The following is a 111078-nucleotide window of genomic DNA, read 5'->3' on the forward strand; positions in this document are numbered from 1 at the left end:
GTTCCCTTTTGGATTTGAAATTTCCTAGATGTTTCCCCATTAATAATTACTTTTGCTTCCTGGTTGGTATAGATTGCCCTAATTATATTTATAAATTTTTCACCCATATCCATAAAATTGAGTTGTTGATATAAAAATGACCATTTAACATTATCAAAGGCCTTCTGGGCATCTAAAAATAGTAACGCCATCTGTTGTCCGCTGTGTAGTTCGTAATACTCCAACGTGTCTAGTATTACTCTAATATTATGTTTAGTTTGCCTCTTAGCAAGGAAGCCATTCTGGTCTACATGTATAAAATCATTCAGGAATCGTTTAAGTCGGTCTGCTATAATTGATGTGAATATCTTATAATCCGAATTGAGAAGCGATATAGGTCTATAATTTTGAATTAATGTATGATCAGTATTATCTTTCGGGATAAGAACTATATTTGCCTCAGACCAAGATTTAGGCTTTCTTGCGTCTTCTAATACTGCATTAAATACCTCTGTTGGGCCTCGGAAGCCCGACACTCGAAGGGGGGACCCTCCACCCCCCTAGCACACCCTGCTTCCCTCCCACCGTCCTCACCCGGCTCCAGGGTGGCCCGGAAAGGCCGGAGACCCGCGCCGCTCGTCCCGCCGCATCCGGACGCGCCGCGGCTGCTGTCCTCGCCCGGCGGCGCGTCGTCACACGGCTCCCCAGCTTGGAGGGCTCCGGGACCCGCGCCACCGCTTCTGACGCTTCCGGATGCGCCGCAGCTGCAGACCTCGCCCGGCGGCGCGTCTGCGCGCGGCTCCTCGGCTCCGATGGCTCCGGGGCCCGCGCCGCCTCTCCTGACGCTTCCGGACGCGCCGCAGCCGCTGACCTCGCCCGGCGGCGCGTCTCCGCAAAGTTCCCCGGCCTGCGGCTTGCCCGGTGGAGGCCCGGGCCGGCTCGGCATCTCAGCGGCCTGGGAGGCATCGGGAGCGTCGGCCTCGCGGTGGACTGCGGCGGACTCCGACCCCATGCCTGCGCAGGACTGTATGGCAACGCCATTAGGGGTTGGGTCCCTCCCCGCTGCGATGACCGGGTGGCTGGGGGTTTCGGGCGTGGACGATGGCAGGGGGTTCGGAGGTGGGCGCGGCAGGGAGTGGGTGAGGGGAATGAGCACGGTGGTGGCAACACATTGGAGGGGGCTTACCTGACTGGGCGACGGGCGAAAGGCCTTGTAGGGGCGGGGTGGGGAAGTTATAGGGAGTGGGAGGGTGGAGGCGTGTTTGGGTGGAGTTTGGGTGGGGTTTTCGGGTGTGTATATAGCAGCGTTGGCTGCAGGTAGTGGCCAACGCTGGCTTTGTTTCTTGTTGCGGCTGTTGCTCTGAAGAATAAAGTGTTTCTAGACTGCAGCAGAAGTCTCTCGTTCCTGTGTTCGGCACCTGCCCTTCTTGTTGCAGGACGAGTTTTGACAGAAAGCCAGCGTTTCCATAACACTGCGGCCTTACTGCCTTTCTGCTGTGTACCGGTTGTGCGCCATGGCAGAGGGCTTGCAAGGGGCCGCCTTGGAGACTGCATCAGAGGAGTCTGGCGTGGCCGGGGCGGAGGCGACAACCTCTGTGGAGAGGGACGTGGAGGACGTCCAGCCTGCTGTGAGGCCTAAAGTGCGAGAGGTGCCACCAGCAGACCCTGCGGTGGAGTCCCAGGGTGCTAGTAGCCAGACCCAGGGGGGGGGAGTGGTGGCTGAGCTCGATCCTGGGGCGCACGGGGCCCGAGCAAGGACGAACGGGCCGGCCCGGTGGAGCTCCTTTGGGTTGGAGGGAGCGTCGGCTGACCGATGACGATGGCGAGGAATACAGCTATTCAACCGCACCCGGGAGCCAGACCATGGACATGCTGCGCGATCGGTTCGGAGAAGTCGGAGCACGTGACGGCGGTTCCTGGGTGGCCATGGGCCCTGAAGAAGACACGGGACAGTGGTCTCTTGGGGGGGCACCCAGTCAGCCAGCGACGTCCCGATTCCGACTGGCCAGCCCAAATTTCAAGGTGCCTGGGGAGGGTGGCGTTCGGGCCCCATCCACACGGGCACAAGGAGGGCGTGAAGCCTGGCCAACGCCTGACCAAGGCCCTGGACGTCCGGCACCCAGGTCGGTGGGGGTATCCCAGGCCCAGTCCCGTCCGCCTGTTGGGCATTGGGGTCCGGGTGTGGTGTGGGGACCCCTACCGCTCACCACAACCTATGACGGGCATCCCGACCGCCTGGCCATGTTCCTAAGTCAGGTGATTAACCATCTGGACGGGTATGCCCATGCCTATACATCACAGTGGGCGATGGTGGTGGCGGTTACCGCGTGCCTTCAGGGAGAGGCTGCAACCTGGGCAGCGGACCTTTACAGTGACCACGCCCGTGAACTCGGGGACGTGGGGCTGTTCCTGGAAGCCCTGCGCGTCCGCTTCGAGGATGTATCCTGCTTACATCGCGCGGAAGCTGAAGTGTTAGCCATCAGGCAGCGAGGACGACCGGCAGAGGAGTATGTGCTCGAGTTCCGAAGGGTTGCGGGCAGGTTGCGTTCGTGGCCCGAGCGCTTGCTGGTGCACCACTTCCGGGCCGGTCTTGATGGAGCTCTCCGGCGGGCATGTGTGGTGCGGGGGGTACCTACACGGCTTCAGGACTGGTTCCGGGTGGCGGTGGAGCTAGATATTGGGTTGCAGGACACCCGGGGCAGGCCAGTGGTGGGCACTGGAGCCTGGAGGGCCTCGGAGGGGCCGAAGACCGAGGGCCGGAAGCCCGAGCCGGCGGCGACACAACCCGGCCCCCTACCGGCGCCCCGTCCAACAATCCGCTGCTTCCGCTGCGATCAACCGGGCCACCAAGCAGTGGACTGCCCGGTACCTCCGCCACGACCAGGGCCCAACCCTCCGGTGGCGCGGGTCCCGACCCCCAGGAGAGCTGCGGAACGCTCCAGAACAGCGTACCAGGTGGCCGACAAGACACCCCGAACATCGACACCGGTGCATCCAGTGGGCCCGGCGGATGGACGGACTGATACATCTGATGGGTCTGAGGATCACGAGTACGAGGAGGACCCGATGGTAAGCGCTCCGGTGTGCCCTTTTGTGCTGCCTGTGGTATTAATAAGCCCACGAACAGGTGAGAGGAGGGAGTGTAAGGCTTTGATTGATACAGGCAGTACGCGTTGCCTTATTAGCCTGGTGATGGCAAGGGAGGCCGGTATTCCCCTTCAGCGGCTCCCCAAACCTATCCGATTTCAGCAGGTAGATGGGTCCCTTTTGGGTGGAGCACCCATTACGCATGTAACGGCACCGGTGAGAATGGAATTGGGTACACACTGGGAGACTCTCCGGTTTGTCGTGGTGCCGTCTATGACGGAGGCAGTCATCCTGGGGCTTACGTGGCTGGACAGGTGGGGCCCCATGGTTTGGTGGGAGGGGGGATGCCGGCACCTCCGTCTCGGGACAGGGCCCCAGCCTCCTGCAAAGCATTCCTTCATGGGGCCGGAGGGGATCGGTGGGCCAGAGGGGGCCGCAGGGGTGGGAACTGGCCTTGAGACACAGGTGCCACGGGAGTACAGCGATCTCGCAGATGTCTTTGATGAGACAGAGTGTGATGCCTTGCCACCCCACTGCCCCACGGACTGCGCTATTGAACTGGAGCCAGGGGCAAAACTGCCGAAACCCCGCATGAACGCAATGGCACCCCGGGAGATGCAGGAGCTTCGTCAATACATAGACAAGAACCTGCGGAGGGGGTTCATCCAGCCTGCCCGGTCTAGGATGGCGGCCCCTGTCCTGTTCAGGGAGAAGAAAGACGGGACCCTAAGACTATGCGTTGATTATCGGGGGGTTAATGCGGTATGTGTGGAGCACTTGTACCCCCTCCCTTTGGTGAAGGACCTTTTAGCTCATTTGGCTACGGGCCGGGTGTTCACCAAGTTAGACCTCAGGGAGGCGTACTACCGTGTCCGGATTAAGGCTGGTGATGAATGGAAGACGGCTTTCAACTGTCCGTTGGGGAGCTTTCAGTTTAGGGTAATGCCATTTGGACTGCAAGGAGCCCCCGCAGTTTTCATGCAGTTGATTAACCAAGTCCTGCATGACCATTTGTACCGGGGGGTCCTAGTCTATCTTGATGACATCCTCATATATACGTCAACGCTGGAGGAGCACGTCGCCTTAGTTCGGAGTGTGCTGACCAAGCTAAGGGACGCCCAGTTATATGTGAAGCTCTCTAAATGTGAGTTTCACAAGCCCCGGCTGGACTATTTGGGATATCGGGTGTCCTCCAGCGGGGTGGAGATGGACCCGGGGAAGGTGGAGGCTATCCAGCAGTGGCAGGCCCCACGGACCCGGAAACAGTTGCAGAGTTTTCTGGGCTTCGCTAACTTTTATCGACAATTTATACCACATTTCGCTTCCATTGCCCTGCCGCTCACGGATCTACTGCGGACGAAACAGATGGCAACATTGCCGCGGCCAGGGCAGAAGCTTGCGTGGACCACTACATGCCAGCGGGCTTTTGAGGCCCTCAAGGCGCAGTTTGCTAGGGAGCCCGTCCTGCAACACCCGAATCCTGACTTGCCCTACGTAGTACAGGCTGACGCGAGCGACGTGGCTGTTGGAGCTGTTCTTCTGCAACGGCATGCGAAGGGAGGATTGCGGCCCTGCGCGTACGCCTCCAAGAAGCTAACGACCACGGAGAGGGCTTGGGCTATCTGGGAGAAAGAGGCCTTCACGGTCCGCTGGGCCCTGGGGACTTGGAGGCACCTTCTGGAGGGGGCTAGCCAGGAGTTCGAGGTTTGGACGGACCATAAAAACCTGGAAGCCCTGCAAACACCCCGCCGTCTGTCCCCGAAACACGTACGGTGGGCCCAGTACTTTCAACGCTTCCGGTTTCGCCTCAAGTATGTGCCTGGGGGTAGAAATTTCCTGGCGGACGCCTTGTCTCGGCTACCACAGTACGATTGTCGGAAGGAGGAGGTAGTACAGGCACTGGTACCGCCGCCCCGCCCAGTGGAGGAGACGGAGCACAGGGCCAACGCCGTGACAGACGATTTCCTGCAGACCTGTAAGGGAGCGTTGGCGACTGATGAATGGGTGCAGGCGCACCCTGACACCCTCTCGTTGCGGGACGGTTTAGCTTGGCACGGGGCCAGGTTGTATGTGCCCGCAGCGGCAAGGGATCAAGCGCTCTACCAATGCCATGACGCCAGGCAGGCAGGTCATTACGGGTTCGTGAAAACCCTGCATCTGGCCCGCCGCCAGTTCTGGTGGCCAACCATGAGACGGGACATTGAAAGCTACGTGCAGAAGTGCCGCATTTGCGCAACCACTAAGCCCTCTACTAATAAACCGGCAGGCCTTCTGCAACAGGTGGCAGACCCCGTACGACCTTGGCAGGACATTGCAATGGACTTTGTGGTCGAGCTACCGGAAAGCAGGGGATATAACGTTTTGTGGACAGTAGTAGACCTGTTCTCGAAACAAGCCCACTTTATCCCCTGTAAGGGATTGCCCTCAGCCCGTCGGCTGGCCTGGCTGTTTGTCCAACATATATATCGTCTCCACGGGGTGCCACGACGTATCATCTCCGACCGGGGGGTACAGTTCACGGCCCGGTTCTGGAGGGAGTTCGTACGTTATATTGGAGCAACACAGGGCCTGAGCTCGGCGTACCTCCCAAGCACGAATGGAGCCGCGGAACGTGCAAACGCGGCGGTGGAGCGATACCTGCGTTGTTATGTGTCATACCAACAGTCTGAATGGGTGGACCTGTTATCCTTCGCGGAAGTAGCCTATAACAACGCAGTGCATAGCAGCACTGGGTTCTCCCCCTTTAAAGTGGTATCTGGTTACGAGTTTGTTCCTATCGCGGGGTGCGATCAGGGGGCCCCGGCATCCTGCACACCTGGGGAGTGGATGCACCGGTTGGAGGAGGTGTGGGGGATAGTTAAGAAGGCGTTAGAGCGAGCTGCAGGGTCATACAAAGAGCAGGCAGACAGGAAGAGACGGCCGTTTGCACCTCCCAAAGTAGGTGATCTTGTCTACCTCTCCACGAAATACCTGCGGCTACAGGTGCCATGTAGAAAGCTAGGGCCCAAATATCTCGGACCCTTCCGGGTTATACAGGTAGTAAACCCCGTCACCGTCAGACTTCGGCTATCTCCCCTACTTGGAAAGATACACCCTGTCTTCCACAGTAGCCTGCTGAAGCCTGCTACGACCGCCTCTGTGGCGGCAGGGGAGGGCGGCCCAGGGCCTGTACACGGCAGCCACTATGAGGTACAGGAGATCCTGGATTCCCGGAAATGAAGGGGGCGGGTGCAGTACTTGGTGCTCTGGAAGGGGTACCCCATGGAGGAGGCCACCTGGGTACGGGATGGGGATGTGTGTGCACCACGCCTTCTCCGCGCTTTCCACCGGAAACACCCGGGGAAGCCGGGGGGGACCCAGGGGGGGACTGCTGATTATGTTACGGACTGCTCACCTCTCTCTCCTTGCATTCCAGGTGGGCCCCTGGTAGAGGGGGCAGCATGTCGGGCCTTGGAAGCCTGACACTCGAAGGGGGGCCCCTCCATCCCCCCAGCACACCCTGCTTCCCTCCCACCGTCCTCACCCGGCTCCAGGGTGGCCCGGAAAGGCCGGAGACCCGCGCCGCTCGTCCCGCCGCATCCGGACACGCCGCGGCTGCTGTCCTCGCCCGGCGGCGCGTCGTCACACGGCTCCCCGGCTTGGAGGGCTCCGGGACCCGCGCCACCGCTTCTGACGCTTCCGGATGCGCCGCAGCTGCAGACCTCGCCCGGCGGCGCGTCTGCGCGCGGCTCCTCGGCTACGACGGCTCCGGGGCCTGCGCCGCCTCTCCTGACGCTTCCGGACGCGCCGCAGCCGCTGACCTCGCCCGGCGGCGCGTCTCCGCAAAGTTCCCCGGCCTGCGGCTTGCCCGGTGGAGGCCCGGGCTGGCTCGGCATCTCAGCGGCCTGGGAGGCATCAGGAGCGTCGGCCTCGCGGTGGACTGCGGCGGACTCCGACCCCATGCCTGCGCAGGACTGTATGGCAACGCCATTAGGGGTTGGGTCCCTCCCCGCTGCGATGACCGGGTGGCTGGGGGTTTCGGGCGTGGACGATGGCAGGGGGGTTCGGAGGTGGGCGTGGCAGGGAGTGGGTGAGGGGAATGAGCACGGTGGTGGCAACACATTGGAGGGGGCTTACCTGACTGGGCGACGGGCGAAAGGCCTTGTAGGGGCGGGGTGGGGAAGTTATAGGGAGTGGGAGGGTGGAGGCGTGTTTGGGTGGAGTTTGGGTGGGGTTTTCGGGTGTGTATATAGCAGCGTTGGCTGCAGGTAGTGGCCAACGCTGGCTTTGTTTCTTGTTGCGGCTGTTGCTCTGAAGAATAAAGTGTTTCTAGACTGCAGCAGAAGTCTCTCATTCCTGTGTTTGGCACCTGCCCTGCTTGTTGCAGGACGAGTTTTGACAACCTCTAGTAAGGGTTGTGCTAAAATATTTTGTTGTTCCTTATAAATTTCTATCGGGAGACCATCAGGACCCGGTGCTTTATTGAGCAATTATACAAAGAAGATAGCCAGGTAAATGTGGAGAAAGTGGAGGAATGTTTCCAAAAAGCTAAATTACCTAAGGTTACAGAGGACATTAGAAATATGCTGAACGATGAAATTAGGCTGACCGAGGTGATAAAGGCCATTAATGAACAGAAAAACAATTGCAAGATTTTCTTAATAGCACTCAAGTAAAGCACAATTAGCTCCCGTGGTCATGTTTCCTGTTCAGTTTACCTGGGAGAAGATTATCTCAGGAACTTTCATCTTGGAAAAAATCCATATGATTGATGAATTTTGCTGAACCTTTTTCATTCACTTATGAACATAGTGGTAAAACCTGTCCTAATTAAGCATGTTTGCAGATTTAAAAAAAAACATTAGAAGAAAGAGTCATGCACTTTTCCCACATTTGCAGCCACTCTGGGTCCCTCTGACCTACCACTGTCTTCCAAAGTCTTCTTTATTCCTTTGCAATTTCTCTCTTCTAGCTCCTTAATGTTCTTACTTACTGGAATTGTTCTTATTCTCCACTTTCCTTCTGCATCTTCCCTTCCAACATTCTCTGACTTTTTTGCTGCTATGAAGTGCTCAGCCAATTCAGCTGACCTGATTCTGGGTTGTGTTCTTGCACCCAAACCCTCCGTTTGATAGAAAGTATCTGTAGAATCTGTTCTAAAATTATCTTCTCTACCACATTTTCTTTGCTTCTTTCCTCTGGCCTCAACCATTTCCTGCTTAGATCTTCTAACCTTGCCCATATTCACAAATCCCTTCATGTTTGTCATAAGTGTGGCTCCTGAACCTCTGCCTATAGGGAGTGACATCATATTTATATAGTATTAATCTCCTACACACAAAGAGCAATCTACTGTTTATTTTCCTGGAAGAACTAATATAACTTCCCAAGGCCTTTCCCATTATACATGGGGCAACACATTCTCTCTCAGGCCATTTACAAGCGGTAGAAATTCTTTTCAACACGGTAAAATAAGCTTCTGAGTCTTCCATTGCTGAGGCGGAAACTCCAGGCCCAGGAAACTGACTGATTGTTGTCTTTTCACACCCTCCATTGATCAGAACCATTTTGACAGCATGTAGGTCAAGCTAAGTCTGAGCTACCTTCCAAAACTGCTTTCTGATTTTGCTTTTTATTTGGATTGTAGTACACTGCTCAGAATCACATTTTGTGACATGTCTCGCTGTATAAATTTGATTAATAAATCACTAAGGACACAACAACAGGGGACTTTGGTGCTCTCTGATCTTGGTTGTTTTCTTGCAGACATTTCATTACCCAAACTAGGCAACATCATCAGTGATGTTACTAGCACTGATGATGTTACCTCTTCAGGTACTGAAACATCTGCAAGAAAACAAACAACCTCAGAGAGCACCAAAGAGCCCTCATTTCAACCCTGAGCTACAAATATTTCTTTGACTGACATCAACCTATTTGGATCTGTCTGGCTCTCCAGGGAGGTTCTTCCACAAGGCAGGGGATGCCAGAGAGAATGGCTGGGTTCTGGGTCCAACCAGATGATATGGTTTCATAGAGGGAGTGCCAATTATCTCCCTGTGCTACCCCTATTGGATGCCCCAAAATTAATAACTTAACCCACTCCATTTCCTGACTGATTCTTCACAAACATTTAAGCAGGGACTGAAGAGTATCAAACAAATTAGACAAGTTTTATAGATAGTGGATTTTATTGGATTTACTTACCTAGATCAGTTCAACAGGTTTCATAGGTTTATATCTAAAATTGGTAAGCTATCCTAATTTTACCTATTCATTAATTTACCACCAAACATGTACATAGTTTGCTGTATTTTCTCTCTCTCTTTATACACTGGTCCCTGACCACAATCATCTTTTGGTTTCTTCTATTATTTAGTTGCACCTTTACAAACAAATAATGGCTTTTCTCCCAATGAAGAAAAATATCTACTTTTTCCCCCCAAAATTGAAATGTCCTAACAGTAGAACACAAAGTCAAACTTTTGATGACTATAATGAACAAACATGATTTTCAGGGACTTTGTTTGGGTTTTGTACATTGTAACAGAGAAGAATATCACATAAAAAAAAACAGCCACCCATTTCTTAACAAAGGCAAACTAGAATCAACTGTGTCCATATTGAAGATGGGCATTTCAGACTCATGCTAAAGTTCTCTCTTGAGACTGGAATGTATCAAGAGATTTTTCTAAGGGATGTTTGGGAGAAAGCTCTCCCATCTCATTCTTTGTCTCACTTTCAGAGTTTGACCCCATTTGTGACTCCTCCCATTCAGCACCTGCTTGTTGACTTACTCAGAGTTTTGAGAGATGATGTCTCTCCTTGTGGCCCTTATCCAAATCATAGTGATTTATTTATTCTCTTGGTGCTAAATCTCCAAAGACAGATATCACACAAACACACTTCCACTATGATATCATATCAAAGCCTTTGTTGGCTAATATCTTTGCACTGGAAAATCTTGGTTGCATAGGTGGCCTTGAAGGCGTTTAAGACAGGCAGGGGCTGCAGATGTGAAGTCTTGAATGGACTCTGTCTGGATTAGGAAACCTCTGGAGCTTCTGTCTTGGAAGAGGGTGCTGGTTTCTCCCACCTCTTAAAATCACCGTGTCTTCACAACAAGGCTGGAGACTCCATCAGGAACACAAGTCATGCTGCTGCTTCTGCTGCTTCTGCTGCTTCTGCTGCCCCAAGAAGTTCTGGCAAGTCTCAGAGCCAAATGCATCCTGACTCTGAAGAGGGACGAGGTGCACCCACAGAACCATTACAAGCCAGGAGAATTTCTCATTGGTGGCATTGTCTCTGCAACGAGGATGCTGCTTCTACCATTAAGCTTCAACAAATCTCCTTTGACTCAAATTTCTCTGTAAGTCAAATTTCCTGCACACAATTAGAGCCTCTCCATTCCACTCTAAGTTCTGAAATCTCAGCCACCTCTCTTACAATTAGTGATCTCTTTGATCTGCTAGTTTTTCTCTCTTTCTGTCTCATTTCACCCTTGGTTCATCCTTTTCAGATGATGAACCTGATCTGAAATTCTCAAATAATTAATCAATAGAGATCTTCTGTTATTCTTGACTTTGAAGAAGAGGCATCTGCTTTTCTTGACATTCTCTCAGCAGAGTTGGACTGTGGATGGAGAATAGGATGGTTCTTCTCTTCTACCACTCTCATGCCCAATAAGGCCACCAGCACGAGTAGAACAATGCAAAAATGTTCACTTTTTTCGGAAGTAAAAATGAGATACTGTACGTTCGACAATTTTTTTCTGTACCACCAATTAAATGAATGGATCCTAGTTCAAAACTGACTTTTCTTAAATGTCTGAATCTCATTTGAGCGGATGCCAGAATTCTAATCATACAATGAGTTAAATGTCAGTTAACTCTTTATTGTGGACATACAAGCCACATAAACACCTCCAGAAATTGAGCATTGACTCCATTTGCTAACAGTCATAGTTGCTCAGTTTATGTGTCATTGTGGGTGTCTCTGTCTGTATGTGTCCTTTAATGATTCTATATTTCATAATAGGTCACACTTCCAATTATTAATCATTGGAAAAGAGATTGAAAGTCAGTCTAAAATCTTAATCAACAGCAAGAATAAGAGCAAGATGAAGAATAAACCATAACTGAATGATGTAGAAATGGTGAACATGTAATAAAAAATGTGTAAAATGTTAAGAATTTGAAACAGAAGATGAATAGGTTAAGTTTGCATGACTGAATGCACTATTAAATTTGGATATTACATAGAGATGCAGAGAAATTTAATAACTGGTCTTCGGTTTACATTCTGTCATAGGTTAAGAGAATTTTTTTTTAATTAAAATGATCTCTTCTTGGTACAGGACATCAGATAAATTATAAAAGACATGTAAACATATTTCAGACCAATGCAGGAATTGGGAAAAGCATGGGAAAATATTTTATCATGCAGGGCGGATGTGAGAAAGATCAGAAATTTTAGATATAAATTGACACAACAATGCAAAGAACTTGAAAAGCTAAAAATTGTGAAGAAACCAGAATTCTTTTTTACTGGGACTTCTGAGCAAAGAATTAGATAACTTTCATAGTGTTTATATATGGCAACTGTGACAAGATTATTGTTTGCTCAATGATGGAAGGATCGTGGAATTCTCACAATGGAGGACTCAGTTGTGAAAACTGTACAGTTTGCAGAAATGAAAAATTATCTGTTGAAAAGAAGGTGGAAAATCAGGTTTTTTCTTTTTCTTTTTTTAATTTATTGGACCTTTTGTTCCTTTCTCTATTTATTTATTTCCTTTTTTCTTTTGATTAATATTTCATTTTCTTAAAAAAGGAAAATGGAAAGTATCTCAGAGTTCCATTCAGATAGATGAGATTATTTTTTTTAAATTTGTTTGTTTGTTTATTTATTTATTTGAAATTTGAAAATGCCTCCAAAACACTCAGCCTTAGGTGGATTAAAATATAATTATTGAAAGAACAGTTAAATAACATGGCACTTCCACTGATTATGTCCTGATATATTCATACTTTCAGTAATCCAGCAACAGAGTATTGGAAAATGCTATCCTTCCTTTTTGCAATGCAAGCAATCAGCAAGAATCCCAACCTTTCGTTCAATGTCACCCTGGGATACAACATCTATGACAATTATTTCAATGCACAAATGACCTCAGAGGCTTTGCTGGACCTGCTTTCAGAGGGGGAGGCCAATGTTCCCAACTACAGCTGTGGAAGGCAGAGAAACACAGTGGCAGTTCTTGAAGGGGCTGATACTGACACCTCCACCCAGATTTCAGCCATGTTGGGAATCTACAAAATCCCACAGGTGTGTATTTCTTGGGAAGGCCATTTTTGGACATGCAACTTACAGCCAGAGAAACTCTGTTGTAAATGAAGAGCAAAGTTCTATTGTGGGAATTGCGTGAAGTAAGGCCGAAGGTTCTATCAAATGGAAGGGAAGGGTCTGAGCAGATAATCCTCTCCCTGGCACACTAGTAATGCAGACTGTGCATCCCTGCTGGCTATTTCCAATAGCCAAATGCTACACTGAAGTGAGAAGGGAGGCAATGTAAGAGCAGAATGAGCAGACCCTCCCTGAAAAAAGTTCTTTATTGCAAGGAGTGGAACAATTCCTCCATTAGGGCTAGATATTGTTTTTATGGTCTCCAATAAAAAAGGTGTTTTTTCCCCCTTTTCAGATCAATTACGGTTTTGATTCCCAGGCTCTGAGTGATAAAAATCCTTTCTTCTATCCAATGCTCCCTGCTGAAGGAGTCCATTACCCAGGGATGGTGAAGCTGGTCCTCCATTTCAGGTGGACCTTGGTGGGTCTCCTTGCTCCAGACACTGAGAATGGACAAAGGTTCATGGGGACATTGACCTCCATGCTGACCAGGAATGGTATTTGTCCAGTTTTATCACAAACCTTTTCTCCAGCGTCTCAGGAAGCGAACATAGTCTGGCCATTATACCTCAGGTGGAGAAAGGTGAAGGTCTTTATTTATGGTGCAGACGTGACTTCATTCAATGTAGGGATTTTGCTTATGGATATGGTATTCAAAGGGCTTACTGAACCTCCTAGAGGAAACGTCCTGATCACCACAGTCCGCTGGGACTTTTATTTGTCAAAACGAATCCTTCCTGTTCACTACATCCATAGCATTTTTTCCTTTCCTTTGAAGAAAAATCAAATTGCAGAGTATGTTCGGTATTTGCATTTACATTCTTTTATGAGATACTTAGCAGAAACCTCCCTCCTGTGTTCCTACACCTACAATGTCTTTTCAGTAAAAGTCTGGAGAAGGTGCAGGCAGAGAGAAGATCTGGAGCCTTTCAAGGAAGAAGAAATGGATCCAATCCTGACTAAGGACAACTATTTCATTTACAACACAATCTGGGCTGTGGCAAGGGCCTTAGAGGCAGCTTATTTGTCAAGATCCAGGAATACATTTAAATCTGGTAAAAATGTGAAACATCCAAAGCTGAGGGCATGGCAGGTATTTATTTTCTATTGCACAGCTCTCCTTAGCAGCTGAGAATCTACGTTACAACTGTAAGAACCTGACAATAGTTATACTGAATTCTGAATATTAAAGTTATATTAAATTCCAATTTTCCATTACTCTCCAGGGCTAATCCCCTGGTTCCCTTCTCTACTTTTTGGGAGACAAAGCTGTCTGCTAGGCTTATCAGGAATCTGTTTGATCTTCCACTTGGTGCAGAGTTTGTCTCCCAATTGATTTCAGGGTAGTTAAACTCTCCCATTACTATTGTGATGTGCTTCCTACATACCTTAGTAAACTGCTTAGCAAAAAGTTCATCTATTTTCTCTGTTTGGTTGGGTGGCCTAAAGTATACACCTATGGCAATGTCATTTTTCCCCTTTTATATTGACCCTAATGCATTCAAGACAGTTTTCATCATTGTTGTGCTCTATTTCAATAGAGATGTAGTTATTTCTTATGTAGAGAGCAACACCACCTCCTCTTTTATTTGGTCTGTTTCTTTTAAATAATTTAAATCCTTCTAGCTATGTGTTTTATTTTATTTTCTAGGGCTCCAAAATCACTGCAGATGGGGACTGTAGCCAAGAAATTAAAAGACGCTTGCTCCTAGGGAGGAAAGCCATGGCAAATCTAGAGAGCAGACTAAAAAGCAGAGACATCACCCTGCCAACAAAAGTGCGTATAGTCAAGGCTATGGTCTTCCCAGTTGCAATGTATGGCAGTGAACGTTGGACCATAAGAAAGGCTGAGCGCCAAAGAATTGAAGTCTTTGAACTGTGGTGCTGGAGAAGACTCCTGCGAGTCCCTTGGACTGCAAGGCGATCAAACCGGTCAGTCCTAGAGGAGATCAACCCTGACTGCTCTTTAGAAGGCCATATCCTGAAGCTAAAACTCAAATACTTTGGCCAGCTAATGAGAAGGAAGGACTCACTGGAGAAGAGCCTAATGCTGGGAAAGATTGAGGGCAAGAGAAGAAGGGGATGACAGAGAATGAGGTGGCTGGATGGAGTCACTGAAGCAGTAGGTGTAAGTTTAAATGGACTCCAGAAGATGGTAGAGGACAGGAAGGCCTGGAGGAATGTTGTGCATGGGGTCACGATGGGTCGGACATGACTTCACAGCTAACAAAAACAACAAGCTGTGTGTTCCATTTGTGGGTTTCATCCCACCAATTTTTCTGTGTTGTTGTGCACAATATCCATTTCCTTTCGGGCTTTCACTTTGGAGTTCATTAGTTCAAAATGGATGTATCCTTTGCTAAACTTCCCATTGGTTTTCCAATGTGATAATTATGAATGGAATGGATAAAGGACATTCTTTACCATTCTTATGTTACAAGTCAGTTTTTTATTCCATATCCCTACATACAGATTCCAGCTCAAATGGAGCAGTCTTGCCAGAGAGCTTTCTGTGTCTACGAAACATTGGTCATTTTCTCCTCCTTTCCAGCTTCATTCTTTCCTTTTAATCTCTCATTTTTTTAAATAATTGTATTGATGGGGTATATTTGGATGAAAAAGGAGAATTGGTAGTGGACCTGGACATTGTGAACAGGGTGGTTTTCTACAATCTCTCTGTTAGTAAAGTGACAGTTGGGAGGTTAGTGAGAGTGGGATCCTTGGATTTCAAGTTCATAATCAACCAGAATGCTATTGCAAAAATGGAAATGCGGAACAAATTGGGTATTATGTCGTGGGCTCTGATGAGCAGGAACGAGGATACGCAGATGAGTACAGACAAACTCATACTTTATTTAAGCAGAAACTATACTGAGAGGTTGGAGTCACCCTGCTTCAATACATAGCCAGGCCCTATGGTATTAACCAATTGGATTGAAGCCGTGCTTGCCACAAAAAGTTGACCAACTGCAGGACTGGAGATATCCTGTCTGAGTTGCTGGAGAACCATTTTTTCTCCAGCAATGCACGTGGTGATATTCCAAAAGCCCAGTACATAACATTGGGGAAAAAACTTTATTCTGCTCTTTCTGAAGGTCTTTCCAAGAGGATGGCAAAATTAGATCAAGGACAAAATTGGGATATCATGTCAGTTCTCCAAGAGAGGAAACATCTTCCCGTTAGATGTTCAGGTGTCTAGGAGAAAAATGTCCTCAACTATTCCAGTTAACTGTTTATCAAACTTCTACAAGGAAGCCAGATTTATATCATGGGACAAAGTGATTGATTTTGTCAAAGCAGAAATCCATTCAACTTACTTTTCAGTAGGTACATTGAGAATTTAAAATAAAAATGTAGTGTGAGAAAAATTAGAAGAGAAGATAAATAGGCAACCAGCAAGCAATGAAATCAGTTTGATCAGGTGTACATTTCTTGCCTTGTTTTCTTGGAATACATTGTTGTTGTTGTTAGCTGCGAAGTTGTGTCTGACCCATCGCGACACTATGGACAACATTCCTCCAGGCCTCCCTGTCATCTACCATCTTCTGGAGTCCATTTAAACTTATACCTACTGCTTCAGTGACTCCATCCAGCCACCTCCTTCTCTGTTGTCCACTTCTCCTCTTGCCTTCAATCTTTCCCAGCATTAGGCTCTTCTCCAGTGAGTCCTTCCTTCTCAATAGGTGGCCAAAGTATTTGAGCTTTAGCTTCAGGATATGGCCTTCAAAAGAGTAGTCAGGGTTGATCTCCTCTACGACTGACCTGTTTGATCGCCTTGCAGTCCAAGGGAGTCGCAGGAGTCTTCTCCAGCACCACAGTTCAAAGGCCTCAATTCTTTGGCGCTTAGCCTTTCTTATGGTCCAACTTTCACTGCCATACATTGCAACTGGGAAGACCATAGCCTTGACTATACGCACTTTTGTTGACAGAGTGATGTCTCTGCTTTTTAGTGTGCTGTCTAGATTTGCCATGGCTTTACTCCCTAGGAGCAAGTGTCTTTTAATTTCTTGGCTGCAGTCCCCATCTGCGGTGATCTTGGAACCCAGGAAAATAAAATCTGTCACTACCTCCATTTCTTCCCCATGTATTTGCCAGGAATTGAGAGGGCCAGATGCCATGATCTTGGTTTTCTTAATGTTAAATTTCAACCCAAGTTTTGCACTCTCCTTCTTTACCCGCAACAAGAGGCTCTTTAGTTCTTCTTCATTTAGTGCCATTAGAGTGGTATCATCTGCATATCTTAGGTTGATGATATCTCTTCCGGCAATCTTAATTTTAGCTTTGCATTCATCTAGCACTACCTTTTTCATGACATGCTCTGCATATAAGTTAAATAGGCAGGGCGACAGCATACAGCCTTGCCGGACTCCTTTCCCATTTTTGAACCAATCAGTGGTTCCGTGTCCAGTTCTCACTGTTGCTTCTTGGTGCACATATAGGTTTCTCAAGAGACAAATAAGATGGTCTAGTACTCCCATATCTTTAAGAACTTGCCACAGTTTGTTATGATCCATACAATCAAAGGCTTTATCATAGTCAATGAAGCAGAAGTAGATGTTTTTCTGGAATTCTCTAGCTTTCTCCATGATCCAGCGTATGTTGGCAATTTGATCTCTAGTTCCTCTGCCTCTTCGAAATCCTGCCTGTACTTCTGGTAGTTCTCGGTCCACATACTGCTGGAGTCTAGCTTGTAGGATTTAAACATAACTTTACTAGCATGAGAAATGAGTGCAATGGTGCGATAGTTTGAACATTCTTTGGCACTGCCTTTCTTTGGAATTGGAATGTAAACTGATCTTTTCCAATCCTGCGGCCACTGTTGAGTTTTCTAAATTTGCTGGCAAATTGAGTGTAGCACTTCTACTGCATCATCTTTTAAGATTTTGAATAGCTCAGCTGGAATACTGTCACCTCCACTAGCTTTGTTGTTGCTCAGCTTTTCTAAGGCCCACTTCACTTCACATTCTAGGATGTCTGGCTCGAGGTCAGTGACCAACTCATTGTGATTATCGGGGATGTTAAGCTCATTCTTCTGTGTAATTTTGCCACCTCTTCTTAGTCTCTTCTGCCTCTGTTAGGTTCCTGCCATTTTGGTCCTTTATCATGCCCATTTTTGCATGAAACGTTCCTTTCATCTCTCCAATTTTCTTGAAAAGATCTCTGGTCCTCCCTATTCTATTGTTTTCTTCTATTTCTTTGCACTGTTCATTTAAGAAGGCATTCTTATCTCTTCTAGCTATTCTCTGGAATTCTGCATTCAATTGTGTGTATCTTTCTTTTTCTCCCTTGCCTTTCGCTTCCCTCCTTTCCTCAGCTATTTGCAAAGCTTCCTCAGACAGCCATTTTGCTTTCTTGTATTTCTTTTTCTTTGGGATGGTTTTGGTTGCTACCTGTTGTACAATGTTGCGAACATTTGTCCATATTTCTTCCGATCTAATTCCTTAAATCTACTTGTCACCTCTACTGTATATTCAACAGGGATATGACTTAATTCATACCTTACTGGCCTAGTGCTTTTCCCTACTAACTTCAGTTTAAGCCTAAACTTTGCAACAAGAAGCTCATGGTCTGAGCCACAGACAGCTCCTGGTCTTGTTTTTACTGACTGTATAGAGCTTCTCCGACAATCAGTGGGATTTTCTTTTTGTGTGCTGATAGGAGGAGGATGGTATGGTCCCTTTTTAGGGTGCTAAGGGCTGCTTTGTCTTTGATAAAGGACAACTTTTTCAATTTTTGTTTTGAATGGTCATTCTTGGTCCTTTTAATAGATTTTTATTACATTTTGCTCAGTACAGATCTTTCCAGCACAAACTGATGATTTTTGCCATAGAGCTTTATTTGTCCTGCGTAACATTGTCTATTTTCTCTTCCATTACAGCTTCATTCCTTCTTTCAAAGCTCTCAGTTTCATAATAATTGTATCAATGGGGTCTATATCGATGAAAATGGAGAACTGGTAGAAGACCTGGACATTGTGCACTGGATGGTTTTACCTGACATGTCTATTACCAAAGTGAAACTTGGGAGTCTAGAAAGAGAAGGATACTTGGATTTCAAGTTGATGATCAACCAGAATGCTACTGCAAATATGGAAGTGCTGATTGAGGTGGGGAAAGACTTTATTCTATCCTTTCTGAAGGTCTCACCAAGAGGATTGCAGAGTTGGGACGGGGATGTCATCTCAGTTCTTGAAGAGAGGTAGTGTCTTCTTTGGTTTCATGTTCATGTGTCTGAGAAAAATACATTTTAAATCATGGGGCAACACGATTCACTTCTACAAAGCAAAGGATCCACCCAACATTCCCTTGAGTATATATGTTGAAAATTTAAACTAAAAAGATCCTGAGACTCTAGAAGGAGTGCAAAGAAGAGCAACAAAGCCTGGAGACTAAAACATGTAAAGAACAATTGCAGGATTTGGGTTTGGCTAGTCTACAGAAAAGAAGGATTAGGGGGACCTAATAGCAGTATTCCAGTGTTTGAGAGGTTGCCATGAAGAGGAGGGAGATCAACTTATTTTCCAAAGCAGCTGAGGGCAGGACAAGAAACAAGGGATGGAAAGTAATCAAGGACAGAAGCAACCTAAAATTAAGAAGAAACTTCCTAAGAATGAGGACAATCAACCAGTGGAACAACTTGCCTTCAAAAGTTGTGGGTGCTTCATCACTGGAGGTTTTTAAGAGTAGACTGGACAGTTACTTGTCTGAAATGGTATAGTATCTCCTGTTTGAGCAGGGGGTTGGACTAGAAGACCTCCAAGATAACTTCTAACTCTATTCTGATTAATTAAAGATAATTAAGGGACTGGAGGCTAAATCATATGATCTACAGTTGTGGGAACTGGCAATGGCTTGTCTAACAAAAAGAATTAGGGGAGACATTAAAGCAGTCTTTCATTATTTGAGGGACTGTCACAGACAAGAAGGTGTCAACCTATTCTCCAAAGCCCCTAAGGGCAGGAGAATAAGGAACAGGTAGAAACCTCTCAGAGAGACATGCAACCTAGAATTAAGGAGAAATTTCCTGTCAATAAGAACCCTTAATCCATGGAACAGCTTGCCTCCAAAAGTTATGGGTGCTTCATAACTGGAGGTTTTTAAGAGTTTCAAATTTAGCAAAGATAAGTCTTGAACTGGAGATCCTCAAACTTTTCTTCAACTGTTTAAGGAAATACAATAATTCATTTTGTAGATGTTATTTCTTTCCCTCACCTGCCCAGCCCCTGCCCTCTTCCAGGTGTGTGGAAAGCTGTCCTCCTGGGTTCATGAAGGTGGCTCAGGAAGGGAAGCCCATCTGCTGCTACAATTGTCTTCCATGTGCAGAAGGAGCCATCTCCACCATGGAAGGTGGGTGAAAGCAGGAGAAAGGGGCAGGCTTTGGGTAGGACATTAGATCTCCATAAACATGCATTTTGGAAGGCTTGGGCCGTGTTGGTCCCACCCCTTTGAGTCAGAGTGGGTCTCACCTCTTTGACTCTTGATCAAGATATATATGTATGTCATAGTGAATTGTAAGAAAATATCTTGGAGGTTATTCTGTTATATAAATCAAGCAAACAGGGATAGAGATCATGGATAATGGTACAGAATAAGTGAGGGTTGAGTATTGTGAGAGAGATGATGGCTCTTGATCTTTATCTTTTACAACACATCTTTCATGTTTCAAACTACTAAGGGCATCAAACGCCCTTCGCCCAGTGCGCTCCCACAGGGAGGGTCTGCTCAGGGTTCCGCCGGTAAGAGATTGCCGGCGAGTGACACCCAGAGATAGGGCCTTCTCAGTGGGCGCGCCTGCCCTCTGGAACCAGTTGCCAGTGGAGCTGAGGACTGCCCCCGACCTCCGATCATTCCGCCGGGGCCTGAAGACCTGGCTCTTTGAGCTCTCGGGCCCAGGCTGAGGAGAAAATTTTTAACTGGGGTTTTTAAGAGTACAGGGTGAATTTAATATTTTTTAACTTGGTTTTTAACTTTTGTATGTTTGATTTTTAATTCCCTGTAAACCGCCCTGAGTCCTCAGGGAAAGGGCGGTATATAAATGCAATAAAATAAAATAAATAGAATAAATATTTACTTCATTGCTCTCAATAGTGAGAGTTTCCAGATTCCAGAATATAATTATGGAACTTTGATTAATATTTTTGGAGGATTGATCAGATTCTTGCAAGTGTCCATATCTGATAGGTGTTTTGGGCAGCCACAGTTTCAGGTTGAAGCCACCTGACTTTAATCAAAGGATTTATTTATTTACTAAAAAAGTTTCATATAATATCCTGGCTGTTCTATTCATCAAACTGATGTGGTGGATGGATTCTGCAGCCTTACATAATAATCCTTTGACTGATTCATCTATTCAGGCGGTGCCTTTTTTGGGTCATCCTCAGGTGACTATTGGGTTTCTACTTCCTGGGGTTGACATTGCAGAAATTCTGCTGGAGGCTCCTCTTAGTAATTTTCAAAGTCATGACCCATGTTGAGGAGAGGGGGGAGGGGAAGGGAGAGAAGGGAGAGGAACGGAAGGGAGAAGAGAGGAATCATGAATTGAGATTGAGTCGACTTCCGGTGGCTCCGCGGCGACGGAGACAGCCCTCCCGGGCTGCCCGCGGCTCAGCTGTTGTTCTTTCGCCCGATACAGCGCCGATCAGCTGTTCGGGCGAAATTGAAGCCCCCTCCTCGGGAGAAGAGGAGGGGGTGAGCCCCCAGGTAGGGGTAGAGTTCCCCGGGGCCGCCTGAGCTTGGAGCTTGGGCGGCTGAAGGTTTGAACTCCCCCGTAGCCTGGGCTGCTCCCAGCTGACCAGCGTCTCTGCTCCGGATTTCATGGAGCAGAGCCAGGCGTCTGCGACCATCCCTGCTTGAAGGAGAGACTATGAAAGGAAAAAAGCAGGCAGAGCAGTGCAAGAAGGAAAGATAAAGAGATGAAGAGGATTATTTTGTTTTACTCTCAAGCTTGATGGACTTTGCTTAAAACTTAAAGTGAAAGTGCGTCACAATTGTAAGTAAAAGATGGCGGCTAAACCTCCCCCTAGAGCTTTTCGGAGTGCTGGAAATTCTCCGGTGCAACAACAATCATTACTGCAGGCGTTGCATTCTCCTGATGTACTGACATCGAAGGATTTGGAAAAACATACCCAGTTAATTTTGGAGTCAATAGGTGTTAAATTTCTACAGATGGAGGAGAAATTGGAGAAATTGGAGCAGAGAATGGAAGAAAGGATGGAGCAGAAACTTAGAGAGATGAAGGTAGACATTTTGTCCTCTGTGCAAAAAGTTGCTAAATGTGTGGAGATGCTGGATGATCAAGTGCAAGACTTAATTCAAAAGAATGTTTTATTAGAAGCAAAAGTATTGGAATTGGAAGATTTAAAAGACAAAATGGACAGTGAACAGAGTTTGGCCCAATTTTACCAGATGCAGTTTGCTGTGAGAATTAGAGGCCTAAAAGAGAATATTAAGGAAGATTTAAAGCAGTTGGTTTCTGAGGCTTTTGAGGGGGTATTGAACCATCCAGCATCTGAATTAAAACAAGGTATGGACAAAGTGTTTCGTGTGAATTCGTGGATTGCTAAACAGAGAAAGTTGCCTAGAGATGTGGTGGTTTATTTTGTAAAAAGGGAAATTAGAGATGAAGTTATACAAGCTGCCTATGATACCAAAGTTATGATTGCTGGCCAACAAGTTTTGGTTCTAAAAGAAATTCCTCCAAAGATTTTAAAGAGAAGGAAGGATTTTATATTCCTGGTGCAAGAGCTTAAGCAAAGAGATATAAGGTTCAGATGGGAGATTCCAGATGGGTTGAGCTTCATGTATGATGGCAAAAGGTACTGTTTGAGTAATGTGAAGCAAGCGCACGATTTTTACAACAATGTTTTGAAACTAACCCCATCAACACTTTTGGAAGCTGCAGAGGGATCTGGAGAAGGAGAATGTCAAGAGGATGAAGATGGACAGATGGACGAGAAGGGTGCAGGAGGAGATCAAGCTGCAACTCTTTTGGATGATCTTAGAGAACAGAGGGTGACGCGTGCTGCCTTAAAACGTTCAAAAAAGACTAAAAAATAAGACCAGTAGAAATCTATGGAACTTCCACAATACATTTATAGTTAAGTGGTAGTTGTGTTTTTAAAGGTTTTGGGATACTATGTGTGGTAACAGATTTTTTTTCTAATTTGGAATTAATGGATAACTTACTATAGAGGAAGAGGAAGAAAGTTTTTTGGCTTAATGTGGGTTAATTTGGGTAAGAGCTATCTATTATAGCCTATTTTGGTTAGAGAGGTTAACAGGGATAGGTGTTTGTGATGTGTAAATGAGAGTATGTCTAGGTAATAGTGAATTGTGGAAGAACATAGATGGGAATAATGTTAGTTTTCTTTTATTTTAGTTTTTTATATATATTTAGTATTATTAAGGATTGGTTTACCTTATATAAGCTAGAGAGTGATGGATTTTAGAGTTTATAATTGTTAGTATATGATTGTTTATGATTGCCTTTTAGATATATACCTTGTATTTTGCTCTGGGAAGTCGGGGGGGGGAGGGGGGAGGAGGGGAATTAGAGGGGGGGAGGTAGGGGAGGGAGGAGGGAGAGGGGGAGGGGGGGAGGTAGGGGGGAGGTAGGGAGGGGAGGAGGGAGGGGGAAGGGGGGTTGTTAAGGGAAAATTGTATTTTATAAAACTTTTCAATGAATTGAGATTGAGTCAAACTTCCTTCTTGTTATTATTGGAAGATGTTTCTCTTTCTGATAATAAAACATGAGGAATGCATTTCAATGTCCTCACTCCATATCCAACTTATCTTTAAGGGCCACTCCGCTTAAAATTTCTTTCTCTATGGCAAAAGAAGTGTTTATTCATTTCAGCTGGTATAAGCTACATTAAGAAGTCCACATGTAATTCATTCCACTATAGGATGGATCTCATTGGTGCCTTAAATCATTGACAAATCACTGGGCTCCAATTTTCAAGAGTTTCAGCAGTGAATCTTTGAATCCTTTCTTCTTCACTTCTTCTCTTTAAGCACGTTCATTGATAAAATAGTAACAGTAAAAAAGAAAAGAAAAGAAATATTAAGCTATTCTACAGTAGCTGGAGGGAAATGAAGAAATATATTGAGTTCACCTATAACCAGTCTGTCGTGGTTCTGATAGATGAGAGCGGTAAAAACAGAACTCCAAGGCAAAAGGTTTCCTTAAAGAACATATCTATTTGGCTACATAGTATTGGCATGATCAAAAGTGAAACCAAGATTGAAGTTCCCTTCCAAATGTTACAAAGTTACAAAGTTGAACTTCCCACCCCAGTAAAATGTCATAATCACATTCCCCAATAAACTACTTTGGTGGGCTTCCGAACAAAAGTTTCAGCCTGCGAAAATGCAGGCAGCAAAGACCTTGGTTCAGACAAAACAATTTATTGTTTTGACTAAGCTAGCAAATACCCATGCCCCCTCCTAACTCTGTGGCAAATGAAAATGAAGTGGAAATGGCTTTAGCCAAATTCATTTGCAGTGTTGACACAGTCATTCACACCAACAAGTTTACCCAAACAAGGCATGTGATTAAGGGACATGTTAAAGGAAGATCCTATTCTTGCTCTTTTTCAGATGCAGAGAAATGTACCAAATGTCCAGAAGATCAACATCCAAACACCAATCGAGTTCACTGTATTCCCAAGATTAAAAGCTATCTTTCTTATAAGGAAAATCTGGGGATTATCCTGACTTCCATTACCTTGTTCCTCTCTTTAAGCACAGGCTTTGGCTTGGGGGTCTTCATTAAGTTCATGGAAACACCAATTGTCAAAGCTAATAACCGGGACCTCTCCTACATTCTCCTGATCTCCCTCCTGCTTTCCATCTTGACCTCCTTCCTGTTCATTGGCCAGCCAAGGAGAGTGACCTGCCTCATCCGACAAACAGCCTTCAGCATTTTCTTCTCAGTTGCCATTTCTTCAATCTTGGCCAAAACTATCACAGTGGTGTTAGCCTTCTTGGCCACAAAGCCAGGAAATAAAGTGCAGAGATGGTTGGGGAAGAGCTTGGCCAATTCAATTGTCCTTTCTTGTTCTGGCTTCCAAGTTCTCATGTGTAGCATATGGATGGGCACTTTCCCCCCATTCCCTGACTCTGACATGCAGTCCCAACCTAGAGAGATCATCCTACAATGCAATGAGGGTTCTGTCACCATGTTTTACGTTGCCCTCGGGTACATGGGCTTTCTGTCAGTTGTCTGCTTCATAGTGGCTTTCATGGCCAGGAATCTCCCTGGGGCCTTCAATGAAGCCAAGCTGATCTCCTTCAGCATGCTGGTCTTCTGCAGTGTCTGGGTGTCCTTTGTGCCTGCCTACCTGAGCACCAAGGGGAAGTACATGGTGGCTGTTCAGGTCTTCTCCATCTTGACTTCCAGTGCTGGATTGCTGGGCTGCATCTTCAGCCCCAAGTGTTATATTATTATTTTTAGGCCAGATCTGAATACCAAAGAAAATTTGATCTCAAAATAAAATTGAAAATAAAAAAGACTTTTACAAATCTATTATTTTTCAAAAATGTCATTTAGTAGACTTGATTAACAGATTTTGGTCATTTGATGTTTATTTGTTTGTTTATTGATTTATTAAAACTAAATGCTGCCCATCTTGGCTAGAAATAGGGATGACTCTAGACAACTTACAATCAAGACAAAAGAAAACAACAAATTATGAAATAGTAGCACTAACATTAGTTTAAAATTAACAAATATTGGAAGGAAGGGAGCAAGATGCTCATAGGGAGGAGGTATCCCTCTTATTTCTAAAGCTATCTGTATTTATTTTCCTGTATTTTCCTAAATAAACCAATAGCAATATTCATTTTTAGTCACCATACTGTGGGTAAAATCAGTTTCCAGATGAATCGGACTGTTTGGTAGGCAAATTAAGACATAAAGAATGTGGTTTTGCAGCTCACTGTGACCTGTGGTAAGTTTCATTACATCCACATAGCAACCCCTGAATCTGAAAATGCAAATATTTCTTATATCTGAGACCATCTTTCTTTACGAATAACAGAAGGGCAAGAAGTAACCTGAGATTTATTACCTTTTTTACCTACCATTTTTTAGTCTATGTCAGGGCTTTTCAACCTTTTCACAGATTGTACCACTTTTAGGACATACCAATATTCGAGTACCACCAGTGCTTAGCAAGGAGTCGAAAACTTGATGACTAAAAAATGGGGGGGGACTTCCTGTGGTGATGCGACGCTGAAGACAGCCATCTCTGGGCTGTCCGCTCCGCAGCTTTGTTGAATCACTGAAAAACAGCGCCGATCAGCTGTTTTGGTGATTCGGAAGCCCCCTCCCCGGGAGAAGAGGAGGGGGTGAGGCCCCAGGTAGGGGTTGAGCTCTCCGGGGCCGCCTGAGCTTTAAGTTTGGGCGGCTGAAGGATTGAGCCCCCCCGAAGCCTGGGTTTGCTCCTGGCTGTGCAGCGTCTCTGCTCTGTGATTTTTGGAGCAGAGCCAAGCGTTAGCAACCACCCCTGCCAGAAGGAAAGACTCTTGAGTATCAAGACACAGGCAGAGCGGTACAGGAGGTCAAGGTGAAGTGGACTTTTATCTTTACTCTCTAGCTCAACGGATTTTATGGATTAAAAGTGAAAGTGCGCAACAAGTGAAAGTGGGGGAAGATGGCGACGAAAGCCTCTAAAGTTCTTCGGAGTGCGGGGGCTTCCCCAGTGCAACAGACTTCGTTGCAAGCTTTGCTCCCTCCCACACCTGCTCCGGCACTGACTCTTAAAGATTTACAGGATGCCTTTGAAAAGCAAACACAATTAATGTCAGACATGATGGAAAAGCTGGAGGAGAAATTGGAGGAGAAAATGGAAGAGAAGCTGGAAGAGAAGTTTAGAGCAATGAGGGCAGACATCTTGCCTACAATTGAAAATGTGGTTGTATGTGTGCAAAGCTTGGATGAAAAAGTGGAGGATCTTAGTCAAAAGAACTCTATATTAGAAGTAAAAGTATTAAGAGAATGAAAATATAAGGGATAAAATGGATGGAGACTTGAGTCTGGTCCAGTACCATCAGATGGAGTTTGCTATCAGAATCAGGGGCTTAAAAGAGAATCCTAAAGAAGATTTAAAGCACCTGATCTCCGAGGCTTTGGAAGTGATACTGGGCCAATCAGCAGCTGAAATTGAGGGAAGTATAGATAAAATCTTTCGTGTGAACTCCTGGATTGCAAGGCAGAGGAAGTTACCTAGAGATGTGGTTGTTTACTTTACAAAGAGAGCAATTAGGGATGAAGTTATTCAAGTTGCTTATGATACTAAGTTTGTGGTTGCTGAGCAAGAAGTTTTGGTTTTAAAAGAGATTCCTCCAAAGATTTTAAGGAGAAGGAAAGATTTTGCCTTCCTAGCACAGGAACTTAAGAAATGTGACATCAAGTTTAGATGGGAGATTCCAGTGGGCATGGTGGTGATGCATGAAGGTAAAAGATACCGTCTGGTTACAGTGACTCAGGCACGTGATTTTTACAGCAAAGTTTTAAAAGCAACCCCTCTATCACTTCTGGAAGCTGTAAAGGGATATGGTGAGGGAAAGCCTCAAGATGCTGATGGAACACAGACAGAGGAGAATGGTGCTGGAGGGGATCAAATTACAGTTTCATCGGCAGCTGCTGGAGAGCAGAGGATGACGCGTGCCGCTTTAAGACGTGTGAGACAAGAGCAAGAACAAGATCAGCAGAAAGTTATGGAACCTCCAAAGCGTACTTACAGTGAAGCTGTGGGAGGGGCGCGGCCTAAGGAAGTTACAGGGGTCCTGGCAGACGTGCTCCAGAAGCTACGGGATGCCAAGAATGGTGACTAAGTTCCTAACCTGGAATGTTAATGGATTAAATTCACCACAGAAGAGAAAGAAAGTTTTTCAATATTTAAAACAATTTAAGACTGATGTTATTTGCTTGCAAGAAACGCATATTAGGGTTATGGACCAAAAGTACTTGTTGAATTCAAGGTTGGGTACGCAATTTATTGCTTCTGCAATGAATAAGAAAAATGGAGTGGTTATTTATGTTAAGAATACTCTGACAGCGGAACTAATTGAAGTAGATAAGCAAGGAAGATATGTTATGATAGATTTGCTGTTAGAAGGCAAAAAAATGCTTTTAGTTGGACTGTATGCTCCAAATCAACAACAAGCTGACTTTTATAGTTCACTACATACAAAGATTACCCAGTTGGATTATAAATCTTTTATTTTTATGGGAGATTGGAATGGTGTCTTGGATGTATAGCTGGACAAATTGGGTTTTTTTAAACATGCCCCGAGTCATGCTAGACTGCCTAAATCTTTTTTTGAAATGAAGGATGATCTGGAATTATGAGACATTTGGCATGAAAAGCATTTACATGAAAAGGATTATACTTTTTTTTTCTGATAGACACCAATCTTTTTCTAGGATTGATTTTATATTACTGACTAATGATTTTTTTTCTAGGATTAAGAAGATAAAGATCTGTGCAAGAACTATATCTGACCATAGTCCAGTCTGGTTAGAGATCAATAAGGACAATAGAGATAGGCGCTCCTGGCGCGTAAATGAGAATTTGTTTAGAAATCAGAGAAATGTGGAAGAATGTAAAAAGCAGATGAAAGACTTTTTTGAAATTAATATGAACAAGGATACTTCTATGGACATGGTTTGGGATGCTAGCAAAGCTTATATGAGAGGGGTGTTAATATATATGAATAATAAATACAGACGTAATATGGAAATTAGGAGGAAAGAATTGGAGAATGAAATTAGGGAAAAAGAAAAGGCCCTAATTTTGAATCCATCGGATGTGAAGATTAAAGAGGTTATTAACTTGTTAAGAGGACAATTTGATAAGTTGATGGCTGATCAGGTGGCAACTAACTTACGGTTTGCTAGGCATAACACTTTTTGCAATGCCAATAAACCAGGTAGGTGGCTAGCCTACAGGTTAAGGAAAAAACAAAGGGCCTCTAACATAGATAAAATTGAATACAAAGGAAAGGTTGTGTTTCAACAGGAACTTATCAAGGAAGCCTTTGTGGATTTTTATTCTAAACTATATGTTATGGAGAAGATTAATGAAACAGATATTGATGTATATTTGAAGAATGCTAGCATCCCGGTTCTTACACAGGAACAAAAGGAGGAGATTAATCAATTGATAACAGAAGAAGAAATTTGTATAGCAATTAAGGAATTGAAGTTGGATAAAGCGCCAGGTACGGATGGTCTTACTGCCTTCCATCCTTCCGAGGTAGGTAAAATGAGGACCCAGATTGTTGGGGGCAATTAAGCTGACTTTGCAATAATGCCGCTTGGGTGTGTGTGTGTGTGAAAGCCCTAATAAGCAGGCATATACATAGAATGAAGGCTACTGCTAAGTTTGTAAGCCACCCTGAGTCTTCGGAGAAGGGCGGAATATAAGTGGAATTAAAATAAAAAAAAAATTAAGGGAATTGTTTCAGACAATTCAGAAGGGGGGAAAGGTGCCTCCGTCTTGGAGAACTGCTTTTATTTCTTTGATTCCGAAGGAAGATCAAGATGCTACTCAAGTAAAAGACTACAGACCAATATCACTTTTAAATACAGACTACAAGATATTTGCTAAGGTATTAGCTAATAGATTGATGAGGGTTTTGCAACAGATGATTCATGGGGATCAAACCGGGTTTATTAGTGGTAGACAAATGAAAAATAATGTGAGGCATATAGTTGATGTGGTGGAGTTTTTGGAAAGGAACAACCAGATCCCTGCAGCGCTAATTTTCTTAGATGCTGAAAAAGCTTTTGATCAATTGAATTGGCAATTTTTGATGAAAGCTTTAGATAAAATGAATTTTGGGGATAAATTTTTACAACCAATTAGGGCATTATATCAAAAACAAACTGCCCGAATAATAGTTAACAATAGTTTGACTGAAGTATGCAATATTGAGAGGGGCACAAGACAAGGGTGTCCGTTATCACCTTTATTATTTGTTTTAACATTGGAGATATTATTGATAAAAATACGGAATTCGGGAAAAATTAAGGGTATTCAAATTAGAGATCAGGATTATAGATTGAGGGCGTTTGCAGATGATCTGGTTGTTACGGTGACTCAGCCAGAAAGCTCTGTTGTGGACCTGATGGAGATAATAATGCAATATGGGAAGGTTTCGGGATTTAAGGTTAATGTACAAAAAACAAAAATTTTGGCCAAAAATATGACAATACCGCAAAAGGCCCTTTTAGAAGGATTAACTGGATTTGAGATTGTTAAAAGGGTTAAATATTTGGGGGTGTATCTGTCACCCTCAAATGCAAAGTTATATAAAAATAATTATGAAAAGTTATGGGGAAAAATTCAAAAAGAATTGGAGAGTTGGGAAAAATTACAATTGTCTTTACTGGGAAGAATTGCAGCAGTGAAAATGAATGTCCTACCTAAATTTTTATTTTTATTCCAAATGATACCGATTCTTAAAAAAGATTCTAATTTGGATTAATGGCAACGGGGTATCAATAAATTTATGTGGGCAGGGAAAAGGCCACGAATTAAACTTAAGATTATGCAGGATACTCGTGAAAGAGGTGGTCTTAAAATGCCTAATCTTAAATTATATTATGAAGCTGCTGCGTTGTCAGGAATAAGTGATTGAATTAATTTGACACAAGGGAGATTATTAAATCTTGAGGGCCACGACTTGTTATTTGGCTGGCATGCATATTTGTTGTATGATAAGAAGGTAGATAATGTATTTAAAGTGCATATTTTAAGACAGGCATTGTTGAGAGTTTGGAAGAAGTATAGACATAAGTTAGACTGCAAGATGCCGTTGTGGGCAATCCCAAAACATGCAATAGAAAACATAAATGTAGGCTTCAAACATGATGTGACTACGTACAAGGAGATCTTAAGATTGGAAAGGAACGTCTGGTGTTTTAAACCGTACAATCTCTTGCGAGATGAGAAGATTGTTCAAACTTGGTTTCAATATGCCCAGTTATGTGCCAGGTGGAAAGAAGACCAGAAAATTGGTTTCTCAATGACTGATGAAAATTTGATAAAGCAAATTAGAAATCAGGGTCCAGCACATATTAAACGGATTTATCTTGCATTGATAGATATTGACTCAGAAACAGAACTTGTTAAAGACTGTATGATAAAATGGGCCCAGAATATCCAAGAAGTTATTACAATGGATACTTGGGAAAAGATCTGGGTGAGGAACATAAAATTCACGCAAGCCCAAAACCTAAGAGAGAACTTTTATAAAATGTTTTATAGATGGCATTTAGATCCTAAAAAGCTTGCAAGTATGTATCCGAATTACCAGCCAAAATGTTGGAGGTGTGGTGGTGAAGATGCAACGTATTTTCATATATGGTGGACCTGCAAAAAGGTTAAGGCTTTTTGGATAAAAATTTGGTGGAATATGCAGAAGATCTTTAAGCAAAGGATAAAGTTTTGTCCGCAATTGTTTTTGCTGGGCATAAATACAGATGCTACTGTTGTGGACATTAAGTTGATGTTGAATTTAATTACAGCAGCAAGACTATTAATAGGTCAATATTGAAAAAAGGAGGAACTGCCGACTATAGAAGAATGGACTCTAAAGGTTTCTGACCTGGCGGAAATGGCAAAGATTTCGGCTTACTTGAAAGATCATTCACAGGAACGTTATATTATGGAGTGGAAAAATGGATTGAATATATCCAGAACAAATATGGGACTAAAAATTTTCATTTAGCATTTGAATAAGTTTCCTTTTCTTTTTTCTTTTTTTTTCTTTTTATATGTAACATTAGTATTGCTTGTAGTTATTTTATATGAGCTAGAGGGCGATAGAGTTAATAGTTTATGGTTTTTAGCATATGGATGTTTATGATTGTTCTTTGTTTTTATACCTTGTACTTAGCTCTGGGAAGTTGGGGGGGAGGGGGAATGGGGGGGAGGGATAGGGAGGGTTAGGTAGGGGTGGGGGGAGGGGGGATTGTTAAAGATAAAACGTACTGTAAAACTTTTCAATAAAAAATATATACATATAAAAAATGGGGGGGTTGGGCTTTACTGGTTAGATTCCTTTATTGTTATAGAAATGGCTAGTTTATAATATGGAAAAATAAAAAGTTGAGGTTCACTGTTAATGCTTCCTTCCTACTGCAACAGTGGAAGTCAGAAGTCAATGCCTTTTCTTTTCTTTTTCCCTTCTCCTCCTCGCTTTTCCATTTTTCTCTCACCCTTTGCTCACAATCCCTCCTCGCCCTTTGCTAGCAAAAGCCTCTAGCTTGCTCCATTCACACACACATTGCTTGCACAAGCTTCTCTCTTGTTCCATTCACACACACATTGCTCACAAAAGCTTCTCTCTTGCTCCATTCACACACACATTGCTTGCACAAGCTTCTCTCTTGTTCCATTCACACGCACATTGCTCGGAAAAGCTTCTCTCTTGCTCCATTCACACACACGTTGCTCGCAAAAGCTTCTCTCTTGCTCCATTCACACACACGTTGCTCACACAAGCCCCTCATTCGGTCTTCTCACCCTTCTCTCACAAAGGCCACTTGCTCTCTCCTCACCGCTTCACTAACAAAAGCTTCTTCTCTTCTGTCTCTTTCTCCGTATGTTTTTCTTTCTCTCCCACCAAAACCTGCTCCTTTTATAGTTTACTCAGGGCGGCTTACAATTTTAAGCACAAACAAATGTGCTTAGCAATAGCCTTCATTCTATGTATATGCCTGCTTATTAGGGCTTTCGCCCCCCCCCCAAGCGGCATTATTACAAAGTCAGCTTATTGCCCCAACAATCTGGCTCCTCATTTTACCTACCTCGGAAGGATGGAAGGCTGAGTCAACCTTGAGCCTGGTGGGACTCGAACCTGCACTAATTGCAGGCAGCCTACTGCCTCCTCCTCCTCCTTTTCTCTTCCAGGTGTGCCAGAAGTTCCAATCAGCATGCAACCACGTGTGCAGATCCTGGGGTGCATGCAGATCCTGCTGAGCCGGGCAGCTCCAGCTGATCTCCTCCAGGTCTGTGCAGTGCCACTTTAGCCTGTTCCCTCCCCCACTACACTTGGCTAAATAGTCACATTCTACCTGCCAGGTGCTAAAGTACCACCAGTGGTACATGTAATATGGTTGAAAAGTCCTGTACTACTCAAAGGTTGTCCCAGTCTATGGCTCTAGATTCTTACTCTCAGTGCTTGGCTACAGGATCCTTGGTGGTTGTTGCATTTGGATGCCAGCTGGAGGTGTAAAGGGTCTCACTCCTGATGTTATCTGCCACACTTTACTAAAACTAAAGGGAATCTGAGTGAATATTTGTAATAGTCCATAGGGATTATCTCATAGTGATAAGGGTGATAAAACAGCAATATTTTCCACCCTCACTGTGTCTGCTGATAGTCACACTGCAGCCATTTTTAGAGTGACCTGGTCCTTATAGGTTAGGGAGACATCAGCTATATTTAGGCCAGCTGTCAACAATTGTATCTTTCAAAGAAGAACAGAAGAAAAACAAATTAAAAAATAAATTGGGGAAAAAAGTACCTCCCTTATACCACATTTATGGGTCTCTCAAATATGGATACTCTCAATTCTTTAGGAATTTTCTTTTTGTAAAACTCTTATATGCCTGTATTTCAGCTCCCCTCTTATTTTCTTTCTACATAATTTGACCAGTTGGTTAATCCAAATTAATATCCTCCTAGTTGGGTTTGGAGGTATCTCTCCATTCTCCTTTTGCTGATGATGCTGAGATCTGGTGTACAACAGTGAGAAAAACCCCAGTTGCTGATAACCTATGATAAAATTAAAGTAATTGAATTTTGAGACAACCAAAAATATTGAGACAACCAAAATTATCCAAAAATATTTCTGACATTTTATTTGTGGCATTTCAGGCTTCAGGCATACTAAGTGCACAGGGCAAATATGCTTACTCAACTGCTCAAAAGAGGACATCTTGTAATTATACTGGATAAGGATGGGGGATGTAATGTATTGGGCCTGTTTAACTTGAACTGTACCACATGTCTTTGAATGCTTTTTTTTATTAAAGAGTTTTACAAAAACAAAATTTTACAATATATCCCCGAATCCCCCCCACCCCAAACCCGCCCACTTCCCCAGCCACTTCCCAGAGCTAAATACAGGATTATAGTTATAATAATCATATTCTAAATAAAAATTATGCATACTATACAATTAACCAAATTCATAATGTGCTTTAACTCCCCTTTAACATAACTACAAACCAAGTACCAATAACAGTATCCCTCTAAAATCTACTCATAAGCTAAATGGAACTTTTTGGTCCCATATTTGTTCTGAATATAATCTATCCATCTCCTCCAAACTGAAATATATCTTTCCTGTGAATGATCTTTCAAGTAAGCAGAAATCTTAGACATTTCTGCAAGATTCGAAACTTTAAACACCCATTCTTCTATGGTAGGCAAACTATCCTTCTTCCAGTATTGTCCCACCATTGAGATTGCTTTTGAGATTGCTTAATCAGGGAGTTGGGTAATGGTCACTGGCTCCTCAGACAAGCAGTCTCCAGGACCACTATTGGTTGGCTCTAGGGCAGCAATAGGCTCCTTCAAAACTATTGGCTGCTGCCTAGTGGCCAGCAGTATAAATAGCTGCATAGAAGCCTTGGTTAACAGTTCAGCTCCTGCATTCAATAAAGCATGTTCCTGCCTGAACTCTCTCGCCTCGTCTCCTGCTTGCTGCAAAGAACCCAGTACACAACAGGGGACATTATCTTACAATTGCCTTTTGATTATTTTAACTCAAAATTGTTGCCCCAGCTCATGTATGGGGGGGACAACTTAAAACAATTTCTATGCTTGGCCGGTTGGAATGTGTTGAGAGTGGAAATTCCTCTAACTCACTTTTATACATTACGTCTCATTGTAACATGCTCCTTTGTATTCAAGTCTGTCCTCAGAATGATAATATAGCACTTGGGGATGAATACACAACTTAGCAGACCAGCAGTGGAGGACAAGATGGAGAAGACCTGAACAGCCACCATGTACTTCCCCTTGGTGCTCAGGTAGGTGGGCAGGAAGGAGACCCAGACATTGCAGAAGACCAGCATGCTGAAGGTGATCAACTTGGCTTCATTGAAGGCCCCAGGGAGATTCCTAGCCAGGAAAGCCACCGTGAAGCAAATGGCAGCCAGGAAGCCCATGTAGCTGAGGGTGATGTAGAACATAAAAATAGAGCCTTCATTGCATTGCAGGATAATCTCTCCAGGCTGGGAGTGAAAGTCAGAGTCAGGGAATGGGGGTGACACTCCAAGCCAAATGGAGCAGATAAGAATTTGGACAGTAGAACATGAAAGGATGATGGAGTTGGCCAAGCTCTTCCCCAACCATCTCTTCACTGTGTTTCTTGGTTTTGTGGCCAAGAAAGCCAGCACCACTGTAATGGTTTTTGCCAAGAGAGAAGAAATGGCAACTGAGAAGATGATGCTGAAAACTGTTTGTCGGAGAAGGCAGGTGGCTTTCGTTGGTTGACCAATGAATAGAAGAGGAGACAAGAAGCAAAGCAGGAGGGAGACCAGGAAGATGTAAGAGAGGTCCCGATTGTTGGCTTTGACAATGGGAGTGTCTCGATATTTAATGAAAAGAATTAAAACAAATCCTGTGACTAAGAACAAGAATAGGACAAAAGAGATCAGAACGATTCCGAGATGTTCTTCATAAGAAAGGAAGGATATACCTTTGGGGATACATTGCATTCTGTCCTCTTTGGGATATTTTTCATCTGGACACTTGGTGCATTTTTCTGTATCTGAGTAAAATGAAAAAGCATTTCTTGTATTATTCTGTACTTTCTCCATTCAAGAAATACCTTCTTGCAACAATTGTTAACAGCAGCATTTCCCAAGAAGCATTGCTTAAAATCTCTACAGAAAGAAGGTAAGAAGAATATCTGGAATCTGAATGCCTATCTTTTGAAATCTAATTATCTAGAAAAAAAACTTAATTCTGCAAATAATCTGGTATCAAACTAAAAAGTGGAAGAGATTTTGGGGGGCGGTGGGCAGGGGGTCTGGCAATAAAGAATCTTGTCCAATCTGCTACACCCTCCTATCTCTTCCAAGGCCCTCCATCAAGGTTTTTCTGCTATTCCTCCTTCTATGTAAGAAATTGGGAAATTTGAAGATAATAGCAATAGCAGTACAGCTTAGATTTATAAACCACTTCACTGTGCTTTGTTGCCCTATCTAAGCAGTTTACAGAGTCAGCCTATTTCCCCTAACAATCTGGCTCCTCATTTTATTGAGCTTGCAAGGATAGAAGGCTCTCAGTCAATCTTGAGCTGGTAAAAATTGAATTGCTAGACTGCTGGCAAAAACAAAAAAATAATGGAGCTTCAATCTGTCTTTTAACTTGGACTTTTATCACAGTGCTTCATCTGAATCCATTTCCACCAGGCCTGCCCTTTTGTTTGGTGTCACCCACCTTCCTGAGTGGAGATGGTCCCTTCCGGACAAAGAATGCAGTCGTAGCAGCAAATTGGCTCTCCTTCACGCTTCCGCTTGACAAATCCAGGATGACAATTTTCCACACATTTAGACTGAGGCAGAGACTAAGCAGAAAAACAAGGAATTTGAAAGAAAATAGATTGGGACTAAGCATGCATAAAAATAAGGCTAAAACTGACTGCCTAGTTTCTAGAACTGGGGTGAATTGCGATGCAGGAGAGGCCATGAGAACTTGTCCCTCAAAAAGGGTAGGTCAGACATATTTTCATCTTCAGCAATTGGGACAAGAGTTGAAGACTTGTGTCCAGCTGAGTATCTGGGTTTTTTTTCCTACTGAAGAACTGCAATTATGGGACATCAACTTGCATGGAAAGACATATATATTTCTTATTAGTTGAATTTGGATCCTCATTTTTGCTCAGAGGGACTTAAGGTAGCTAACAATAAAGATAAAAAAATGCATTCTAGGTTTTTCAGATGAAGTGCCCTCTTACAAGCCAAAGCCCAAGTCTAAGTAGCATTTCCTTTCAAATTTTCCCTTGTTATTTCCAAAATGAGGAAAGGATTTTCTTTTGATCAAGGTCTTGTTTTGCTGCTTCAGTTTTCTAGGTCAGGGAATTATCTCACATTAAAACAGTCTTTATGATTTCATGTGAACCTAAATCATTGGACCTTATTCAGGGGAGCCAAAGGCTCATCCCAATAGGGTGAAAGAGAGACATGGATAACTCTGGGCAGGTTTGGGCTGCTTAAAAATATCATAGAACATCAGTGACCTTTCAAGGGAGACAATTCTTCAGTTTGAACAAGGTGAGGCTTATTTCTCACATGACCAACAGAACCTCTAACCAGTCATGACTATATTTCATCTGGTTCAGTCCAAACCTTAATGCAGACACTGCTTCAAAGAACCTGAGGCTATTAGCAGAATAAATGCCAGCACTTGAATATTTCTCAACAACTTGATCTATGGTCTCCATCCTAAAGAATAATCACCCAGCATTCAATATAGGACATGACTGAATCAATTTCAAAGAATATTCCTTATCATGGCATCTGAAGGACACCTTTGTAAATAATACTGAAGTGCCCACAAGCAGTGTAACAAAATATTAAGTTTTCTCTTCTGTACATTCAACTCTCAGTGAGGGTCATCCACCATGGTGATCAGAGTTAGCCCACTTGAAATGGGTCATAACCTTTAGAAAAAAGAGAAAACACAGCAATATTTTACCCACCTTGTTGAGCAGATTTAGCCATGAAAGAGCAATCTGGTTAATAATAACTCTCTGTCTTTCAATACTCCCCACTTTCCTTTTGATCAAATCCCCCTCAGGTGAAATCACCAAGCACTCAATGTCCACATCTGCAGTTACTTCTCCAGTATGGTCCAGGTAAAGATTCCAATGGGAAAGATTGTAGAACTCATTCTTCTCCAGAAAGGGATGGAACTAGAATGGAAACATCCAGGAATTTCAAAAGCAGAAATCTTGGTTTGTTATCCCACCTGGTAATTTCATGCATGACTCTTTCTTCTACAGTTTTTTTTTATTAATGTGTAAACATGATCTATTATAGGGAACATTCTACAGCAGGTATCAAATAAATTGAAGAACAGCAAAAAAGAGATTCTTCATAAACTCCTTGAAAATAAAAATCAATTACCCAAAAGCATGGATTTTTTTTAAGTGAACAGGAAATATAACCACAGGAGCTAATTCTACTTTATTGGAGCACTATTAAGAGAATCTTGCAAGTCTAAAAGTACAAATCTCCCACCAATTCACTTTTTCACTTTTTTTTTGCTAGCCGTTAGGCAGCTGCAGGATCCCACTCTTTATCTGATCACTCGCTGGGCAGGTAATCTTCTCCTTCTCCTCAAAGTTATTCTTGCCTATCATTACAGTTCCTTAATACCTGATGGGAATGATGGTGATGTAACCTGATTTCAGCAAAACACAGGTAGTCCTCCACTTACAACAGTTCATTTAGTGAGTGTTCAAAGTTACAACACCCCTGAAAAAAAGTATGACCATTGTAGCATCCCCACGGTCACATGATCGAAATTTGGATGCTGGGGAACTGGTTCATATTAATGACAGTTGTAGGGTCCCATGATCCACTTTTGTGATCTTCTGACAAGCAAAGTCAATGGTGAGGCTACTGTAGACTCAGTTAACAACACTGTTACTAACCTAACAACTGCAGTGATTTACTTGGCAACTGTGGCAAGAGACATCATAAAATGGGACAAAATTCGCTTAATAATTGTCTCACTTAGTAACAGAAATGTTGGGCTCAATTGTGGTCAAACATCAATGACCACCTGCACTAGCAAATGATTTTGCTACGTGATGATTAGAAACCAAGTTAACTAATAGCTGGATAGTATGATCATTGATAAAAACTCAAATAATATTTAATCTTTTTAAAATTTCTCATAAAACTAGGTAGTTATAAATAACAATTGGTCATCTATTTTTCTATATTTTCATTAACAGCATTGTGGCTCAGTGGGTTAGGACGCGGTGGCTCAGTGGGTTAGGACGCTGAGCTTGTTGATCAGAAGGTCGGCAGTTTGGCGGGTCGAATCCCGAGTGCCGCGTAACAGAGTGAGCGCCTGTTACTTGTCCCAGCTTCTGCCAACCTAGCAGTTCGAAAGCACGCAAAAATGCAAGTAGAAAAATAGGGACCACTACGGTGGGAAGGTAACAGCGTTCCGTGCGCCTTTGGCGTCTAGTCATGCCGGCCACATGACCATGGAGACGTCCTCGGACAAGCGCTGGCTCTTCGGCTTTGAAACGGAGATGAGCACCGGCCCCTAGAGTCGGAAACGACTGGCACGCATGTGCGGGGGAACCTTTACCTTTTACCTATTATTTTGTCTAAGATTTGTACCAATTCTTAAATAAAGCTAATTTGTTCCTTTTCTAAAAATATCAAGTTTCTACCCACAAAAAGTGATTTCCTGATAGAAGTGCATGAGTAAACTCCAGTAGGAAAATGTCTGATTTTCAGCAACAAGCACTATAACATTTTTTACAAGAACGTCAATGATGCACTGAAAAAGGATGATCAAACTTGAGAAGAATATTTGTGAAAATGATATCAAAATAATAGATGACGTCAAAGTAAACGTGAGGCAGCAGTGAGATGTTCATGGAAAGAAAGCAAATGCATCCATGAGAATCTCAGAAAGTGAACATTTAGTTTGGGGAAACCCCAACTCAAGTATCAGCTCTCCTTGCAGGCGCCATGCTTGGAGAACACATTTTAGAAAACCTGGATTAGCTTTATGAAAAGGCAATTAAGTCAAGGAAGAGGTCAACAGCGCTGGTTTTAGCCCTGAGGAAAGAACAGAAGGAGAAGATCCATGTGGATCTACAGGAACTCAAAATCAGGAGTCTGGAAGCATCTTTTCTATCAGAGTGTCATAACTGGAGAAGGGAAGAATATGGCACCCCAAACTGAAAGATGTTACACAGAACTTAAGATTTGTTCACAGTTATAGCAGAGTGTGGAAGCGGTATAGATTTGGATGGGAAAGAACAGGCTTCGGCTCAACCCGGCCAAGACTGAGTGGCTTTACGTACTGACATCTCGTTTAGTCCAAGAGGTTCCATCTTTGATTATAGGAGGAGAGATGTTACCTCCCGTTGATAGAGCACGCAATCTGGGCGTCCTCCTAGATTCACGACTCAGTTTTGAAGATCATATTGGAGTCGTAGCTAGGGGGTCATTTGCCCAGATTCGCCTGGTATACCAATTGCGCCCCTTTCTGGACCGAGATGCCCTATGTACAGTCACCCATGCACTCGTTACCTCCCGTATAGACTACTGCAATGCTCTCTACATGGGGCTGCCCTTGAAAACCACCCAGAGGCTTCAGCTGGTGCAGAATGCGGCTGCACGGGTAGTGATGGTAGCTCCCTGATACTCCCATATAACACCTCTGCTCCATGAGCTGCATTGGTTACCAGTTGCCCTCCGGGTGAGATTTAAGGTGCTGGTACTTACCTTTAAAGCCCTACATGGCTTAGGCCCGGGATATTTGCAGGACCATCTGCTACCGGGAACGAACTCCCATCGCCCAGTACGTTCACACAGAGAAGGCCTCCTCAGGGTACCATCGGCTAGACAATGTCGGCTGGCGAACCCCAGGGGAAGGGCCTTCTCTGTGGGAGCACCAGCCCTATGGAACCAGCTCCCCCCTGAGCTTCGGATGGCCCCAGATCTCCAGTCCTTCCACCGCGGCCTCAAAACACTCCTTTTCCACCTGGCTGACCTGGACTGACAGGCATTTTAATTATGTTTACAATTTTTAATTTATTTTTAATTTTTAATTTTAATTTATTGCACAGAGGACTTTAATTTTAATTTTATCTTAATTTCTGTACTTATTATATGTTATTGCTGTTAGCCGCCCTGAGTCCTTCGGGAGATAGGGCGGGATATAAGTCCCATTAATAAATAAAAAATAAATAAATAAATTGTAAAATGAACTCAGTGATGATATTCTGGCTGAAATAAAAGAAAAAAATATCCTAAGAAGAGGAGCAGTTCTACAGCTTAGAAAGTGTATCAGAGAAGTTCAGGCTACCCTTTACTGGTTGGCTTAATGCAGAGACTGAGCAGCTACCAGTCAGAGAATATTTAACTAGGATTTCTGTAGAGAGGAGGTGATAGTTTGATTGCAGCTTAAGAATAGAAAATGAGGAAGGATATAAAATAAAGGAATCCTTCAAATAGGGAAAGTCCCCTTTAAATCTTAGAGGAGGAGATGGAAAAGCAAGAAAATGTTTCAGATAATGTTTCAACACCAAGTCAGCCAGGAAGTGACCAAGTTATATAGAAACAAGGCAACAAAAGTTTGAGTTGATTAAATTGCCCACCAGCCTGTCTATGTGCCCCTCTTTGGCAGCTTCCTTGCAAAACTAACAAACTACATGCAGTAAGAAATTCCTGAGAATAATAATATTGTTGTTGTTAATTGCGAAGTTGTGTCCGACCCATTGCGACCCTATGGACAATGTTCCTCCAGGCCTGCCTTCCTCTACCATCTTTTGGAGTCCGTTTAAACTCATGCCTACTGCTTCAGTGACTCCATCCAGCCACCTCATTCTCTGTCGTCCCCTTCTTCTCTTGCCCTCAATCTTTCCCAGCATTAGGCTCTTCTCCAGTGAGGCCTTCCTTCTCATTAGGTGGCCAAAGTATTTGAGTTTCAACTTCAGGATTTGGCCTTCTAAACAGCAGTCAGGGGTGATCTCCTCTAGGACTGACTAGTTTGGTCACCTTGCAGCCCAGGGGACTTGCAGGAATCTTCTCCAGCACCTTAGTTCAAAGGCCTCAATTCTTTGGCTCTCAGCCTTTCTTATGGTCCAACTTTCACTACCATACATTGCAACTGGGAAGACCACAGCCTTGATTATATGCACTTTTGTTGACAGGGTGATGTGTCTGCTTTTTAGTGTGCTGTCTAGATTTGCAATGGCTTTCCTTCCTAGGAGCAAGTGTCTTTTAATTTCTTGGCTACAGTCCCCATCTGCAGTGATCTTGGAGCCCAGGAAAATAAAATCTGTCACTACCTCCATTTCTTCCCCATGTATTTGCCAGGAATTGAGAGACCCGGATGCCATGATCTTTGTTTTCTTAATGTTGAGTTTCAAGCCAACTTTTGAACTCTCCTTCTTCACCCGCATCAAGAGGCTTTTTATTTCCTTTTCATTTTCTGCCATTAGAATGGTATCATCTGCATATCTTAGGTTGTTGATATTTCTTCCTGCAATGTTAATTCCAATTTTTGATTCATCTAGCCCTGCCTTTCTCATGATGTGCTCTGCATATAAGTTAAATAGGCAAGGTGACAGTATACAGCCTTGCCGGACTCCTTTCCCAATTTTGAACCAATCAGTGGTTCCGTGTCCAGTTCTCACTGTTGCTTCTTGACCCGTCATTTGGGGGATTATTTTTTTAATCCCATTTATATCCCGCCCTTCTCCGAAGACTCAGGGAGGCTTACAATCTAAAGCACAAATCAATGTGCTTAGCAATAGCCTTCATTCATGTATCCCAGCATTGCTTTTCCCACTCTTTTATTGACTATGTAGGCTACTCCATTTCTTCTGAGGGATTCTTCCCTGCAGTAGTATACCTGATGGGCATCTGAATTAAATTCACCCATTCCTGCCCATTTTAGTTCTCTGATTCCTAAGATGTCAATGTTCAGTCTTGTCATCTCTTGTTTGACCACGTCCAGCTTTCCTTGATTCATGGATCTTACATTCCAGGTTTGTATGGAGAATAAATCTTTACAGCATCGGACTTTCCTTTCACCACCAGATACATCCACAGCTGAGCATCCTTTCGGCTTTGGCCCAGTCGCTTCATTCTTTCTGGCACTACTGGTACTAGCCCTCTGCTCTTTCCCAGTAGAATATTGGATGCCTTCCAACCTGAGGGGCTCATCTTCCAGCATCATATCGTTTTGCCTTTTCGTACTGTCCATAGGGTTTTCATGGCAAAGATACTGGAGTGGGTTGCCATTTCCTTCTCCAGTGGATCACATTTTCTCAGAACTCTTTGCTATGACCTGTCCGTCTTGGGTGGCCCTGCATGGCATAGCTCATAGCTTCATTGAGTTATGCAAGCCCCTTCGCCACGACAAGGCAGTAATCCATGAAGTGGAAATAATAAGATTAAAAAGTTTTTTTTTTCTATCTTGTACTCGTTGCCTTGGAAGAGTGAGGAAGATTCTTAGGGATGACTCACACCCTTGACGGTATCTCTTTACTCTCCTACCATCCGGTAGGAGATATAGGAATATAGCCAGCCGTACCAACAGGCAGAAAAATAGCTTTTACCCGTGGGCTGTTAGGCTTTTAAATGGGACATAATCTTTTGCAGAATTGACTTGGGAGGCCGGTGTGTGGTGTAGTTGGTTCACATAGTGTGGTGGGATGGAGAGTTTGTTGTCACTGTGTGTTGGGGGGAGAGAGCACGGGGGGAGGCTCAGCTAATCTCAATGTACACATGTTGTACTTTGACAATAAAGGTTTATTTATTTATTTAAATACAACAAATGTAATTCTGCATCAAAAAGGACAAATGTAATCAACCAAGTGTGAAAGTGTGATCTTGTGACAGACGTCAGATAGGTTGACATTTTGTATAAAGTTCTGAGCTAACGTTTTCTCAGAGTACTTGAAATGAACCACTCTCTCAAGCATGAGGCTCTATTTCTGCAGGAATAAACAGTTGAAAGGTGCCTTCCTCATTCCAGCATGATTCATTAGCCACTCACACTGGAGAAAATAGAACCCAGCTGAGGCTTAGGCCATCAGTTGTTCTCAGGGTCTCCTCCAAATTTATAAAAGTAAAATTCTACAGTTAATCACCAAACATACATACAGGATTATTATTAAAAGTGCAATCTCCCTTTCAAAATTAGAAGTGTTTAACATCAAACCATATCTGGTACCAGTTCCCTGATAAATTATCCCTCAAGCAACTAGATTGGCCAAATCTGTTGGTCTTTTGCAGCACAAGGAGGTTGATATGATTCCACTCTTTCTATAATGGATTCCTTCTCCAGAGTAATTTAGTTTGCTGGATCCTTGTTGGGACCCCATACCTGCCACGGCTGCAGCCTTGGAGCCTCCAGTGTCTCTTGGGCCTCCTTCTTTCTCCTCCAGGATCTGGATGAATATGCAGCCTTCAAGACATGGGCCAGAGTCATAAAGATAATGTAAACAGTGTCACTATTTTCAACCCATATACCATTCAATTCATCTTCTGTCTCCACTGGAGTGTTTTGGGTGCATCTTTTCCGGGCTTTGACAGAAAAAACATGCTTTGAAAAAGAACACAGAAAATTCTTCTCTTCATACTGGGGGTCTATAATGGAAAAGGGTTCAAAAGCACCATATTTTGGATTTGTTTTTTGCATAAATTCAAAGCTCCAAATACTATGGATGTATTTGTGATATCCATGATGAGTCATTAAATAGGTTCCCAAAGTTGTGGTGATCCAGATTTTCTCTCCAATAGGTCCTGACAAAGTGTCAAGTGTTAGATGAAAAATATGAAATGTGCTTGAAACGATAATATGTTCTGTGAAGTGAACAAAGACATTCACTTGTTTCCACTGAGAGCTGGAATCCTGGAAGGGTGCTGGATGTCCAGTCATTGAGAATCGTTGTGATATAACGACACAAATTCCCTTCCTGAGAAGCAAAGGAGGAAAAATCCTCAGGAAATTCTCTCCCTCCTCTGTGTCTGGAGCAAGGAGACCAATCAAGGTCCATTTGAAATGGAGGAGCAGTTGGACAATTGCTGAATACTGAAACCCTTCTTTGGGGAGCATCCGGTGGAAAAAAGGGAATTTACTTTTATCACTCAGAGTCTCAGAAGCAATTCTATGACTGATCTGGAAAAGCAATGAAGAACGCTGTGTTATAATTGGGGTCGGGTCAAGTCCAAAATATGAGTTTTTAATAAATCTAACTTTGTTTTGATAAACATCTTAGAATAGTTTGTTGATTGGCCATTGTTTAAAATGTTAAACACAGAATATTAAGAAGACTTTGTATAAAAATGGAACATGAGAAACAAATTAAGTAAAAAAGAATAACAATGAAAATGCAAATCATATTTCTCTATCACCCCTACAATTTAATGCAGTTAGACTCACATGTGCAGATGTTGATTAAATCATATCAACAATCAAGAAGTAAACAATACTCCAATCAAAGAACTGCCAAACAAACTAACATAAATAGCCCAACCAAAAAACCTCCAAGACCATTCCCACCAGCACTTACAGGGCAAATCACTAATATAAAATTGAGAGCATACCCCTCTCCTTACTAGCATTGATGATCTTACCTGCTTTATGTAATGAAATGTCTGCTAGAAAATAATCAAGTTCAGAAAGCAACAAGAAACCCTCATTTCAACATTGAGCTACAAATATTCTCCTTTTACCAATTTGACTCCATCCCTCTATTGATGCAGCCTAGGTCTGCATTGGCTTTTTTGGCAGCTGCAGCATACTGGCATCTCATATTTAAGTCATGGTCCAGTAGGACACTTAGATTTCTCGCACACTTGCTACTGCTCAGCAAGGTATCAACAATTGTACAACTGTGCATTTAGTATTTCTTATCTAGCAACAGGACCTTACTTTTCTCACCACTGAATTGCATTTCATTGGATAGCTGTGTATTCTATTTGTGGGTTTCATTCTGCCAAGTTTCCATAATGGCAAGAATATCATATTTGCCCTCATGTACTTGAATTTCTAATTCACTCTGTCTATTTCTCATACTCTGTGGGTTCCTTTTAGACATTTTAGTCCTTTTTAACTGACCCTGTTTTTACCTTCTACATAACCTGTTTTGTGCCTGAGTTCCCCTACTACCTTACCACCTGTTTTACTAGTGCACATTGTATAGCACACACTATCAAAAGCTTGGTTTTCCTTGACAGAAAGGTTGATATTTTTACCCACAGAAACATCTATGTTACAAGCACTGATTACCCTATTACTTTTAGATTTCTGGGGACAAAGGTGTTCTGTATCAATTAACTCTGTCCCCATTGTTTACTTTAAATGTTTCCCCAGCAAATCCATGAATTTAATGTCAAGTAACTCAGACCCTTTCTTTGCTGGATGCAAACCATCTCTTTCACAATTTTTTTCATGAATATGGTATTTGTTCAGCATTATCATCATTTTCTAAGATCATGTACAAAATATGAGCTTTCCATCAGTGCCGCATTTTTCTATTGTACAGATGACCCTTTGATTAGACACAGACTTTCTCCTCACCTACATAATTTTGCAGCAGAAGCCCCCAAAGCAATAGAGTTGATATCATGAGAGAATATGACTATTTTGATACATGCTGCCATCCTAATGTGTATGCCAGTTCCCAACCACGACACCTATAAATAGACATAGTGAAAGCAGCTCTTGAATTCCATAGAGAAGATATGGTTGGATCTAACATGCACCCACCACCACCCAACTCAATTTACTATAGAGAGAAACACATACACAAACCTGTGGGACTTTGTAGGTGCCTACTAATGTTGACATCTGAATGGAAATCTCCCTGTCAGCTGCATCAAGGAGAGTCAAAAGCTTGTCTTTTCTTCCACAGCTGTAGTTGGGAACGTTGGCTTTTCCAGTAGAGAGCATGTTCAGCAAGACCTCTGAAGTGCCAAGGGTGTTCAAATAGTTGTCATGGATATTGTAGCCAAGTGTGAGATTGCACATGTGCTGGATATTCTTGTTGATCTCTTGAATGGTGAAAATAAAGCGTTCTATTGCTTTGGAAGTATAAGGTATACTAGTGTAAAAACAATGTTTTGGTTAATACAAGCATCATCGACAGCAGTAATAAAATACCTTTTTTCCAATTTCATCCTCTTTATGACTATTGATTCTGAAACCAATATTGATCGAAAACAAGAGGCAAATGTTAGTCAGCATTTAATATTTGTAAATGTTGAGAAAATGGAAAGCAGGTGAGAAGCACAAATAGATTATTGGGGGCAATTAAGCTGACTTTGTAATAATGCCGCTTGGGCGTGTGTGAAAGCCCTAATAAGCAGGCATATACATAGAATGAAGGCTACTGCTAAGCTTGTAAGCAGCCCTGAGTCTTCGGAGAAGGGCGGGATATAAATGGAATTAAAATTAAATTAAATTAAATTATTTATAGCAGCAGGAATTTTCATCAGCAGAGTACCCACTATGCAAAATAATTCATTTTTTAAAGTACAACCATCATAAAAGAAAGAGGATATTTCATAAGTGACCCTTCTGAAAACAAGTCATCCTCTATTCCTATAAGGATCAGGCATTGAATATCAATGAGCCATTATAAAAATATGGAAATGAGCTGGTCAGCAATGGGTTCTTTAAACAAAAGTCATTATTCAAGTCATAAATTTTAAATTGGACGTGGAGAGGAAAATAATGTGGACTTCTTTCAGGTATTTTTTTCTGCCCTGTATTTGTGTCTCTTCCACTAAATAAGAAAAAAGAGGAAACCCATGGAAATCTGATCAATCAACAAAAAATAATGAGTTCATGAAATATAGGAGTAAGCAGAAAAAGGAGGAAAGAATGAGATGGAAGGAATACAATTTCATCAGACTGAATCACTTACAAGTGGGACTGACTATAAGGAAGCAGGTTGAAAAACAATATTTTCTGTGATAATGTTACCGCACTGGTGACTATACCAATGAGATGGTCTCCTGGCCTGTAGTAGCTCCATGGTCTTTCTTTATCCAGGCACACCGAATTTAGTGGGCACTTCATTCTAAGCTTCCCAAAGACTGGTAGGGACACCAGTAGCATCGCAAGTAGAAGCAGGAGGCCCATAATTTATAGAGATGAATCAATCGCTTGTTTCCAAAGAAGAGTTAGATGATTTCAAAGCGCTCTCAGATAATGGAATATCCAGTGGCTTTCCTTATGCAAACAGAAACAAACCAAGCTTCATCTGGAAAAGAGAGAAAGGTTCATTCAGCAGCACAGTCCCTGACTGTGTCCTAAATCTTGTGCAAACCATTCAGCATCAATAGAGGCTTTTAATCTTTTTTCTGATGCAAGATCCCTTCCATGTTGCTTCAGAGTATCAAAGGCAGTCACTGGAAAAGTAGCAGTAGATGTCTCAAAGTGTGGGACTGTGATAATTACGCTGAGTGATAATTTGTCCTCTGGACCTCTTCCAGGGCTCCATGTACAGAGGGGGAGCTGGAGAAAAGGATTTTTGTGAAATGTCGCAGATGCACCCCTGGAGACACTCTTCAATAATGGTTGTCATCCTTCCTGTCAGGACATGTCCAGAAAGGGATACTGGAGGAAGATGCTTCAATAACCAGTGAATTGACTTCCTCTGTCCTCCATTGTGGCAGATGGTCTCCAGAGAATGCTAGAGAACATCACCCGGAGCTATGCAGTTTGGTGGCAGTCTCAGTTCTTGACACCCAGTGCTTTTTTTTGTAAAAGAAAAAGGTGCCGGAACTCACACATGTCATACAACCCGCCTTGCCTACCCTACAAGGTTCCATCCAAAAAAGGTGCCGGAACTCCGTTCTGAGCATTCTATGAGAAAAAAAAGCCCTGTTGACACCTAACTCTCTAACCCCGTCTGCACCCTTGAACCCTGTCTAATGTTAAGAGCAGGTCTTCTTTGTGATTTTCTTGTCTATGAGATCTCCAGAGGTTAATCCTAATTTGGAGCTGATTTTAAAATTCCTTCTGCCTGAAGTGGCATTTCATTTCCATCTGTTTTAGAAGTATGCTTTTTTTTGGGTGAGAGAGCTGACTAAAAGGCAGGATAGTGACAATCTGTAGACTGTATTCTTGGGTAAATGGGGAGAAATTTAGAGAAGGGACAGATTTTTTTCTTATTTTATTTTCCTTGACTCTCTGTCTTCCCTCAATATTCAGGAAAGTCACTGAAATCCTTTATATTTTGAAGCTTCATAGTTTATTAAATGGAGAGTGGTGTGAAGTCTGCAGCTGAGATGGTGGTGATGCTCACAGCATGGTGGATGGTGTGATATGATTTCTTGCCAGACCCATCCAGAAACTTGTTTAGAGATGCATAGAGGTCCTTTCTCTGGTGTAATGGATGCACTTGGTGGGATGGGCCTCATTTGACATTCCTATCAGGCTATGTGTGACATACACACACACAAACACACACACCATACATAAGTGCTTTCAGGTGCAGTTGGAAGTCCTGTGTTCCTGCTTTATCATGGGTGATGTATTATTGATATTACATTTCTCATCTGGAAAACAGATGGAAATGAAATGTCGGGCTTCCAGTTTGCCACGCAGCCACTATGGATGGCTGGGAGACTTGCTCTCTCTCCCCCATCCGGTTTTGCATCGCTGGGGGACCCTGAAAAGGGCTGAAAGTCAGCCCAGAAAGGTGACCAGCAGGGACGGGCACTCACTGGATTGCGGGAGAGCCACAACTCTCCCATTAGACCTGGCAATCCCTCCAAACCAGCAGATGAAAGGACCGGCTATTATGGCTTGTCCCTAGGCTGTGAACAGCCTAAGTCACATTTTCCACCAGGCAACTCTTAAAGCAGCACGGAAGAGACTGGGTGTGATTTACCTCTTTTACACCCTAATTACTTTCTGTACCTCCTTAAGATGCTAAGCATTCTACCCCCTGCGGTGAGGGAAGGGGGATTTTAGCACTCCCTGCAGAAAGAGTGGTGACTAAATACCCAAGAAAGCACAACTGTTGAAACTTGCATTGTCTCAATATGAACTTTTGTCTCAATATTGGAGCTTTTATTGGAAGGTATTGATAGCAGGATAGTAAGGCAGGATCTGAAGATTTCCTGCACAAAATGTTATGTTAAAAGAAACCTTTCAAACCCCACACCAACTGTCCATTCAGCTGGTTCAAATTGAGCCAATCCATAAGTGTCAAATTGTTGTGGAAAAGAACCAATAAGGTGCCGTTCTCAAGGCTTTCAGTTTCCTCTGCAGCTTCTTCCCTCTGCCTGGTGATAAAACAGATGGCTGGAGGCACATTCCATTCTCACCCCAAGAAAGATACTTCAAACCAAAGGAAGTATACTGCAGAAAACTCATAGGTCCCCCCTCCCCCCATTAGAATGGCAGAATCCAAAAATGAGGGCATAAAAAAGAAATGCAAAATACATAGGGGTTCTGACCTTCCAACCCCCATTAAAAATTGAGAGATCCACCCAGAGAAAGAAAAAATAATAACTGGAAGAGAAAATGAAACACAGTGGTTAGTCGGGTTTACTGGGGTAATAAACATTAAACTGTTTAAGCAATCTGGGTGTTCTCACATGTTTTTTTTTATGTACTCACTCATTCTGGGAGGCCAGGAGTCCTTCCATGCTACTAAGTACTGGATAGACCCAGGGTGCTTTCTGGAATCCAATATTTCTTTAATTTAAAAATGTTGTTCCCCTTCCACCATAATAGGTTGTGGTGAGGGAGAGATGGCTGGCCTTAAGGGCAAGCTCATTTCTGGTTTTACCAAACTACAGTGAAACACTGGATGAACCTTAATTGTTTGGGGAGTTTGAGCTCCACTGTGACTGGGTTAATGATGCGTGTGATAGAGAATGGTCCCATGGATTTCTTTGAAAGCTGCAGAGACTGCAGAACCTGGTAGAGAGATATACCTTGTCCCCCATCCTAAAAGGCTTGGGCTCCACCAATTTCTTGTATGCCTGCACTTTATAAGCTTCTCTAGCCTCATCTAAGGCTTTTCTGACCACTGGCCATGTATTTTGCAATTGTGTAATCCACTCCTTCATGGTGGATTCATTGACAGGTAATTCAGGCATTGAGTTGAAGCTCTGTTCTGTAGCCACCTGGAAAAGTGTGTAACCAGTAGTGAAATGCACTGCATTTTTATAGGCTACTTCAGCGAAAGATAGTAGGTCAGTCCAAATGTCTTGTTGATAGTTTATGAAACATCTCAGGTATTGTTCTAGTACTGAGTTCATTCATTCTGTCCCCCCATTCATTTATGGATGATGACTAGATAATAGGCCCTGATCTATCCCCAATAGGTCCAAAAAAGCTCTCCAGAACTTGGAGATGAACTGGACCCCTCTATCTGATATTATGTATTGTGGGGGCTCATGTAGCCAATAGATGTGTTGCAGAAACAGGTTAGCCAAGACTTTAGCAGTTGGGATTTTTTGGACAAAGTATGAAATGGACTTGCTTGGAGAATAAATCTGTTGCTACCCAAATGACAATGATTCCGGTAGCTCTACAATAAAATCCATAGAAATCTCTCTCCAGAGTCTGAAGGGCTCACTATGACCTGTAAAAAGCAAGGCATTTTTCCTTGCCTCTGTTTTGCTGCTGTGCAAATGGGGCAATTGGCTACATAGCTTTCAATGTCCTTTTTAGCAGGCATGTCAAACTCACAACATCACAGGACATCATGTGACATATTGTGACTTTTTTCCCATTGCTGGGAATGGGATCGGCATGATTTTGGCATGACACATCTGCCAAAACACATGTCTGTTTTTAGGGATGGCCACCAGAACTGTCTCTTTACCAGGTGGAGGGTTTTCATGAACACAAAGTGTCCCACCAGTTTTGAATTGTGGCAGAGTTGCATGAACTTTAATCTCTGGCTTGTGAGGATATATAATTTTTTCCCCACCCACAGCAGTCCATTTTGCATCGAACAGAGATTTTTGTGGCTAAGGAACCACTCATCTTTTTCCAGAGCTCGTCTGAATTCAGTACCTGCTGTGCTATCCAAAGGGAGAAGGATTTTTGTTTGTGGCCTCGTGGTGATGGGGGGGTAGTTGTTTTGTGGGCAGAAGTGGTTTGACCACTTCAGCTTTTGTATTGATGTTTTGCAGCATTTGTGACAAGGTGTCTGCCAGGAAATTTTTTCCCCAGGTAAATACCGGAGGGTAAAATTGAATTGGTGGAAGTGCTGAGCTGATCAAGCTTGCTTGGGGGACAGCTTCCTAGGGGTCTTCAATGCTTTGAGGCTTTTGTGATCAGTCCATACTTAGAAAGGGATCTTGTTCCCCTCTAGGAAGTGTCTCCAAGTGAGTAGGGCCCAGCACTCAGTGTAAGCTTCCTTCTCCTAGACCGCACATCTTTGCTTGGTCTCTGTGTTTCTTTGAGGTGCAGGTGCAGAGTTGCAACTGGCCTTCCTGATTTTCCTGGAACAGCACCACCCCTACCCCCACATCACTAGCATCAGTTTGGATCACAAACGGTTTTTCTGGGTCTGGGTGTTTTAGCACCGGCTCCAAAGAGAAAAGCCTTTTTAATTTCTCATATGCCACCTGGCATTCCATAGTCCATTTCAGTGGTTGTCTAGGTTTTGGATTGTCCTCCCCCTTTATTTTTAGCAAGTAAGTAATGGGGAGTCCAATCTGCATGAAGGAGGGAATGAACTGCTGTTAGTGAAGCCCAGGAAACTTTGCAGCTGCCTCCGGGTGCATGGTGGTGCCCACTCCAGAACAGCTCACACCTTTTCTGTGTTTATTTCCACCCCTTTGTGAGAAATCCAGTAGCCCAAATAATCAATCTTTTCTTTATGGAAATCACATTTCAAAGATTTGGCATACAGTTGGGCTGTGCAAAGCTTGTTTAAAACTCTTCTGACTAGGATGGCTCTCATCTTCCATGTCCAGTTTCGCATCGCTGTGGGATCCTAAAAGGGCCGAAGAGCCGCCTTGGAGGGGCGACCATATAGAAGGGGCTTTTGCAGAAAAGCAAGGGAGCTGCAACCCCCCCCATTAGTGCCTGCATTCCCTTCGTACCGGCGGACGAAAGACTGGCCATAGAAATATGTCCAGTTACTAGGCTGCAGACAGCCAAAGTTAAACTTACCATCAGGCAACATTAAAGCAGCATGAAAAAGATGGGGGTAAGATTCCTCTCTCATACCTTAATCTTCTTCTTTTCACCTAAATAAGCTGCTAAGTACCTTCTCCCCTGTGGAGAGGGAGGGGGAAATTCAACCCTCCCTTCAAATAAGTGGCGAGCAAGTCCAGGGGTGTTTAAAAAAACATTGAAAAAAGAAACGGACTAAAAGAAAAGAATTTTCAAAGTACTTGGGCGACACCCAGTGGCTAAACCTGAAATTGCAATCTGACTTTCTGTTTAAAAAAATCAAGAAAATATTTAAGAACAACAAGATAAGATTAACCTTGAACACCAGATGTGAAACTTCACTATGGAAGAGTTTCAAAAACAAATCTATGCTATGTGGGAAATATCTTACCAAACTTATCAGTTCCTTTCTTCAGCTGGTGATGATATAATAGCTTTTGGAAAAGAACTAGAAAGCATCTCGAAGAAACAAACTCAAACTGTGACTACAACTAATATTTTATTGGGACAGAACTTAACAGAAGAAATTGAACAATGAAATACATTGGCAGAAGAATTAAATATTCAACAAATACAGACTGTTGAAGATTATAATGGAAAAAAGGTGGAAAAAAATCTATTCAGACCAGGACAATTATATCAAGAGGCAAAAATAATGAGAAGATTTGGTGCTGTTCACATACTCCTCAATCCTTCAAAAGTGGAGACTGGAGGGCCACTTCAATATGATATAACAACACAAGAATGCTTTGATGATCCTGAGGCAAAGAAGCAAAAAACGACATGGCAAAGGAAGAAAGCAAGAATATGATTGAAGAAATATAGACATTCTTAAAAGGCCTGAAATACATAATACCAAAATAGACAGGATTGTACTTGGATTACGAGAGATTGTTTTGATGAGTAGATAAAAATACTGACTAATTAAAAAAAAAATAAAAATAAAACACAGATGTACTGTATGAATACTAACATTGAAATATTGAGTTCCTTAAATGATATGGATTAAGATGTATATATGTTAAAAATGATAGAATGTAACTAATATACTTGGATGTAGTGACATGAGAGGATGTATTAAATGTTGAAACAGAAAAATTTTTGGTTAATTTTTAATATGTGGAAACTATAAATGAGAAACAAGAATATTATATTGTCGGGACTTCCGGTGGCGCCGGGGCGCCGGAGACAGCCCTTGCGGGCTGGCCGCGGCTCAGCTGTGTTATTTCCACCCGAAACAGCACCAATCAGCTGTTCGGGTGGATTTGAAGCCCCCTCCTCGGGAGAAGAGGAGGGGGTGAGCCCCCAGGTAGGGGTTGAGTTCTCCGGGGCCGCCTGAGCTTAAAGCTTGGGCGGCTGAAGGATCGAACTCCCCCATAGCCTAGGTTGCTCCCAGCTGGTCTGCGTCTCTGCTCCGCGATTTCTGGAGTGGAGCCAGGCGTTTGCGACCACCCCTGCCAGAAGGAAAGACCATGGAATAAAAGGAGCAGGCAGAGCGGTACAGGAGGAAAAGGTGAAGAGGACTTTTATTGCTGCTTTCTAGCTTAATGGATTTTATAAATTTAAAAGTGAAAGTGCGTAGTAAGTGAAAGTAAAGATGGCGGTTAAACCTCCCCCAAAAGCTCTTTGGAGTGCTGGAATTTCTCCGATGCAACAGTCATCATTGCAAGCGTTGCTTCTTCCTGATGTATTGACACCGAAGGATTTACAAGATGCTCTTGAAAAATATGCCCAGGTAATTCTGGAAACAATGGGTGATAAATTTGCAAAGATGGAGGAGAAATTGGAGAAATTGGAGGAGAGAATAGAAGAGAGGATGGAAGAGAAGTTCAGAGTGATGAAGGTAGACATTTTGTCTTCAGTGTATAGAGTGGCTGAATGTGTGGAAGATTTGGATGAAAAAGTGGAAGATTTGACTCAAAAGAATGCCATATTAGAAGCAAAAGTACTGGAGAATGAAGATTTAAGAGACAAAATGGACAGAGAACTGAGTCTTGCTCAATATTTCCAGATGCAGTATGCTGTTAGAATCAGAGGTTTAAAAGAGAATATTAAGGAAGACCTAAAGAAGCTGATTTCTGAGGCTCTGGAAGTAGTATTGAGTCAGCCAGCATCTGAAATAAAGGGAGGCATGGATAAAGTGTTTCGTGTGAATTCATGGATTGCTAGACAGAGAAAGTTGCCTAGAGATGTGGTGGTTTATTTTGCAAAGAGGGAAATTAGAGATGAAGTTATTCAAGCTGCCTATGGTACTAAAGTTGTGATTGCTGATCAAGAAGTTTTGGTTCTAAAAGAAATTCCTCCAAAGATTTTAAGGAGAAGGAAGGATTTTACATTTTTAGTGCAAGAGCTCAAGCAACGAGATATAAGGTTCAGATGGGAGATTCCAGTTGGGTTGATGGTGATGCATGAAGGTAAAAGGCACCGTTTGGCCACTGTGATGCAGGCATGTGATTTTTATAATAACGTTTTAAAAGCAACCCCATTATCACTTCTGGAAGCTGCAAAGGGATCTGGAGAAGGAGAACACCAAGAGGCTGAAGAGGGACAGACAGAGGAGAATGGTGCTGGAGGAGATCAAGCCACAACTTCTTTGGATGATTTTAGAGAGCAGAGGGAGACGCGTGCTGCTTTAAAACGATAAAAAAAAAAGAATAAGATCAGCAGAATTCTATGGAATTTCCAAAATGTACTCACAGCCAAGCAGTGGGAGGAGTATGGCCTAAAAAAGATAGTCCTATTTAAGCAGTGCTCCAAGAGCTTTGGGATGATATGCATGGCAACTAAATTTTTAACTTGGAACGTTAATGGATTAAATTTACCACAGAAGAGGAAGAAAGTTTTTCAATATTAATGGAGTGGTTGTTTATGTTAAAAGTGCTTTAACAGCGGACTTAATTGAAGCAGATAAGCATGGAAGATACGTTATGATAGAGTTGCTGTCAGAAGGTAAGAATATTATATTGTCCTCCCCCTCTTTCTTCTCCTTGCAATTGGTATTCTAATGACTACTATTCTAATATTGTACTACTAATATTGATATGGAAATGAGATAAATAAGAAGTATATTACATTACTAGGTATTGGAGAAAATTGTGTAAAGGGAAAGGAGGTTATTTAGCAATATGAAAATGAGAAATCTTAAACGTTTAATTTTAATATCAATGAAAAATTAAAGCTAGAAAAATATATAAGGTGTTTGATGTTTTAAAGATGGAATGTTAAAATATAAAATGTACTAAAGTATTGATAAATATAAGAAAACTATTAAATGACTGATGGATAGCAATGAGAAGTATGTTAATTATGTATTAAAGGCCAAAAGTATGTATTAAAGGAAAAGAGAGAGAGGAAGTATTGGTTACAACAGTTTGGAGATTTGTAATAATATGTATTTGTCTGAAATGGAACTATTGTAACCCAGACACCACATTGCTTTTTAAAGATACTATTTAATATTGGAAAACTAATTAAAAAAAACTTCTCTCACTAATTTAACAAGCTCAGCCCTCGTTTCAGTGTAGATTAAGATATTGTCCAGGTACACCAAAAACCCCTTGTACAGATACTCATGGAGGACCCCATTAATAATCTGCATAAAGATGGTTGGCAACTCTTGTAGACCAAACGGGAGCACTTTGAACTGGAAACATTCCAGGGGATAGTTAAGTGCAGTCTTCCATTCATCCTCCTCCTTGATTCTAACCTGGTAGTATGTTCTCACAGATCTAGTTTGGAAGAAATCTTTCCCTTTGAGAGATTGGCAAGTGTGTCCTTCATGAATGAGGAAAGCTAAGGCTCATAAGTAAAAAATAACAAAAAAGCTTGTTTCACTATGTAAAAAACAAGGAAAGAAATAAGGAAATGATTGGTCCGTTAGTGGGGGAAGGTGGCAAGAAGGTGACAAGCAACAGGGAGAAAGCAGAACTATTTAACTCATTTTTTGCATCTGTCTTTACACAAAGGGGAAAAAAACAGTCCAACCTATCAAAAACTGTACCATAATAATAGATTAGAAACACAAGTTAAGATAGGCAAGAAAATGGTAAGTGAACACCTGGGCAGCCTAGATGAGTTTAAATCACCAGATGGATTACACCCCAAGGTTCTTAAGGAACTGGCAGATGTGATCTCAGAACCACTGAACTATATTTTTCAAATATCCTGGGACACTGAGGAAATACCAGAGGACTGGAAGAGAGCTGATGTAGTTCCCATCTTCAAAAAAGGCAAAGGTAGATCCAGGAAACTACAGACCTATCAGCCTGATCTCAATACCTGAGAAGATTTTGGGAAAGATAAACAACGAATCAATGAACACCTAGAGGCAAACAAAGTCATTACTAAAAGCCAACATGGGTTTGTCAAAAACAGGTCATGCCAGACATATCTTATTGCATTCTTTGACCAAGTGACAAAATTAGTAGATCAGCGGGAATGCTGTGGATACAATTTACTTGGACTTCAGTAAGGCATTTGATAAAGTAGATCACAACCTTCTACTTGATAAGATAGAAAAATGTGTTTTAGACAGCATCACCACCAGATGGATTCGTAGCTGGCTGACTGGCTGCACTCAGCCTACGTCACTGTGACATCCATCCAAGGGAGTTAGAAGCAGCAGCTGTTAACAGAACCTCTGGCAAGTCCTGTGCTATGCAGTGTCCACTGGCTTTACAGATAAACACCACCCAAAACTGATAGAAAACAGTGCATGGCAACACAGAATAACAATATAACAATGGGGTTTCAGTGTCTCCCTTTTGGTAGACTCTGAACCTCCATGCTGGGACTGCAGAGCCAACTCGGTATCCACAGATGAACTGCACAATAGTTCTGGGAGGAACCAAACCTGAGTCGGTCACTGGGACCAGAGGTTTATTCCTCCAAGCTTTTGGACTCTGGCTGCAGCCCATTTTCAGGGAACTTTTCTCGTTCCATAATGGCTCCTTTTGGAGACACAATGCCTTCTTCTGACGAGACACATTCTAGACAGAGAGAGAGAGAGAGGTTCTCTGAGGATAGGCTCAAGAATTAGTTTGAAAGCTTGGAAGAATAAATGTCTAGTCTTGGTGACCAACTCAGATTGGATCCTACAACATTATCCTGGGACAACTGTTCTTCTTTAGCCCATACTGAGTAAAAGTACTAGTAGAACAGAAATGTGTTATATGGAGTAAATGAAGGATGAATGCATGATGCTCCTATAGAGAATCCAGCTACTACTGGAAAGATCTCTAATTTCTTTAGGCATTCTGCGATCAATCAGGATCTCCATCTTTTCCCAATATCTACCTGGGTTGCAATCTCAATGACAATCTCAATTATGTTCAGGCACTTTCTCCTTCTATTATACAATTTGCAGGTAAAGCATTTTATTTTTATTTCAAATGACAATTTTCAGAGGAAGGTTAAACAAGATGGCTGAAAAGATCATTTTAACTCCACCCCAGGAAGAGAATGAAAAAATATTGTCCATAAAAACCACAACTAAAATAATGGAATGTATAGAGCCACCCCCACCCCCACCCCCCACACACTATGGCATTTCAACAAGAGTCCCATTGCACAAGTGTCATGTTTCAAAAAACTGGATATGACATCTCAATAGGCTAATAGCATTAGACAGATATGCTGCCTTGAGAATTGAGAAATGCTCAGTGGACATTTTGGAATTTTAAAATAAAAGATTGGGGATATTATCTTCCAAATGCCTTTTAATTATTTCAAGCAAAAGCGTCAATCCACTTATGTATGGAGAGGAGCTTGGATCATCTTCTAGGTGTGGAATGATGGAGACTATCGAGACTAAAAATTCCTCTGTCTCACATTTCTACTCTTCTGGTCGTAAGATGCTCCTTTGTATTCAAGTCTGGCCTCAGAATGATAATGTAACACTTGGGGATGAAGATGCAGCTCAGAAGACCAAAACAGGAGGACAAGATGGAGAAGACCTGAACAGCTACCATGTATTTCCCTTTGGTGCTCAGGTAGGTGGGCACAAAACTCACCCAGACACTGCAGAAGACCAGCATGCTGAAGGTGATCAGCTTGGCTTCATTGAAGGCCCCAGGGAGATTCCTGGCCAGGAAAGCCACTGTAAAACAGATGCCAGCCAGGATTCCCATATAGCTGAGGGTGATGTAGAACATGATAACAGAACCTTCATTGCATTGCAGGATGATCTCTCCAGACTGGGAGTGGAGATCAGAGTCAGGGAAAGGGGGATAAAACCCCAGCCAGATGGAAGAGATAGTAATTTGGACAGCAGAACAAGAAAGGATGATGGAGTTGGCCAAGCTCTTCCCCAACCATCTCTTCACTTGGTTTCCAGGTTTTGTGGCTAGGAAAGCCAACACCACTGTGATTGTTTTGGCCAAGAGAGAAGAAATGGCAACCGAGAAGACGATGCTGAACACTGTTTGTCGGAGAAGGCAGGTGACTTTCCTTCGTTGACCAATGAAGAACAAAGGACACAAGAAGCAAAGCAGCAGGGAGACCAGGAGGATGTAAGAGAGGCCCCGGTTGTTGGCTTTGACAATGGGAGTGTCTCGGTATTTAAAGAATATGATTAAAACAAGGGCTGTGGTTAAGAACAAGAATAAGGCAAAACACACAAGGACGATGCCCAGATTTTCTTCATAAGACAGGAAGCTTATAATTTTGGGGATACATTGGACTCGGTCCTCATTTGGATATTGATCAAGTGGACACTTGGTGCATTTTTCTGTATCTGAGAATAGCAAAAGTATTACTTTTTTTAAATCTCTCCATTCACATTTAAAGAAGTAGCTTTTGGGGACAATAGTTGATATCAGAAACATTTTTACAAATGCATGTTTTAACATCTCAGAATAAAGTTTATACATATACATATACTGGTACACGTGTGTGTGTGTGTGTGTGTGTGTGTGTGTGTGTGTGTGTGTGTGTGTATGGACTAGAAGTTCTTCAAGGTGGAACAACCTGCCTCCAGAGGTGGTGAATGCTCCAACACTGGAGGTTTTTAAGAAGAGACTGGACAGCCATTTGCCTGAAATGGTATAGGGTTTCCTGCCTGAGCAGGGGGTTGGACTAGATGACCTCCAAGGTCCCTTCCAACTTTATATTATTATTATTATTATTATTATTATTATTATTATTATTATTATTATTATTATTATTATTATTATTATTATTATTGTCCCTTCCAACTTTGTTTTTCTGTTCTGTTCAGCAGATAAATCCAAATTAAAAAATTGGTAGTAGTAAACCTTGCCCAATCCGCCAAACCCTACTAACTCTAAGTAGCTCCTTTTTCAAGTTCTTTTTGCTATTCCTCCCCTTAGTTAATAAATTGAGCAGTTAGAAGATGAACAAGAAAATGGTTGAGCTTCAATCTGTCTTTTAAATTGCACTTTCATGAAAATGCTCTGGATGAATTCACTTCCACAAAATTGGGCATTCTGATAATAAATAGGAGAACAATTGAGCTTCAATGTATCTTTTAATATGCTCTGTCATCAAAGTACTTTGGATTAATCCATTTCTACAAGGTTTCCAGTGTCACCCACCTTCCTGAGTAGAGATGGTCCCCTCTGGACAAGGAACACAGTTGTAGCAGCAAACTGGTTCTCCTTCCCGAGCCTGCTTGAGAAATCCAGGATGACAATTTTCCACACATTTGGACTGAGGCAGAGACTAAGTAGAAAAACAAGCAATGCCAAAAAATATGTTAGGACTCACCATCCAGGGAAAATAAAGGCCAAAATGAATATTAGACATAGAGTCTCTGGCCTTCACTTAGATAAGGCTGAACTCTCTAACTAGTTCCAAATCTAACTAGTTGCAAGTGTTACAACTACTGACAGATTCTTCATTTAGTTCATCCCTTTTGCTTCTCATTGAAAAAAGGAATTTTCTATTTAATAACATTAGGAGGGATGGAATTAAGAAAAGATTTAAGCATTAAGTGACAACCAGTGGTTTTCTTCTCATGGCTGTATTAAAATTTATTCTTCAGTTCTTCATACAGCCATGGATTTTAAAGTATGATGAGATATTCATGTTAAATTATAAAATCAAATTTATTCTAAAGGGTTTACTAAAGTTTTATTCTATTAGATTTATGAAAATAGAATAAAACTGTGAAGAAGAAAGAGGCTGATCACTGGTAGGATGTACAAACGTTTCTTCAAGTCTACAAGAAACATTGCAAAGCTGCTCCCCTTTGAAAATAGTGTAAAGTAGTCTCCTGGTTAAGATACAATGGGAAAGGTCCTTACAATTAAAGGTTTCAACCTTAAAAAAGTTTGCTTATTTGCATATCTTTCTTTAACTGATATGGCTGCCGTCTTAGTTATATGAGAGTAAAAACAAGTGCCTAGTGTCTAAACTGTAATTAGATGACATAGGTAAACTTGAAGTCTCATTTATGCTCAGCTCTGCATTTAGTTCATCCCTTTTGCTTTTGGAATATCTCATTGAAATAAAAGATTTTTCTACTTAATAATGTTAGGAGGGATGGAATTAAGAAAAAAAATAAGCATTAAGTGACAACCAGTGGCTTTCTTCTCATGGCTGTATTAAAATTTATTCCTCCAATCTTCATATATCCATGATTTTAAAGTATGGTGATGTATTTGTGTTAAATTATAGAATCAAAATTATTCTAAAAGATTTACTAAAGTTTTATTCTATTAGACGTATGAAAAAAGAATAAAACTGTAATGTTGAAAGAAGATTACCACTGGTAGCATGTGCAAAAGGCTCCTCAAGACTACATAAAACATTAAAAAGCTGCTGCCCTTTGAAAGTAATCTAAAATAGTGTCCTGGTTAAGATACATAGGAAAGAGCCCTTACAATTAGAGGTGTCAACCTTAAAAGAGAGGGACTTTGCTTATTTGTACATCTTTCTTTAACTGATATGACTGCCATCTTAGTTATATGAGAGTAAAAACAAGTGCCTAGTGTCTAAACTGTAATTAGATGACATAGAGGTAAGGTCATGAGAACATGTCCCTCAACTGTCAAGCAACTCTTGCTGCAGGAGATGAACATGAGTATAAGGCTTTTGTTGGAAAAAGTTATTTCTAAGGCCCAGCTAGATATCTAAGACAAGGTCCTTTCTGTTGAAGAACTACAGTTAGGTGACACCAACTGGCATGGAAAGACAGACCCACATTTATTAATAGGTAAATTTGGAGCCTCATTTCTGCTCAGCAAGACTTAATGTAGGAAACAATCATGATAAACAATATCATTCAAGGGTTATCAGATGAAATGCCCTCCCACAAGCCAAAAACCGAATCTAAGTAACATTTCGTTTCAAATTATCCCTTATTACTTCCAATATTAGGAGGGGCTAATGCTTCTTTGGATCAAAGTCATCTTTTCAGTGGTCCAATTTTCTGGGATCCAAGCATTATCACACATCAAACCAATAATTGTGATTTCAGGCGAACAGAATGACTTGGACTTCCTCCCAATGACCAGGAGGCTTATTGCTCTATCCCAGTGGGGTGAAAGGAAACCATGGATAATTCTGGCCATATGTGGCCTGCTTAAAAACATTGCTGACTGTGGACCTTCCCTTTCAAGGGACACTGTGCCCAGCCAAGACAAACTGAAACTCAGGGGGTATCTTGTTTCAATTTCATTTGTGTCAGTCAAAACCTAAACTTGGGAACTATTTAACAGAATTGCCTTTTCCTTGGCCATTTTAGAACAAGGAACAAGCAAAATTGAATATATTGCTACCACAATCGTCAGCACTTGAGAGCCTTTCTCATCAGTTTTATGGAAAAACCAGATTGTATAGGATGCACAAAAGCGGCATGATTTGTGTCCTGAAACTTTATCACCCATTATCTTATGTTGGACAGTGCAGAATCAGTTTTAAAAAATATCCCATATTTTAGCATGTAAAGGACACCTGCCTTCCAAGCAGTATTAAAAAAACCTGTGAGATTTCTACTCTCTACATTCAATTTTCAGTGAAGATCAACCACCTCATTGATTAAGCTAAGCCAACTTGAAATGGGTGCTCAGATTTTGGAGAATGGACACCAATATATCTCCCACCTTGTTGAGAAACTCTAGCAATGACAGAGTATCTTTATTGACTGTAAATCTCTGCCTTTCAAAACTCCCCAGTTGTTCATCAACAGGATCCAACAAGGGAATAAACACCCAGTTTATGACATTCAGATCTGCTGCTACATCTCCATTTTGGTCCAAGTACAATTTCCGATGGGAAATATTGCAAAACTCATTCTTCTCCAGAAATGGATGGAACTAGAACAGAAATATCCAGGAATTTTAAAAGCAGAAAACTTGGTTTCTTATCCCAGGTGGTCTTTTCACATTTGAAACTTTGAATTGGAAAAGTGATGGAGGACTGCATCAAAGCTGGAAAGAAGGTGTTGCATGGATCCGATTGAGGGTGGGAGAGGGTGGCGTTTCTGCCATGCATCACCCGGTTCTCCGAACTCAAAAGAAATTAGCTACCTCTTCTACTGAACCAGAGCAAACCTGCTGAATCCCATCACTGCCTCCAGTGTGACACCCCACCATAAGGGCTAGCCACTTGGCAAAACTATGTCCTCAGGCCCTTAGAGAAGGTATGAAGGGTGGATACAGATCTCACCTCAGGGGGAAAGATTTTCAAAAGAGTAGGAGCCATGGCAGAAAATGCTCTTTTCCTGGATCCCACCTTTGAAAATTACAAGACTGATGGGGCCCACCTGATGTCTGGCATGGATGTGAGTGGGATGAGATGGTTCCTCAGACAGTCCAAAAGCCATGCAGGGCTTTTGAGGTGATAACCAACATCTTGAATTGCTCCCAGAATTAAACCAGTAGCTAGTGCAGCTTGCAGAACAGTGGTGTAACTAGGGTCACTCTAGAGACACCAAGAACTGCCTGTACTACTGCATTCTGCCTCAGTTTTAGCTTCCAAAAGCTCTTCAAGGATAGCCCCATGTAGAGTGCATTGCAATAGCCCAGGCAAAAGATGACTAGGGCTTAAGTGACTGAGCACGGGGACTCTTGATCCAAAAAGGGTGCAACTGGCACACAACATATAGTTGTGCAATCTATCGTAGCTGTGAATGCCACCTGCTCTTTGAACAGGAGTCAAGAATTCAGGAGAGTTCAGTTATGGGCCAGGACTTTCAGGGGTAGCGCAACCCCATCCAGAACTAAAGGCATTAAATTATCAGATCCTGAATATCCATGCAGCTAAAGTCCCCTAGTTTTGCCAGGATTCAGCCAAAGCCTCTTGTCCTCCATCCCTACAACTTTATTCCCTGAGTGATTAGATTGGCCAAGCTGTTGGCCTTTTGTAGCCCAAAGGGGTTGAGAAGGTTCTTCTCCTTTGGAGTTTCATTGATGCTGATAGGGACCCCGTACCTGCCATGGCTGCAGCTTTGGAGCCCCCAACCTCTCTTTGCCCTTCTTGCTTCTCTGCCTGGATCTGGAAGAATATGCATCTTTCAAGGCATAAGCCAGAGTCCTAATAACACTGTGTAAATGAAGGTGAAATGGGATCCATATACTCCTCCTTTCTTCTCCAGACTCCAGTGGTGCCTTCTGGGTGCATCTTTTTTGACCTTTGACAGAAAAAACGTGCTTAGAATAAGAACAGTGAAAAGACTGATCTGCAGATTTATGTTCCACAAATAGATTGGATTCAGAAGCGTAATCTTGTGGCCTTGTTTTTTCCTGAAAAGCAAAGCTCCAAATACTATGGAGATATTTGTAAAGGTTCTCCTGTCTCAATACCAAATACTCAATGCTTTCCATGATCCAGACTTTCCCTTCAATAGGTCCTGGCACACCTTCAAATGTTAAGTGCAAAGTATGAATTCTGTCCCAAACGTTAACAGTTTCTATGTAGTTCACAAAGACATTGACTTGTCTCCACTTGGAGACACCATCCCTGAGTGGTGCTGTATGTCCAGTCACTGAGAATCGTTGTGATATAACAACACAAATTCCATTCCTAAGAAGCATAGAGATAAAAGTCCTCATGAAATTCTCTCCTTCCTCTGTGTCTGAAGTAAAGAGACCGATCAAGTTCCACCTGAAATGAAGGAGAAGTTGGACAATTGCTGGATAAGTGATCCCTTTTTGGGGGAGGATCCGGTGGAAAAAAGGGAATTGATTTTTATCATTCAAAGCCTCTGAAACAATTACATCACTGATCTGAAAAAGCAATGAAGAAAGCTATGCTATATTCGGCATCAAAGATAGTTCAAAATACTATATTTTAATAAATCTCAATTGCTACTCATGAACATTTTAGAATGGTATGTTATTAATTACGCACTAAACCATATCAAGATACAGGATGTAAATCATTGAACATTAACAAGACTATACATGAAAGTAAAAGAAAAAAACAACTTAAGTTAAAAAGAATAAAGAATGCAAATCATATTTCTGTATCATGTCAGTGGTAAAAGGAAACCAGGCTGCCAAGGAATGTGAAGGCTAAACACCCTCAAAGCTGACACCAGCCAAAGCATAGAACAGCTCAAGGAAGCAGTGCAAGATCAGAAGATGCGGAGAGACCTGTTCCATAGAATCACCAAGAGCTGGACACAGCTGACTCATCATCATATCATCAACCTACATATGCAGATCTCAACTGAACTGTTTTGTTCAAATAAATGCTTCTATTATATGTTTTTGAATTCTGACTACACAGGAAATATGAGTTTTATTTTAATGTAAAGCTCACAATAGAATGTTGGTCTATTGTAGAGTCCAAGTTACTTATTTCTCTCTTCCTTAAACAATTGAAGAATGAAGAATAATATTATTTCTTTTAGCTCTGCAAATATAAGCATGTTCTGTAACAGGGACTTGGTTAAATCTTACTAGCCATTGCTAGTATCCATTTGCTCATGTCTTGTTTGAATAAATACTATCCAATCTATTTTTTCACTGAAATACTTGACAATTTGGAAGGTCCATTTGTAGTGGCTCATCCATTTCAATGTTCCAACCTTAATAAGGATTGCTATATCTATCTCTACTTTGATATTCTGGATACTTTGTGCAGCAATCTCTTTAGCTCATTCTCCAGTTATGCAAAAGACAGGGAGACGAAAGCTCCTGATACAATTGATCAGTTGTACAATCCAAGATATGTTTAATTAAAATGTTGTTTGTTCTACAAAACATCTCAGAATCCTCAAACGGTTACAACCACATGGTATCACTGTAGCAGAGAAACTGACAAAAGGCCTCCAAAACATCCTACATAAGCCCAAAGACTAAGTAGCCCCATTAAAAAAAACATGACTTGTCTACAACATACAAGACTGAATAGAGAACTGCAACAGCCTCTAAGTAGGAGAGAGAGGCAGAAGGCTAGCAGAATGCATCTATGAATGCCAACCAGCAGTCAGAAGATTGGACACAGAGCTTCTCCTCACTTTCACAAGTGTGCAGCAGAAGCCTCCAAAGCAATGGGGATGATGTCATAAGAGGATATGTCTGTTTCCCCCCTCCCCACAGTGTGCCCCAATCCATAGCCACGACACCAATAAAGGTCTTGGTGAAAAGCAGCTCTTGAATTACATAGAAAAATATGTTTGGATTTATCACTCACCCACCAGCTCCCCACTCACTTTACCAGTTAGAGAAACACACACACAAACCTGTGGGACTTTGTAGGTGCCCACTAATGTTGACATCTGAATGGAGGTTTCTATCTTAGCTGCATCAACAAGAGCCAGAAGGTTTTCCTTCCTTCCACAGCTGTAGTTGGGAACATTGGCTTCTCCAGTAGAGAGCATGTCCAGTAGGGCTTCAGAAGTAGCAAGAGTGCTGACATAGTTGTCATGCATGTTGTAACCAAGTGTGAGATTAGGAAGGAGCTGGAGATTCTCGTTGACCATTTGAATGGCATAAACCATGATTAGCAATTTAAAATAATGTCCTGTACTGTAAAATATGTACATGTTATTACCATCATCATCAAGAGAAACACCAAAATTATTTTTCAATTTAATCATCTTTGCCTCCACAAGTGTACTGTGACTAAAGCCAATATATTGAAAGCCCAAGGCAAATGATAGCCACCCATCAGTATATAATTTTTATGAGCATTGAGAAAATGGGATGAAGATAGTCCTCCATCATACTTAACAATAACAAATACACCATTATTTCTACCAGTCCTAATATTCATCTACCCAGTAACCTGTATTCAAAATCATTCAATTGTTGAAGTAGAACAATTATATAATGAAGAGGATGTTTCATAAGTGACCCAGAAAAGAACTGTAAAAAAGTCATCCTGTATTCCTTTAAGGATCAGATATTGAATACTATATCAATGAATGGTGATATAAATATTAAATTGAGGTCTGCGGAAGAATCTGCACCTCTTTCAGTCACTACTTTAAACCAAACTTAGTATTCAAGCGATGAAGTCAGTATTGAATGAGAATGGATAAATAATCTGGATTTGTTTCAGGTTTTATTTGCCTCATGTTTGGATTTGAGTCTCTTCCCCAATAGAAGACAAAAGAGGAAAGCCATGGAAATCAGAATGATTCAAGAAATTAGACTTGCAATATCAGTAAGCAGTAAGTGAAATCAAAAGAAAGAAGAGTGTTAGAACGGCAAATGGAGGGAATGTAACTCCATCACATCGAATAACTTACGAGCGAGACTGACTAGAAGGAGCCATGTTGAAAGGCAACGTTCTAGGTGATGATGTTGTTTCAGTGGTGACTATACCAATGAAATGGTCTCCTGGCCTGTAATAGTTCCATGGTTTTTCCCCATCCTGGCTGTCAACATTCAGTGGGCATTTCATTCCAAGGTTCACAGAAGCTGCCTGAGATACTAACAGCATCAGAAGCAGAAGATCCATAACTTATAGGATTGAATCAATTCCTTTCCTGTTTCTAAACATGAACAAGAAGAAGAGTTAGAAGAACTCAAAGCACAATTCAGACAGAGACAAACCAATCTTAACCTGGAAAGGAGAGAAAAATATATTTAAGAGCACAATCTCTGCCTGTCCCCAAACCTGTGCTACACCGAGCATGAATTGTGGCATTTATCCTTTTCTCATGCAAGATCCCTTTCATCATTCTTCAATCTGATGTTTACATCAAAGGCAAGAAGTAGCAGAAGAGGTCTTAAACACCAGAATTGTGAAAATTATAGTGTGAAGAAACTTCTCCTCTTGGGATCCTGAACTCTTTCCAGGGCTCCATGTTGTAAAGGGTCAGCTGCAGAATCTTAGTATCTTAGTGAAAAATAACAAATCCACCCCTGGGAGCACTGTTCTACAGTGGTTGTGATCCTTCCTGTCAGGACATGTCCATAGAGTTATGCCCTAGGAAGATAGTTCAACACCCAGATAATGTCTCCTGCTTTCCTTCAATATGGGATCTTGTCTCCAGTGGAGACAATGTCAGCTACAGCTATGGAGTTTGATGGGATTCTCCACTGGTGACACTTAACTCTAGTTATCATATTGTGACAGGTTGAATGTGGGTCATATTTGGTGACATCCCACTGTATAGACTTTCGCTTCTATTCTCGGTGCCTGGCTACCAGATGTTTGGTGGCTCTAGGTTCTAGCTGTTGCATTTGAATTCTAGATTGATGCTTAACACAATTGCTTTCATTGGATTTGCTGATCCAGGAAAAGCCTCAGTCTTGGAATGGGCAGATGGATGCAGCCTTGAATCACACTGTCCTGCAGATTGACAAGTGTGACTCGATAAAAATAAAAGACAGATTCCAGGTGTTTCTGATGATAAGCCAATGCATTTATTCAGCTGAATAAAGCCAGAGCCCCTTCAGGTAGGAAGGAACCCAGAGCATAGTGCAAGGCAGATATGTATAAATAATAATAATAATAATAATAATAATAATAATAATAATAATAATAATAATAATAATAATAAGAAGAAGAAGAAGAAGAAGAAGAAGAAGAAGAAGAAGAAGAAGAATAAGAATAAGAATAAGAATAATAATAATAATAATAATAATAATAATAATAATAATAAGAATAAGAATAAGAATAAGAATAAGAATAAGAATAATAATAATAAGAATAATAAGAATAAGAATAAGAATAAGAATAAGAATAATAATAATAATAATAATAATAATAATAATAATAATAATAATAATAAGAAGAAGAAGAAGAAGAAGAAGAAGAAGAAGAAGAAGAAGAAGAAGAAGAAGAAGAAGAAGAAGAGACAATCTGTTAGCTTGACACATGCCCTTTGCACATGCTCTTCTCCATTCTTCACTCTCCGCCCTGGTTGGTCTACAAATCCCTCTTCCTATTGTCTTCTCACCTTCTTTCCCATCTTTCTTTTATTACTTGCAACTCCCCCACATCCTATACTTTACTTTCCTCCCCAACATTTCCAACAGCTTTCCTTGCTTCTTGCATATCTGTTCCCAAAGTGGCTAAAACTAATAGGGAAGCTGCATCTATTCACCCAATCCAGGATCACTCAGGATACCGCAGCCCCCCCCCCAGCACTCCCTTTAAAGACTGATTGTTCCAGGGGCATTGCATAATGTTAACCATCATTTACCCTCATCCCTATTATTAAGGGGTTCTGTTCCAGCTATGAACTGGCACCATACATAGTGATGGCAGAATTCTAAAGGATTAAGTCAGTCATTAAGTCCTGCACCATGATTTGGAGCCCCTGTAAATGCTGAGGAGGTGTGCCATTTGACTTCAGGATAGGTTAATATGGCTCACTCAATATTTGGGTTAGACAAATTGTACTGGAGGCTGAGTTGATATAGCCTCCAGATACATTGAGGGGATCAGGGCTCAAGGCCACCAGATCTCTAATAATCTATCTCAGCTCTCCTCCGAATAAAGGAATATGAGTAACTACTTGTTCCCACTCTTCCCTTTGCCAGTATTGGGCATTTCTGCACCACATTTGTGCTCAGGTTTCCACTACTGCTACCGAAGCCCCAGGAAACCTGTTGCTTAATTCCTCAAAAGCATCCTTCCCATCAAAGAAGAAGTTTGGGGTTTCATCAAGATCTTAGCCTGTTAAGCTAAGAGCCTTGGTGGAGCAGTGGGCTAATGCCTCCTTAAGTAACACCAGCTGCCTGCAATTAGTGCAGGTTCGCATCCCACCAGGCTCAAGGTTGACTCAGCCTTCCATCCTTCCGAGGTAGGTAAAATGAGGACCCAGATTGTTGGGGGCAATAAGCTGACTTTGTAATAATGCCGCTTGTGGGGGGGCGGGCTGAAAGCCCTAATAAACAGGCATATACATAGAATAAAGGCTATTGCTAAGCACATTGGTTTGTGCTTTAGATTGTAAGCCGCCCTGAATCTTCGGAGAAGGGCGGGATATAAATGGGATTAAAATAAAAAAAAATATAAGCAGGCTGTTTGACAAGATTGTTGCTTTATTTGTCTGAGCAACTTGCTACATTCTCCACAAGCGGGGTGCTTATTCCTAGCAGAAATTGGTCTGCACAAGGTTCTTCAAGGCTTCATTTTTTTAGTTTTTGCACAGCATGCTTTTGTTGCATTCCTCTTCCCTTTGTGCACTTCACACTTCAGTTCAGCCAAGGTCTCTCTTATTTCCAGGATTTAGCAGAATAATAAAGTTGGAAACGACCTTGGCGGTCTTCTAGTTCACCGCCCTGCTCAAGCAAAAAAAACATATACTATTTCAGACAAATGATTATCCGATTTCTTTGGGTCTTTTGCAGCTGGTAATCAGCCTGTAAAAGATGATGGTTATGTTTGAGTTGCTCCAAGTCTGTTTATTTTTTTTTACCGTATGCATCTTTAATCAATGGTATGAATATTCATAATTATTCATAATTGAATATTCATAATTAACAAGCCTCAAGTTACTTCCCTCCAATTTGCTATCATTATCTTCAAGAAAGAATTATTATGGAAATAAAAAGAAACATATCAATTATGTTGCCATAGCAGTTTTGGTAAAATGCATTGAGGAAAGCTTGCCCCATGCATTAATTCTATATTTCTATCTTTTTTTTTTTTAAAAAAAAGACTGTTTTATTGATTTTCTAATTTTAGATTTAAGTATTTGGAAAGCAGCATGGTGGCTGGGTTAATTGATAATACAATAACATATAATTATCTTTAGTGCAAGTCTCAAACTGCTACATTAAATTTTCCCTCTCTTTTCCCCTTAGTATTTACTATCTCCTGTTTAAACTAATACAATTCTTATTAAATCAATTAAATAAAAATAGCATTCTTACATTTATCAATATTTTTTGGCTTATATATGTCCTTATTTTTTTTAACATTCAGTCTTTATAAACAATCAATGTCCTAATTAGTTTTCCCCGATTTTTAATTTTCCATTAGTATTTAACAACATTTAATATTTATAATCTCCAAGTTTTACGTAACCAAAGTTCCCATTATCACAATATATCACAAAGTCTAATATTCAGAATACACATCTTATGAATTTGAATATATTCTATTTCTCACCATTTTACATCAACTAATTAATAATGCGATATAACATTCTTATTTTCTATTTATATCCAAACATCTTAAATTTAGTAACCACGTTTTCTCTTCTTTCAACATCAAATACTTTCTATCTTTTTCTCTTAATGTCTATTATCCCATATTTAAACTAGTACAGTTTTTATTCTGTCAGCTAAGTAAAAGCATGTTTATTACATTTACCAATATATTTTTAGCTTATATATATCTTAATTAGCTTTACATTCAACATTTATAAACAAATAATATTCAAATTTAACTTTTAATATTTATATTTCCAAATTTTCAAATAACCAAAGTTTTCTTTATCTCACTTCATAACAAAATCTAGTATTCAAAGTACATATCTTGTCAAATCATGTATATTCTATTTTAATCCTTAGTAATAAATCAGAGCCCCGATTTTCTTCAGCCTTATTCTAGCTTTCTTTCTTTGCCAACTCACCTTCCATATCCATGTTTTAAATCATCATATAGATCTCCTTCTATTATTATATATATTGTTTGAAATCAGAAAGGCCATCCAGTCACCATTTTTTTAAAGGGGCTAAAAATTGTCTCTCTATTTTTCTCTCTTGACGTAGTTTGTCCTGAAATGTTTATCTTCCCTTCGGTCTGTTCTTTTTCTTGATTCTCAAGTTTCTTCTGGTTTATATAAAAAGTCTTTTCCATTTTCAAAGTTGTCTATCCCTTTTCTGAGTTTTCCATTAACTTTGTTGATCAGTTGAATCTTCTATCATAGTATTTAGTTGCTCCACTTCTTCTATTATATTCTGTGTAGTTAATTCTTTGGTTGTAATCAAAGTTTGGGTTCTTATATCTGGGCTGACATCTTGTTCCTTTCTGTAGCTTGTTATTTCATCAGTGGCTTTAAGAATAGTTTCATGCATTGCTTTCAAAATAAATAAAATCTGTTCCTGATCTTCATCCATGTTCTCTTAATAGTGTGAATTAAAAGCTTTACAGTCAGAGAAAGAAAATAATTTTATCACTGAGTATAGAACACAGCTCTATACACATTGCCAAGATTACAAAAGTCTTATCTATAGTCTAGACTGCAAGCCAAGTCTTTTTTTTTTAAATAACAGTTTGTAATATCAGATTTAGCCACAAGAAGTTACCCTTTTAAAAAAACCCAAGATTTTTATGGTCTTTTTTTTTCAATTTTACTTCTTTTTTTAAGTAAAAACCCAAATCTTCAATAAGAATAGGAGGTATCTTAGTCCTCAAGTTTTGGAAAGATAGAAATCCAGTTAAAATCAGGTTATTGTTTCAATGGTTTAAACTCTCCTGGATAGTCAGTCGCCACTGTTGTTAGAGGGTGAGATAGAGTTTCCCTTCCCTCTCTCCACAGGAGAGAAAATACTTTGGGCAGCTTATACAGGTGAAAAAAATAGTTAGGATTGAAGAGAGGTTCAGATCTCACCCAGTCTCATCCAGGTGCCTGGTAGTAAGTTTGACTTCGGCTGTCTGCAGCCTGGTGACGAGCCATATTTCTATGGCCAGTCTTTCATCTGCTGGTTTGGAGAGCTACGCCCGATCAAACGGAAGGGCTACCACCCTCCCGTGATCAAGCAGGATCCCCTCCTTGCTGGTTGCCTCTACAGGGTGACTTTCAACCCTTTCCAGAGTCCCCCAGTGATGATAAATTGGACGTGGAAGATGGAGCTCACGTCCGCAGCAGCTGCATCGGCAAACCAGAAGCCCCAACTCTCAGTTTAAAGAGGAGTACTCTGATCACTGTCTGAGGAGCTGATCTATTTGGGTCAGCTCAAGTCCCAATATTACTGTCAACACTCCAGATATATCTTTCTGTTTCTTCCAGGTCTTCCTTCTCACTAAAATCAGTTCTACATTCTAGTCCAAGGTGTATGTGTGTGTGGATAGATAGATAGATAGATAGATAGATAGATAGATAGATAGAGAGAGAGAGAGAGAGAGAGATGTCCCAGTCCCTCCAGAAAATAAATGAAATCTCCCCCAAAACTGACCCAGATACTCTAAGAACAAAAACATGACACAGAACCACACCATCCACACAATAAGAAGGGCTATAAGATCCCTCTAAACCAGTTGCTGTATGTATGTGGAATGAAATCAGAACACACCATTCTCCATGCTGTGGGCACCACAACCATCTCAGCTGCAGACCTCACAACTCAATGTTTATTTAATAAACTAAGACACTTCAAAATATAAAGAATCTCGATCTCTTACATGAAGATGGAAAAACAACAGAATCAAAGGAAAAAAAACCTTTTATCCACTTTTTAATTTTCTCCCTCATTATCCAATGATCCTTCTGGGAGGAGGCTTAGTGGTGTCGGAAGCAGAACATCCAGATCCAGTCAAAGTTTTCTTCCATACAGTATTTACCTTGTGAACTCTAAAGCTTCCTCCTTCTATTATGTATTCAAGATGGACAGTGATTAATATTTATATATTACTTATGTGTAAGTGTGTAGGTCTATACATATGTTGTATAACATGTTTAAATGTGTGTTATATATATATTAAAACCCAACTTTGAGACCAAGCAACTAAATTTCATTTTTAATGTGTGCCATTGTGCCCACAGTAAAAAATGACACTAAAGCCCAACGGGATCTGTGCCGGGTCTGGGGTCGCAATGGTACAACACGGTTGAGTGCCTCAGTGGCCGCCCTTTCCCAGGCATCCACCAAGGCATCGACCAGGCTGTGAGTGAGGGAGAACCATTCTTGGTCCATTAGGCGCCTTATATACCACTTCATAGTGCTTTTACAGCCTTCTCTAAGTGGTTTACAATGCTAGCATATTTCCGCCAACAATCTGGGTCCTCATTTTACTGACCTCTGAAGGATGGAAGGCTGAGTCAACCTTGACCCTGTTAGGATTGAACTCTTGACATTGGGCAGAGTCAACCTGAAATGCTACGTTCTAACCACTGCATCACTACCGCTCTTAAAGGCCCTTCACTTAATGTTAGGGAATGTTCAAGAGTACTGATTGCTTCCTTGTTGTTAGAAGAAAGTCAGCACTAGAGTTTGTTGTTGTTGTTGTTAGTTGCGAAGTCGTGTCCAACCCATCGCGACCCTATGGACAACGTTCCTCCAGGCCTTCCTGTCCTCTACCATCTTCTGGAGTCCATTTAAGGTCACGCCTACTGCTTCAGTGACTCCATCCAGCCACCTCATTCTCTGTTGTCCACACTAGAGTTACGTGTCACCAATCTAGAGTGGCATCAGTTCTGGGTGATCTTCCCCAGCAGTCTCTAGAGTCAAGATACCACGCTGAAGGACAGTAGAAATTCAGTTACCTGGGCATTGAATTATTTTCATCAAACATTACTTTCTGGACAAGACCTGACAGAAAGGAGCACAATTTCAACCGAATAGTGTCCCAATGGACGTATCTGTGATTTTTCACTAAGTTGCTTTTTTCTCAACTACCCTTCTGCACATAGAGTCCCGCAGAAGTTTAGATCCCTAGAGAAGTTACTGAAAATTATAGTGAATCATCATTCCAGTCTTTGAGACTTTTTCTGCTATTTCTCCAGCGAGTGCCTTTGATGTAACATCACACTGTAGCAACATGGAAGGGATGTTGCATCAGAAGAGGATAAATGCCTCAGGTCACACTCTGTGTGACACAATTTTGGGAGAGGCAGGGTCTGCGTTCGTGAATGCACTTCTCTGCTTTCCAGATGAAGCTAGGTATGTCTCTTTCTGAATCAGGAAAGCCACTGGCATTCCACCTTATGAGAGTGCTTTGAATTTTTCTAACTCTTTTTGTTGTTCTTGTTTAGAAACAGGAAGGGGATTGATTCAGGCTTATGAATTATGAACTTCCTCGTTCTGCTTCTGATGCTGCTGATGGCCCAGCCCTATGGATTATGGATCTCTTGCTTCTATTCCTGATGCTGCTGGTCTCCCAGCCAGTCTGTGGGAATCTTAGAATGAACTGCCAGCTAAGTTTGGAGGAGGAATATAGAAAAAAGCCCTGGAGCTATTATAGGCTAGGAGACTATATCATTAGTGTGGTCACCACTGCAACAATAATATCTCATTTAGCATTTAATTTCAACACGGCTCCTTATACACAGTCACTTTTGTAAGTCATTCAGTGTGATGGAGTTGAATCCCCTCCATTTGTAGTTCTAACTCTTTCTTTCCTTCATATTTTACTTACTCCTAGAGGAGTATTGCAGGATCTGTTTAATTTCCGGAATTGTTTTGATTTCCGTGGCTTCCCATTTTTTATGTTCTTTTTTGTAAGAGTCTCAACTCCAAAGATGTGGCAGAAATATATCTGAAACATGTCCAGATTATTTTCCTCTCCTCATCCAATCCTTTATTCATCACTGGAATATTGACCTTTGTTTAAAGTATTTATTAAAAGGATTGTAACTGCATCAAGCCAAGGTTGACTTGATGTTAGAGTTTCTTTTCTGGGTCACTCAGGAAACATTCTCTTTATTTTATGATGGCTCTACTTTTAAGGATTAAATAATATTGAATGTTGGTTATTGGAGAAATGAAAATTAGGAATGCTACAAATAATGATTTTTTGCATTTGTGATTATTAACCCTGGTAGAGAACTATGTACAGTCCATATTCCCAACACTCAGAAATTTCAAATGTGATAGGAGATACCTCTGGTTGTTGATCAGTATTGAAATTGAATAGGCTTGTGGAGACAAAGAGGAATACATAAAATGTCTTATTGTTTCTGTTAATGATGATGACAATAATGTCTGATTTTACTGTAACAGAGAGTCAGAAGTCAATGCCTTTTGTTTCTTCCCTTCCCTTCCTTCACACTTTTTTCATTTCTCTATCTCTACTGTTGTTCCTTACTATTTGCTTTTGTATTTTCACATTTTCTGTTATAAATTAATAAAACTTAAAAAAAAGAAAAGAAACTGAATAGGCTGGTGGAGAGACAAAGAGGAATAAATAAAGTGTTATACTGTTTCTGTTAACGATGATGATGACAATAACTTGAATATTTTTACATTAGTTTATCTACTTATCAGGGTAGAATCTTCCACTACATTTTTGCCATTCAAGTTGTAACTAGGAATTATCAGCTTCTGCACAATCTCACACTTGGCTACAGTATCCATGACAACTATTTGAATACACTTGGCACTTCAGATGCCTTGCTGGACATGCTGTCAACTGGCAAAGCCAATATTCCCAACTTCAGCTGTGGAATGAAGGACAACATTTTGGCCCTTCTTGATGCAGCTAACAGGGATATCTCCATCCAGATGTCAACTTTAGTAGGCACTTACAAAGTCCCACAGGTTTGTGTGTGTTTTTATCTGGTAAAGTGAGTAGGGAGGTGGTGGGTGAGCTATAGATCCAATCATGTTTACTCTATGTAATTCAAGAGCTACTTTTTATCATGAAGAGAAATAAATAAATACACACTTAAATAAAAATCAATTTTACCAAAATAATGCTATTTTTAATGGCGAACAAATCCTATATTCGTGGAAATAATTTATTTATTTATTTTTATTTAATTAAATTTTTATTTTATTTATTTTATTTATTTTATTTTATTAAATTCCAATAGATTAATTTATCTACAACTGATAAAAATATGTGTCTTATGTACATGTAGGAACCCTGGCATTAATTATCCACTTTATTTAAAAGAATATAAACACTTTAGCCAAGATGTTATTTTTATCCTAATATTTTCATGATCAAATTAATCAAAAAAGACAATAAAGCCACTGGAGAGGACTGAACTAGCTACTGGCTGAACTACTAAAAAAAAAATAACCTGACTGGTAGGTTTTTCTACTGGCAAGTTCATTTAAAGAAATAAGATACCTGCCATACACTAGTTGGGTGGAAGATGGCAATAATAATTTCAATATATTAAAAAAGGAAAGAAAAAAGACTCCAGTAATTACAGAGTCATTTGTCTAATAGATTCTATAGCTAAAATATATGTTTACTTTCCTCTTGAGTTGAATTGGGACACGGTGGCTCAGTGGTTAAGACGCTGAGCTTGTCGATCAGAAGGTCGGCAGTTTGGCGAGTCGAATCCCGAGTGCCGCGTAGCAGAGTGAGCGCCTGTTACTCATCCCAGCTTCTGCCAACCTAGCAGTTCAAAAGCACATAAAAAATGCAAGTAGAAAAATAGGGACCACTACGGTGGGAAGGTAACAGCGTTCCGTGCACCTTTGGCATCTAGTCATGCCGGCCACATGACCACGGAGACGTCCTCGGACAAACATTGGCTCTGCGGCTTTGAAACGGAGATGAGCACCGACTCCTAGAGTCGGAAACGACTAGCATGCATGTGCGGGGGAACCTTTACCTTTACTTTAAATATCTATAAAGATTCTTAATCATCCAGATCATGTTTGTCCCAAAGGTGCTTTTCAAAAAGCAACTGGACTTTTTTTGGGGGGGGGGGGGTTCTTGAACATATTTCACTTCTCATCAGTCAGAACTGAAGAAGACTTTTGGGTGAGAAGTAAAATGTTTTCAAGGAAAAACCACAAGAAATTCCAGCTGCCTTTAGAAAAGTACATTTAGGTTGCGAGCAGGTAGATGAAAAGTGCATCCTTTCCATTTAAACAAGCAAACTTTACATCTAACTACAAAATATATCACTCAGAGAAAAAAATAGTTTTCTGACTTCTTAGGACTCAGTGTAGAATCTGACATGGTGAATAAAGAAATATGGAGGAAACCCTTTAAAATTCAAGACTGTTGGTCCTGATCTCTTTATACAAGCACTGGTTAGAGCAGGGGTGTCAAACTCACAATGTCACATGACTTGTCACGACGTATCATGACTTTTTCCCCATTGCCAAAGCTTGGGTGGGCGCAGTTTTAGCATGACGCATATGGCCCATGGCCTGGGTTAGCGAGTGTGGTTTGGGCTCAATGGAGCCATGAGAATTAGGATCAATTTTGACCAAAGAGTGAGACAAGGGGGCATACTTGATCACTATAGTCTAGAGATTAACAATTTACCATGACTAACAAACCATTCTGAAGTACATATGTCTAAAGTATATAGCTATAGATGGCTATTAAACACATTTTACTATGTAGGTTAGCTTTTTTCTGAGAAAGGGTTTTGGCTTCCTCACCATCAAAGTAGCTCACTTACAGCAAGGGCACCATAATAATAATAATAATAATAAACACAACTATCCATGGTTCTTAACTTCAATTAGCAACTTATAAATGTATATAAGGTCAAAATTATCTTGATGCTCTTATCTAGAGCTGCAGTTCGGGGCTTCAAACAGATATCACTTCTAGAACAAACCCAATCACAGCATCGGACAAGTATCTTATGAGGACTTCAGCTGCTGTCATCAAACCTTAATTGGGAATTTATGCAATTTGTTCATTATCTAAAATCAGGGCGTATAATGATCAGTATAAAATTAAAGCTATGGAAACTGACAGACCCCAAAATTTGTTTTTGTTGGAATAGATAAAATTCAATTAAAACCTCTTGGAGTGTACAATAGACAAATTATATTAGATCTTCGATTTCTCTGTGTTTTGTACAACTGGATCTGAAAAGAATCTGCACAAAAAATCTGCAATACTGAAGCAGAGAGAGATATAGCTATCCTCAGTAAGGTTGGCACACTGAAAAAGACAGTACAAAATGGTACCTTTGAAATTACCAAATATTTCAATGCAACAATAATTAAATATCATATTTACTTTAACAATATTTGAGCAGCTGGACACATTGATTAAATATAGAAGATTTAATAAAGTTTCTTATATTGAACAGACCTGCATTTGCAGAATTCCAGAGATGTAAGACATAACAAAACTATTATCTGAATATCAATTGTAAAACAAACAGAGAGATCAGTATCTTGGGATGTCCATTCAATAAATATCCTATTCAAACCTTATATTAAAACAACATATTTCCTGTGTGGTCAGAATACAAAAATTATATTTAATGATATCATTTATTTGAACAAAATAGTTCAGTTGAAATGAGGATATGTGGATCTGATCACAATGAATCAGAGGTGTGATACAGAAATATGATTTTCATTCTTTAGCATTATTCTTTTAATTTTGTTTCTTTTATTCTATTTTTATATAGGGTCTTGTTCTACTCTTTATAATCTGTATCTTGATATGGCCAGATGACTAATCAGCAATAAACTCTGCTAAAATGTCTTTGGCAACCAAGTTGGATTTATTAAAGATAATATTTTGGACTTGATCTGACACCCAAATATAATACAGTGTTCTTTATTGCTTTTTCAGATGAGTTATGCAACTGGTTCAGTGGCTCTTAGTGATAAAAGTCAGTTCCCTTTTTTCCACCGGATGGTGCCCAAAGAAGGGATCCAGTACCCAGGAATTATCCAAATTCTCCTCCATTTCAGATGGACCTTGATTGGTCTCTTTGCTTCAGACACAGAAAATGGAGATAATTTCATGAGGATTTTCACTCCTTTGCTTGTCAGTAATGGAATTTGTGTTGTTATATCACAACGATTCTCAACAACTGGACATACAGCGCCCCTCAGGGATGCCCTCTCTAAGTGGAGACAAGTCAATGTCTTTGTTCACTTCACAGAATATGAATCCTTTGGGGACAGAATTCTTCTTTTCCATTTAACACTTGAAGATTTGCCAGGACCCATTGAAGGGAAAGTCTGGATCATCTCACCCATTGTGAAATTGATAATGATAAGGAAGAGACTTTCCAAATATGTCCATAGTATTTGGAACTTTGATTTTAAGAATAGAGAAAGATCTAAGGATGATGTATTTGAACCCATTCTCTTTGTACAAACACAGTTTCAAGAGGAGTCTTTTCGCTGTTCTTTTTCAAAGCGGTTCTTTTCTATCAAGGGCCGAAAAAAATGCACCCAGAAAGCACCACTGGAGACTCAAGAGGAAAGGAACAGCATCCAGATACCAAATGATCACCATGTTTACAATATCATTAAGACCCTGGCCCATGCCTTGAGTGCTGCATATTCATCCAGATCCAGGTGGATAAGGAAGACAGGCAAGGAGAGGTTGGTGGGTGCAAGGCTGCAGCCATGGCAGGTATGGGGTCCAGACAAGGAGGAGAATCTTCTCAGCTTCCTAGTGCTACAAAAGACCAAGAGTTTAGGCAAATCTAACTGCTTGGAGCATAATGTTCCATAGAGAGGACAATATGATATATACTGTGTGTGCATATGTATCTACAGTATAGATATAGATATAGATATAGATATAGATATAGATATAGATATAGATATAGATATATGATATAGATATAGATATAGATATAGATATAGATATAGATATAGATATAGATATAGATATAGATATAGATATAGATATAGATATAGATATAGATATAGATATAGATAGGGCTTTTTTTCTCATAGAACGCTCAGAACGGAGTTCCGGCACCTTTTTTGGATGGAACCTTGTAGGGTAGGCAAGGCAGGTTGTATGACATGTGTGAGTTCCGGCACCTTTTTCTTTTTTTAAAAAAAGCACTGGATATAGATATAGATATAGATATAGATATAGATATAGATATAGATATAGATATAGATATAGATATAGATATAGATATAGATATAGATATAGATATAGATATAGATATAGATATAGATATAGATATAGATATAGATATAGATATAGATATAGATATAGATATAGATATAAACTGCTAATTTGAATAATTTGCTACAATCAGATTATATCACCAGCATTCCCACTATCTATTAAGAAAGTTTAAGTATATGTGGGAATGACCTTGGAGACAAAGGAAGTAATGCTGCCCAGTAATGATCAGATAAGTGGCGGGGAGCTTCCAACTGCATAAAGGGCAGACAAAGAAACTTGGAAAGAATCCTCCCCAACTTTTCAGACTTAAAAAAAGAGATATTTTTTTTAAATCCCATTTATATCCCGCCCTTCTCCGAAGACACAGGGCGGCTTACAATTTAAGCACAAACCAATGTGCTTAGCAATAGCCTTCATTCTATGTATATGTTGGGAGATTAACACTTTCAGACTTGTGAGATTCTGTTAATGTAGACTTATGATAAAGTAGAATTAGCTCTCTGGTGTGCCTGGATATTAGCTTGGCAACTTAGTTCATGACAAGTCCATGCTTTCTAATAATCACCCTGTTCTTTTCAAGTAGTTTATGATTAATCTCTCTGTTTATTTGTAAACTGCTCTAGACTTTTCTTTATAATTGAACAATTTTATCAATTATTTCTTTTGTCAATATGCTGCATCTTTTGAAGATATTGATCAATCTTAGTTCTCCCATCTAAGTATAATTGCAAGTTAGACAACTGTAGAAAAAAAATTCAAATGCAAAAGCATTACATGGGATAAGAAACAAAGTTTTCTTATTTAAAATTCCTGTATGTTCCTATTTTAGTTCCATCCCTTTCTGGAGAAGAATGAGTTTTGCAATCTTTCCAACTTCAAAATGTACTTGGATCAAAGTGGAGATGTAAAAGCAGATCTGGACATCATGAGCTGGGTTTTTCTCCCCAATGAGGAACCCATCCAAGAGCAACTAGGGAGTTTTGAAAGACAGAGACTTATTACCAACGAAGATGCCCTTTTACGGTTAAAGTTGCTCAACAAGGTGAGGAAAATATCGGAGACTATTCTTTGTTTTCCAAAGCCTTAGGACCCATTTCAAGTGGGATAAGCTTAGTTACCAAAGAGGATGACCTTCACTAGGAGTTGAATGTGGGGAGTACAATCCTTATAGATTTTTTTTAAAATGGCTTGGGAGGCTTCAGTATCATTGGCCAAAGTGTCCTTCAGTTACTATAATATGGAACATCATTTTAAGCTTATATACTGTGACTATGACTATGAGCCAGCAGTGTGCAGCAGCAGCCAAAAAAGCTAATACAATCCTGGGTTGTATAAACAGAGGCATAGAATCAAGATCATGTGAAGTATTAGTACTGTTTTATAAAAACATAGTAAGACCACACCTGGAATACTGCAACCAATTTTGGTCACCATACTACAAAAAAGATGTCGAGACCTTGGAAAAAGTTCAGAGAAGAGCAACTAAGATGATCCAAGGCCTGGAAAATAAAACATATGAAGAACAGCTTTGGCTAGTATAAAGAAAAGAAGAAACAGAGCTAACTTTACAGCAGTATTCCAGTATTTGAGGGACTGCCACAAAGAAGAGGGCATCAAACTATTCCCCAAAGCACCAGATGGCAGGACAATAAACAATGGTTGGAAACCGACTAAAGAGAATAGCAACCTGGAATTAAGGAGAAACTTCCTAACAGTGAGGACAATTAACCAGTGGAACAGCTTGCCATCAGAAATCGTGGATGCTCCATCACTGGAGGTTTTTAAGAAGAGACTGAACAACCACCTGGCTGAAATGGTATAGGTCACAGGTCTGGAGCCGCATGTGGCTCTTTCAGCCTTCTATTGCAGCTCCCAGTCCTCCTCCGCCATTTGCAGAGAGAGAGAGACAGAGACATAGAGAGGCACTTGTGCTTCCCTTCTCTCTCTCTCTCTCTCTGATCTTCTGCTCACCTGGCCACCTGGGCTCACACTGTTCTCCAACAAGCTGACAAGCTTATTGGGTAGCCTCCCTGCCCTTGCTGCGTCTCCGCAGGAAGAGGAAGCAGCAGAAACTCTCCGCAGGAAGAGGAAGCAGCAGAAAGCAGAAAGCAGCAGCTCTCTCTCTCTCTCTCTCTCTCTCACACACACACACACACACACACACACAGAGAGAGAGAGAGAGAGAGAGAGAGAGAGAGAGAGAGAGAGAGAGAGAGAGAGAGAGAGAGAGAGAGAGAGAGAAACTCTTTTACTTACTTAGTGGGGGAAGAGAACTGGCAGACCAAGGGCAGGAAAGAGCCAGCCCAATAAGAATGTGTGTCAGCTTGTCGGAGAGCAGCGTGAGGCTAGCTGGCCAGGTGAGCAAAAGATCAGAGAGAGGGAGAGAGAGGAGGGGAAGAGAGAGAGAGGGGGGGAGAGGGAGAGGAAAGAGAGAAAAAAAGAGAGGGAGAGGAAAGAGAGACAGAATATGAATATATGTTGTCCTTACTGGACTTTTAGTAAAGAACATTTAATGAAATATTTTGATTTTTTTTTAATTAAGAGATGAGGTATGGGGATAATTATGCTGTATTTAAAGATGGTAGATAAGCTACTAAAATTGTTGGTATGAAGGAGAATGGATTTTTTCCCCTCTTTTTCCGGCATATTTTTTTTTTCTTTGTAGTAGTTCATTGATTTCATAAACACACTATAGTTTTTTTTTTATGCATAGCATAAAGGTAAAAAAGGATATATGCAGTGTTATCTTCATTTTAGATGTCAAAAGGGTTTTGTGGCTCCCAGTGTTTTCTTTTCTGTGAGAAATGGGTCCAAATGGCTCTTGGAGTGTTTTAAGGTTGCCGACCCCTGGCATAGGTTCTCCTGCTCAAGCAAGGGCTGGACTAGAAGACCTCCAAGGTCCAATGGCCAATATTCAGAGTCAATCTGATGAAATTGAATCAAGACAGGATGGGGGTCCTATGGGTCCCAGTGGGAAATAAGCTTTAAATGAGGATTCACTTTGTCCTGGCTTTGGACACTGTCCCATGAAAGAGCAGGTCCATGCTCTATGATGTTTTTAAGCAAACCAGACCTGGCCAGTTATCCATGCCTCTCTTTCACCCCACAAAAATATGTAATAGGCCTTTTACTCTTAGGAAGGAAGTCCAAGTCTTTCAGTTCACGTAACAATTTCTCTGATGTGAGATAATGTCCTGACCCAGAAAACCAAAGCTCTGAAACAAGTCTTTTACCCAAAGAAAAACCTTCTTGACATCAGAAGTAATGAGGGATGATTTGAAAGGAAATGCTACTTAGCTTTAGCCTTTGGCTTGTAAGAGGCAGTTCATCTGAAAATCCTTGAATGCCACTGTTTAACTTGATTGTTAGCTATCTTAAGTCTCTCTGGGCAAAAAGGAAGCTCCAAATATAATTACCGGTAATACCAGTTTTTGTCATGTTGTTGCAGTTTTTGAACAGAAAAGATCTTTTCTTGGATACCTAGCTGAGCCTTAGAAATATCCCTTTCTGACATGGGGCTCATATTCATGTCCTACTTCCTGACTTACCCTTTTTGATGGACACATTCCCATGACCTGACCTCCATCTCACCTCACTACAGTCCAAGAAACTAGGCAATAATTTTCACCAGCATGGCAGCCATATAAATTTAGCAAATAAATGTACAAAGAAACAAAGAAAATCACCTTTAATGTTGACAGCATTAATTTGCATTGGATTTTTCCTTTGTATCTTTACTGGCATAACTGTATCTTAACTGGGATAACTGGGAGGTGGTTTTTGGCTACTTTCAAAGTGCAGCTGTTTGGCAATGTTTAACATAGTCTAGAAGGAAACCATTCTAGAACCTACTGTTAAGAAGGTTTTTTCCTTCATCATAGTTTTGTCCTATTTAAGTAAATATACGGTAATATAATAATATTTAATAAATCTTTTAGAACAAATTTAACTATAAAATTTCAGATGGGATCTGAAATAGGCCCCTTGCACTGGAGTTAGTGAGATGGGCCAATAATTGGGTGATATTTCACATTGACTTAAGTGAAGCCCAAAGACTACTCGTCTACTGAGTCCCTACCGCCCTGAGTCCCTAGGGAGAAGGGCGGTATACAAATTAAATAAAACCTAAACCTAAAACCTACCTCAATTTTCTGTGGACGTTGAGTCCCAACATATTTTTGTGGGAGATTCTTTGTTTTTCTGCTTAGTCTTTGCCTCAGTCCAAATGCGTGGAAGATTGTTTTCCTGGATTTGCCAAGCAGGCTCGAGAAGGAGAACCAGTTTGCTGCTTTGACTGCATTCTTTGTCCAAAAGGGACCATCTCCACTCAGGAAGGTGGGTGACACTAGAAACCTTGTAGAAATGGATTAATCCAAAGTACTTTGATGACAGCGCATATTAAAAGATGCATTGAAGCTCAACTGTTCTATTTATTATCAAAATGCCCATTTTTTAACTATGGGAAAATATCAAAAAGATCTTGAGAGGAGGGCTGGGAAGAGATAGGAAATTGTGGCAGAATGGGCAAGCTTTATCTCTGCCAGAGAAAACATTTCTTCTGCTTTTTAGTTTTTATGGATCCTTCTATATTTACTTTCCTAGGAACATAAGAGGTCTTTGAAATTTGAGGAACTGTCTCAAGTGACCCTTCCTGAAAAGATTATTGCAATGCATTCTACATGAGTCTTTTTTTGAGAATCACTAGGAAGATATCAAGGGACGCGGTGGCTCAGTGGGTTAGGGCACTGAGCTTGTCGATCAGAAGGTCGGCAGTTTGGCGGGTCGAATCCCGAGTGCCGTGTAGCAGAGGGAACGCCTGTTACTCTTCCCAGCTTCTGCCAACCTAGCAGTTCGAAAGCACGTAAAAAATGCAAGTAGAAAAATAGGGACCACTCCGGTGGGAAGGTAACAGTCATGCCGGCCACATGACCACGGAGACGTCCTCAGACAAGCGCTGGCTCTTCGGCTTTGAAACAGAGATGAGCACCGGCCCCTAGAGTCGGAAACGACTAGCACGCATGTGCGGGGGAACCTTTACTTTTACCTTTAGGAAGACATCACTGGTCCATGGTGAAGTGGTGTGGACACATATGGGTGCACCTCATTTCACCCATATTATCACTGGTCCAAGTAGACATTCCAGATTATTAGCAGGACTACCTTTCTCTACCAGCCAACTACATCCTCCATGTTCAATAAATTAAAAGTGTTATGTGGCAGCACTCAGGATGTTTGCCTAGAAAGATGAATTGATTCATTACTTACTTTTAATAATCTAGGTTGCTAGGTTCTGCACATTAAACAGGAAATCTTTCATCTCTTAGGACTTACCCATATTTCATAGATCTTAGCTATGTGGTTTATTTTTATTTTTTTTAGAAAATGATATTTATCTTAACTTTTGTATGCAATTGTTAAGAAATGCATCTCAGAACATTGTCCCTGTAACAGCAGTTTTCCCAAGAAGGTATTTATTGAAAGGTAAAAGTGAAGAATCTTATGGAAATGTTGCTTTTGGATTTTGTCAGATACAGAAAAATGCACCAAATGTCCAGATGATAAATATCCAAATGAGAACCGAGTCCAATGTATCCCCAAAAGAATAAACTTCCTGTCTTATGAAGAATATCTGGGAATCATCCTGGTCTCTTTTGCCCTATTCTTGTTCTTAGCCACAGGTCTTGTTTTAATCATATTCATTAAGTACCGAGAAACTCCCATTGTCAAAGCCAACAATCGAGACCTCTCTTATATCCTCCTGGTCTCCCACCTACTTTGCCTCTTGTCCCCTTTTCTCTTTATTGGTCAACCCAGGAAAATCACCTGCCTTCTCCGACAAACAGTTTTCAGCATTACCTTTTCAGTTGCCATTTCTTCTCTCTTGGCCAAAAGCATCACAGTGGTGCTGGCTTTCATGGCCACAAAACCAGGAAATCAAGTGAAGAGATGGTTGGGGAAGAGGTTGGCCAACTCCATAATTTTTTCTTGTTCTGCAATCCAAATTATCATTTGCTCCATATGGCTGGGAGATTCTGCCCCATTCCCTAACTCTGACTTCCACTCTCAGCCTGAAGAGATCATCCTGCAATGCAATGAAGGATCTGTTGTCATGTTCTACATCACCATCAGCTACATGGGCTTCTTAGCTATCATCTGCTTCACGGTGGCTTTCCTAGCCAGGAATCTGCCCGGAGCCTTCAACGAAGCCAAACTAATCACCTTCAGCATGCTGGTCTTCTGCAGTGTCTGGGTGATCTTTGTGCCCACCTACCTAAGCACCAAGGGGAAATACATGGTGGCTGTTCAGGTGTTCTCCATCTTGTCCTCCAATGCTGGACTGCTGAGCTGCATCTTCATCTCCAAGTGCTACATTATCATTTTGAGGGCTGACCTGAATACAAAGGAGCAGCTTACAACCAGAAGAAATGTAAAAATTTGAGAGAGGAATTTCAAGACTCAACAGGCCACACCTAGAAAATGGCCCAAGTGGTTCTCCATACATGAGTGGGCCAACAATTTTGCTTGAAATAATGAAAGGGCAGCTGGAATTGTCCCCAATATTTGTCCAGTGGAATTCTAAGTTGTCCATAGAGCTCTATGGCCTGAGATACCACATTCAGGTTTTTGAAACATGACATTTGTGCAATGAGAGTGTTATTTGTATGGCAGAAACATAGCAGAGATATTTGGAATAGAGACTTATGAGCTTTGAAAATGAGAGGCAATTGTTGGGAAAGTTCCCAATTGAAAACTTAAGGAAAGGTTTTATCATTAAGAACCAAACCAGGGTATTTGATCCTGGACTCAGAATGATAGGGGTAATTTGTGGTAAATAAGAAACCATGTAAGATTTCTGTGAATAAACTACAATAACAGACTGTTAACAGAGTTCTTTGAACTTTAACTTTGCTGTTGTTAAACCTGTTGACTATTTTTTTTCTTTCATATATGTAATGTATGATAGGTCAGTTGAATTGCAAATAGATGTTCAATTTTATACATTTTGGATCTTGCAAGAGGGGAAGCTATTATTGTTGCAATAGACTTGTTTTTCTATTTCTACGGGATAATATTTTTTGTCCTTTGATTTTTTAATTCATATTTTTAATGTTTTGTCTAGTTTTGTTTTGACTCTGTTCAATATTTTTCTTGAATAAAATAAAATTGCGTCATAAAATTGAGTTCAAGCCACTCAAAATAGTATTTTCTAATAGTTCTTTTATTCTTAAAGGTGCTTTTTCATGAGGCAACTGGATTTTCTTGTTTTCTTTGAAGACATTTCCCTTCTCATCCAAGAAGCTTCTTCAGCTCTGACGGGATAGTGGAGGATGGAAGGATTTCTGTTCCTTGAAGATAGTTGGTCATTTGCATTGTTTTAGAGAGTCATTCAGCCTATCCCAGATTATTACAGGACTGACTTGGGACAATGGTCACACACTAGATTTGATCTTATTGTCAGAACAATGAAAATGTGACCTAGTGGAGGATTTAAGATTATCCAACTTGTCATGGTCAGATGACACCTTGGTATCCTTGAAGCTCTCATATGCTGCCCCTCTCCATAGGAGGCCTGATCAATTTGGATGTTCCACCATTGGCAATTGATGGAGCCTAATGGGTTCCAGAGGCAACTAAGAGATATCCTGGATGTGTTGTTGCAAAGTCCTGATGAAGTTATGGTGAGGGCCTGGAATTTAAAAGCAGCTGTGAACCCATGTGGCCTCTCTTGACAAATCATTCTCTATCCTTCCTGTGGCTCAAGGAGGAGCTACAGGTTATGAGAAGGGCCAATAGACACCTAGAGTACCATTAAAGGAAGACAAGGGATGACTCCAACCAGACATGACTTAGAGTCGCTATTAAGGCCTGTTCCCTCCTGGGTCAGGCAATATTTTATAAGGCTGGGCAGAGGAGTTTGTTCAGCACCTGATGGACAAAGTTGCTTGGATCCCATGCATGGAGATACAGTAGTCCATGTGAGATGCCCCCAGAGAGGTTCTGTTATCTGAGAATGGTTTGATCCTGTTGACCCTGATGAAATGGACAGGCTTTTGATACTGTCAGCACCACCACTTGTCAGTTAGATTGTCCCTGCTGGGTGGTGAAAGCCTCCAGGATGGTGACTAGCAGGTGAGTCCAGGCAGTGATTAATACATCACTGTAGGAGGAAACATTTTGGGATAATTTTTGTTGAGTTTCCAACCTCCTGCTGTTAGGAAAGGTTGGGGAAAAGGTGATGACCTGGCAGCTGCAGAGAGTCATGACTGAAACAGATTATATGAACTCCTTTCAGTCAGGATTTGGATTTGGTTATGGGATGGCATTGGTTGCACTTGTTGATGAACTCTGGCAAGAGCGAGATGGAGATTGTGCAACCATCCTCACTCTCCTTTACCTCTCAGTGGCTTTCAATAACAATTGACAATGGTATCCTTTTGGGTTGTCTGGGGGGGTGGGGCTCGGACTGGGCAGAACAGTTCTGTGCTGGTTTGGTTCCTTTCTCTGAGGCTGGTCCCAAATGATATTGATAGGGTGTGAGAGGTCCAGCCCTCGGCTGCTATTTTGTGGTGTGCCACATGGCTTTGTACATTCTCCACTCCTTTTCAACATCTATATGAAATCTCTGGGCAAAATCATCCATCACTACATGTTGAGGTATCTACAGTATGCTGATGACACCCAACTCTCTATTTCCAGTCTTGGTGACCTAAGAGATGTTGTGGCCGCCCTCTTGTGGTGTCTGGAAGCTGTAGGGGCCTGGATGGGGGACAACATGCTTTGACTGAACTCTGGCAAGATCAAATGGTTTGGGGTACATAAGTATCTGGGATCTAGGACTTTGACATATTTGACTCTGGATGGGGTGGCACTGCCACAGAAAAATCAGGTCTGGTGGGTTCTTCTGGACTCATGACTCCAGCTCGAGGAGTGGATGACAGTCATGGCTAGGAGAGCCTTTGCACAACTTCATGTTATGCACCAGTTTCAGGTTTTCCTGAATCAGGATTCCTTTTGCTCAGTTATTCAGCCCCTGGTCATCTCATGATTGGACTAATGTGCTTTACATGGAGCTATCCTTGAAGAGCATTCAGAAGCTACAGCTCATGCAAACTGTGGCAGCATGGGGAGTTTTGGGGAGACAAAGAATGGCCCCTGTAACACCATTGCTCCATGAGCTGCATTTGTTAATGGTTTGCTTCCAGGCTCAATTCAAGGTGTTTGCAATCAACTTTAAAACCCTTCATGGCATGGGTGCATCTCACCCCACTGGGATTGGCCTGTTCCACTTGTGCTGGCAGAGGAGGCATGCATGGGTCCCATCAGCCCAATTATTATGGCTGAAGGGTCCAGGAAAAGGGCCTTCTCTGCTGTTGCTGCTGCCCTCTGGAACAGCTTGTCCCCTGATGTGAGGTGGGTTCCAACCCTCCTATCTTTTTGTAAGGACCAAAAGATGTAACTTTGCCAATTGGCTTGGGGCCCCAGTGAGGGAACAGTGCAATGGAGGTGGTTGATTGAGTAATAGCAGATCCCAACTCTCCCCACTCACCACCCACCCTCTCATGTGTTTTTGGTTTTAATGTCTGATTTAAACTTTTTATGATTTAACTGTATATATAACTGTAAGCCACCCATGTTATCCTATGGTAAGATGGGTGGCCAAAATTTTAAATGCATGAGTGAATGAATGAATGAATGAATGAATGAATGAATGAATAAATAAATAAATAAATAAATAAATAAATAAATAAACAAACAAACAAACAAACAAACAATTCTACTGCTCAGCTTGATAGAATTGTAGATAAGCTGTGATATAACTAAAATAGTGACATATTTAAAGGCTTTTAAAATGTTTTAAAATATTTTGATGGGCCATTTCAGGCCTCAGATATGATACCTCAACTGTTCAAAAGAGCCTAGAGGATATCTGTGCCCTACGCACAGTCACTCATGTGCTCGTGACCTTTCGGATAGACTACTGCAATGCTCTCTACATGGGGCTGCCCTTGAATACCACTCGGAGGCTCCAGCTGGTGCAGAATGCGGCCACGCGAGTTGTGATGGTGGTCTCCTGATACTCCTGATACTCCCATGTAACACCTCGGTCAGGGAATGTCGACTGGCGGCCCCCAGGGGGAGAGCATTCTCTGTGGGCACACCTGCCCTCTGGAATCAGCTTCCTGTTGAGCTATGGATGGCTCCCGACCTTCGCTCTTTTCGCCGTGACCTGAAGACTTGGCTATTTGAACTTGCTGGCCTGGACTGAGGAACTGGGATTTTAGATCTAAAATTTTAAATTTTGGAATGTGTTTTATTGTTTAGGGCTATTTGGTTTAATTTCATTTTAATTTTTGTATATTATGTGTTGTTCATAGTGTTTTAATTGCCCTGTACACCACCCCGAGTCCCTTGGAAGAGGGGCAGTATATAAATCCAAATAAATAAATAAATAAATAAATAAATAAATAAATAAATAAATAAATAAATAAATAAATAAATAAATAAATCTTGCAATTCTACTGGGTTACTATGAAGGATACAGTACCATTGTCTAACCATGCTTTAATTTTGTCAAGAAAAATCATTAGCCAACTCATGTATGAAGGACAGCTTGGACCATTTTCTAGGTTTGGCCTGTTGGAAAATATTAAGAGTCAAATCAAAATTCTTCTGTTTTATATTTCAATATATCTTGTCTTAAGCTGCTCCTTGGTATTCAAGTCTGGCCTCAGGATGATAATGTAGCACTTGGGGATGAAGATGCAGACCAGCAGACCAGCGCTGGAGGCCAAGATGGAGAAGACCTGCACAGCCACCATGTACTTTCCTTTGGTGCTCAGGTAAGCAGGCACAAAAGTCATCCAGACACTGCAAAAGACTAGCATGCTGAAGGTAATCAGCTTAGCTTCATTGAAGGCCCCAGGGAGATTCCTGGCTAGGAAAGCCACCATGAAGCAGATGGCAGCCAAGATGCCCATGTAGCTGAGGGTGATGTAGAACATGACAACAGAACCTTCATTGCATTGCAGGATGATTGCCCCAGGCTGGGAGTGCTGGTCAGAGTCAGGGAATGGAGAAGAAACTCCTATCCAGATGGAACAGATGATAATTTGGACAGCAGAACAGAAAAGGATGAGGGAATTGGTTAAACTCTTCCCCAACCATCTCTTCACTTGGTTTCCTGGTTTTGTCGCCAGGAATGCTAGCACCACTGTGATTGTCTTGGCCAAGAGAGAAGAAATGGCAACTGAGAAGACAATGCTGAACACCATTTGTTGGAGAAGACAGGTGACATTCCCTGGTTGACCAATGAAGAGAAAAGAAGTCAAGAAGCACAGCAGGAGTGAAACCAGGAGGATGTAAGAGAGGTCCCGGTTGTTGGCTTTGACAATGGGTGTATGCATGTATTTAATGAATATGGTCAACACAAAGACTGTGGTTAGGAAGAAGAGTAGGGCAAAAGAGATCAGGATGGTGCCCAGATGATCTTCATAAGACAGGAATGTTATAACTTTGGGGATACATTGGACTTGGTCCTCATTTGGATATCTATCATCTGGACACTTGGTGCATTTTTCTGTATCTGAGAAAATCAAAAAGCAATATTTCTTTAAGGTTCTGTCCTTTTACATTTTAAGTTATTCAGGACAAGAACTCATACCAGGAGCATTTCCCAAGGAGCACTTCTTTACATTTCCACAGAAGGAAAGTAAAAAGTATAACAGAAACTCCATAGAAGCCTACATTATTATAGGTGAACAATGAATCAGTTAATCTTTCTATGCAATTTTGTAGTTTCTGCAAGATGACATTTCTTAATATACTAGACTCACGGTATGCCTATTTTATGAAATCTAATTGCTGACAGAAGGAACAAGTCCTGAAAATAACCTGGAATGGCCACTGGGAGCAGTGATAATACAGTTGTATTGAAGTCCACCCATAAATGTCCACACCACCTCATTGTGGACAGTGGTACCTTCTCAGTGATCCTCAAGGGAGGTCCATGTAGAGTGCATTTCAATAATCCTTCCAAGAGGTGGACCTGAGACAATTCCTTAAGTTTCAGAAAACTCAGATATTCCTAGAAGGATAAATGTGGAAGGAGAGATCCAAAATAAAAAGGATATATTTTCTCTGGCAATGGTAAAGCTTGTTCAATTGGCCACAACCGTCCAACCCCTCCCAGCCCTTCCTTCAAGGTCTTTTTGCTATTCTTCCTTTTAAATAAGAAATTGTGAATTTTGGAAATAAGCAAGAAAACAGTTGAGATTCAATCTGTCTTTTAACCCCATTTTCATGAAAATGCTCTGGATGAATCCACTTCCACAGGGTCTGTCCTTTCCTTTGGTGTCACCCACCTTCCTGAGTAGAGATGGTCCCTTCTGGACAAGGAATGCAGTCATGACAGCAAACTGGCTCTGCTTCTCGAGCCCTCTTGACAAATCCAGGACGACAATTTTCCACACATTTGGATTGAGGCAGAGACTAAGCAGAACATTAAAGAATGCCAAGGAAAATGTATTAGGACTCAACATGCATGGAAAATGGTGGTGGACATAAACATTAGCCAGGTAGTCTCTAGGGTCATAAGGCTTTGTAAAATCGAGAAAAGAGGCCAGTATTTCTCCCACCTTGTTGAGAAACTTTAGCCGGGACAAAGTATCTGGGTTTATGATAAGTCTTTGTCTTTCAAATGTCCCCAGCTGCTCTGGGATTAGTTCCTCCTTGCGGAAAACCACCGAGCTTATGATGACCAGATCAGCTGCTAAATCTCCATTTTGGTCAAAGTAGAGTTTCATCCTGGAAATATTCCAAAATTCATTCTTCTCCAGAAAGGGGTGGAACTAGAATGGAACATTGAGGAATTTTAAAAGCAATAAAGTTGTTTATTTATCCCTTGTTCTCTGTTCCCATTTGAATCTTTCTTCTATAGTTATCTAGCTTGCAAATATACTTTGTTGGGAGAACAGATTTTATCACTATGTTCAAAGACAAAAGACATTTCATCAAAATGTGTCAATCATATATTGACAATATGTGCATTAACAAAATAAAATGGGCGAAATTTGTTGACTAAATGGAACATTCTATAGTAAGTCACAAATAAGTTGAGAAACAAACAAATCAAGAGGTTGTACATAAACTCTTTGAAAACAACAGGAAGATTACCAAAAAGCATGGATTTGTCAAGAATAAAGTTGCCACCAACTTATTTGAAACATTGCATAACCACCCATCTTTCAGCAAAATTGGTGTGTGTGTCTGTGGGGGGATCCTAATCAAAGTTTAAAAGTCATATAAAAATAGTTTTAAAAAAACATAAGGCACCATCAGTTAAAACATAAAACATTAAAACAAAAATAGAACCCTGGTGCCAATCCACGCTAACTTGCTGCTATCTAATCTTCTTCCAGAAATCTAGATTTTCAAATGAAGAGAAGGACTACTAAGGGTGATGGTGTTCCAATATCTAAGAGGCTGTTACTGTTAGTACTGATTTATAACACTATGATAAGACCTCACTTGAAATATTGCTCCAGTTTTTGTCAACATGCTATTAAAAATGTTGAGAGTTTAAAAAAAGAACAGGAATAATGATGACTAGGAAGCTGGAGACTAAAATATAATAATAATAATAATAATAATAATAATAATAATAATAATAATAATAATAATAATAATAATAATAATAATAATAATAATAATAATAATAATAATAATAGGAAGAAGAAGAAGAAGAAGAAGAAGAAGAAGAAGAAGAAGAAGAAGAAGAAGAAGAAGAAGAAGAAGAAGAAGAAGAAGAAGAAGAAGAAGAAGAAGAAGAAGAAGAAGAAGTTGGAAGGGACCTTGGAGGTCATCTAGTCCAACCCCCTGCTAAGGCAGGAAACCCTATACCATTTCAGACAAATGGCTGTCCAGTCTCTTCTTAAAAACTTCCAGTGTTGGAGAATTCACCGCTTCTGGAGGCAGGTTGTTCCACTGGTTAATTGTTCTAACTGTCAGGAAGTTTCTCCTTAGTTCTAGGTTGCTTCTCTCCTCGACTAGTTTCCATCCGTTGCTTCTTGTCCTGCTTTCAGGTGCTCTGGAGAATAGTTTGACTCCCTCTTCTTTGTGGCAACCCCTGAGATATTGGAACACTACTATCATGTCACCCCACTCACCCTTCTCTTCATTAAATTACACATACCCAATTCCAGCAATCGTTCCCTATATGTTTTAGCCTCCAGTCCCCCAATCATCTTTGTTGCTCTTCTCTGTACCCTTTCTAGAGTCTCAACATCTTTTTTACATTGTGGTGACCAAAACTGGATGCAGTATTCCAGGTGTGGTCTTACCAAGGCATTGTAAAGTGGTATTAGTACTTCACTTGATCTTGATTCTATTCCTCTGTTAATGCAGCCTAGCACTGTGTTGGCTTTTTTGGCAGCTGCAGCACACTGCTGGCTCATATTTAAGTGATTGTCCACTAGGACTCCGAGATCCCTCTCACAGTTGCTACTATCGAGCAAGGTACCACCTATACTATACCTGTGCATTTGATTTATCCTGCCTAAATGCAGAACCTTACTTTTTCACAATTAAATTTCATTTTGTTAGATAGTGCCCAGTGTTCGAGTCTGTCCAGATCCTCCTGTGTCTTAAGCCTATCTTCTGGAGTATTGGCTATTCCTGCCAGCTTGGTGTCATCTGCAAATTTGATGAGTTCCCCATCTATCCCCTCATCCAAATCGTTGATGAAGATGTTGAAGAGCACTGGGCCCAGAACAGAGCCCTGGGGCACCCCACTACACACTTCCTTCCATGTAGATGCGGTTCCATTGAGGACCACACGCTGAGTACGGCCTGTCAGCCATCTACGAATCCATCTGGTGGTGATGCTATCTAACCCACATTTTTCTATCTTATCAAGTAGTAGGTTGTGATCTACTTTATCAAATACCTTACTGAAATCCAAGTAAATTAAATCTACAGCATTCCTCTGGTCCACTAGTTTTGTCACTTGGTCAAAGAATGCAATAAGATTTGTCTGGCACGATCTGTTTTTGACAAACCCATGTTGGCTTTTAGTGATAACTTTGTTCGCATCAAGGTGTTCACTGATTTGTTGTTTGATTATCTTTTCCAGAATCTTCACAGGTATTGAGGTCAGGTTGATAGGTCTGTAGTTTCCTGGATCTGTTTTTTTCCCTTTTTTGAAGATGGGAACTACATCAGCTCTCTTCCAGTCCTCTGGTAGTTCCCCAGTGCTCCAGGATCTTTAAAAATATAGTTCAGTGGTTCTGAGATCACGTCTGCCAGTTCCTTCAGAACCTTGGGGTGTAATCCATCTGTTCCTGGTGATTTGAACTTGTCTAGGCTGGACAGGTGCTCACTTACCATTTTCTTGCCTATCTTAACTTGCGTTTCTATTCTGTTTTTTATGGCACTGGTTTGGGTAGGTTGGACTGTTTTTTCCCTTTGTGTAAAGACACATGCAAAAAATGAGTTAAATAGTTCTGCTTTCTCCCTGTTGCTTGTCACCTTCTTGCCACTTTCCCCCACTAATGGACCAATCATTTCCTTCACTTTTTTCTTGTTTCTTATATGTTGAAATAAGCTTCTTTTGTTATTTTTGACTTTGGTCGCAAGCCTTAGTTCATTTTGAGCCTTAGCTTCCCTCACTTCATCTTCGCAGGCACGGGCTGTTTGCTGATATTCTGCCTTAGTTATGTGCCCCTCTTTCCACTTCCTATACTTGTCCCTTTTATCTTTCAATTTGTCAGAGAGTTCTTTATGCAGCCATGCAGGTTTCTTTTGAGAGCTGTTATTTTTCTTTTTTGTTGGTATTGTGCTAGACTGGGCCTTTATTATCTCACTTTTCAAAATTTCCCAAGCTTCTTGAGTTGTTTTCCCCTTTAGGATTCTCATCCATGGAATTCTTCTCAAGGTCTCTCTAAGTTTATTGAAATTAGCTCTTTTAAAGTCCAAGACTCTAGTTTGGCTGTATTCTGTTGCTTATGCTTCCATAATGTTGAATTCCAATATTGCATGATCACTTCCCCCCAAGGTTCCTGTGGCTTTGACACTTTCTATCATTTCATCTCTGTTAGTGAGAATTAAATCCAATATGGCTAATCCCCTAGTTCCCTTCTCTACTTTTTGGGAGAGAAAGTTGCCTGCTAGGTTTGTCAGGAATCTGTTAGATCTTCCACTTTGTCTCCCAGTTGATATCAGGGTAATTAAAGTCCCCCATTACTATTGTGATGCGCTTCCTACATACCTTAGTTAACTGACTAGCAAAAAGTTCATCTATTTCCTCTGTTTGGTTGGGTGGCCTATAGTATACACCTATGGCAATGTCATTTTTCCCCTTTTATATTGACCCAAATACATTCAAGTTTACACTTTTCATCATTGTTGTGCTCTATTTCTGTAGAGATAAAGTTATTTCTTATATATAGAGCAACTCCACCTCCTCTTTTGTTTAGTCTATTTCTTTTAAATAATTTAAATCCCTCTAGCTGTGTGTTCCATTTGTGGGTTTCATCCCACCATGTTTCTGTAATGGCAACAATATCATATCCGCCCTCATTTACCTGAATTTCTAGTTCACCCTGCTTGTGAGGCTGAGGCAAAGAGGCAGTCCCAGAACCAGCGAAATCTGGGGGCTGGACAGGGGACAGATTGTATCTGCCCTCAGTGTGGAAGGGACTGCCACTCTCAAATTGGCCTTTTTAGCCACACCAGATGCTGCTTTAGGACCTCTTTCCGGAGCACGATAGCATAGTCTCTCGAAACTGAAGGATGCCAATGAATGGACATGGAAAAATCAACTCGGTCACAAGAGCGGAGATTCTGGCTAAATGAAAGCAAAACCTTCTACAAGCAGGAGCAGTTTTCAAGTTGAGCAAGTCAGCCAGAGTATTTCAGTCTCCACTTCCCTGATTATTTTTATGTGAAGACAAAGCAGCTGCCAGTCAAAAAAGCCTTAACTGGGGTTGCTTCAGAAGGTTGGACTGCTTGGTGTCAGAGCCACGTTCATATAGAAAAAGGCAAATTCTGTAATGCTAATCACAACCCCATAGGTACAGGAATGTATTTAAAAGTTCATATATCCTTTTTCAAAAAAACAAATTAGCAGTTTTTACTAAATCTGTGATATTTCCCACTCTTGTGAACATTATCACCTGAGCGATTGCATTCCACAAACCTGTTAGCCTCTTGTAGTGCACGTAGGTTGAGATGATTCCCCTTCTTCTCCTTTAAAATAAGCTTGATAGATCCTTGTAGGGAACACCTACCTGCCACGGCTGCAGCCTCGGAGCCCATAGCATCTTTATGGCTTCTGTTCTTCTCCTGGATCTGGAGGAATATGCAGCATTCAAGGCATGGGCCAGAGTCTTAATGACACTGAAAAAATGGTGGATATTTTGGATTTTGATCTTATTTGTTTTCTCTTGGGTCTCCAGTGCTGGTTTTTCAGTGCATCTTCTCCTGCCCTTGGCAGAAAATACATTCTTTGAAAAAGAACAGTGAAATATCTGATCTGCAAATGGTGATTCCACAAAGAAAGTGGGTTCAAATGCATCCTCTATTTGCTGTTCTTTTCCTTTGAAATAAAAGGTCCAGATACTATGCACATGTTTTAGAAGTCTGTAATTTTTTATTGGACTTATTAGGACATATGTTGTGATCCAGACTTTCTCTTCAATGGGTCCTGGCAAACCTTCAAGTGTTAAATGGAAAGGAAGAATTCTGTCTGTAAGGGGAACATATTCTATGAAGTGAACAAAGACATTAACTTTTCTCCACTTAGAGAGGGCATCCCTGAGGGGAGCTACATGAGTAGTTGTTGAGAACCGTTGTAATATAACAGCACAAATCCCATTCCTGACAAGCATAGGAGTGAAAGTCCTCATGAAATTATCTCCATTTTCAGTGTCTGAAGCAAAGAGACCAATCAAGGTCCATCTGAAATGCAGAAGCAGTTGGACAAAGGCTGGATAGAGGATCCCTTTTTTGGGGAAAAGCTGGTGGTAAAAAGGCAATTGACTTTTATCATTCTGTGACTCTGAAAATAATTGAAAACTGATCTGAAAAAGCAATGAAGAATGTTGTGTTATATTTGGAGCCAGATCAGTTCAAAAATATTAGCCTTAATGAGATACAATTTGTTCCCATAAACATAAATAGGTTATTGTTGATTAGTCATTAAGCAAATCAAGATAGAGAATAAAAACACATAACCTCCTAGCTAACAACTTTGTCACCCAAAAGGTGGAGGAGGGAACTAGATGTAAAGCTATACTGGACTTAATCCTTATAAATAGAGAAGACGTGATAGAGAGAATTGAAATTACTGGAACCTTGGACAAAAGTGACCATGTCATACTGAAATTTAATATAATGCAAACACTAGCAATAGAAAAAAAATCCAACCAATATCCTAAACTTCAAAAGTGATGACTTTAAAAAACTTAGAAAGAACCTAGGAAAAATCCCATGGATGAAAATCTTAAAGGGGAAATAACCCAGGAAGCATGGGAAACCTGAAAAATGTGATCACAAAAGCCCATACCAGCACAATACCACTGAGAAAGAAAGACAAGAAATCCAAGAAGAAACCAGCATGGCTGCACAAAGATCTCTCTAACAAACTAAAAGACAAAAAGGACAAATACAAAAAATGGAAAGAGGGGCACATAACTAAAGCCGATTATCAGCAGACAGCCAGAACATGCAAAGATGAAGTCAGGAAAGCAAAGGCTCAGAACAATTAAAAACTTGCAACAGAAATCAAGGACAATAACAAAAGTTTCTTCCAACATATTAACAACAAGAAAAAATCAAGGAAACTGTAGGCCCACTAAAGAGAGAAGATGACAAGGAAATTACAGGCAACAGGGAGAAAGCAGAGCTGCTTAACTCATACTTTGTGTCAGTCTTCACACAAAAAGAAACTATAGCCCAAGACACCAAAAAAAAACCACTGCAAAAAGATAATAGAAACAAAAAATAAAATAAGCAAGAAAATGGTAAGGGAACACCTATCCAATCTTGACAAATATAAAACACCAGGACCCGACAGGCTACATCCCAGAGTTCTGAAGGAGCTGGCAGATGTTATCTCAGAACCATTGTACCACATCTTTCATAAATCCTAGAGCACCAGATTAGGCCCAGTACTCTTCAATATCCATCAATGACTTAGATGAGGGAATTGAAGGGGAACTCATCAATTTTGCAGAAGACACCAAACTGACAGGAGTAGCCAACATCCCAGAAGACAAACTCAGGATCCAAAAAGATCTTGACAAACTTGAACAATGGGCCTTATCCAACAAAATGAGTTTCAATGTGGAGAAAAACAAAGTCATATATTTAGGCAGGAAAAACCAAAAGTACAAATACAGAGTGGGATAGACCTGGCTTAAAAACAGTAACTGTGAGAGGGGCCTTGGAGTCCTAGTGCATGATCACTTGACTATGAGCCAGCAGTGTTCAGCAGCAACCAAAAAAGCTAATACATGTCTGGGTTGTATAAACAGAGGCATAGAATCAAGATCACACAAAGTATTATTACCAATTTATAAAAGCCTAGTAAGACCACACCTGGAATACTGCAGCCAGTTTTGATCATCTTATAAAACATATGCTGAGAGTTTGGGGGAAAAATCAGAATAGAGAACTAAGATGATCAAAAGCCTGGAGATTAAAACATACAAAGAATGGCTGCGGGACTTGGGTTTGGCTAGGCTAAAGAAAAGAAGAAATAGGGGAGACATGATAGTAGTGTTCCAGTATCTGAAGGGCTGCCACAAGGCCAGGTTGTTCACCAAAACACCAGAGGGAAGGATGAGAAACAATGGTTGGAAACTGATCAAAGAGAGAAGCAACCTGGAATTAAGGAGAAACTTCCTGACAGTGAGGACAATCAACCAGTGGAACAGCTTACCCCCAGAAATCGTGGGTGCTCCATCACTGGAGATTTTTAAGAAGAGACTGGACATTCACCTGTCTGAGACAGCGTAGGTTCTCCTGCTTGAGCAGGGGGCTGGACTAGAAGACCTCCAAGGTCCCTTCCAGTTCTATTATATTCTATTAAGTCTTCTGTCTCTGGAACTCTGCAAGTAGAAGTCTGTTCATTATAAGGATCTTGGTTAAGTCTTCCATACTTAATCATTGTGTCCAATGCTCAAATCTTGCTTGAATAAATAACACCCTAAGATGTGTTGAAATCCTTATGTTTTTGGAAGTACGTTTGTAGTGGCTAATACATTTCAATGAGCCACTAAGGATGACTATATTTTTCTCTGCTTTCATATCCCAGATTCTTTGTGCAACAATCTTTTTAAGCTTTTTATCCAGTTGTACAAGACACAGGAAGACCAAAGCTCCTAATATAATTTGTCACTTGTACAATCCAAGAGAATTCACTTTTTTCTGTTCTAAAAGTCAGAGGTTTTGATGTCTATCAGTTTATATAGCTTTAATTTTACCCCAATAACTATATACCCAAATTTTAGACATAGAACAAATGGTAGTACTCTGTCACTGCAGTTTTCTTAAGAAGAATTGTATGACCAGTTGTCTGAAATGGCATGAGGTCTCCTGCTTGAGAAGGGGGTTGGACTAGAAGACCCCAAGCTCCCTTCCAACTCAATTATTCTGGTATAAATTCTCAATTCAGCTGTGAGGTTAGCAGCTGAAGAACTTTTATCCACTCCAAGAAATTTTTGAGATGATGTGATTGGGTTTGTTCTAGTAGTGATACCTTTTAAGTCACAAACTTCAACTCCATACAATCTATCCAACCCATCTTGGGAGTATGGTAATAATAGATTGGCAGTGTATGACAGCATTTTACTATATAGCAATAGCAATAGCAGTTAAACTTACGGTATATACTACCACATAGTGCTTTACAGCACTCTCTGGACATGTCAGCATATTGCCCCTAACAATCTGGGTCCTCATTTTACTGACCTCAGAAGGATGGAAGCAGTAGTGGGATTCAAATATATGAACAACCAGTTCTCTTTGTGAATGCCACTTCTGGAAGTCCAATCTGGGCCTGGGCAACAAAAAATTAGCTACCAGTTCTGCTTAACTGTGGCAAACTGGCTGAATCCCACCACTGGATGGAAGGCTGAGTCAACCTCAAGCTACATCAGGATCGAACTCCAGGCTGTGAGCAAAGTTTCCCTACAATACTACACTTTATCAACCGCACTATCAGTTATATTTTATCTCCTTAGATACTTGTATATAAGGATCCTTGAGCCAAACCTCCCTCTCAGACAAGTGCAAGTAGAAACAGCTTTGATGAGATTCAAAAGTCTGGGTTCCATTTTTAGCTCAATCAATTTCCTTTATGATATTTCTCTGTTTACTGTGTTAAGTGATGAACTAACATGTACACAGGCCAAAAAACATTGTCTACCATGACATATTTTGTAATTAGATGGTTCAAGACAAAGCAATTGGCAATAGTAGAACAACTCTGCCAAACGCTTGCTTGATCTTCTGCAGGGATACACTTGTCATCTACACAACTCTCAACTCTACTCAAAAAGAACTTATCATATATTGTAGCCACAATATCTATTGGATGAATGGTCCTGTAATTGTTAGTGTCCTTTTTATACACTTTTTATATAGAGAAATCACTATTGTCATCGTTAACTGCTCCCAACTGGATCTGGTAGCAATTATTTATATCTGTAAATGAATGTGCCTATAGATGCCCCCACCAAGTGGATACTCTTTTTAATAGTTGAGCTGGCAGAGAGTCCTCTCCATGATTTTATTGCTCTTCATGGTGATTTTTTTATAATGAATATTGTGATATTTTTTTTTATGATCATGAAAATTGTAGGGTAAAAAATAATTGATATCTTGCCTCATATGCTTCTTTTTAAAAAATAAAATAAATTGATTAATTAATGCTAGTGGTCCCTATAAGTCCATAAGATATATGGTAAGATAATTCATTTGGTTTCTTTTCATAAATTTGGGTTTTGTTTACCATTGAAATAATCATCATTTTAGCTAATATTAGTACAAATGAGCTTCCCATCACTTCTGCATCTTCCTTTTGTACAGAAGATTCTTTGATTGGATACAGAGCCTCTCCTCACCTTCACTTCTGTGCAGCAGGAACCTGCAAAGCAATGGGGATGGTATCTTGAGAGGATAACTTTGATAATTGTTTTATCCTCACTTAGGATCCCAATCTCCAGCCATGACATCTACAATGGCCATTGTGAAAAGCAACTCTTCAGTTCCAAAGAGAAGATAGGTTTGGATCTATCACTCACCCACCACAACCCCACTCACTTTACCTATAGAAAAACACACAAACCTGAGGGACTTTATAGGTGCTTCCTAATGTTGACATTTGGATGGAGATGTCCTTTCTAGATCCATCAAGAAGAGTTAAAAGTGTATCCTTCCTTCCACAACTGTAGTTGGGAACATTGGCTTCTCCAGTAGAAAGCATATCCAGCAAGGCATCTGATGTCCCAAGTGTGCTCACATAGTTGTCATGAATATTGTAGCCAAGAGTGAGATTTCTCAAGAGCCAGGCATTCTTGTTGACCACTTGAATATTAAAAATGTAGCGTGGTATTCTTAGTATATCATAAGGTATACTAATGTAAAAAATGTTCATGTTATCATCATCATCATCATCAATAGCAATAACAAAATAATTTTTCAATTTAATTCTCCTTGTCTCCACAAGTCTTTTGATACTTAAGCCAATACTGATCCACAACCAAAAGCAAAAATGATAGTCGCCCATTACCATTTCATTTTATTGAATTTTGGAAAGGTGGAATGGGGATAAACCTCAATCAGGGTTAAGAATCTCAAATAAACCATCATTCATATATTGATTCATTCAATTTCTATGTCTGCTCATCTCAGCCAATGACTCTGGGAAGCTTACAATTCAGGAAATATGTTACAAGTATAAATTAAAAAATAAAATAAAATGATAAAAACAGTAAAAACATCACAAATATCTCAATTCAACATACACAAGAACAGGATATTTGGCTAGTTAGCAATGGGACCCTTGGCACATTCAGCATCCCAGCTTGGGAACAGTACTAACCAGGATTCAAAATCATTCAATCATTAAAGTAGAGCCATCATAATAGGAAGATGCTGTTTCATCCAGAAAAGTATTTCTAATAACAACATATGACTCTTTCAGTCGCTATTTTAAACTAAAGTAAGTATTCAAGCGATAAATCAGGATTGAATCGAGAGAGATATTCTGGATTTCTTTCAGTATTTCCCCCCCTGCATCTTTGTATTTTAGTCTCTTCCACAAAATAAGACAAAAGAGAGAAGTCAAGGAAGTCATAACAATTTAAGAAATTAAATATGTCCTGAAATGTAGGAGAGAGTGAAATAGGAAGGAAAGGATAACATTAGAACTGCAAATGGAGGGAATGAAACTCTGTCACACTTTTAATCACTTACAAGCGAAACTGACTTGAAGGACTCATGTTGAAAGGCAATGTTATATGTGATGTTGTTGTTGCAGTGACAACTATACTGATGAGATGGTCTCCTGGCTTGTAATAGCTCCATGGTCTTTTCCTATCCTGGGGATCCAAACTCAGTGGGCACTTCATTCTAAGCTTCCCAGAGACTGGCTGGCACAGCATCAGCATCAGAAGGAGAAGTAGGAAGTTCATAATTAATAGGACTAAATCAACAACTGTACTCAAGTTGAGTAGAAAGAATTGAAAGAATTCTCACAAGGTGGAAATGCCAGTGGCCCTTCTGATTCAGAGATAGACAAATTGAGTTTTCCATGGAAAGGAAAGACATATTCAAGAGCACAGACCCTGCCTATCCCAAAAATGTGCCACACAGAGCATAACCAGAGGCTTTAAACCTTATCTGATGCATGATCCCATCCATGTTGCTTTCGTCTTTATTTACATCAAAGGCAGTCACTGGAGAAGTAGCAAGAGATGGTCTCAAAGACCTGGATGGTCATAATTACAGTGAGAAATAACTTCTTTGGAATCACAAACATCTTTGGGTATCAAGAGGGGTAATTGGAGGAAAGCACATCAGTGAGAAATCACAGAAATACCCCTGGGAGTACTATTGTGTACTAGTTGTGATTCTTCCTATCTAGACATGTGCAGAAAGTGATATGAGAATTAGGTAGTTCAACACCCAGTTAATTGATTGTTGCTGTCTTTCAATGTAGTATCTTTTCTTCAGAGATAGCTGGTCACCCAGAGTTATGGAGTTTGCTGTCACTCTGAGTTGATGACAGTTAACTCTAGTGCTGCCTATATTTTAATGTCAAGAAAGCAGTCAATAACCTTAAATCCTCCTAATCTTAAGTGCTGAGTCTGTTTGTGATTTTCTTTTCTATTAGATCTCCACATATAAATCCTAAATTGCAACTGATTTTAAAATTGCTTCTCCCTGAAGTCTATGGAGATTCTCAGTTATCCAGATCATTGTCCAAAAGGTGCTTTTCAAAAGGAAACTGGATTTTCTTATTGTTCTTTTTTTCTAGAAAATATTTCACTTCTCATTCAAGAAGCTTCATCAATTGTTTCACTTCAGTTGTCCCTGAAGTGAAATTTTATTTTCATCTGTTCTAGAAACGATGGGAAGTCGTTCCTGGCAGCAGACGGTCCTGCAAATATCCCGGGCCTAAGCCATGTAGGACTTTATAGGTAAGAACCAGCACCTTAAATCTCACCCGGAGGACAACCGGTAACCAATGTAGCTCACGCAGGAGAGGTGTAATATGGGAGTATCGGGATGCTCCCATCACAACCCGCGTGGCCGCATTCTGCACCAGCTGGAGCCTCCGGGTGGTCTTCAAGGGCAGCCCTATGTACAGAGCATTGCAGTAATCTATACAGGAGGTAACGAGTGCATGAGTGACCGTACATAGAGCATCTCGGTTCAGATAGGGCCACAACTGGTGCACCAGGCGAACCTCTTCTTAAAAACCTCCAGTAATGGAGCACCTACAACTTCTCAAAGCAACCTGTTAATTGTTCTCGCTTTCAGGAAACTTCTTAATTATAGGTTGATTTTCTTCTTGATTAGTTTCCATCCATTGCTTTTTGTCCTGCCCTCAGGTATTTTGAAGAATAGCTTGACTTCTTCTTCTTTGTAGCAGTCCCTCAGATATTGGAACACTTCACTATCATGTCACCCCTATTCTTTCTTTTCATTAAACTAGGCAAACCCAATTCCAACAACCAATCTTTATATGTTTTAGCCTCCAGTTCCCTAATCATCTTTGTTGCTCTTCTCTGTACTCTTTCTACAGTCCCAGCATCTTTTTTAATGTTGTAACCTGAGATTTTTACTAAAGATTTTTGTATGTTATTGAACTTTTTTTTCTTTTTTCTTTTGGTGACCAAAACTGGATGCAGTATTCCAAGTGTGGCCTTACCAAGGCTTTATAAATTGGTATCAACACTTCACATGTTCATGATTCTCTCCTTCCGTTAATGCAGCCTAAAACTGTGTTGGCTTTTTTGGCAGCTGCAGCACACTGCTGGCTCATATTTAAGTGATTGTCCATTAGGACTCCAAGACCCCTCTCACAATGACTACTATACATACACTGGTAACTGATTATAATAAACTAGAAGTAGTAGTAGTGCTTTGAAGAACAGGAAGACTCCCTCTTCTTTGTGTCAGCCTCTCAAATATTGGAACACTCTCAGCCTCTCAAATATGTCACCCCTAGTCCTTCTTATTATTAAAGTAAAAGGTAAAGGTAAAGGTTCCCCCGCACCTGTGTGCTAGTCGTTTCCGACTCTAGGGGCCGGTGCTCATCTCTGTTTCAAAGCCAAAGAGCCAGCGCTTGTCCGAGGACGTCTCCATGGTCATGTGGCCGGCATGACTATACGCCAAAGGCGCACGGAACGCTGTTACCTTCCCACTGTAGTGGTCCCTATTTTTCTACTTGCATTTTTACGTGCTTTCGAACTGCTAGGTTGGCGGAAGCTGGGACGAGTAACAGGCGCTCACTCTGTTATGCGGCACTCGGGATTCGACCCGCCAAACTGCCGACCTTCTGATCGACAAGCTCAGTGTCCTAACCCACTGAGCCACCGCGTCCCTATATTATTAAAGTAGACATACCCAATTCCTCCAATCATTTTTCATATGGTTTAGTCTTCAAACTCCTAATCTGCTGCTTTGAAGGACTTAACTGGCTCATTCTTCACCCAGGCCATTGGATAGGTGAGTGGTCACTATCTCTGGATTATGTAGGTTTCTTTTTCATTCAAATCCAGATTTTTTTCTTATCCTTCCCATCTTTTGTTCTTCATTTTCTCATACTGTACTGGCACTTGTTTTTAATGTTTGAATTTGTGACAACTGAAAAGTCATTGAGACACAGACACACAAATATATAAGCCCACCTTACTCTATTTTTACAATGCCCAGCATACATTCTTAAAATAATTTAAAAAGAAAAGGACAGCAGATATCTTATTAAAAGCACTGCACAAGGTTTGAAAAAAAAGACATAGTGCACTGAAGAGGTCAAATAAATAGCAATAGCACTTACAGTTATACTACTTTACAGTGCTTTACAGCCCTCTCTAAGTGGTTTACAGAGTCAGCATACTGCCCCCAACAATCTGGGTCCTCATTTTACTGACCTCAAAAGGATGGAAGGCTGAGTCAACCTTGAGCTGGTAAGAATTGAACTGCTGAACTGCAGGCAGCCGGCAGTCATCAGAAGTAGCCTGCCATACTGCATTCTAACCACTGAGCCACCACAGCTCCTAATGTAATACCTGGGAATAAAGTCAAAATTTAAAGGTCCCTTGAAGAAGGTCAGGATGGGACCTAAGAAAGTACTAGATAAAGGTAAAGGTAAAGGTTCCCCCGCACATGTGTGCTAGTCATTTCCAACTCTAGGGGCCGGTGCTCATCTCCATTTCAAAGCTGAAGAACCAGCGCTTGTCCGAGGACATCTCTGTGGTCATGTGGCCGGCATGACTAGATGCCAAAGGTGCACGGAATGCTGTTACCTTCCCACCGTAGTGGTCCCTATTTTTCTACTTGCATTTTTACGTGCTTTCGAACTGCTAGGTTGGCAGAAGCTGGGACGAGTAACAGGTGCTCACTCTGTTACGCGACACTCGGGATTCGACCCACCAAACTGCCGACCTTCTGATCGACAAGCTCAGCATCCTAACCCACTGAGCCACCACGTCCCTAAGCAAGTACTAGGGATGGCATTATTTTAGAAGGCACTCCCTTGTGACACTGAAGGCTACTTCCAAGGATCTCAATTCACAAAAATGGGGTGGAGGGGGTATAAATGGCAGAAATATAGCAAGAATTTTAAAAGTTGTGACATTTAGTATTTCTAACAGGTGAAGTTCAGTCAATAAAACTAGGGGGAAATCTTAGCACATAAAGGAATGAACCTTGTGTCAGGGCCCACTTCAAAACCTCATCGCAAGAAACCAGGACTCTTGGAACAGTTTCTTTCCAAAAGGAAATTTTATTAGGCGAAGCTGATAGCAGGCATAGAAGGCAGGATGTGAGGGTTTCCCACTCAGATCAATAGGTTAAAAGAGTTGTTTGCAACCCCCCCCCAATAGTTCATCTGGTCAGTTCAAATGAGCCAATGCCCAGGTGTTAAGTCCACTGGGGGAACAGAGCTGATAATGGAGTCCGTTCCCATGCCTGTGAAGACGTTGTTGGGTCTTCGCACCTCAGCGAGAGATAAGCCAGATGTCTGGAGGCACATTCCTTTCTCACCCCAGGTTGATATGAAGGGAGAAACAGTTCAAAGAGCAAGCATTTAGAAACATTAAAACTTTCTATGGTCCCTCCACCATTTATAATCCATGCAGTTCAGCTATCTCAGTCTGTTATTTATCAAAATTAGAGATTAATCTGAAAATTTTCATGTGACATTCAGTGGATATTATTTTACCTTTTTCCTTGTCAATTTCAGAAAAGGCAGGCACAGCCACACTTCTCTGTGCAATAATGATTCACCTGTGGAGAGGGTTACCAGCATCAAATTCCTGGGTATGCAGCTAACGAGTAGGCTGGCTTGGTCACTCAACAGTGAGAAACTGGTGAAGTGGGCACAGCAGCACCTGCACTTTCTGTGTTTCATGAGAAAAGCACATCTTCCTTTCCCTGTTGTTATATACTGAATATAAGTGTTAAGCATTGTTATACTGACAGCTCAGCTGAACATCAGCTGTGTAACACCCGGCAACAACAGGTGGCGTCGTAACTCCTGTCCTATTGGTCAGGCCATTCCGGCGGGACCTTTTAAGGATGTGGATTGGACACCGGCTTGCCGGCAACAGTATTTAAAGGAGCTGAGCTGTGGAGACTCCTCAGTTCAACCACAATAAAGCTTTAGCTGAAACCTCGACGTCCTGTCATCTGTCCTGACCGGTCTACCCACAATACGTAACACCTGTCATCACCACTTTCTACAGGGGGATGATCGAGAGCATCTTGTCATACAGCATCACAGTCTGGTTTGGAAGCATAATTGCTTCAGACAGGAAGGCAGTGGAGAAAGTGGTGAGGATGGCCAAAAAGATCATTGGCAGTTCCCTCTCTTCCATCCAGGACATAATACAGAAGTGTTGCTTGAACAGGGTCTGTAAGATTTTCTGGGAGCTTCAGTATGATGAAACCGGCCCATAGGCTGGCAGTTTGACACCCCTAACCTAGAGGGAACCAAAGTCATTCTGTAACTAGAAGCCAACATGAATGTTTCAAAAATAGATCATGGCAAAAATAGATCTTATTGCTTTCTTTGACAAAGTGACAGAATTAGTGGACCAGAGGAATGCTGTGGATATAATTTACTTGAACTTCAGTAAGGCATTTGGTAAAGTAGGCCACAATCTACTACTTGATAAGATAGAAAAATAAATAAATAAATAAATAAATAAATAAATAAATAAATAAACCTTTATTGTCAAAGTACAACATGTGTACATTGAGATTAGCTGAGCCTCCCCCCGTGCTCTCTCCCCCCAACACACAGTGACAACAAACCCTCCATCCCACCACACTATGTGAACCAACTACACCACACACTGGCCTCCCAAGTCAATTCTGCATAAGATTATGTCCCATTTAAAAGCCTAACAGCCCACGGATAAAAGCTATTTTTCAGCCTGTTGGTACGGCTGGCTATATTCCTATATCTCCTATACTCTCCTGGTAGGAGAGTAAAGAGATACCGTCCAGGGTGTGAGTCATCCCTGAGAATCTTCCTCACTCTTCCACGGCAACGAGCCCTGGCGATGTCATCCAGTGGTGTCAGGGAACAGCCCACAATGTCTTGTGCTGTGCTCACTACCCTCTGTAATACTTTCCTATCCGCGGCTGTCAGACCAGCATACCAAACCACAATACCATACGAGAGGACGCTCTCTATAGTAGACCGGTAAAAGAGGGTCATTAGCTGTTGTTCTACCCTGTGGGTTAGACAGCATCGCAATCATATGGATTTGTTGGTGGCTGACCAACCACACTCAAAGTGTAGTCCTCAATGGAACTGAATCTACATGGGGGGAAGTATGCAGTGGGGTACCCCATGGCTCTGTTTTCGGCCCAGCACTCTTCAACATCTTCATTAATGATTTGGATGAAGGAATAGATGGAGAACACATCAAATTTGTAGATGACACCAAGCTGACAGGAATAGCCAACACTCCAGAAGATAGGCTAAAGATATAGAAGGATCTTGACAGACTTGAAAATTGGGGCCTATCTAACAAATGGTGAGAAAAGTAAGGTTTTACATTTAGGTAAAAAAAATCAATGTATTCTCTAAAGCACCTGAAGACAGGACAAGAAGCAATCAATAGAAATTAATCAAAGGGAGAAGCAACCTAGAAATAAGGAAAAACTAGGGGTCCTTGTAACTCTCTGATTTTTTTGCAGATGTTTCATTAAAGAGAAACTTCCTGAGAATGAAAACAATTAACCAGTGGAATGGCTTGCCTCCAGAAGTTGTGGGTGCTTCATCAGTGAATATTTTTTTAAAAAAATGGGATAGCATTTTTATTTTTTATTTTATTTTAATCCCATTTATATCCCGCCCTTCTCCAAAGACTCAGGGCGGCTTACAATTTAAGCACAAACCAATGTGCTTAGCAATAGCCTTCATTCTATGTATATGCCTGTTTATTAGGGCTTTCGCGCCCCCCCCCAAGCAGCGTTATTAAAAAGTCAGCTTATTGCCCCCAACAATCTGGGTCCTCATTTTACCTACCTCAGAAGGATGGAAGGCTGAGTCAACCTTGAGCCTGGTGGGATGCGAACCTGCAATAATTGCAGGCAGCTGGTGTTACTTAAGGAGGCATTAGCCCACTGCTCCACCAAGGCTCTATACCATTTGTCTGAAATGGTATACGGTCTCCTGCTTGGGTGGGGGGCTGGTCTGGAGCAAGGCTTTTCAACCAGTGTACCACCTGTGGTACATTGGCACCTAGCAGGTGGTACACGACCATCCTAGAAAAGTTGTAGCTGGGAGGGGAATGAGCTGAACCGGTGGCAGCACCGCACAAGCCTGAGCGAGAGATGGCTGGAGCTGCATGGCTGTCAGGGCTCAGTGGAAGTGCCAGGATCAGCACCAGGCTCCAGCTGG

General features: G+C 41.2%; 2 protein-coding genes across 2 annotated transcripts; one reads left to right on the forward strand and one right to left on the reverse strand.

The window, feature by feature from the left end:
* Nucleotides 1–18448: 18448 nt before the first annotated feature.
* LOC310633304 (vomeronasal type-2 receptor 26-like) lies at nucleotides 18449–24943 on the forward strand (the record flags this gene model as incomplete). The annotated part of the gene is made up of 3 exons (XM_083351003.1): nucleotides 18449–18648; nucleotides 19687–19796; nucleotides 24048–24943. The coding sequence occupies 3 exons, from the start codon at nucleotides 18449–18451 to the stop codon at nucleotides 24941–24943; spliced, it is 1206 nt and encodes a 401-aa protein (XP_083207129.1).
* A 9399-nt stretch (nucleotides 24944–34342) lies between these two features.
* On the reverse strand, nucleotides 34343–103086 carry LOC310633305 (vomeronasal type-2 receptor 26-like; the record flags this gene model as incomplete). Its single annotated transcript, XM_083351004.1, has 5 exons — nucleotides 34343–35247; nucleotides 35922–36048; nucleotides 37183–37395; nucleotides 43575–44369; nucleotides 102778–103086. 5 exons carry the CDS (start codon nucleotides 103084–103086, stop codon nucleotides 34343–34345), a joined length of 2349 nt encoding a protein of 782 aa, XP_083207130.1.
* Between the last annotated feature and the right edge of the window lie 7992 nt (nucleotides 103087–111078).

This window comes from Vipera ursinii (assembly GCF_947247035.1).
Source record: "Vipera ursinii genome assembly, chromosome: 2".
NCBI lineage: Eukaryota > Metazoa > Chordata > Lepidosauria > Squamata > Viperidae > Vipera > Vipera ursinii.